Source organism: Cyclopterus lumpus, chromosome 20, assembly GCF_009769545.1.
Source record: "Cyclopterus lumpus isolate fCycLum1 chromosome 20, fCycLum1.pri, whole genome shotgun sequence".
Taxonomy (NCBI): Eukaryota; Metazoa; Chordata; class Actinopteri; order Perciformes; family Cyclopteridae; genus Cyclopterus; species Cyclopterus lumpus.
In genome coordinates this window covers 12509082-12652752 of record NC_046985.1, presented here as the reverse complement: position 1 = coordinate 12652752, position 143671 = coordinate 12509082, and the positions used below count along the sequence as shown (strand labels likewise).

General features: G+C 42.8%; 6 protein-coding genes across 33 annotated transcripts; 4 read left to right on the top strand and 2 right to left on the bottom strand.

The window, feature by feature from the left end:
- Positions 1–46464: 46464 nt before the first annotated feature.
- Positions 46465–58951, bottom strand: tfap2a (transcription factor AP-2 alpha). 5 transcript variants are annotated; one of them, XM_034560295.1, is made up of 8 exons: positions 57081–57140; positions 53943–54362; positions 52628–52679; positions 51794–51807; positions 50927–51132; positions 50003–50121; positions 48080–48221; positions 46465–46777 (listed from the first exon to the last, which is right to left on the bottom strand). In XM_034560295.1, the coding sequence occupies exons 1-8, from the start codon at positions 57129–57131 to the stop codon at positions 46489–46491; spliced, it is 1293 nt and encodes a 430-aa protein (XP_034416186.1). In that variant the 5' UTR covers positions 57132–57140; the 3' UTR covers positions 46465–46488. The 5 variants fall into 5 exon arrangements, with proteins under 5 accessions (XP_034416186.1, XP_034416185.1, XP_034416182.1 ...); XM_034560294.1 differs by lacking the exons at positions 51794–51807; positions 57081–57140 and adding an exon at positions 58919–58951 and having other exon boundaries at positions 50927–51152; XM_034560291.1 differs by lacking the exon at positions 51794–51807 and having other exon boundaries at positions 50927–51152; positions 57081–57131.
- A 3790-nt stretch (positions 58952–62741) lies between these two features.
- tmem14ca (transmembrane protein 14Ca) lies at positions 62742–64833 on the top strand. Its single transcript, XM_034559882.1, has 5 exons — positions 62742–62857; positions 63327–63411; positions 63526–63627; positions 64342–64429; positions 64651–64833. Exons 2-5 carry the CDS (start codon positions 63336–63338, stop codon positions 64706–64708), a joined length of 324 nt encoding a protein of 107 aa, XP_034415773.1. The 5' UTR covers positions 62742–62857; positions 63327–63335; the 3' UTR covers positions 64709–64833.
- An 11-nt stretch (positions 64834–64844) lies between these two features.
- mak (male germ cell-associated kinase) lies at positions 64845–78304 on the bottom strand. Of its 13 annotated transcripts, none has more exons than XM_034559860.1 (18): positions 78013–78304; positions 76838–76881; positions 75341–75432; positions 75115–75237; positions 73780–73834; positions 73244–73365; positions 72870–72949; positions 71526–71658; positions 71191–71362; positions 70051–70218; positions 69008–69250; positions 68609–68823; positions 68204–68343; positions 67658–67801; positions 66539–66625; positions 65754–65873; positions 65381–65470; positions 64845–65102 (listed from the first exon to the last, which is right to left on the bottom strand). In XM_034559860.1, exons 4-18 carry the CDS (start codon positions 75216–75218, stop codon positions 64942–64944), a joined length of 2034 nt encoding a protein of 677 aa, XP_034415751.1. In that variant the 5' UTR covers positions 75219–75237; positions 75341–75432; positions 76838–76881; positions 78013–78304; the 3' UTR covers positions 64845–64941. The 13 variants fall into 13 exon arrangements, with proteins under 13 accessions (XP_034415751.1, XP_034415755.1, XP_034415756.1 ...); XM_034559864.1 differs by lacking the exons at positions 76838–76881; positions 78013–78304 and adding exons at positions 75746–75903; positions 76702–76829; XM_034559865.1 differs by lacking the exon at positions 76838–76881.
- plcxd2 (phosphatidylinositol-specific phospholipase C, X domain containing 2) lies at positions 77055–85786 on the top strand. 6 transcript variants are annotated; one of them, XM_034559880.1, is made up of 10 exons: positions 77055–77138; positions 78094–78208; positions 78363–78499; positions 78639–78758; positions 78941–79000; positions 79125–79178; positions 79275–79430; positions 80191–80301; positions 80559–80689; positions 82524–84381. In XM_034559880.1, the coding sequence occupies exons 2-10, from the start codon at positions 78106–78108 to the stop codon at positions 82681–82683; spliced, it is 1032 nt and encodes a 343-aa protein (XP_034415771.1). In that variant the 5' UTR covers positions 77055–77138; positions 78094–78105; the 3' UTR covers positions 82684–84381. The 6 variants fall into 6 exon arrangements, with proteins under 6 accessions (XP_034415771.1, XP_034415770.1, XP_034415767.1 ...); XM_034559879.1 differs by lacking the exons at positions 77055–77138; positions 82524–84381 and adding exons at positions 77465–77926; positions 85200–85786; XM_034559876.1 differs by lacking the exon at positions 77055–77138 and adding an exon at positions 77465–77926 and having other exon boundaries at positions 78941–78988; positions 82524–84382.
- A 1253-nt stretch (positions 85787–87039) lies between these two features.
- On the top strand, positions 87040–127164 carry phldb2b (pleckstrin homology-like domain, family B, member 2b). Of its 5 annotated transcripts, XM_034559908.1 has the most exons (26): positions 92227–92374; positions 92470–92575; positions 93896–93952; positions 94127–94250; positions 95993–96091; positions 96818–96901; positions 103796–103915; positions 106024–106208; positions 106608–107858; positions 111257–111643; positions 112779–112940; positions 113181–113318; positions 114465–114593; positions 115939–116094; positions 116327–116437; positions 116567–116641; positions 116735–116824; positions 117293–117445; positions 118312–118455; positions 118677–118776; positions 120029–120179; positions 123521–123611; positions 123744–123890; positions 124321–124540; positions 124780–124865; positions 125061–127164. In XM_034559908.1, the coding sequence occupies exons 1-26, from the start codon at positions 92340–92342 to the stop codon at positions 125199–125201; spliced, it is 4542 nt and encodes a 1513-aa protein (XP_034415799.1). In that variant the 5' UTR covers positions 92227–92339; the 3' UTR covers positions 125202–127164. The 5 variants fall into 5 exon arrangements, with proteins under 5 accessions (XP_034415800.1, XP_034415799.1, XP_034415801.1 ...); XM_034559909.1 differs by lacking the exons at positions 92227–92374; positions 92470–92575; positions 116735–116824 and adding an exon at positions 87040–87227; XM_034559910.1 differs by lacking the exons at positions 116735–116824; positions 117293–117445 and having other exon boundaries at positions 92236–92374.
- A 2307-nt stretch (positions 127165–129471) lies between these two features.
- Positions 129472–142722, top strand: LOC117749359 (TLC domain-containing protein 4-B-like). 3 transcript variants are annotated; one of them, XM_034559775.1, is made up of 8 exons: positions 129510–129892; positions 132158–132187; positions 132373–132542; positions 133587–133676; positions 134472–134530; positions 134745–134839; positions 139468–139541; positions 139763–142722. In XM_034559775.1, exons 3-8 carry the CDS (start codon positions 132388–132390, stop codon positions 140079–140081), a joined length of 792 nt encoding a protein of 263 aa, XP_034415666.1. In that variant the 5' UTR covers positions 129510–129892; positions 132158–132187; positions 132373–132387; the 3' UTR covers positions 140082–142722. The 3 variants fall into 3 exon arrangements, with proteins under 3 accessions (XP_034415665.1, XP_034415666.1, XP_034415668.1); XM_034559774.1 differs by lacking the exon at positions 132158–132187 and having other exon boundaries at positions 129472–129892; XM_034559777.1 differs by lacking the exon at positions 129510–129892 and having other exon boundaries at positions 129904–132187.
- The last annotated feature ends 949 nt before the right edge of the window (positions 142723–143671 follow it).

Here is a 143671-nt window from a genome sequence, read left to right as displayed (position 1 = left end):
TTGGATCATTGTGCAGATAGGAGGTTTTGCATTTTGGCCATCTATAAGTAAAATACATACAGTATCTATCTGTATATCTCTCAAGTGCATGCTAAATCAACATACTTTTGGAATGCTAATTCAGCTACTTCCAACCACATTTCATAATGTGATTTTTTGACTGTTGTCAGCTTTAGAAATTGCCTGGTTGCACTTGGCTTGGTTTGATATCTGCAACAAAAGAGTTTGGTTTCAGCGACATTTCAAAGTGGCTCTTTGGTTTCATTTAACATTTAGGCAACTGAGAGTGAGCTGAAAGAAAACCCTCAATAAGTAGCATGAATGCTACTGCTGTAGCCTACATACATGGCATCACATCCCTAAAGCAAGACTAGTTTGTTTTAACTGCATGTGTGCACATGTGCACAGTTCAGTTCTGGTCGTTCCGTTCTTTATTGGCATGAAACACAACAGTGTTTGTTGCCGTCTGCCTCTCTCAGTCGTGGGAGAATGACAGGTGTCCTGGTCCCGTACTGTGGCCCCTCTGGAAGACAAGGCAGCTGGTTAGGACCTCGGGCAGTGTGTGTGTGTGTGTGTGTGTGTGTGTGTGTGTGTGTGTGTGTGTGTGTGAGGGAGGGAGGGGGAAAGAGAGAGACACTTGGGGGTTCCATATTTTACAATAAGATATAGGAGCCTTTTTGCGCCACTATAACTAGATGTATGCCATGACTTGGTGGCATAAACTGTCATTCGCTTACCATGAACCTGAAGTAATCCATGCTTCAAACAATAATTTTCATATTCAACATGTTTCAGAATATCCAGTATTTGTAACACTCAAGAATTGACCAGTATTCATTCAGACTACATCAACCTTTTTGTTGTATGTGTCGACACAATACTAGGTTACTTTAACTTGATATTTTACTGTAAAGTGAAGGATGTTCATTTGTTCATTAGCAGTGCTCAGTGTTGTTACTTTTACTAAAATTGCTTTTCAAAAGCAATAGGAAATTGCTAGCCTCAAGCTAATGATGCATGTGTGGCCTGAGTCATCACATTACATTACTGTTACATAAAGAAAACAAAAAAAACTCATTCATTTGTCTGTTACAGTAATATACCAAATGCATTTACATGACCAAAATATCTACTATAACTCACAGTCAAAGATGTATCGCTACAAAAGGAAAGGAGATCAATCCGTTCACATTACTCTGCATAATGCAGTTGCGTGACTGAGTGAATTCCATATACTCAGCGCTGTCTTCTTCATTGATTCCCCAATAAAAGGCTTCACATTCAGTAATTAGGACTGATTAGTAAATTGGTAAATTTATTGTAATACTCTCAGCGCCATACATTTCATGTCCTTGCTCCAGCTCCACAAATGTCGGTATTAAACGTTTGTCTAATGTAATGGATTGTATCATAATCAATATTCATAATGGCAAGAATCACGCCGCCTCTGAGGCTACAGAGATTTTCTATTGAAGTTTCTCCGTAGCGTAGTTTCACTCTTAAGGGTTGAGTTATGGAGGACGTTACGTACACTGGCATATGATGACTAAAACAAAATGCCTCTGAAGTTCAGGGAGTTGTGCCTCCTGGTAGGTTTCATGTGTGAGTAACTCTTCTGTCACCAGTGATGAAGGTCGCTGCTTTAGGCCAAGTCCTCTTAAACAAACAAATGTCATTCATTAAGTCACGTTGTCTGTCTGTCTGCCTTGCAGCTCGTCTGTCTATCCGCTCACACTGCTGCCTTCATGTCTGTGTAGGTAGATAGATAGATAGATAGGTAGATAGATAGATAGATAGATAGATAGATAGATAGATAGATAGATAGATAGATAGATAGATAGATAGATAGATAGATAGATAGATAGATAGATAGATAGATAGATAGATAGATAGATAGGTAGGTAGGTAGGTAGGTAGATAGATAGATAGATAGATAGATAGATAGATAGATAGATAGATAGATAGATAGATAGATAGATAGATAGATAGATAGATAGATAGATAGATAGATAGATAGATAGATAGATAGATAGATAGATAGATAGATAGGTAGATAGATAGATAGATAGATAGATAGATAGATAGATAGATAGATAGATAGATAGATAGATAGATAGGTAGATAGATAGATAGATAGATAGATAGATAGATAGATAGATAGGTAGATAGATAGATAGATAGATAGATAGATAGATAGATAGATAGATAGATAGATAGATAGATAGATAGATAGATAGATGACGCAGCATAGAGAAAGGGGAGACGCTAGCCTGTCAATCTGACAGCTCAGATCTCCCTGCAATCCCATTCAAGTAACAGATGCAGATTTTCCCAGGCCCTGCGTCAATATAGGGACACACACACACACACACACACACACACACACACACACTCACACCGCTGCCTCAATGGGGACAGCCGCTCAACTGTTGTGGAACAGAACACATCACACGCTCTCCGCTCGCTGTCATTTCACTAACAGTAGTCCCAACAGCAGTTCCTCCCAATACTTGTCAACCAGCCAGCCAGTCGCTGATCGACTACCTCCTGCTACCCACCGTGGTGACAGCGAACACTACATCCCCGTCTCCTAACGTGCAATATAATCATGTTGGAATGTTTTTTTCTTTATTTTTTGTATTATTCTTCAGGGCTTCGAAGGCCGTAGGTTAACCCTGCAGTGTAAATTGGTTTGTGGTCATTTGATTACATTGAAATGTGCATGGGAATATGTAGCACTTAAGCACAACAGTAACTGGAATATATAACTACAATGGACAATGATCATTTTGTGGAAAAGACAAACGCCATCTTTTTCTCCGAACCCGCGGAAGGTTGTCGACACATTTCACTGAAGAGGAATTAGACATTGTGTAGAAAATAGGTGCAATAAACTACGCAAATATGACTGGTCACCTCTACAATGTGGATACATTTCATGGTGGCGACCCTCTCCGCCCTGTCTGCCTGTCACTTTGTTTTGGCGGCTGCTTTCCCTGCAGGTATTGGAGGAGGGCGTGGCAGAGGGTCATCAGCAGAGATGTGGGACACAAATGAAATGTGAACCGTATGGTCAGTTACAAAGAACCAAATGCTATAAATGAACCAACATAACTATTATCATAACAGTAATTGTGCCCAGAAAGGGATCTTGTGTAGCATTTCCTGCATGTGCTCAGTTAAAATCCATGTCTGTTATAAATGTGTCTGATTCTCAACAAAATAAATACATATTTAGCGGTTTGGAGTTAGCAGCTTAGAGAAACAAGGAACAGAACTAATGACCCTTTACAGCACTATTTATGTCTACGAGCGTGCACGTGCGCGTGCTCGTGACTGTATCAGTGCAGCAGCAATGTGTGTGACCGCGTGTGTGTTTATGTATTTGTGCGACTGTGTGTTTCTGTGTTTGTGTTGTGTGCTGAGCTTGGCACCTGTTAACGGTGCCAAATAATGTGCTCTGTTGAAATTTTAATCACCTGCAAGTGCAAAACAAGAGCAATGCAATCAGGACCTAATTAGCACAGCAATTAACACCTCTCTCTCACACTTTGCGTGTGCCAGAGCTCACACTCTCAGCTCATGCGATTGCAGGTTCTCGTTTCATTAGCATTCATGCTTTGATTGAATATGTTTTATTTATCAGCGAACATTTGTTTGTTGTTGTTGTTGTTGTGGTGGTGGCACTGCTAGCACCCTGGGTCCCAGCGGCGTGTGGCTTTCGATCATCCATACATACGTGTTTGATTTTGAAATGAAATTGTGAGTATTCATTTCTTAATACTTAATTAATTTCTACTTTCTTACAAAGGCATGGTATAGAGGCACACGATCATGGGAAGAACAAGCATTGACCTGAGTCTGGATTAAAAAACAGCCTTTACATTTAGGATTGCCTCAACAGATCCAACAGTCTCAATGTGAAGTAGATCATATGGAATCTCTGGCTGACTGAGCAGTTGGTGTCGTACATGCAGTTGGCCTGACTGTCCATGCAATAACTGTGAAACATGAATAATTAGATTTGGATTGTCGTATGTCACAATTGATCAGTGACCCAAGAAAACGATTGATTACTGTATTTTGACACCCTTTTAGTTTTCCTTTAAAAATGCATATTTGGCAATACTTTTTGCAAGCCCACACATTTGATTTCATTAGATTTATGCATGACGAGGCACACACGCAACTTTAGATTTAGAAACGTGTATATGCATGACTATATGTATTGTGACACACATTCACGGAGTGTTTGCTGAGTTTGTGTCTTACAGTTTTGGTTTAAGTGGCGAACCACGTGGACGAGGTCACTGATGACTATTGATCAGGCAGCTGCTCAGCCAGCCGGCCGGCTCTGTTCACGTGGGGAATGGGGATAGATTTGTGTGTCACTGTCTGTCTGACTGTCGGCCTCCCGGGGAGTGGACGTGTGTGTGTGTGTGTGTGTGTGTTATCGTGTGTTTGTGTATGCTGGCCTCACAAGCACGCCGGGTTATCCATTACAACCTGTCCAGGAAACTAATAAGCTTCACTTCAACTTGAGAAATATTAACTTTCTCCTGGATGGCAAGCTAATTAGACCCCCCCCCCCCCCCCCCCCCCCCCCCCGCCCACCACCACCACCCCAGCCACCCCTGTCCAGGTACACACTGTGCTGGGAAGTCAAGTCAACAGCAATGACATCTGATCAATGCATTGAGCTACAGATGATTGAGGAAGGGATTTGACTTTTTGTAGCACAACATGAGATATTGGTTCGTTCAATAAATTTCAATGTTCAAGCTGTTGCTTTTAAAGGCTTTGGGTAATACGTAAGAATGATATAAATCCATCTTGTCATTATGAAAAAGCTGTAGTTCAATTCCACTAATTTAGAGTGAAATGACATCGACAGACGAGGAAACACCCCCGACATTTTTCGTCTCATTCTGTTTTTCAAAGCGATATCATCATATCCATGGCATGTGCAGTTGCTCAGACAATGATGAAGGAAACCGTCTGCCGCTCCGTTTTGGACAGGAAGTCTAGTTGCCCGACTCGCTCTCCGTGTAAGAGACTTTGTTAGCGCTCCATTTATTCCTGCAGATGTCAAATCATGGCAGCGACTTTGGTGGTATTCTGGGTAATTTGATGTGCCAGGGCGCCGCAGATCTAATTTGATTTGAACAGATACAGTTTTAGTAGGCAGCGGTGACATCACTTCCCTCTCAGTATGCATTCTTTGGCATCTGTGTCATCAGCCTAATTTGGGGATCCAACAGATGACTTATTGTGGTGGGATTGTGTGTCTTGAGTTGAGGATACACGTCTCGGGGTCAACCATAAGTTCTGTAACGTGCACCCCGAAACCCAGTGTTAATCTAGGACAACGGTGCTGTTGAGCGCTCAACCCCCCTGGGCTCCAATCCCTCCGTCTTTCTCAAAATATCTAATGATCTGTCATTCACAAATGCTCATTATGGCCACGAATGATGAATGTATAGGATTCTATTATGTGAGGTGGAGCCGGAGCCTCTTCCTAAAAAAGGCACGCGGACACTCCGGATGTGAAAACACAAATTAATTTGCAAACATGCACACAGAGAGCAGAATTGTTCAATCCGGATTCAAGCGCATAACCACAGGAGGGCATGGAGGGGATGGAGTTAATGCAGTTCTGAAGAGTGAGAAAGCACGAAGTCCCAATAAATAGTACCAGAGCGAAGGGAGATGTTTACTTCACCGACAGTCATCTGATCTGATGCCATTATGCAAGAACCACGCTTATTTTCAAGAAGAAAGGAGAGGGGAGGACAGCGAGACAGAGGCTTGCGTATGCCATCAAACCCCCCGGGGGCGTCTGTGTTTTTTTGGCGTTCCAGAGCGATGCGGCCGCGTGTATAACCATGACTCCCCGACGCTGCCTCCCCTACTCGGCCACAGTTCAAGAGCAGAGGTTGGGAAGCTCCCCCCCATCTTTGACACGATTTTTCACAATTTTCTGCTTGACTGTGGTGGGAAACGTATGAAAGCACGCTCTGTGCGTTTTCCAGGGCTCGGTGCATGGTTGAATCCCCCCTCACAGATGGCTCTGTGTCGAGCGACGACTGCCGCCCCACAGATGGAGGATGCAAAGGAGTAAATGGCAGCGGTGTTTGAGCTCGACTTGAAATGTCCCACGGGGGAGAGAGTCCAAATAAACAAATTCTGTTTCATGCGTCGGTGTCATTTAGACACACGCAATCTCGTGTTTGTTGCCTTTCTTCGGCTGCTGCACGCATGTTGTGCTTCTGTGCTCACTTGTTGCTATCCCAACACCAACCAGTTTGAGGGCCTGCATGGGAAAGAGAGACACAGCAGTAAGAGCAGAGAGTAAAAATATGAGTCACTGTCATTATCAAACGCATCTGTTGATTTATTTGCAGTTTATTTCCACTGAAAAACAACCCTATTTTTTCGGGGTGCTCCAGATTTGATTTAAAAGTGTTTTTATATTAAGCACTTCTGCACAGGTTTGAAGTGGAAACACACAATGAAACCTGAGTCTGTTTCAGTGTGATTGATGCTTTGCTGCCTTCAAGGTAAATTCCACCCTTTGGATCCTTTTACGCTCATGAATCAACAATGTTTAGTGTCAGATTATTATGTCATCAAGTGCTGTGATTTACTTTGAATCTGAATCATCTATCTCAGCCGGTTATTTCTACAACCGCATGCAACGTACATTTGTTCTGAATAGAGATATGTAATAAGCTGACCTTGATTTCCTCACTTTCCTTCATTAACGTTATTATACATTTAGAGATAGAGTTGAGGAGATAAACTAATGGGATTTAGTGCAACTCGATCATGGGCCATGAGGTAAGTGTATCTAAACTATCTTTACCAACAAGCTGTAATGATGTTAAATGTATCTTTCTCTCTCTCTCTCTCTCTCTCTCTCTCTCTCGACTACGACACAAAAATAGACCTTTACACAAACATGAGCACTATGTAGGACTTTATTACGGCCAACACTCGTATTGCTGCAGTTATTATCTGCTTAATGATAAATTCATCTGACTTGCTATCAGATTTAGAGCGAAGACACCGGAGACCTCTTTTTGGTTCTTAATTTGGAGCATATTTTCACTCGGGAAATCATACTTTCTTGTCTCGTTCTCGCCAGAGACTTCACTGCTGGTTTTTCTTTTTTAGGGGGAGTTTACTAACATTGGCGCGGTCCAACCAGGCCGAAAAGGATGGCAGGCCTTATTTGGGAGGATAATACAATAAATTAATTGATGCAGATGATTTCATCATTTCACACACATGTCTGTCCTTGTGCTTGCTGGATGGGATTTCTGGACAATATTGGACATCAACGTCGTGCATCAAGTGCTTTTAATGAGTATATTTAGATTCCCCATTTGTCTTTCTTTTTCTTTTATTGCTTACCTTTTTTTTTGTTTTACTTCCGAGCTCTCTGTCTATGTACAGTATATCACTGTCTCTCATCTGCAGTAAAGTCTGCCAGCTTGTCTCACATTATTTCATTCCCTCAACTTGGTCAGCGTATTTCCTGACCAACGCTTTTCTCCTCTCTATCTACACCTTCTCCTCTCCCAATCCTCTTCCAGCATTTAACCCAGAAAGAAAAGCTGCATCATCAAGGCTTGATGGACTGATTTAAAAATGGAGTATTGCCCAGAGACAAATATATCCTATGAGGTGGGGGGTTCAATCCTGTCAGAGGAACTTGGTGTGATCATCCTGGTTGCTAGACCTGAATCTACATCCTCACACGTATCATTAACGTATTAATGATTTATAAATATAAAGAGAACTGTTCCAAAAATAATAACGCGGGTGCAATTTTTATTATTCCGGCGTACTGTACAGTGTCAATTGGGAGGAAATATGCAGGAAACGAATGTGTCAAGTTTATTTAGATGCTTCTCCCGCCTCCCACACCATCTCTATCTCTCGCGCTCACCATTGGAGGTAGGTAATAAGGAGTGAGTGTGCGGGGGGCGGGGATTCGGGGGGCGGGGGGGGGGGGGGGGGGGGGGGGGTCGTTAGGTCCTATAATCTTTTGCTGAGAAGGCACCTTGTCCTCTCTCCTGTTTATAACATCATCAAAGTTGTGCCTCTGGGGGCCCCCAGCTTCGTTAATAATTTAGGTGCACGCTGGCCTAGCTGGCTGAGGCAGGAAGCCCTTACTTATTGAGTTTGTAAACCATGTGATGATTTACGAGAACACCTTTGCATTCGTCACGCTCATTAAATAAAATACTCTCTTTCTCTGTGGCCGTGTTTAATCAAGAACATGGAGGTAAACAGTGCTTCCCTCCATCACATGCGGTTGTGCTTTGCAGGGCTGGGACACGGTGGGAAATGGAAGCCGACAGGTAGGCCGAGAGGATGAGGGTCAAAGGGGACGTGGCAACGGACGGCAAAAACAAGGAGGGATAATATAAACGGATAAAATAAAAAAGCATATGCATTAGTCTAATAGTGACCTTTCACTTTAAATGTCACACTTCTGACCTGTTGAGTTTTCCCTCTTGAGCTGAACAAGTTTGAAAACCAGCCATGACATGTAATTTTCTCACCACATTTTATCCAGTCATTTATTATTCAACAATGTCTTTTGTAAATTAATTCCTCATCTAAAGGCAATAATGTATCCCAGAGTTTCCCTTACGATTGAATAAATGGGGTGGGTCACCCTGCCTAAAGCAGCTGCTAACCCACCTAAAATCTGCTGCGGTGGAAGGCGCTTTCACCCTGATGCGAATACAATTATGCTGGATCCTGTAATTGTTTGGCATTAAAAAGGTCAAATTTAATAATGCACAAAATGAAAATCAGTACATACTGTAAATGCACAGAGTATCTTCTTTCAGTATCTGGCCGGTGCTGGGTGAACGCTATAGAGAGAGTTATGGTGCTGGAAGGTGGTATATTAAGGTTTTGCTTGGCAGCTAGCTTGGACATGGTGTTACGGTAAGTGCTTCACGCTCAGATGGCAGTCAAAGTGGGTTGTCTGACCTTCATACGCCACCTTACACCCCGGTTTAGCTTATGGAATTGATTGTGATATGGCATGGCAGAGCCCGGGCCAGGGGACTATACACAGCAAGGGGCCGTAGAAATGGAATATTTCTTCACCCCAGGATTTATGGCTTTTAGAAAGTTGCTCGCTGCATGTGGAGTGGATGATTGGACAGTGTCTGTGTGTGTGTGTGTGTGTGTGTGTGACTGTGTTTGGCAGTGTGTGTGTCCGTGTGTGTGTGTCCGTGTGTGTGTGTGTGTGAGGGAATGTGTGGTAAAGGTGAGGTTGGGTATGTGCCAGTTAGGAGGAGTGGAGGAACAGGGAGATAATAGCAGAAGGAGAGAAAACTGTTTAAAAGAGTGATGAAGATAACAAAGATAAACACTTAACAAATAAGATTATATTTAATTAACTCTCGCAGTTACTTTAGGCCAAACTGCATGGGCTGGTTGGTGGCAAACGTTTTCCAATATTTATTTGAATGTGAATTATGTTTTTGAACCCCCCTCAAGGCAGGGCAGCTAAAGAGGTTTGTTTGTTTTACTGGCTTGGCTGTTGTTTTAGTGTCAGTTAGGCCACATTAACACCATTACATCTCTTCTTTAAACACACATTATGTTGTTTAAACCACCTATAGCATGTTTGCTCAAGAAGCAACCATCCATCTACCCAATTATTGCTAAAATGTCCCAGGAAATTTTGAGTGTAAACATGCAATCTTTCCTCTTCCCCCGCCACGTTGATAAGCGCCTGTCACAATGTAGAGGCCCACAAGGTTCACTTTCTTACCCTCTCGCTCTCTTTCTGTGAGGCTTTAGATGGTGTCGCTCTAATGGGTTTTACAGTTTTTAAAGAGATTATTCTTTGGGATTACTACCTGAGCAGGAGGGGCTTGGAAAAGTTCAGCAATGCCTTTGATTTCCTGGAGTGTAAACACAACCTAAGGCTACCTTGCAAGGAGGGGCCCCTGTTTTGTTATTCAGAGCCGTGGCCCTTAATTGTGGTGGCCGGGACAAAAGGGGAAGAAAAAGGTAACATTTTTCTAAAAAGCGACAGGGGAGGGGCTCAGCGAATGGTCAAGAAAGGCCAGCACTTTGCATAATTGTGCAAACAAGAGATAGAGATTCCACACTGAGGTCAATTAAGCACATCACAGGTTAGTCTGAACATTTTGCGAATTTTCCATTTTCAAAAGGCCAATTGCAGTAAATATACATTTACTAAGTTCCCACTATCCGGGGCAATAAGTCCTCTCAAGAGTAGAGTTAAGAAGAAAGCTCATGCCGACAGTTAATATAGTGTTTTAAATCATCCAAAACAAGCTTTTGTGGGGACTCATTACTTCTGTAAAAGAGTCAGGCAGCGTTCAATGCTCTGCTTCCCTGCAATATTTAAAACTACAGCTCCACTGAGCCTAAGTGCAGAGATGGGGTTCTCTGTTGGCGTTATGGACATGTAAATAGGCCTTAATGTGTCCACAAGGCCCTCTAAAGGCAAATACCTCCACGCTCACTCACAGCGATGAGCTTCCTTCTGGTGCCGGCTGCACTGAGCTCTGTGTGCTTTCGAATTAAAGATAATGCCTGTTAACGTAGACTTGGGGGACATTTTATTGTTATTGATCATTGTGATGCGTTTGCACTAAATCTAAAGTAAGACAAGCCCGGAAATGTACAGTGGATATTTAGTAGATGCTATCTTATATCTGAATTATTACACTGTTACTTCGGATGTACAAAAACAAAAAAAGCCCATTTGGTATCTCTCTTGTACACACAAAAGTCCACATGTGACGCATGATATCGAACAGTTTCCAGGTCTTCCTTCACATGCACTCCCTCCTCTCGACAGGAGTAAATGTGCTATCGAAAATGTATCACACACAGGAGAAAAAGCAGAGGAGAAAGCAGATAAACAGCATGCTGTGACAGTTGCAATCCCCATTACTTTTGATTCTCAGTCACTTTCCTGTCCTGTCAAAAAAGGAAAGGCAAATCAATATTGTCATTCACAACTTCAGATTAAACTCTCCTTGCTTTTACTGCCTCTGTGTTCTTTTTTCGGGCCATTCAATCCGCCGTAACAGTGACAAACACATCTCAATCGATTGCTGGTGAGATCAGCGAATTAACAAGTGGAATGTTTTTTTTCTCCCCCTCCCTTTGTTTTTTTTCCTCCAAAATGGGCAGGGAGTGAAGCAACGGAGCAAAACACATAAAAAGACGGCAGTCATCAACAAACACAATAAAACCCTGATCTAGAAACTACTTTCTGAGGCGAGGGAGTATTGCCGTGCAAATGTTTTTGCAATTTAGAGTCAGTTGCCACAAACCACTAAATGCCCTTAAATAGTACTGTGCAGTTAATGTTTTCAACAGAAAAGTAGTTCCAGTGCTTTATGTGGGGCCAGACATGGGAATCATTAAAAAAAAAAAAGATGCGGGGTAAAAAGCAAGCACAGAGTAAGTATTGAAAATATCCTCCCCAGATTCATGCCAGACATTCGCATATATCGACAATGTGGTTTTAATAGATCCTCATTGTTCCTCACGGCATCGCCAGAGATGTAAACAAAAGTCAGCGGTGTCTCTTTGCCACATGGACTATCCACATGTGTTTCCGTAACAGATCAAGTGCGCTGGCATCCCCGACTTCTTTCCTAAATCCTCAGTAATGCTGATACAAAGACACAGCTTGCAACGGCAAAGAGAGGCACACTTGGCACGCACATGATTTCGGTCCAGAGCGGGTGAGGTGGGGGTGGGCGGTGTGATTAGGAAGGCCCTTTTTTTTTTTTTTTTTAAAGCCGTCAACGGCAAAAAGAAAATGACAAAGTTGATGGCTGGAGATGGAGGGCGGCTCGGCACAAAAACGCTTTTAGACATAGTTGTTGTCTCAGGCCGCGCCAAGGTAGATTATAGCGTAGGCTTTAGCGCATGAATGTGTCATGGGATAGGCTCGAAAAGGGAGGATGCTGCTTTTGGGTGTGAGAGGTGCAGGTCGGGGTCACGGGTTCACATTCTGAGTGGATCAGCATCATCGCACGCTCAAGTGCCGCAGTAATACTCTGGACCCATCTACCTTAGCCAGGTAAAGAAAGAAACGCAGATCCCCCTCCTCAGCACTAACTTAATGTCTCCGAACCCAATCTGCGTCTGCACATCTTAGAGAAGAATGGAAGTATTTAGCTGTTGGATAGACACTGATGACTGCCGCTTTGAAAGAGTCTTGCAGAGGGTTCAGAGGATAATTCCTGTTCTTTTTCGTGCAGCAGTCCTCTGACTTTTTGACCTTCGAGGGGTCAGAGAACCAGGTAAGACTGGATTGGAGAGAGCCAATAAGACACTCAGGTAGAATTGATTCTAAAGGACAAAGAGTCAAAGGGGCAACCGCAGCACATTTCAGTCAAGGTTTTTGTTCGTCATCTTTGTTTATTAAAAGCAAGACTTTTCTTTCATTTAAGGTGATTTGACCAGTTACACGACATGTCTAATTGCCCTCATCTGGCTCATGTTCATGATTTTAAAAGAATGAGCTGCCAAGATAAACCACCTGACTGAAGATATTTTAAAAAAGCAACGGGATGCCGTCAAGAATATAGCAGGCAGAGTGTGTGTGTGTGTGTGTGATTTCTTGCTCACGCGTCTATGGGATAGTACAAGTACGCGTTTGTATGTACGTGAGTGTATATAATAACTGAGTGGATGCTGTTCACTTCAATGTGACACACTCTCTGAACTCAGCGAGCGCTTAATTTCTCCTCCTCCAGCATGAGGAGCAGGGGTCACACATCAAAGCGGCCAATGATGATTGAGTGAGAAAGGTCTCCCGTCTTAAGAGCCTGCCCGAGCCTGCTCCCCTGGATTTAGACACTTATCAGGGGATAAACAAAAGGCACTGGATTTTACTTCCCGGACACGCAATCAAACACACACACACACACCTTCATTCACACACCTAGACGTACGCTCTAAGTGCTCTTGGAGGACTCCACAAACAGCCTGCATTTTTCAAACATATCTATAAAAGAGAGTGAAATACCAGTCAGCAATAACTAAAGTTTGTTTGTATAAGCTTTTTTTTAAAATGTATTTCATTCACAGCAATAGCCTGTTGAAAAATTGCGCTCTGACTCCCACCTAAGAGCTGCCCAGTATAACCAGTCATGTCCTATCCACCACAGAACAGATCAAGCTGGAGCAGTTTGGAGGGGAGGTGTCTTCACAGAGGCCGAGTTGTTAAAAAGAAAGGATGAGCATTTCTCGCCACCCACCTATACGTGCAACACCACAGACATCGAGCTCGGTGAAGCTCCATTACATTACATGTCATTTAGCTGACGCTTTTATCCAAAGCGACTTACAATCATGTTCCATTCATACACTGTAGACACAGCTACAGGGAACAACGCAGGGTTAAGTGTCTTGCTCAAAGACATATCGACTAGGGCGGGCGGGGATTGAACTGCCAACCCGCTGATTGAAAGACAGACCTGCTAACCACTGACCCACAGTCACCAATACACATCCTGAGCTTTTGCTCTGTCTGTGCTTTGCAAAGTGTAAAACGGAGAATTTAAACAGACGGGACTGTCGGTTGGTGACACTGAGAACATAGTTGCAGTGTAATAAGAAGCATCATTGATATGTAGCAGACGGATCCTGCTCACACGCTGCTCGTTGCAGGTGTGCTGTTGTGGGGTCGCTGATGAGTATGAACCGCAGAACAAAAGACGATAGTTACAGGATCAAGTCAAATCTCTGATGTGCTCTCACACACACACACACACACACACACACACACACCACAAACACGACAAGGTGTGTCCTCCTTGCAGTGATGTTAAAGTAGCCAGGTATTTACGCTCCTGCTTGGCTTATCAGATTTCAGTATCTCCCCTGAGGCACCGTAACACAAAAAGATAGATAGCCATCCAGGCATGGCCTCAGATAGACACACAACGCGCACGAAGATACACACACACACACACACACACACACACACACACACACATGCAAACCCAGGCATGACGTCAGACATCACCAGTGATTAGCTTCTTACAAAAAGTGAGATTAAACAGAAGCGTAGACAGAACAACTCTTGTGGTTTGGTGACGGATTTCAAAGCTGTCCAAGTGTGTGTGTCTGTGTGTGTGTGTGTGTGTGTGTGTGTGTGTGTGCGTGTGTTTGTTTGTAACTGTTTTGGACCACGAGTGGTTTGGAATGTGTTTATCCTTTGTATGAATCTATTGCTTTTTTCCAGTCTACCATCATCCAAATTCACTTGCCCGCAGTTGACATGAGAACGCTTCAGTTGCCTTTGCTGTCTCCTAATGTACCTCGACGTATAAATGGCTCTGCAGCATGTCGGCTTGTGTGGCCTCAGTTGCTCCGGCAATCTCTAAATATCTCTACGTCAAACTGAGCTTGAGACAGGTTGATTGTTCTATTGAAGAAATTGTACTTGCTTGATTCTTGTTGTTCTGAGTTTGGACTCATGGTTTAATGCACTTATTGTAAGTCGCTTTGGATAAAAGCGTCAGCTAAATGACATGTAATGTAATGTAATGTAATGTTTTCAATTATGGTAATCTGTCCGCATACTTGGTCAGATGAGCACCGGCCGTGTATTTTCTGTGTGTGTGTTTGTGTGTGTGTGTGTGTGTGTGTGTGTGTGTGTGTGAAGGTGCAAGGTGGGAATCTAAGCAAACACACTCCTCACTGGCTGTTTTTCTTTTTGTTTCGGTGGGAGAAGTTGGACTCCGCGCTGCTTCCCCGCATTTTTCTCACACTTTCCGTGTTGCCAGTCTCTGTCCCGGTTTAAAAAAAGAAATGTATGTAAATCCTGATAATTTAGCAGCGTGCGTGGCAGTTATTCATCTTGTTGTTGCAGAGCCAGGTGAGCCAGGCTTAACCTGGCTGATAGCATCTGATTTCACATCAGCTCTGCCTCCAGGCCCTGAGGCCCCACCACCGTTTATTTAACTCTAATCATTTTAAGGCATCTTCTCTTTACCACCGTCACTAGAAGATAGATAGAAGGAGATTGAGAGAGGGAGAGAAAATAGAGCAAAAGAAAAGCCCGGACTGAGAAAGAGAGAGAAAGAGATAAAGAAATGTAAATCTATAGAGGGACGACGCACGCCTTCAGATCCCAAAAGCTGTCCTCTTCCTGTCCTCTAGTTTTCTTCTTTGGTACAATTTCCTTTTCCTTAGAAGCACATTTCCACACCCGCTTTTGCCAGAAACTGGTTCAGACATCGAACACACTGGGACAATAATATGATGATGGGGTTTGTAAGGGGTGAAAGGTCAAATAATGTAGGTGACAGCTTGGACTTTGAAGTTTCGCAGCAGGTAGCCCTCCTCTTCTCCCTCCTTCCCCCTCCTTCCCCATCCTCCCTCAGGCTCTCTGTCCCCCACCCACCCCTCTCCCCCTTTCTATGTCAGTCTGTCTATTTCAGTCTCCATCCCCCTTTTTTCTCTCTTTCTCTCTGAACATCTACTCATCCTCCTTGAGTAACTAGCATTACTTGTGTTGCTGTCCATTGGCAGATGAGAATAAGGTGCGGGCCTTTCCGTCACAAAGTCCACAGTACATCCTTACATTTTTACTCCATTTTTATTCCAATTTCAGAACTCCTTATTTGTTTTCAATTCAAATTGCATTGTTCTTTAAAATGGATTAAAAGTGATATGACCTCTGGCTGTTGAATACTGGCTGCCGACCTACGGCTAATATCAAACTCTACCCATGTGTGGAGCATGTACAGGCGTCTAAAGTGCCACACAGCTTGCCATTAACACAGTTCTACTCACTCACAACTGCTGCCTTGTCAGCGTGTGCCATGATTCAAGCGTGTACTACACCCTGGCAATTTTTAGCAGCAGAAAACAACACTTTTTGGGGGAGAGTTACAACCTGAGCGAGAAATAGATTGTTTTGTGAAAACACTCTGGAAGAGCTTCTTTGCCTAAGGGATGGAACTGAGATGTGCCCCCCCACCACCACCACACACACACACACACACACACACACACACACAGTCCAAGGCACAAGTAGGCACATGCGCACACCTTTATTCATATGCACAAATGTCCACGTTCATGCGTGGGCCTGAAAACACACCAACATTGGAGATATCTGCAATATACTTGCACACTCAAGTCTGCACACTCCACTTCCTCTAAGTCTCACACACGACAGTTTTCGGTTCCTTCGCCGCACTTCCACAGCGTCCCTAGAGTGACAGGGTCGCGCCGCACAGTGTCATCTAAAGAGCAGACATTTGCTCCCGTTACTCCCTCGCTCTAATGAGAAGCTGTGAAGCTACCAGCGCCAGTAGTTCCCTGGGTGTGTGTGTGTGAGAGAGAGAGAAAAGGGATGTGGATAGAAAAGAAGAGGAAGACAGACGATGGGTACAGACAGAGGGAGACAGAGAAAGGGGAAAAGAAGACGGCTAGACCAGTGATCAGGCTCTAAGGATGAGTCTTCACATTAGTATGGGGAATTTTACACATATTTATTATTTACTTATTTCATAGAAATATGATAGAGGTTGAAAAAGTACTGAGCACTGTAACAAAAGAACACACCTATAGCTGGTGTATGAGTGAATTTGAAAGTGTTTTATTACACCAGCTAAACATCCTTTTTGTGTAACTGTATGTTTTCATTATTTTAGCCGTGAAATGTTGAAAATGTACTAGTTTACAGTTGGCACCCACTCAGTCAGTTTACTGCACGCACTCCAACACAAATAGGCCTTTCACCCCATAAAAGCGATGTCTCCATCACAAAAGACAAAGAAACAGATGACTGATGGTAATTTCTCACATTCGACTACTGTGAGCCTTATTTTGATATATCTGGTATTATTGTGATGGAAGATCTTTGACTTTCATTTTCCATGTGAATGTTACATGCAGATATAATTTGCCCTCTGGGGATATTTTTCTGTGGTCTCTTTGGGGTCATGGCTAGAGGCGGACACGCATTGCCCCAGGCTATATTCGTGTTCACCCATTTATCTGAGTAAGCCTCCGAGGCCCACAGGGTCGTACTGTTGTGAATTCTTATTTTGGAAATGATTGTAGCAAATTTAGGGAACAAATTTATGCGGAAAATTGTGAATTAGATCTTGATATCAACGTTATTTTGAGACCCTCATAAAGATGTATGATGAATCAAGGATGAATTCTTCAATCACCAGACCTGTGAATTCCAAGATGAAACTAGTTTTCTTTCATTATTTAAAAGTGAGCGCATGAAGGAATCGCAGCTAAAAAACATTAAACTATTTTAATGGAAAAATCTCCTCATTCTTCATCATCCAAATGTTACAGCAGCAACTTGCTTGACCCCTCGCTGAATAGCCCTCCCATTCATGTGGTTCAAGCTGCCCTCACATTGGACCCACTAATGGGTCCTCTCTCTCTCTCTCTCTCTCTCTCTCTCTCTCTCTCTCTCTCTCTCTCTCTCTGTCCCTCGCTCTCTGCTCACGCTGTGCTCTCACTAATGGACAGATGGCATCCCATTGTTTACTGGGCCAAGGTACAATGCCTTATCGGCCATAGCAGCGGAAACTGGGCTAGCGTTTCTGCTTGACCCAGCTTAAATCTGCTTCCTAAAAAAGGAGGAGGGGAAGGAGGGCGGGAAGAAAGAGACGGAAGGAAGGGCCGGCCGATGGAGATTGTTGGAGGAAAAAAAAAAAGTCCTGCAATATGATTTCTGTCCTTCTGTTACACCTCTGTGACCCTGGACAGTGTGTGCATTTCTGTGTGTGTTGTGATGGTCAAACCCTCCCCCTCTATTCTCCTCCTCACCTCCTCGTAATTGAGTGAGCTGTGACAGCCCCCATCATATATACTAACAAACAAAAACGCACACACACACATACACACACACCCATGAACAAGCCCTGGGGCTAGAGGGGATTTCTCGATGGGACGCAATCAGCTCAGAGCCAATCAGTAATGAGGGTCAATCAGCTGTTCGATCGGAGAAGAGGGGCTCTGTGGCCACACTCCTTATAGCTTCATTTTGACTTCACCGTGGGTTGGTGAGGGACGTTGAGGATATTGCTAAAAAGAATGAAAGGAAAATAGTAATCAATATATTGGTCATTATGTAAATATACAACTAACTTAGATAAGAGACGCTCAGATGTCACATAATGTCGGTACACACAAAAAAGAAAAACAAAGAAATACAAAGCTCATTGTCTAAATGAAAGATCCCAAACAAAAATATTTAATTTTCATATTAGAGCCACAGCCAGATTAACAATATCAGGGTTTAAAAGATAAGTGATACGCACATTAGCCAAAAGCCTGCAAGAACCAGGGGGTGCAAAACCGATAATCCATGAGATCTGTAATGTTTTGCTTTGTTGTTTTCAGTTTATTGTGCATGGGATATCTTCGATGCGAACATCACTGATGTTCTGTTTTAGTTTTGCTCTTTTTCCGTACATTTTCTGCATAGGGTTTTATGTGCAGCATCAGTAGTCATCACTATTCATATTAACTATCCAGTTATTTCTATTTATAAACTGTAGACATAAACTAAACATCAGAAGTTAGCGTGTTGTGTATTTAGATTGAATGGGGCTTGGTATACTAATCAGTTGGATACTCAGGTCTACTGGTGCAGCTACCCAAAAGAGCAACTTGTACATCATGACCACGGAGAGCCCCTGTGTCAGCCCCCCCAGCACCTCCCCTCCTTTTAACCCCCGAGGGCCAGAGACCTGGGGAACTTTTAATTACCCACAGCCCCAGCTCTCCTCTCCACTGGCCTGAATGGTCAACAGGCTTTTTACTACTTACAGAGGCATCAGTGCTTGAATAATAAAAGAAAAACAATGTAGTGTGCAGGGAGAAGTGTCTAAGGGGGGCCGAGGCTGAGAGAGAGAGAGAGAGAGAGAGACGGGAGGAGAGAGATAGGGCTATCATTAGATAAGCCTGTTGGTTAATTAGCCCTGCTTCAGGAGGAGGGGACCCCCCTCCCGATGCCAAGAATGGCCATCAGGCGTTATCCGTGGTCGCCTATTTTTTATGGTCCTTTGCAGACTCCACTGACGAGGTTGTTAAGCAGCATGGAGGGCATATGGTGCCAGGATGGAAAAACGCTGTTGTCAGTCAGTTGCACATTGACAAAGAGAAAAATACAAGTTTTTACGTAGTTGCAGAGGCGGGACTGACGATTATTTCGCTCCAGCTGCTTGTTCTCCATGGACTTTAAAACAGGATCCCCCTCAGTGATGGAGGTGTTTGGACCATTCATCAGGTTAGCTGTGTGGGACGTCCTGGCGACACCGTCTGCTGGTTCACATGATTTACGGTACATTAGCAGAGGCAAAGACAACTGAAACGGGGAGGATTCCCATTTGTTCACTTCAAATACCAAAAAGCATATTTTCCAACTTACTCCATACGGATAGTTTCAGTTTTATTTGGCTAGGTTTTCAGATCATTGGCAGTTCCAGAAACAATAGTTTCTATACTAATTGTATTAACCAAGAATGTTTGGCAGGTCTTATCATGTGTAACGACAACATTTCTTTTGGAAAGAGATGTATGAGTTTTTTCAAATGTCATTTTTGGGACGTTTTAAGCACCCAAATAGCATTCAACCCCATCATATTTGAGTGGCAGCAGAAGTCTTACCGGTCAATGAGCAGTGTTTGTCAGTTTGCGTCTGTGCAAATATGTTCCCACAAGCCATAATTTGTTTTAAGAAAACAGAAGTTGAGCCACGGACTTCCTCATGTTATTGATGTTGTCAACGTACAAGAAAACATAAAAACTCCAAAGACAAAGGGGAAGAACCATACATAATACATTAATTCAGAGCTTTGAACACTCCTGCCGTGTTTTTTAACTCCCTTGCCAGCTATTTGCATCGCATTGTATGGTGCTCATTTAGTATTCATATTACTGTATGCACTGGCTTTTGTGCAGTCAGTTCATAATAGTCCCCTTTTCTTTCAATTAATCACAAAAGATTTTTATTTGGCCTGCAGCACATTCAGGAGGACTGATTATACATCAAACACCACTTCCCTTTTCTTTCTTTCATTATTTCTATCTTTCTGTTTTTGTTGCTCTCTCACACTCTCTTGTCCTTTACCTGTTTTCTATGCTATTCTAACCCTTCATCTTCTCTCTCATTCTTACTTTCTGTCCCGAGTACTCGCACACTCCCGCTACCCTTCCAGTCGCCCCTGTACATTTCCCCCTTTTTCTACCTCCCTCTGTGAGCTTTACAGATTTTTGCCCTTTACCGCCACCTTCTCCCCTCTTCACTCTATCCAATCCCCCCCCCCCCCTCCCTCTCTCTCTGGCAGTGGTGGCTGGGCAGGCCGAAACCCTGGGGCAAAAGAAGCAGTGCCCAGATCTGTTCTGTGTCGTGTGACTAGTTATTTTTATCTCAAGTCACTTTCTAGGCCCAAACAGCTCCCTCTCCATCCCTTTCTCCTCGCCCTCGCTCAATTTAATTTCTACTTCTTCCTCTCTTCATTTTGATTTAGATTTTCTCATTTTTGGCAGGGGTCCTGGTTTACTCACTGTACTGTATTTACTTATAACAAGCAGTGTATGATAAGATGAGTGGGCAGAGAGTATGTGCATACAAGTGTGTGTGTGTGTGTGTGTGTGTGTGTGTGTAGATGATTCAACTTGCTTTTTGTCATTGATGTTGACAAGCATAAACAGAAACCTGCTCTCTCTGCTGGTAAACGTTCCTGAAAATCACAGAAAATAAACACAACCTCAGGTAATGACTGCTGATCACTGGAAAGAAGAAGAAAAAAAAGCCACTATGTTTGAAACAAATAAATATGCGTCTCCACCATTTTCACCATTTCCCACCATGTACAGATTCAGTAAAACAAAATGTAAAAGCATTTCAGCATGTTAGTACAACTTCCAAGCTGTTGCAACATTTCATGAACATCAGAATCAGCCTTTCTGGAAAACACCTTGGAGACTTGTCCTGGAGAATTCTGGGCATGATGGAGAAAAAAATGTGTTGCCAGGAAAGAGGACACACACACACACGCACCCACACACACACACACACACGGCCTGCTCTACAGGAGGAAGCCCATTGTGCGGAGAGGAGATCGATGGAGGGGTCAGGCCATGTCAGAAGAGGTAAAGCAGAAACAAGCAGAAGATTGTTTTCTGCGTCTCTCTCTCCTCCGCTGTCTAGAGACCCCGCTGGTCAGTGCTTTGTGCCAGTGTACAACCTTTCAGCTCAGGGAGACAATTTATTTCTGTGCAAATATGCACTGTGCAACAACAAATATCATCAGACTACTTAAATAGGAGACATTTTGAACTAAACTGACACCAGAATGTACAGTATGTATTGGGGATCAATTGAACCATCAACTGTACAGAATTATCAGCTGTCTATAAATGTGTGTGTGTGTGTGTGTGTGTGTGTGTGTGTGTGTGTGTGTGTGTGTGTGTGTGTGTGTGTGTGTGTGTGCGTGTGTGCGTGTGTGTGTTTGTGCGCGTGTTAGTTTTTAGGTAAGGGTAAAGGTAAGGAGAAGTAGAGGTTACGGTTAGGGTAAGGCTCCAAAAAAATAATGATCAAACCATAAAAATAAGTGACTCTATTCACTTGCGTCAATCTGCGACGAGTCTCCGAAAAAAACACGTCATACGATTTAAACACAGGGAACAGTGGCATGCTCTCTTTATCAAAACTGTTCATTCCTGCTGCCTCTTGCTGTTATTAGCCATCAGCTGTTATTTCCAGACGCGGGCCCCAACTGATAAGTGTGGGAAAGGAGCATGTGGTTCTCCACACCAGTGCTCCAACCTCACCCACAATGGTGTGCTTTGTCCACCTCACCTCCCTCCTGCCCTGTTTTGGGCGCTACATAGGGTTGGCATTGTGCTTAATAAAGTTACAGTGGCCCTGGGACGTCTGACTTCCGTTGATAGCCAAAGCCGGCACATCTGGGGCGTTCCGAGTTGGGACAAAAGACCTCAACTGCCATTTTGCCACAGCCAGGCCAAAGGTAGCTCAGCAGGGCTATTAAAAGTGGCTAGTGAGGTTATAGCAAGCCATGAGATGCAATTATCATTAAAAAAAAAACAGCAGCATGGTGAATTTCTGATGTATTTAAGATAAAGGAGATTCTATCTGGAGGGCAGATCATTGACGTAGCTAATGAGTTAGCTGACTGTCACCAAACCAAGCTAATGATTCATTTGTGCTTTTTCATGACCCTACAGCCCTCACGTGCCCCGTGTCACATCTTTTCAGGGTGGGGGTTGAGAGGGTGAGGGGCTGCAGAGATGTTAGCAGAGTCCTTGTTTTTTAGCAAATACAAGGCGTTGAAGGCTGGTAAACAAGGCAAATTAGTCTAAATGAAAGGGTGCCGGAAGAAATGCTTAACATTATAGATTTAGGTCCCAAGCAGTTGTTTCATTGACACTCTCAGGATAGGACAAGAGACAAAAAGGCAATGACATGTGGAGCATTGATGATGATGGATAGGGTGGAGGTTAGGGTGAGCAGATTGTTTCAAGACCAACCTGTGGGAAATGTACATAAATGTGCCAGAAAAAGGCTTTGTTGTGAGCATTGCCTTCTTGTTACACAGACAACCTCCAGAAATTAATGGCCACATGGATTTCAATGTATTTATGATGTAAATGAAGTCAAAACCAGCCTTTGTTTTTTCAATAAAGTGACTAATTAAAAGTGCCCTTTCAATGTGATTTTTCCATTTCATGCACTTTGTATACATATTTAGTTATCTGATTAGGGTATTCATGCAGCTTCCTCTAATATCACAACATCTGTGAAATGTGTATTGCTAGTGATCTGCTGAACTACTTACATCTTACACAACAATAACTGATTCGCTGGCATTAAAAACATTATCCAGCTGTGTTCAACTATTAGTCTATGTTTTTATAGAAACTCTAACTTATCTGAAATAATTGCTAATCATAAGAACTTACCTTTTTTCTGTGTTGCTTGTTGCTACTGTTATCCTTGTAACTTATACCCAATGCTAATTACTGACAACATATTTCTACATGTATGACCCTAAGTATGTTTGCTACCCATATCTTGCTTGTGTTGCAGGCAGCACGTGGCCAGCTCCTGACTGATGGTATGCGCTCTTTCCCCAGAGCGGCTGGGTCCCCTGGTTGTCTCATTCCCCCCTGCCACAACACTCCCTCAGGGTGTCACAACCAGTGTGTGTGTGTGTGTGTGTGTGTGTGTGTGTGTGTGTGTGAGTGTGTGTGTGCATTCATGTGTGTGTGCTGTATCTCAGGTGTGCAGGTAGCTAACTGTGACAGCTCAGTCCACAGGTAATAGTCAGGTGGCTTAAAGGAGGACCCCCTTGGGAAGATCTCCGTCCACCAGACCCCAAGGGACAGAGAGAGAGAGGCTAAAAGATAGGTGGATAGGTCAACCAGCGAGGGCTTTTCCCCCGTGACTTGCTCACAACCACCATTCACTCTACCCTAGGCTCTGTCCCCACTGACATACAAAAGTGTGTGTTTGTGTTTGTGTACATAACAAGTGATTGAGCTTATTCTCAATGCACAGACGGAGAGCATGCAACTGCTGGGCGACATCTGCCTGCTGATGGTAAGAAGGTTTATTTATATAGCACCTTTAAAAGCAGGGTTTACAAAGTGCTCTACATAGAAGCAAGGTAAAAACATAACATCAATACAAGTAAACATTTCAGAAAATACATGAGGCAAAGGAGATAATGCCATATAGGCAATGAACACAATAGAGAAATAGAAAATTACAAATAGAAAATAAAGCAGAACAGACAAACTAAAATAGGGGAACCAAAGAACTGCATAAAAGGACGACATCTTGGAGGTAATAAAAGGTGGTGGAGAGCATCCAGCAGGGAGTCGGCTGGCCAGCCAACGCCAGTTGACCAGATCGCAGTGGTGGAGAGCAGGAGCCAACGGCAAAAAGATTTGCAGAATAATTAAGTCAGAAGAATGGCTACACTGTTAAATAAAATTAAAAATAATTTAAATGAATGTTAAATTGTGGGCTGCACGGTGGTGTAGTGGCTAGCACTGTCGCCTCACAGCAAGAGGGCCGTGGGTTCAATTCCCGGTCGGAGCGATCCTTCTGTGTGGAGTTTGCATGTTCTCCCCGTGGCAGCGTGGGTTCTCTCCGGGCTCTCCGGCTTCCTCCCACAGTCCAAAGACATGCTGCAGGTTAATTGATCTCTAAATTGCCCATAGGTGTGAATGTGAGAGTGAATGGTTGTATGTCCCTACATGTGCCCTCGATGGACTGGCGGCCTGTCCAGGGTGTCCCCTGCCTTCGCCCTATGTCAGCTGGGATAGGCTCCAGCGCCCCCGCGACCCTAATGAGGATAAGCGGTATTGAAAATGGATGGATGGATGGATGTTAAATTGTAAAAAAGGTAGAAAAAAAACTAATAAAAACAGTCCTAGACGGAGAGGCGTTAAGTTTCGCCAGCGTCCCCGTTGCCAGGATTACACGGTATATATGACAAGCGCATGATAAATGTCTGCTTTAGCATCTATGTCCTGCTTCCAGTTGGTCTGTATGAAGCTCTGTGGTTGGCTGGCTGGGACCACAGTCATTCCTTATTGGACGATTAACTGACACGGTTTACATGCAATTCAACAATCCTGGCATGGTTATGGTTAAGGAAAAACAATGATCAGGATAGGCAACTGAAACAAACAAACAAACAAACAAACGTTGGTGTCCTGCATGAAATCCCTCCACCACTCCAACCTCCACACCTTTACTTTCCGCCTTGCTACATATGGAGTAGGCTTCATCCTGCACGAGCACAGAACGCTGGCATTGGATACATTATGGAGTGTGGAATCATCTAATATGGACGTAAATCCTTGAATATCTGGCTGCTGCAGACTATTGTTTTAGAGGTTCAAGGTTTAAGGCACTAAAAATAGTACATACTATACATCTTCGTGTAATGTATTAATTATATAATGATACTTAATTACTCCCTGCAGGAGACAGGATTTCTTTTGACTTATAGGTTCTTGAACCTCTGCTGCCCAACAACAGATTCACACATTTTTCATAGTAAGGGTTTATCTTTCCTGTTACCTGTGCATAGACAGGTGGTGATTTGGTAGCCTTACTCAAACTGTAGAGGATTATGGCAGGTGTTTGCAGGATTCTTAATAGCTCACATGTGCCTGGACATGCCGTGGCTTACACTGACTGGTAAGTGTGCATTCATGGGACGGATCTAGGTGGATTTGCACGCATGCTCTCTGAAACCAGACAGACATACTTGGTGTGGATGTTGAAGAGAATGGGAGGGGAAGACACTTCTGTGTTGTCTGTTCTTCTAGCCAACCACACAATTTGAGTCAGACAGTTTACTTGGTCATGGAAACATTCCTAGTCATGTGTCATGGGACGGCAAGACCTCCCGAATCTTCCGCTGCGTTGCCAACAAACCCCATTAAGAAAACTCTCCAACAAGGCAACATAAACAAGATTCTCTTGACTCTTCTTGTCAGGGCTGCCCTTTATCACCCTTGCCATTTTTTATGAAGGGAGGCCTATCTTTGGAATATCATTTGACATCATGTACACATTCCTCCTACCAGATGCTCCCTTGTGATATGCTGTGTGTGTTCCCCCCTTGCTATGTGACTCAATGGGCTGCTTTCTTCTTTTGTAGCTTCCCCCCTCCATCCACACACAAACATATAGACCATGTCAGCCACGAAGTCCATTCAGCTGATGGAGACTGCTGGCTGAGGGGTAAAAAGCCACCACATGATAGTGGGTTCAGCCCCTTGCAGAAAACCACCTTTTCTGTCTGAGGGGGAAACAGACAATGCTTTGTGGACCATATAGAGGGAGTCTACCCCTTCTATTAAAGGCACTGACGCCCAGCTGCTTAAGCACGTCGGCCAAACTATGGACCATTGTTCCACGCCTGCCTGCTTTAGTCACATCCCTTCCTGGATAGGCCCGCAGAGATGATCAATGGTCAGGCCCTGCTGAAGTAGCTGAGGGTCTGTGGCACCCCACAGGTCTCCATACTGGGCCCACTCATCTTGTGACTGATCGCCTGTCACTCTCCACCCTCTCCACATCCCTGGCCTGGAAGAGGCACTCGTACTGTCCCTTCAATTAAACCCACACAGCAGGTTATAGACTCCTTGTTACTGGTTGCTGGCTTTGTCAGACCACATAGAGCTTTTTTTATTCCTCCACGGTGAGGTACAGTTTTTATTAGCTGAGTTTGCAGGAGATAGGTGTGCACGTTCTTATGTTTTTCATCCCGTCTCCTTTTTACGACAGCCTTTAAAAAGCTAATGTCTGTCATCTCATCTGTTTGGTGCAATTAAATTCTTCTTTTAGTGGGTTTGAGAGGAGGCCTCAGCTAACACGTCCATCAGAAGAGGAGCTGCATATAGGAGACATGCTCAGTTAGACCGCATGGTCATAAAGGTTATATTAATGGTTTATGCACCCCACTGCAACATTGTTAATGGCAAATGGCATTTACTGGGTGCTGCTGAGGAAGGCCATTCAATCCACTGTATGGTTTATCTATCATGTCAAGAGCTCAATAAAAAGCCTTCAGTAATATCAAAGAAGACTTAACACAAAGGCTCTACCCCTAGGCTAGGTTTAAACCTTCTCTTGTGTTCTATGCAACAAAATGAATAGTTTATATTTTCAAAATCCGTCTGAAATTAATCAAATTTAATTCCTCTTTGCGCCGTGCCTAAGTACATGCACACGGACACACAGAGACAAACACACACCACAGTATGTCTGTGTGTGCACACACAAGGCAACAAAGCGATCCCTACACAGTGAAACAAACCCTATTAAAAGAATTTCAGGGGTCGTTTCAAAACTGGCTCTGTGAAATAGCTCACGCCTGAACCAGAGACTGATTTCATGTGCCTATTTGATTGTTTGGTGTCCCTTTATCGGCGATGATGTCATCGAAACGAGTCACATACCACAGCAGCACCTCTCTGGCTTTACAGTTAAGCAATCCCCACAATGCTGGCTGAATGCTGGAGAGGATAACGATAATGATGATGGAGGTTATCGTGGAGTAATTACTGTGCATGGAGGATTCCGCGCAGTGTGAATGAGTAAAACACCCAAGCGAGAGAGATTGAAAGAGGGAATGAGGAAGAAACATCGACGGGGAGGGGGTGTGGGGGAGTTGTATCTCTTAATGTGTCGCTTGATTGAAGTGCGTAAGGTTCTGAGCTAATTACATCCAGAACCGCAGCCTAGGAACAGATGCCACACTTGTGCATCAATAAATGCTTATAAGTAACTTATTTAGGGCTGCCTGCCATGCAAGGAAATGGCATGACTTAAAGCACAAGCGCCCGGGGGCTATTCCCCGGCTCTTTGTCTTGTCATCCTGCATCTTTTAAATCTATTCACCGCTTCAAAACAACACAGGCAGACAGCAGGGCACGCGGAGGGGAAAAAAAGAGAGAAGAGGAAGAAAAAAAAAAAAGATACAAATATTCACTCTTTGCAGACAGTATTATGTTTGCCGTTTGGGTTGTCGAGCATCAAAGAAATGCTGTCTTCTCTTCGATTTGTGAGCGGTAAAGGAGTGGTGAGAGCGCTGTCTTTAAGGCCAAGCTCCCATTTGATGAAATGCAGCTGTTCTCTAAAGTTTCAAGATAAATATGTTTTGACTTGTGAGTGTCGAGAGATACAATAGCTTGACAAGTCGGTGCTATGTTTTATTTAGCGGCGTAATAAACAGTGAGGCCTAAAAGCCTGAAAGTTGTGTGTGTGTCAAAAAGTAAAGATACATTCCTGCTCTATGATTGTGTTAGGTGTGAACACAAGATATGCTTTTGTTGTTGTTGTTGTTGTTGTTGTTGTTGTTGTTGTTGTTGTTGTTGTTTTTCTGGTGCAGCACACGTTGACATGCCATCGTCTTTGCTGACCGTTATGAGTGACAGATTTAGACAGACAGGTTGACTGCCTTGACAATTCCAAAATGGAGTGCTTAAAGAACAGAGTATGTAATCAAAGACAGACCTTAGCTTTCTGCAAAGATAACAGGCAATTAGTGTTGCCACCGCCATGGAGCTTTGCTATCCAGTGCATGCATTTGACAATTCATTTCAACATCAGTTGTGATTGTAATATCCTTGGAACAGCATTGGAGCCATTAGCGTGGTGCTGAACGTTCCTTGTTTTTGCATTCTATATTTATCTTTAATGGTTGCACCCTAATTTTTTTTTGCCTCCTCTCCGGTGTTCAAACATTTTTAGCTAATACTTGATAGGAAAAAACCCAGCAAAGACGGCATGCAATGGTGCTCACACTCGAGTAACTCTCTGTGTATGTGCGCTCATGCTCACAATCGTGCGCGTGCATGTTTTCGGAGTATGTATAGTGAACCTTGGCCCTCTCAAGAAGCTATTTAAAGCAGCAAAGCTTGAAAATCATCTGTGTGTAACATTAAAGGCCCGTGCACGTTCCCAAGGATTTGCATACAGCGAGAAAGAGCTTCTTCACTCATTACTGTCTCTGCTACATGATGTAAGAGGGCGAAAGTCCTTCGGATTATGGTCTGCTTCGAGCAGCCTGCACGACTGACCAGTGCGAGAAACACTGCAGTGTTTAATACAAAAATGCTAATGCAAGCAGTGCCTCCTATTTGTTTTCCCTTTTTGAATGCAAAAAGCTGTTTTACAATTGATGATTGTCCCAAAGAATAATTAGACAGGTTTGCATCTTTCATGAGATTAATTCATGGGTTTCTAATGTGCGTTTTGTAACCTCGCACTGCATATTTTCCGCGCCATATTAACATATTTGAAATATGTATGATCTTTAAGGAATATGCCATATGTTAGTAGCAGGCCCTGCACCGTGGGTTTAACCACGTGAAAGCAGAATGCAAATTGCCACGTTTGTTTTGTAATATTAATATTAGAAGCTTAGAAAAGGGTTTGCTATTCTCACATGGACTAGTCTGTTTCACGTTCACCATAGGCAGATCATATTCACAACAATATCCACTGCCAAAGTCTGGAAAACAATCACACATACATTGTATATGCAACTTTCTTTAAAATCGCATGTCTATTAATTGTTTAAAAAATGTCTAAGTCCACGCCGAAATCTTCACAGTTTGTATGGCTACGTGTTTGTGTGCGTTCACATTTGAGCACACTGGCTTGTTTGCGTTAGTGCGCGCATATTTGCACACAAACATAGTGCGTGCAGTTTGTCTGTGTACTTGTGAACGGTCATCCCCTGCATGGACAAGCAAGGAGGTGGAGTGTGTGATGAAAGGAAGGAGAGGTGATGGAAGACGAGGTGTTGGAAGAAGCTGCGAAACATGGCAAACTTTTCCATGACGTCACTCATCTGGCATTGACGATGACATCGCGTCGTCCGCTTCTCCTCTCCAGTGCCACCCAAATGAGAGGCGTGGAGCAGAGAGACCATGTATGTTTTATAGGGGTTCCAAGTGGCCTGCTGCCTTTCCTCCCAGGGCTTATGTATCGCCTCCTTCTCTCACATAGTCCTCTCCTCGGGTGTGGAAGTTCTCCATGTTCTACTGGGATGGACCAATGCACTAGAGTCCAGTTGTACCTCCTTAGAAAATAACAATGAACGCTAGACTCAAACCTTTTAGTTAAATCTGCAATATTTGGTTATAGGACATCAATTCCATGTTTAATTAACACTTTGCACGTTCGTCCCCCAATAACAAATAATAAATACAGGATGTTACTGTCTCGAGAAACAGCATCTGCATTTTCATTAACACTCCATTAAGTCAATTTATGAAATGAAAACCCGGTGTATAAAAACCTTTAAACTGTCAAGTAATCAGACCCGAGGCGTCTTTAGTACCAAAGCAGCTGGAACATACTTTCTCACAGTGTGGAGGGAGCCTGTATAACCAACCACACTATGTGATGAATACGAAAGAAACTGTAATCCAAGGTGTCTGATTTCACCTCCGGGGCAGGAGGTTGGGGGAGCAGCTCTGTGGAGAGGTACACTATTTTAATGCTTTAGAAATTACCACTCACTATTTGTCGACTTGTTCGGGCAGTGAACAAGCATTCGTGGCAAATACACCTCCTAGCCCCACCCCTCTCCGGCACCCACAGCTGCAACCACCACCACCCCCGATCGTTTTGATCTAATTTCCTATTTTTTTTTTTTCTTCTTCCTTTACCTTTCCTGCTGAAATTGATTTCTGCTTGTTTGGTTTGGCAGTAATAAGATCAACAGTAGGATCATGTTTCAATGGCATACTACCTTGAACCCCAGGCAAATGATTTGTCCAAACTTAATAATGGAAATACTTAGGATGTATTGGGAGATGTAAACAGTAGTTGTAATAAAACAGTGCCGGAAGGTAAGGGCTCCTTTAAGTTGCAAAGCCTTTCCACTTATGTTGGCCGTACACACCTCGGGCTTTCCCCAAACACTACGAATAAAGTGTATCCCCATTTAGCCTGGCGAAAAGTCACCCAATAAAAGCTATTTAACTGGAGTGCGGTCTGCAGCGTGGCATGTTCAGCCCACTGCAAAGTTTGACCGCCAATGACAAAGCTGTCAACACAACAGGAAACAGCTAATGGTTCACTACACAGACAATTAGTTTAAGCCTGTCAAACACACATATGGACACTTTATACTTGCTGTAATGCTACAGTGCTGCTTTTCCTCTCCCACAAGAGTTTTCTTTTTCTTTCTGCGAGAAGAGTCCAAAAGGGGGAAAAAAGGTTGGTTTTTTTTTTTTTACTAGTAGCATGTGTTGCAACCCTCAAAATTGATGTTTCTCCTCTTTGTAAACTGTTACATCTGTGAGGAACATTACAATGAGAACACGCGTAGACATTTTTAAGCAACTACACATAGAGCAAAATAGTTCTCTCTTGCCTCAGTGTGAACGCTGGCTTACAAGTCAATCAGTCAACACGTCTCGTTCAGGACTACGAGATCTATTGTATTTTAAGACCTGTCTTAACTTCCAAAGACATTACAGTAAAATCTCAGCCATTTGCTAAAGTAGCCATGGTAGCAATTGTTGGTTGTATTTAGCTTTTTCAAAAGGTATATTGTATTGTGTGTCAGTTTCTAATTAAACCCTTGGAGAGTTTTGTTTACAGGCTGTCGCCTCACACCTTGTATGCATTGGCCCACTTACATTCCTCAAAGTGAATTAGATTAGTTTCACTCCATGCTGGATGGCAGAGTTACTCCCTGTCTTCTGCCGTAACCTGAGAATGTATCCATTCAGGAAACGCTCCCTCTCCTTTCCCACAGGTTTCTCCTCCGTTTTACAAAAGAAATGACACATTTGGACACTCAAACATCACCTAAAATGTGAATGTACCTTGGCTCTCATTGTCAGTCCTTAAATCAGTGACACTATCCTCAACTGTGCAGAGTGTGAGCAGATGTGAGTGGGGAGCGTTCAGGGCTTCTCTTTGTGTGTCTATTGACCCAAAATAGACCGATTCATGCTGTGTTTAGTTCTGTATCATACCCACTGTTGTCTGCCACATGGAGTCCTTGTGACCAGGCCACAGAATCAAGATACAAACGGCTGCAAAGACTTCTTGATAAGCTTTCTCTGCTCGAACACACAAATCATTCCGTTCAGAGAAACACAAATTCGGGATTAAACATTTGCAAATTGAACGCACATTTAAAGACTCAAGCACAAAAATACATTAAAAAAAAAAATCAATGAATCAAAAGCCTTTTCCCGGGCGACTAATATCCCCTCACCTTTGTCTGCATCCTCTGGTTCTCTTGCTGCCGCGGTTTTGTTTTGCCTGTTTGCTGCTCGTATATCTTGTTGCCCGATGCTGCTGTCTGCTAGCTTCCTGCCCGATGCTTGTGTGCGAGGCTGCGAGACATTCACGAAATGCTTGTTGTCGCATGAAATGCTTGTTGTGATTGTACGTTAGACCCTTGGTGTGTTTGGAAATGTTTGCATGTGTGCTGCGGTTTTTGTTTTCTTTTGATATTTCTTTTTTCCCTCAAGAGGCTTTTGCCAGACGGCCAGACGGCCATTGGAAATAAGAAGTTTTTTCTAAGGACGTGCCTGGTTAAATAAAGGTTAAATAAAAATAAAAACTCTTGCAATTGAGGCATTGTCATGCCATGCCGTGTGGGCCCTTCATGGCAGTTTTAATGCAGCTGCAGTTCTTGCAGCACTAATTCTTCTGACCCAAAAGAGGCTCAGTCAGTGATCCATCATGACAAAGAAAATATTCATCATTCAGCTGCAAAGGGCCCAGTGTTTCTTCTCCAGACTTATTTTTTCTCTCATCTCATATATGAGACCAGACCATGTGATTCGGAGCTGTCATCTAGTGACCTGTTTAAATGTTTTGAACCCTCGGTCGGGAGTCGAAATGGAAACTCTGAAAGTTGTTGGAAATAAACAGCAGGCGGACTCATAAAACACCTGTTTGCAGTACGGAGGCCTGAAAGCAGGAGTTGTTAATAGCCAGCCATAAATCGCTCACTCCATTGTTCTGTAACCAAGTTGCAGGCCTGCATTTCTCTGTGGGATTCATGAGCCAAAACTTTGTTGAAAGTATAACCCCCCCCCCCCCCCCTCGTTTGCTGCTTTGACATCAAACATTTTAAAACACGCCATGCAAACCTTTGAAACCGGAAAATACAAACTCCTGAGCCGTGATCTGTCACAAACATGCAAATCGCCTTTTTGAATTGCAACTTCTTTGCAAGTCATTTGGTTCCCTTCACATAATTGGCGTTAAAAAAAAGAAACACAAATAAAACATTTCATCAATTTGAATTTTAAAAAAATGTGCCGCGTTCTTTTGTGGAACACCATTTGACGATACTGTAAATTAGTCACAGCTATTTAACGGGCGCTTTTTGGTGTAATGCTGATATTGTGATTAATGTTTGCACGGAGAAAAAACACGCTGATTTATCAGAATTTAGCTGCTGTTGACCTTTTGTGAGGGCTTGGGAGCGCCAGCAGAGAGGGGCCTTTTTCCTAATCAGTCTTCAAAAAAAACAACAAACACAAGCTGTTTGGGCCACAGAACGCATTGAATGTGTGTGTGTGTGTGTGTGTGTGTGTGTGTGTGTGTGTGTGTGTGTGTGTGTGTGTGTGTGTGTGTGTGTGTGTGTGTGTGATGAGTGCATTCATGTCTGTGTCACCTGGACAGCCTGAGCAAATCCCCCAACCCTTTTATTTTTAAAATAAACCTGTGGACGTCTTGGTCGTCTCATTGATACAACGCACATGTCTGACAAACAAAGGAGGAGACAGAGGAATTGCATGGGGGGGTCAAAAAGAGCAATCACCACAGACAAGTCTGGACGGGACAGGAGGGAGACCTCTGGCCTTCCACCGGTCCTCCCTTAAAATCTCCTTGGATGATGGGGGGGGGGGTCAGCTCACTGTAAAAAGCTGCAAAAAGCCAACAGGAGCAGCAGAGGGGGGAGAGCGGAACACCTGAGATCAGATCTGCTGATCAGTGCCTGCAGTAAAGGGTCATCTCTGCATTCATTCTCCTTCTAAGGAGCCGAGCCGCCATTGTGAGGGAAAGACATCAAGTGGTCAAAGAAAAAAGAGAAAGAAATACATAGTGACGCTTGTTTTTTTTTATAGTTTGTTGTAGTTTATGAGAAAGGCTAGTGTTCCGTTTGCTGTTTTTTTGGGGAGGCGTCTAAGTCTATTTTATTGATTACAGATCCGATTTTAAAAGTCTGAGTGTGAAGACAGTGAGACCACCTTGAGTCCTGCTAAATGCTAGGTATTGTATACTTCTGCTTTAAATGGTGAGTAAAACCGAAAAAGACGAGGGCCACATCAGCCTTTCTACATTCTCTGTCTAGTTAATGTCGGGAGGCTCTAATAAAAAGCCACCATGTGCCAATTGAGCGCCTACAATTAACAGATTAGAGTGATAAAGAGGTTGCAGGGCTGCAAGGCATGGGGGCCGCCTCCACGGGCCCTCAGGGCTCTACGATGGGCAGGAGCAGGAGGAGGCGGTGTGGGGGGGGGGGGCTGAACCACTGATGAAGGGCCCAGATAATCTCTTCCTCCCTCCTCCTTCTCTCTCCCTTTTCCCTCCTCCCGCTGTCGCTTCTCCTCCCCCCTCGCCGCCGACCCACCCCACCCAATCCCTCGCTTTTCGTGCCCTGGAGCACCTTTTTCGCAAATACCTGCTCAATATTCTAGTTGGGGGTGCATCAGTGGTGGTGGTGGTGGCGGGGCATGTGGTGTGTCTGCAAAGGGGAGATACAACACACACAAAAAGCCGCTTGAAACAAAAAGCGGAACATCTGCTAAAGCGATTGCGAGGTAAATATGTTTGACAATTATTGTTTACAGTGACAGTGGTAACAGTTTCAACACCCAAATCAAAACCCCACCATTTCTCTATTTGCAGTGAAACAGATGGGCCTACAGCGATCCATTAGCAACCTGTCAAACGCTTTATTCTCAACTTACTTTTATGTCTTTGCTTCTTTGCTGTGTGACTGAGCAGAGGCACTATTTGGGCATAATGATTATTATCTATTTGCCCAGCATAAATCAGATACCTACAGCTCATTTGTGTATGTTCTTTTTTTTTGTATTTTTGTCTTGCTCTTTCTTTACTTTCTTCTCCTGCCGGTGTTTACTGTTCAAGGAGAGCCGCTTGAATCCACATTTGTTTCTCCCTCCTCATATATTATTGTATTATTGATGGCGATACACTCCGCGTTGCACTTGAAAAGAACCTGCGTAACGATTTTTTCACTGCTTGTTGTTTTGGTTTGTTTGCTGCAGCAGTTAAATATAATACATTTGGGGCATTTCTCATTTGTGTGAGTGAGATTATTCAACGGGGCAAATTATTAACAAGTCGCCTCTTTTATCCTGCCGCCTGTATTCTCACGCTACCTTGAGAGTCGTTTGAATGATGTGAGGATGCTAATCAAATCAATTGGCAGCGGTTGTAGATCAAGGGAGTTGCAACCGGAGACCCCTTCCACCATTTTTATATTGTTTTACACAAGGCACACAGCACTATTGTTATTAGGAAAAAATTAGAAATACGTCATGCTACAGGAAGAGGAAGGAAGTTATTCCAGCTGCTGAACAGGATTTGAAAGTGTGTGTATGTGTGTGTGTGTGTGTGTGTGTGTGTGTGTGTGTGTGTGTGTGTGTGTGTGTGTGTGTCTGTCACTGTCTGTAAGTGTATATCAACACAGACTGAGGCGTTATCTACTGTTACCCCTCTCACCATGTTCCCCTTGCACTGTACTGCTCTAAATACGCTCAATCAAATAATGTGTTGGGAATAATTAACCCCAGAGCCCCCATTGGTTCTAATTGGCACCTATTAGAGAGCTGTATGATTCCTTGATAAACACTGAGGAGAGAGAGAGCGAATGGCAGCAGTGGTGGTGGGCGGAGGTTTGATTGGTAAGCAAAGTGCGGGAGCGATGCATACCGGGGGTAACCAACATTTAATTATCAATGAGGTTTTCGCAACACTTTAGAGAGGCCCCGGGCATCGTTTCCTTCAGTAGTAGTAATGGGCTCTTTTTAATGGAACTTGTGTTAAACACGGTGCTGCCACTGCAAAGCTTTGGCGTTCAGCCCTTAGTTGTGGCTGCTTTAATTTAGGTGACTACTGAAAGAAGACAGAGCTCATTTGGGTTACACACTTCTAAAAGGGTGTAGCAGGGCCGTGGACGGAGATAAAGAGGGTGCCCATGGTGAATTCACATATAGGCTCCATTTACATTTTCTCATTTGTATCTGCTGTGCGACTTCTTCGCGACGAGGGTTAGCGGAATGATTCATCTGTTTCCAGATTGCATCTAAGAGCTTCAGAACAGTCTGATACTTGTGTTAAAGAAAATACCATATTCTGCTCTCCAATCAAACTACTACAAATTGTCGGATAACTTTTTAACTTTCAAGCCACACCGCTAGTATAAATTACTAGTGTCTAACGTCAAACTCCACAGTCAATGATGTGGTTTCCCAATAAGACCAGTGAGAACTTTATGTCATTTGATTTCTAGACCGCAAAAACTCGCCTCTATCCCATATTTGGCCCATTTGTTTATCATCCTTTCGTGTCAACAATATATATATTTTTTTATTTTCCTTTTGAACGTGTGCTTTATAAACACTTTGGCTGGTCATGAACTGTTTGTCACGAGGGCTCAACATGTTACCAGACTGATCGGAGTACACATTGGGAGTTCAAAGCAAATGAACCTATATGTCAACTCGTTTTGCTTCACGTCCATCATATACAATCTGGAGCATAATGTGCTATTTTCTAATGTCGGAGTGGAAACAAAATCAGGAATGTCCGGCCTTAATTGTGAAGGGAAGGGAAGAGTTTACATTACGGGCAATATTCTAGGAATAAACTCACTGACAGTTAGTTGTTTAATTTATTGAAAACCCAACTGCAGCTTGTTTGAAATAATTGTGGAATGTATGAAGAACCAGCTGTTCACACTTAATGGCTTGGTTTAAGAAGGCTATAATATATGATTCTATTTTGTGGAGACACTGGCTTGGACTTAGGCCTCCGCTTGAGGCCTCGGGCTTGATCCTCCTCTTCCACAGCACTTGCATTGGGACTAACGCTGGGGTGACGGAGCTCGGGGCAGAGCCAAGCCCAAGTCTGACCCAGTTTTCGGGGGTTCCTGGTATAGCAGACGGCTGGGAGTCTGAGGGTGAGCCTCCATCAACACCAGCTCCTGTAATCTGGCCTAGCATGTGCCAATCAAGCCAAACACGATGACAAGCTCATGATGACACGGCCTTCGTCCTCTCTCTTCTCTTTGCTGCCTGGACATCTCAAACGCAGGAAAACATCCCAGTGATTATGGCATTTCAGTGTCAACTGGCATGTTGAGTTTGGCCAGAACCTTGAGATTGACAATGGAGAGACAACATGTTTGTGAGCTTCGCAAAGTTTATTGGGAAAGGTTGAGGTTTTTGGCACACAAGTGTTCAATGGTATTAGATGAAAGTTGTTTGTGGAAGCAAACCATCAGATCACATTTACGTCCATAAAGCTTCCAAAAACCGTTAGCCATGAGTGAAAAATACAAAAAACTTCCTCATAGATTAATATATATATATATATATATATATATATATATATATATATATATATATATATATATATATATATATATATGTGAGCACATCCCAAAAAAGTTAACACACATAAGAACTTGAACACAAACTCCAACTAGATTTAAACATCGGCAGAAAATACATTTCATAATAAGAAAGCCTCATGCAAGTTTATCCTGTTTTTTCTCCTCCATTTTGAAAATGTTCTTTTCCATTTCCCAGCTGTCGGTAGGGAATCCTTTTTCTGGACACTCACATGTGAGCATACTAAGAAAGAGAGAGAGAGATAGTGAGTATGAGACACAGAGGGAGAGCGAGCAGCACATCTGACAATCCACTGGCATGAAAGTGAGCCCCTCAAGCTAACAAATTCAGAGGGAAAATTACAGTTTTGCGCGTTTGTGTCAATATGCATGTCAAAAGGTAATTGGGAAATTGTTCTGCAATGTCAAGTCCTGTTGGCAGTGTTTAGCCTGTGGTAAGATCAAAACCATTTCTTCACAGGCTCCGAGAGGCCAGACCAAGCTCTCTAACTCTCTCCACCATATACAAGACTCTCTTTTAAGCTAATAACGTGGCTGTTTATCGTAAAGTATACATTGTTATCGGCTGCTCGCAGGATCTGCTGAAAATGACCCAAAGAAAACTGTATCGCCATGAACAGTTCATAATTTGAGATTAAGTTAAGCTAACAAGCAATAAAGATGGACACAGTGCAAAATAGGCTTTTTCCATCACAGAAGATCTGGTGACACTGCAATACTCGCATGATCTGCCATGTTGTGTTGCAAGGTTAACAGCTTGGCAACTTAGCAAAACATTCTATAACCAAGATAAAAAAGCAGTGAGAAAAGGAGTCTCAACGAATGAAAATGATTGAAGTGTATTTTATTCTGTTGGTTTCTGTTATTCTTTAGATTTTTAAACAAAAAGAAAAGGAACGTATTGCCTGAAAAGGCGTAGATGTCATGTTGTTGTTTTTTCAAGCAATATATAATAAGAAAGAACTGTCTTGTACCTATTTGTTACGTGTTATTTCAGCACATGTTATTCATTCAGTTCCAAATTCTGATTTATTATAAGATAATAAAAAGTTATCTAACACTGGATGAATGCACAAGGGTCACTTGCTTTTAACAATATTTGCCACTCAATAATGCGTGGAATTGCAGGCTAAACAATGGAAGCATCTTTAGCATGACAGAAAGTAGAAAGATATGGAAGAAATACAGCTGAGAATAAAAATAAAGGGTAATGATTCGGTTATGGTCCCGCCTGTTTAGTCACACTTCTTCATGCATAGACAAAATAATTGTCATTTGTTGTCATACAAATAAGTCAAAGTAGAGAGCAGCAACCCCACATGGAGTACATCTTCTCCACAGGTCCTATGGAGTTCATTTCACATTATTCTTAATTTAGAGTGTTTAGTGGACGTAGATATTTGGTACTATATGTCTACTTTTTATCAAACTAATTCCAAAATAACCAAAGGAAAAAGGGGGGGGAAGAAAAAAACGTTTCCAAATAATAAATAGTGTTTTATTGTTGGAATTTAGCACCCATCATCACTCCACTGACCCTTTACATTGAAGAATAAACTGCATAAGCGTTGGTGTCCTTGATGAAGTTGAAACTGTCTGACCTGAAGGCAGACGCATACCCATATGGACAGAATGGGCCCTGTCACCTGGCATTAGAGTTTTAGGACCCTATCAAGCTGGAAGCTGCAGGGGAAGAGGTCCACATTATGCTCAGTGTGTCCCGTTTCTTTATACATTTCTTCCACTTCTTTTATTATTTCGGGAAGCAAATAAACATTTGTGTAGGAACAAAACAAAAATATACTTGTCCTCAGATTCTGAAAACAGACATTTAGACGCTAAGTTTTCCTCCTAAAATCGGTATTGTTTCTGAGCAGCTGGATGAAAAAGTGCGTCCAACAAAATGCGAGTCAGAAAGTATGAAAAAAAATGCCAACTTCGGGTGAGTTTAAAATGACCGTATATATATTTATCACTCTAATGTATATTATATATTTATATAATTATATGGATATATATATATACTGTGTATATATATATATATATGTAGTAGTATTATTGTTGTTATTAATAAAGTAAAATAGCCTTATATATATATATATATGTATCTCTCTCTATAAATATATATATATATATATATACATATTTGCATGTATATATATGTATGTGTAAATATATATATTTATATGTATATATATATATATATATATATATATATATATGTATCTCTCTCTCTATAAATATATATATACATATATTTATATGCATATGTATATGTATATATATATATATATATATATATATATATATATATATTTGTTGTAGTAGTATTGTTGTTGTTATTAACAAAGTTGTGTTTGAGGCATACGGGTAAATAAATGTCCAACTAAATGTTCAGTTAGTCACAGAGAGAAAAGGGAGACAGAAAGAGAAAAAGAGAGGGATGGAGAAAGAAAGACAGGGGCGAAGAGGGGGGGGGGGGTGTATACCAATCGTTAAAGGGCCAAGCCAGTGAGTTGATTAGGTTCGGGAGAGAGAGAAGCTGCTGCGGCTTTCTTTGCGCACAGACAGAGTATAAGTCCTTTATCATGGGGAGGCACCGGCGTGGCCCCGAGCTATTGCTGGCCCGAAGCAAAGTACCAGAGAGAAGAAAAAAAGAGAGAGAGAGGAAAAAAAGAAAGAAAGGGTGGGGGTCTATCATCAAACTTCATAATAACGCTTGGGGTTTGCCACAGCTGCGCAGTGACCCTTTTATTTTGCTGTGATGGAACAGATAGCTCACTATGAAATAGTGTGAAATTATCATGTCTATTAATTCAGTCAGACATCCACGGCTCTCCGCTGCTATCTCCCCCTCCCCCAATCCCCCCAACTCTGTCTCTCTGTCTTATTCCATCCCTTATCCGTGGAAATGTGTGATTTCCTGGCAAATTCTCCATTTTACTAGAGTGAATTTTCCATCTTCGATTCTCAGAAAATAAGGCAACGGATGTCACATGCATGGTGAACACGCACCGGGTGTCTGTTTATGCAGCACACGCGGCAACACAGGCCGATGTGCACGCTGAACTGGCTGCTTTCCACTTGCAGGGAAAACTTTGTATGTTTGTAAATTCATCAGAAACAGACAGTTGTGTTTCCTCACCGAATCACCTTTTTATAATGAACCCAATCATTTAAAGGGCGATAGAACCGGATTGAATGTGTTTCCCAAATATTCCATTCATATTCCCCTTTTCAGTGCAGTTACATTCAGTAAGTCAATCTTATTGTTTTTATTCTTCTTCTAATTATTATTATGATTACTCTTATTATTATTATTGTTGTTGTTGTTGTTGTTGTTATTATTAATAATAATAATATTATTCGTAATTAGTATTAGTTTTAGTATCATTCGTATTATTATTCGTATTATTATTATTATTATGACTGTTGTTATTATTATTATTATTATTATTTTATCCTAATGCTTTTACTAATTTACTACAAGAGAGCTTACTTTAAATTGGCGCTTAGCATTTTAGATTCCATCCAAACGCCTCGAGGTTTCAGTAACATCTGTGAAACTCCGCATGTCATGTCATTTCTCACTCCATTCTTGTCTCTACATCACAGCCATTGCTCTGCAGTAAACAATGCACGTTATGATCAGCAATGTCCACTTGGTTGGATGACCAAACATGCACCCTTCTTGCCTGAATAATGCTGGTCTAAAATAGTCAGCAACATTTTCATTTTCATTTGTAGTCATTGCTCATGCGACCGTTTTGCCAATAAAGCCTGCCAACGTGGTGCACTGTCAATATTAATGAAGATGGCGCTCCAAATGAGATGACCTGACAGCAACAACAACATGAGGGGAAAATACTAATTTAAAAAAAAAAGAAGGCTTTTTAAAGGATGTGGCTGGGTGCTTATGGTGCGTGAGGGTCTGGTTTGATAAAAAGGTCTGGGGTTTGATACAGAGAGAGAGAGAGAGAGAGTTGATTGAAATGGCGTGTGCCTGGCTGACGGGAGCCAGTGAGGGACAAAGCCCCTGCGAAGCCACGGCCACTCGAGCAATTATTCCTCCACGCTGCATTTGGATTAGTGCAATGGAAAGAAGCATATGTTTGGCCCGGGGCGACACTCCCCCCCTGGCTGACTGCAGAGGATGCAGGGAGAGACACAGAAAGTGACACACACAGAGAGAGAGTGACTGAAACTAGAATATAAAACTGCATGAACCAAGTGCAGAAACATTAACACAATTTTAATCTACCATTTTTTTGTCCATATATTTGGGGATACACACGAGCCCATGAAGTCCCAAACCTTAGTCCACAGACTGGAGGATGACACTGATGCCGGTCAACAGTATTTATTGTTCATAAAGCCTTTTCAAGGTGTCAAAATATATATATAAAGGTGTGTGTGAGAGAGAGAGAGAGAGAGAGAGAGAGAGAGAGAGAGGGAGAGAGAAAGAGAGAGTTTGTAGGTGCGTTCTTCCTTGCAGACGTCAGCCAATCAAACGACTCTCATTTTTTTGTGAATGAGCCATATTGCAGTGGAGTTATTGAGCAGCGCCTATCATGAGTCCTTTTGTTTATTCAAAGTCACTTAATGTTTTCTAATCGATTACCTAATGTCTCAAGTAATCAAGGGTGATTTGATGATTTGGTGGAGTCATTGACCTCTCTTGGCTTTTGAGCCCTGGCTCACAGAAGTGGGCAAGGGGCCCATAGGGGGTCAACGCCAGGCGGGGGAGGGGGTTGACGGGCTGATGTCAGAGTTGAGGACAATTAGCCATTTTGCGCTTCATTGCAAACTTTAAAGTCACATAATTCGATCGCACCGATAACCCTATGAAATGTCATTTGGAGGAACCTGCGTCTTGTCCAAGCCACTTATTAAAGCCGGCGGTTAGAAATGCGCCGTTAACAAATGTGATACCAGTATATATACTGGTATCATATTTGTTACTGTGTTTGCAGAAATGGTAGCGATAAAGTGACCATCTGCTCTCCATCATAAGACGTTGTCTCTCTCAGTATTTCTGGAGCATCAACATGTGAAGTCAATTTAAATCCTCGGTCAAAGCGTCTCTGTTCCATTAATATGGAACAACTTTACAGCATCGTGCGGACACTAATCCGTTTTTTGTTTTGTTTTGTTATCAAAGTACGGCGCAATTATCTTAAAACAATGACTTCCATCTCCTTCAGATCCCTGTGTTTAAATGTCAGGGGGACAAGCTGGGCTTAAATCAAATTCCCATCGCAACAATCTCACATCCGTGGCAGTGCGCTCGGGCAATGCGCACGCTGCTCTGCATCCACCCACTGCAGGCAGGCGGCTCCGCGGCGTCGCCTGCGAGCGTCGCCGTGCAGTCCGCTGCAGCGGCGGCGCTCCAGGCTCATTAGGCCACGCGGACACTCCTTTGGACCGAGCGATGCCTTCCGCGGCATCCACTAAATACTTTCCGACCCCGAACGTCACCACTGCCGGCGTGTGTATAGCGGACGGCCCGGGCCATATTTGTATAGGACTGATGAGCGCAGCCGCAGAACAGTTATGTGCGTTATGCGTGTGTGTGTGTGTGTGTGTGTGTGTGTGTGTGTGTGTGTGTGTGTGTGTGTGTCTGCTCGACAGACAGTGATCAATATAGAAGACGAGTATAGCCTTAAAAAATACATAAAAAGATATAATACATTTGCACAGGAGCATGAATTCCATCTCTGAATTAATCTTCGATGCAACCGTCGGTGCATGCAGCTGTAGATTTAAAGATTGGAGCCGGAAGAATGTGTGCACACAGAGAGACGGTTCAACTGAGTCTGTCTGTTTGGCCTTCATCTCTGCTACAAACTATAAATATCAGCAGCGCGCCAGCCCACTGGACCTGCCTCTACCAGCAGAGGGATGGATGAGATGAACAGACAGCTCTCCACACGCGCATCGTCATCTGCAGAAGACGCTTAATCACACAAAGTGTCGGCTATCACTCTAACCCCTAGCATCATATTTCATTTCGCGTATCCTGCAGAATATTTGATAACAACAGGCCTAACACTTATTAATTATTATACGGGAATCAGCTGTAATTGCTTTAGTTGAGACAAGCAGCAGTTATGGATTGAATTAGCCAAATTCAGCTGGGTATTGCTGACTGGCTCATCAAATTTCACCTCCTTGTTTCTTTTTTTTTTGTTTGTTTAGTTTTTTTATTTAGCGAAATACTTTTGCTGTGAGGCAATACTAAAAAAAAAGAAAATATAGCTCTATCTGTTTAAGATCAAATTAGGGTAAAATTACAATTTTGTATTAAAAAAAGGTATGCAAATTATCGGCTGGTATCAGTGTAAACAAACAGCAGACAATGGGATTTGGAGTTTCTTTAACACTCCAATTCCATTACACAGAGAGACACAATTACAGGCCTTCCGATCCTCCTCATCTCATACTAATAACACACACATATCCACCATTGTCACAGACACCCCTATTTCTAATGCGTTCGTTTCACCCTCAAAACCCTGTTTTCATTCAAGCAAAACGCCGATAAATTTATTAAACAACATTAGCATTAATGACACACGTGAGGGGGCTTCCTTCTTTCGCTAATACCAATGAATGCTGTTTTAATACGATTGTTTTCCCTGAAAGTGACTATTTATGCGGCCCGACCCCCCTCACATCCACCATAGCAGGAGCAGCCGGGTAGTCTCTCCCCTTTATGAGTGAGCTATTGTGCCTGAGGACAGGATCCCACACACAATCTGAAGACTGAGCCAACAAAAACAGGGCCTGACAGACAATGCCTCGCTTCACCTGCTCCAGCACTGTGCATCGCAATTATGCCAAGGACATGTACAGTTAGGCTTCATTCACCCTCCTGCAAAACAACTGCCTCAGAATTAAACCAGGGATCGAAAGTCATGCAGATAATAAATATGGCTGCTGAGGAGATTGGAGAGAGAGAGAGGAAAAGAGGAGGAGAGGAGAGGGGGAGATGAGGAGGGGGAGGCGGGGAGGGGGAGGGGGGGGGGGGCACCCATGCAGTGTTACAGTATTTTAAACTGCATGGTTACCAGACAGTGAAATGGAGGAAGCGAGAAACAACAGCAAGATGCATACATCACCAGACTGATTCATGCGCCAGACGAGATTGATTTCGAGCTATAGGTGCCACGCCATCAATATACAATCAAACTCAACTCAAATGTTATGCAACGGCCAGCTCTGTGCAGCTCTGCACGCAAAATAAAGCAAAGGCCACCATCAGATTTGCTATTACAACCAGCGTGATGGCCACATTTATGGACTCACTCAGCCAAACACAACGGAATGAGACACAATACCCGCTCTGAGAAGGGGGATTCTTTATGAAAGTGTTATAGGCCTAATTATATCACGGAATATGGATTAAAATCCAGCATACTGAGCGCTGATTGTTCATTGATTACACGGAGAGGCAAACAACAAATATTTGATGCATGTCTTTGAATAAGGCTCCAGCACAGAATAAACGGGGGAGAGCCAAATATAGCCGATAACAACCAAACATTGCACACCAGGCCTATATACATCTCAGAGGGTTTTAGCTGGAGGGGTGGCGCGGCACTTCAAACGCGAGTGTATCCATTGTTATGAGCCATTTGGCCTGCATAAGATCCTGTGCTCTGAACTAGGGAGTTTAAAGTAAGATATTTTTTTATTATACTTGAGGGAAACAATGAGTTCAGCTGCTTATTGCAAGTAGCAATCGTCAGGGGAGACTTAAACTCAATTACTGTAGCCATTCAGAATGGAGGAAAAAAATGCTAAGACCAAAAGGGAAAAAAAAGAAGAAAAAAAATTATTCCACCCGGGCGAATCAGGCAGTGAATAAAAAATTAAAAGATATGAATAAATATCGAGATGAAGCGTATCAAATATTTATTTTTTTCTGGGCAACAAAGGACTATAATACATTGACAGGCATGGGAACTATTGCCAGCACATGTCTATACAATACAGCTAAAACCGCCTCCAATTTTGGACATTATCGGACATAACAAGATATCAGGTGGTCCCAAAAAGTGTTTTTTGAATGTCTTCCAACATTTAAAAAAAGACAATATTCCATTTATTGCTTTTATGGTGCTTCAAGGAGAGAACAAGAGGTGAAACGTATTCTGATTGGCACAACACATAAAAGCTTGTATAAAAACGAAAATAGGAACACAAAAACAAACAGTTATCCTCAGGGTCTCACCGTATGCTCTGTCTCAAATTTTAAAAAACTGAATAAGGATGATATATATAGAGAGAAATGGAAGTTTATTTCTATTCAATTTGTTCACTTGTTTCAATGTCGCCTCAACATGCTACAAGAGGGCTGAATTGAAATATCCCAGAGAAATAAAAAATACCCCAAACTTCTGTTTTCTAAGAACCATAAAATCACATGAAGAACTAACCGAATATTCAAACCCACTAAAACAGGAGGCACCAGATAAATAAAAAAAATAAAATAAAAAAAGAAGTTTCAACAGACGCACCATATTTACAATTCCCATTAAATTACACATAAATAAATATATACATACATGAACACTGATTCCCTTATATAACCGCGAATCGTGTTGAAATTCAAAAAGTTCAAGTTGGTCGCTTGGAGAGAGTGAGAGTCTACAACTGAAGTCATGACATGGAGCTCTGTGGAATTTCTCTTTGTTTTTCAAGTTTATTATTCACAATACTGATAAGAATTCATCCTCTTTTCGCTTCGTTTTTGTCACAATCGTAAAATTGAGATGTAGAGGGGTCGCTGGATTTCAGTCCATTCGTTGCAGCTCATAAAAAATAAGGGGAGTACATAAAAAGTCCTCTGGCTGAGGCAATACACCTTTTTCCTCGCCCTGGAGCTGTTCCTCTGCAGCTTTTTTTTTCTTTTCTTTTCTTTTTTTTTTTTTTTTAAAATAACATTTCATATGGTTCAGGTGTCGGAAGAAGGATGAGAAGAAGAAGAAGAAGAAGAAGAAGAAGTAGACGCAGAAGAAGAAGACGAAGAAGAAGAAGAAGTCGATTCTTGCGTCGTTTCCTCGTGAATCCAAAGTGGGATGTAAAAACAAAACATGTAAAACCGCGCAAGATCAGGAAGTGGCACGTTTAACTTTATCAATAGTATTTATAAGGTATTTATAATATTTATATTGGATGGGTGGGGGGGGGGCGAGGCGGAGGGACGTGGGCCGGTGTAGAAGAAGGGCCCTGGGGTTTGGCCCATGAAGGTGGGATGGAAACATCACTTTCTGTGCTTCTCGTCCTTGTCTCCGCCTTTAGTGCCGTTATCTGAGTGACTGTTGGGGTTGTTGTTGAGGTACATTTTGTCCATGGCTTTGACAGCCTCGGTCAGATAGTTCTGCAGGGCCGTGACTGCCGCGCACAGTGCCGGGGTCCCGAAGCCGTGCGAAATTAGACTGAAGTGGGTCAAACAGCTCTGGATCCCCGGTTCAAGAATGGGCTGCGGCCGAGAGTTTCCGAGCGGCGAGCGGTCCTGGGACAGCAGGTCTGTGAACTCTTTGCACACTTGCCTAAAGAGATTGATAGAGCGGCGAGTTAATGACCGAGCCAGAGTATATGTCATCAATCCATTGCATGCATTTTAATGTTTAAAAGAAGGGAGAATAAATAAATAAATCAAATTGGGTACACTGCAACAAAAAATAAATAAAAATCAGTCAGTGCAACTGTTGTAAATTCTGAATTGTCAGAAAGTGTAAAAGTGAGCAGCCACTGAGGTGAGAGCCTGTTTCTGCAAATTCACTGGTTTCAATCATGTTCTTATTTTTGTTCGACAACATTTATTAGTGGACTGAAACTGTGTTTCTTACTCTGCTTTGTTTTCAGAACGTATCACTTGGCTAAAGAAAATGTCCCGAGGCTACAAACAGGTGGAAGTTCATCTCTGAGCTCAGTGGCAGGAGATCTTGCTTTTATTAAGAGGATGTTAAGAGTAAACATGAGTCCAAATGACTTGAGTCCAAATGTTCCAATGTAAACTTGGAACTTCATTATCAAATAGGCCCAAACATATACAACGATACAATAATGATAATCAATGCTGTTATTCCCCCAAACACCTTTCTCCATACAACTTGCTTACATGCAGTACACTGTTATTGTATGTAGAATATTGTAACTCGTATTAAACATTGTATTACAAGTTTATATTATAGAACTTTACTTAAAGCTTTAGCATTTTTTTTATAACACTCAAAAAGCCTGTTTGATTATAGCAGCCCGTCATTAATATTACATGCGGGCCGTTTCAGGAGTCCCCATGTTTCAGTTAACGCAAATTAAATAAAGTAACCACAACCAATGTGAACCAGCTATGTGTCAACGTCAGTATAATGTGTGAGGGAAAGGTTCAGTCAACATACCAACAGCAGCACATGTTTCTGCGCGAGAGGTGTTTTCATTATGATCTAATATTGGATCGCACGTGTAGCCCAAATAATAAAAAAATAAGTGTCCGAATAAAATCCATAATTAGTAGAAATGTAACATTTAAAGATGTGTGTCTGGAAATAAAAAGGTGAATTAATTAATATTAGGCTTGCTAATAGTGGCCTGATGCCTGACACATCTGACATATCGTGTATACATTTTGTATTTTTTTCAAAAAGTACTTTTTTTGTGACACGCATGAACAATTACATTTTATTAAAATACAAAAAAAATAATTAATGAGTTTTCTGTGTGTATATACGTGCACGAGTGTCAAATAAACACACACACGCACAGACACGCACACAAGCAGTGGCACAGACTGGGGGTATGACTATGGGGTGCAGTTGTGTGACAAAGTGAAATGTGATAATAGCACTTACTTTGTGGCCAACAGCATGTTTTTTCTTTGGACTTGTTCGTTTGGGTCGGAATGCTGACGGTTTACATATTCAGCTACTGCCTTGGCTGGAAACTCGGTCTCGCATACATAACCAAAATCCCTGGCAAGATGAACCGCTTCGCCTGAGAAACAAGGAGAAAAAACAGGGAAAAAGGATGAATGTGTTTGCTTATTAAATATGGTTACATCAAATTCAGAGCAGTTCACACACTCCGTGGCTGGACTAACACGTGATTAATCTGATCTGAGCAGCGCGTCCAGACAGCAGGGTTATAGCACATGTGCCTTCACAACAACACTAATGATGATAACAAAAAAGTACCCGAGGAATAATAATTAAATAACAATAATAAAAAACAGGCCTGCGAGCTGTCAATACACGTCAAGCTCTCTCTCTCTCTCTCTCTCTTTCTCCCCTCTCTCTCTCTCTCCTTCATACCGTGAGAACGGCCAAAGATGGCGGGGGGAAAGCATAAGTGGTTATGAAATATAGACGGAGCGTCATGCTTAACACCATGTCATTGATTACCAATGCCTGCACATTATTGAAAGTCCAGCAGATCACAGAGGCATGGGGAAGCAATTTTAAATGTCTATCCCTAAATCTCACTTTGTCTTTACATGCTGATCTATGAGCATCACAACTTGCATTCTGCCCGAGCTCTCTTCTCTTGTTGGTTTGAATATTTTTTTTCTTCTTTTTTTTCTTCTTTTCTTCCCCCATGTCTTTTAATTTCCTGAAGCAGTTGACTTTTTACTGCGGGGCTTCCTGCCCATAAGCCTCCACTCCGGAAGAACGCATGCGCCAATTAGCATCAAAGCTCAAGTCCAGTAAACTCGTTTCCATAAAATGGAGCGGATCATAAACAATGACAGCACTTCTGCAAAACGCAGTGTCCCTTCACCAAACAACCCGCTGCCTTCTCCCACCCTCTGCCGTCCACCACACGTGCCACCACCCCTCTATTACCCAGAATCATACATTTCTCCAGGCTCATTACAATACAGCAGCACATTGCTACGAAGCACAATGAACATTGCGTTCAGCCCTCTCCTGCAATAATGATTAACAGGGACCAGTGAACCATCGTAGGCTTTCACCTTTGGAAACCCACAGCACACAAAATACCACTGCACTGAATAATAAGGTTCAACTCTGCGAGCAAAATGGATTCATCCATTCGCGAAAAATGCATCTTTTCAGCGCGCCACCATCGACTAATTTATTCTTTAATAGGCCCAAAATATATAGCTCCCAATAGGTCACCCCCCACTCCCCCACCCCCCTCCCGCACACACACACGCACACCTCATTTGCATGCAACACAACTCTTCACGGACAACCAAAGCATGGGAAGCTATTAACGAAAGAATTAAGTCACCATTAAAAAAAAAAAAAAGCAGCCCTGCGCTGCCATACCCAGGCTGTAATAATGTTTGAAACAATGCAGGGTTAATAAATCAATCGACTTCTCATCCATGAGGTGAAGCAACTCAGCGGTGCCCAATAAACAAGCAGCACTCAATAATTAACTGGACTTCAACACAAATTCATCCAGTGTATAAACTAGGCCAGCCGTGGACCTGCAAGTGGGCTCCTGAAAGCGAAGGCCAACGCCACTAGAATCACCAGCCCCATTCTCTCTCTCTCTCTCTCTATTTCTCTCTCTCTCTCTCTCTCTACACACACACACACAGACACACACGCGCACACACACACGCACATCCTTCATGCTTTATTACTTGCGAGGCAAAGTCGGTCCACATTACACGGATGAGCGCATATGCTGATTTCCAACACAGAGAGAGAGAGAGAGAGAGAGAGAGAGAGAGAGAGAGAGACACAGTTTTGAAGCAACTGGTATCGCGGGAGCAACAACGTGATTTACAGCTCACGACTTACCTTCGACTAGTGACGTCAGCAAGGTGACGTTGGCTGCCTTGCGTCTGCCCGCAGGTAGATTCAAGCCGATTTTATCCAGCTTCTCCCTTAAGGATCTTCCTCCATTCTTAGACTTGGCCCTGTGACAGAAGAGAGCAGACATTTAAATATATAAAATATGCAACACTGTCGTGAATTTATGGGAAACTGTGGTTTGCACTATACACGGAAAAAAAGTCATATACACGATGACATATTTGGAAATATTATGTCCTTTAATTTTGATGATACTTTCCACAATTAATGCATACATGATATTTACATCACATGCCAGCCAGTAAATGTGGTTCAGCTCTTTGTCACAAATTAAAAGGTGAATGGACTGAATTTGTCTGGCTTTGCCCTCCATTACTATACCTCATAAACGCTATAAATAATACTAAAAGAGCCAAGCCGTTTTACCAGCAGACAAATACTGTACAAAATGAATAAATAAAGCCCTACTTAATAGGCAGTACTATTACTGGCTGCGTGTCTACATCACTTCAGTAGACAGTTCACTGGAGACCAATGTTTTCATGTGTAATGCCTTCACTGGGCCTATAGAGCTGGGGTTGAAACAGACTAGGCCTACATTAATTTGAGAGAGAGAGAGAGAGAGTGCTAGGGAAGTTAATATGGAATTTAACAGACCTCTCCTGCTTTAAATGCAGGAGCTAGGTGTCATGGTTGGTCGATTTTAATTATTCTTGGTACAGAGAGAAAGAGAGAGAGAGAGAGAGAGAGAGAGAGAGAGAGAGAGAGAGAGAGAGAGAGAGAGAGAGATGCACACTCACAGAGAGAATGGAAATGGATTGGAGTAGAGGAATATAGTTCACACTCACACAGAGAGGTATAGAGAGAGAGAGAGAGAATATTTGTGTGCAGCCTTCCAGTCGAACTCACCTCCTCAGCACCCCGCCCAGCAGAGAGGCGTTGAGGCACTCGGGCGGCGAGAGGCGTCTCTGCACCTCTGCCACTGTGACCTTGTACTTTGATGTGGAGCTGAGGAGGGACAGGCGACCCGGAACCGAGCAGAACACCTCGTTGGGGTTTACCACCCCTCCGAAAAGACCGTCCTTATTTAGGGGGATGGCGTTGATGTTGTTGTTCTTGGATAAAGACACTGGACCTATAGCCAGGGAGAGGGGATGGAGAGAAGGAGGGAGGGGGGTGAGACAGGGAGAGACCGTGCTCAGTGAATTTCATGCAATGCAGAGCCTTAACTAAATGAGAAGGGGGGATTTAGGCCCCGGATTTAGAGTTTAGCACCACATGTGTACACTTTCAGCAACAAGGACGTCCAGAGAAAAGCGCCCGGTGGAGGCCTACAGCATGGCAATATAATAATATTAATAGGACAAATGTATGTTTGTGGAATCAGTAACGACAGGGATTAGCCGGCACAATTATCGCCACACTACACGTGTACAAACATTGGGAATATTTCCAACCCGTCTATATTGTTTATCTGAACAGCAGCGCGGTCAACATCGATATGTGTGTGTCGACATCTCAGAGGCGGACAGCGAGAATCTCCACAATCTGAGCGCGCGCTCGTTCTATTTTTGCGCACCAAGGAGCGACTCTGCTGCACAAAGCAGCCACACACCGAGAGATGTGGTTAAAGTCTACCTATTTGGACATATCCACGGTATCGAGCAAAATCGCCCGTGTGTGATTTCAAACTGGGGTGGGGGGGGGGGGGGGGGGGGGGGGGGGTTCCCACCACGACTGGGCTTTATGCCGTTTTGGTGTGCAGTAACCGGAGACAAAGGGGACTGGGACTGTGCGCCTTTGGATAGATCACTTGTGACATTAATGGCTCAGGGGAGCCTAATAGAGACAATAGGAGTTAAACGAACTCTTGAGATTACTAATATAAGAAGCCAATTATCATGTTGATGCGCAGATAGACATACTCAAAATAGAGAGAATGGGATAATAAAAAAAAAAAGACAGAAAGGGAAATGAAAAATCGCCCCATATCTCGTAAAGTGAGTTCTAATTTGACCTGACAAAAAAAAATAGGTCTCCTCGTGCTGTATAATATAATTTAAACAGCAACTATATAAGAAATAGTATAATCCAAAAACCTTCGCTTTATCGTTCAGTGCTTTTTCAAAGCCGGGTTTTGATTCCCTGCCCAAATGAGGGAAGGAGCACACACTGAGACCTCCACCCAGCGCTACCAACTCCCATTTTAAATTAGACCATGCAGTGTGATCGCAGCTATTGGCTTTCCCCACTGAAGTGCAAGGATCGTCTATAGGCCTGAATCTTTGTCCATCAATACCACGGGCCCACAGAGCCCACCAGCTCCACTCATCTCCCCGCTGCTCTGAAACGCTGACAGTAAATTCCATCAGCGAGAAGAAAAAAAAGGTGCAGCCAGTTTGATGCACTTGGAAACCATGTAATGAAAAATAGGCTACTGCGTATTAGGATCAGTCAGGCATTACCGCATTGCATCGGGGTCTCTCGAGCAGAATGGTGTGTTCGTGTGTGTGTGTGTGTGTGCGTGCGTGCGTGCGTGCGTGTGCGTATATAGCCTAGTGGTGTGCAGCTTGCAGAAACATGCATGATATCTCGGAGGAAATTGCTTACCTTTTTTAATTACAGTCTGGTCGGGAATGTGAATTCCTTGATCATCAACAGACTATGACACACATGCGGGGGGGGGGGGGTGGAAAGGGGGGAAAAAATGACAATTTTAGCACAAAGGCAAGAAACATATTAACCTCAGTCCCGTGTAAGTGAACGCAACGCACGGTGCTGAACGCACCAACAAAGCCTGACACAATTAGCCTCCACAATCACCCAACATGGAGGCTCTCGAGGCCCTATACCTGTTATTATTGTCCACGACTGTTTCCAGCGGGGCTACACTGATGGACGCGTCACACCAGATCACAAAGTCAGACTTAAATAACGAAGCTGTGTCGCCCCATAATCCTGACCTAATTTCGCCCTCATATTGGCTCTACTCACAAGGAAACTTCTAATCTAGATTGGATAGTAATTACGGCGGCGCAGCCTATTAAAGGCCTATGAACTAATTAGATGATTATTGGTGTTTGTTTCTGATTAAAAACTGGGAAGAGTCCTCTAAATAAGAATGAGGGTTATGGACATTTTCATCGCTCATTTATCATGCATCTTTAGTAATCGTGCAGCTATTACCTAAACTCTACCCACCAAACTCAATTCTCCTATTCGGGGATCATAATGTGATTGTTTGCAGCAGAGAACGGCGAGCGTCATTCGTTTTTAAACTAAAAAATGAAATAAGAATGAGGCGACACGAGGAGATCCGTGTGGATAATACGGACGCCTTTTTATTTATTTATCTATCTCATTTAATTAGATTCAAGCGATAGTATATGGAGCAAATCCCCATCGAATGTGGCAGCTGAAAGCATTTTCATGTGCAGTGTTTTGAAAACTATATTTTAGAAGTGGAAATTATGAGGCTGGATTGTGCTGTTTTATTCGAAATAATTATGACAGCATTGAAAAAAAAATACTGTCGTGCTATTTTTTCAAGCATAAAAATTGCTCTGTTCAGAGACTAACAACTTGAATGCGTGTCATCCTTTTAACATTTATGAAACAACAATAACAAACATAATAATAATAATGATGATAATAAAAAACACTTTTGCAAATGTCCGTATAACATACACAAATACAGAGTAATCTAATTATGAAAGGCAGGGTGCTTGAACAAATAGTAGACTAATAACAATTAATTCCAAATAAAAAAATAACACCATTACTGTTATTATTGTAAGTGATTATATAAATAAAAAATATATACCAGTGGTTGTAAACAACGGTGCGATTAATAACAGCCCCTTTATTATTATTTTTAACAAAATAGGCAAAGCCAAGAAAGAGACTCGGGTAAAAGCTGCCTCACCTGAACGTCGTCTAAAGAGTGAGGTATTCCATGGAGAGAGATAGAGTCCGACAGTCCCGTATCGATGCCATGGCCGGACGGTAGGAGCACTTCCCTGCGGTACTCCCGGCACAGCTGGTGGGGCAGGCCGCGGTGCTGGTGCAGCAGGCCGCTCTCCTGACTCTGCCTCTGGCCCGGCCATCCCGGGTGCTGCGGCTGCGGCTGGGCGTGCAGGGAGTTGAGGGAGTACGGGTCGTTGACGTGCGAGTAAGGGTCCTGAGACTGCGGGTAGATGGGCTGGTAGGGCGGAGGGAAGTAAGGGGGCTGGAAGTCCGAGTTCGGTGTGTGGGAGAGCGGAGGGGCGCTGGTGTAGGGACTCTGGCCCACGCCGCCCAGCTGAGGTAGCCTGGCTGTCCCATTGCTGGAGCCGTCGTGACGGTCCTGGCAGGGGAGGAAAAGAAAGAAAAGTGTTTAGCCTGTAAAAATTTTTTTTTTTTATTTATAAAAAAAAAAAAAAAAAAAAAAAAAAAAAACACAACCATATATGATCGCATTTCCCCTCTTTGTTTTAACTGCAGAATGCTCTGGGCTTATGCTGGGGCATTATCAAATATGGCCCGAGTGTATAACAGGAATTAGACCAAGTGTGGAATCTGTAGCCTATTAAATCTGAAGAGCTTGTCCTGGTGGATTTTAAACAATAAACACCACCAGCTCACGCAGCGAATGGGACTACTTGTCGGCAAAGTTTTAGAAATAAAATAACGTGATAATAAACGGGTATAGGAGTACATTCTCAAATAAAAACATCGACAGTTCCGTAGATGGGAATGCCCTCAAATAAACAACCGAACCATCTTATTATGTCAACACTTCCCCAGTGTGTCCCACCGTTTTTAAGCACCCATTATTCTCCAAATATCAAATCAGCGAAAATAAGCAGCATCACACAATCCGATATGCAAACAAGATTCGAAGTCGTCTGACGCGGAGATTCAGCAACTTACCATCGCGGAAAAACTGTGCACCAACATTTGAAAGGGTTTTTGGTGGTGCCACTCAAGGAAAGAATAATCAGTTCGAAAACACTTTGAGTGTTTTGGGATGGGATGGGGGGGAGGGGGGCTGGGAGGGGGGCGAGCAAAAGGAATTAACCAGCAAAAAGCCACCAAAAAAATGTAGCCCCTTGAAAAAGACTCTCTTTCTCTCCTGAAAGATCACGATGGCCCCGGCGATCAGATATGTGCCACAGAAGCAGGACGATAATCCATGAGAAATAAACGGTTAGATCCCCGCTGCCCTTCACGTGGGTGTAAAAATGCAGATATTCGGCGGTGCTGGCGGATTCGGGTTGAAAAGTTTCTCTTGGTAAACCCTCTTTTCTCCCTGCTCTCCTGGCTTCTATCACAGTGCTGCCGTCCCCTCGCTTGAGCTCATATTAGCCAAAGAGCCGCTTCTTCGTCTCCCTCTTGGACTCCTAATAGAACGCATTCATGACTATTAATATTGCAGGAATACTTAATAACAAGGAAAGAATGGTCGGAAATCGGGCGTGAAGCGGAGGACGCAACTCAAGGCAGGAGTCTGCGCTTAAATGACGTCCATTGAAAGGAGGAATCAGTATATCTAATCAGAGATGGGGAGAGAGGGAGTGAGAGAGAGAGAGAGAGAGAGAGAAAGAGGGAGTGAGAGACTGAGGAGGGAGTGGAGAGAGAGAGAGACAAAAAGAGGGACACTCACTCCCGTCTGACGAATCAGAGAGAGAGAGGGAGGAGGGGGGTGGGAGAAGTGTGGGTGGGGGGTGGGGGGGGGGGGGGCATTTTAAAAGGGTCCCAGGGCCAAAGCGCAAAAGTGAAAGAAAGACATAGGAATGACGGGAGGTGGACCACAGACAGGGGGAGAAGCCGTGGAAGGAAGCAACGTGCACCTCTGAACCGGGTGAAAACCCCGCAGACGGCGTCACGGGCACCACCGCTCGCCTCTTTGTTTTGCAGCTCACACTCCGACAGCGAGCCGTCCTCCACCGCTCTCTTTCCTCTCCTCTGTCTTCGCCGAATTAATCCACCGGTTCCGGTATACGACTCCCAAAAAAAAGGCACCGGCTATAACTTTAAATGTTGTCCCGGAAAGAAATACATTCTAACAAACAAACAACAAGTCGATGACAGGGCCGCGCGGATCCGAGGCTCTTGACAACTTTTTTTTTTTTACACACACGCGGCTTAAAGAGCTCCACTCCCCTTTCCGCCGAATCCCACGTTTTCTTTTAATTATTATTATTAATAACAAAAACACCGGCTTTTGATTACGCTTTTTTTTCTTCTTCTTTGCACCCATCAGCGGGAAAACATTACCTTTTACATGACATGCCTTTTTTAAAACACCACAACATGAACGCAGGAGGTGCCCAGCTTTAGTGTTCCTACTCCCGGCCGCTGTGTCCTCTCAGGACGCCGGTGGAAACACGTTGGACCGGCTTCTCCACTCCTAAACAAGTCCCTGATATTACTGTCAAACTTTGTCTATGGCCATAACAATGATCACTCCACACGTATACAGCCACACACGCATATTCTAACGGCTCATGTTTCTAATAAATTAAAACTGAGGGGTTGCCATTTGTGCAGTGAATGAGGCAGGCTGTGTTAGCGCGTACACCTGCCATGTAGTCAAAATATTTATTTTTAATTAAATGCGTGGTGTATAATATATATATTTTTTTGTCCACGTGTCATTTCATATTCGGATATAATTATTTAATGGGAATTTAAAGAAGAAGAAAGAGAAATAACTGTTGGGAATTTACTCATGCAACTAACATTTAAAATAAAGCTGTTGTCCATAATGATAAATTAATCTAATAATTATTTGTAGTAATATTGTTCTCGTTATAATTCTAATAATCGTATTATTCTCATTTTTATTTGTGCGAATTTTACTCTACACAAATGCACAACAGGAGACTATGAAATGAATAACAAACACAAAACAATGGATCTATTCCTTTTCTGCACTTGAATTAAATGTGTTCACTAACAGCTGTCAAAAGAATGACATATCTGTATCGAAACCATACAACACACCCCTTACAATGATCACCTTAATACATTTTTGAAAAGTTAAATTAAATTAAACAAATCAAAGAGGAGAGACCCTTACCTCGCAATCTTCATATTTAATGTTATCAGTTAATTTCCAAAGCATTCTCATGGATTGTTGAGGTGGATATTGAGTGGTATCGCCTTAGTCTTGTTTTCACTCAGTGAATTGTGCTCCCCGCTCAGAAAAACTACTTTTATTGAAGCTGTGGGCTTCTCTCTGTCTTGCGCTCTGAGGTCTCCCTCTAATGGTGGAAGCGAAGGGCTGGAGCAGCTCTGTAATAACACTGGCACAGGGCCTCATTAGCATATCAACAGCCGTTTGATTCCCCCCATCTGCTCACACAACACCAATGGACAGCGCACAGGTAAAAACTAAAGCAGCACCACGCTACACATGCTTATTATTATACTGTTCAGTGAGCTCTGTGTGTGTGTGTGTGTGTGTGTGTGTGTGTGTGTGTGTGTGTCTTTGTTGAGGGGGATGGGGGGAGGGGGGAGGTTACAGCCATGCATGGGGATCTGCATGCACCTGGGTCAGTTTCTACAAGTCGGGGCTCAAGAAAAAGCCCATTTGACTCTATTTTAACGTTAAATTTGCATGATTACAAAAGAAAGGAAAAAAGAGCCACTGTCTTTTCTGTAGCAATCTCTCTGTTTTTGCTGAAGTGTACTGACTCAGGCCTGCACATCCCAGTGCCTTATCCATTACTTGTCTGTGGACAGCAGGCCTATGCACATATACAACCCTGCCACACACTTTGTTGCCAACCTTTATTTATTTATTTATTTTTTACTCCCAAACTGTTATTTTAATCCCATTGAGAGTGGAGACCTTGAGAGGCTATTCTTCCAATGTTATGTTAAAAAGGTGAGCCATTCGAAGCGGCTCCACAGGTCCATTGACTACCTGTAAGGGCGCAGGGTTTTGGGGGAATGTAAATAATTAACACAACAACATGGCCCTGTTTCATTTGAATGAGCGGTATAGGGGAGCCTGGCTCTGCCCTGTCGCCGGCCGAGCCTTCACCTCAGCAGGTCGTGGGTCAGCAGACAGGTCGCCAGCTCTTTAAGGCGTTGGCTCCTCTCGTTTAAAACCCCGGATTACCATTTTTAGGCTATTAATGAGAATGGAGCGGTGAAACTGGCTGACAATGACAGCTATACATGCGAGTGTCTTTCGGGAGACATGGCCTGGGTGTCTGTGGTGGTGATCGTTGTTGATTTTTCTTCTTCCTTTTTTTAAACGAGTGAAACTAAAGTTTTCTGTCTCTGTAATCCTCCGCACCTCACACACCAATGCCTCGCACATGGCTCTTTAAGTCCACTATGGGATGCTCTGCAACTTGTGAGCTGAAAACGTGTAATCCGAATGTGGAACAGCTGTGAGTAGGCGAAGTATATAGGCTACATTTATGAAAAGTCCAGATCTCACCTCGACGCGTTTTAGAGTAAGGGCTGCACTTATAATATAGACAAAATAAACACTCCACCTCTCTCGTGTCTGTTTGCACACACACATCTCTAATGTATGATAAAACACATGACCGTGTATCGGAAACGCGTGTGCAGTCATTATAACCTATAATAATAACATGCGATCCACATCCTCAGGCTTCCACGGCACACACACGCACACACACACGCACACACACACACATAGAGAACAACAACACAAAACTACGCGATGGTAGTAAGGCGACAGTTTTTCCAAAATAATATAACTTCTTTGTATGATCTCCTGACGGATTAAACACACACGCCTCCAAACTACCTGCATCAGCTCTCTTCTCAACATGTTTCACGAGAGCAGCCTTTAACGACAACAAGTCGACACTTTGACAGTGTTCATGGATTTTCACAGCCGTGTCTTTGTCTTAAAGTATAAGCAGCACATACCTGCCAGTCCCCCATTTTGCCCATAATTGACATTCTTTGTCTTCTGCTGCCTTTGGTGTTTTTTGTGGTCGATCCGGTGCCGTGTCTATCTCATTGAGCCTTCGGTCCCAAACTAAAGCTCTACTTTTTTGGGTGTTTTTTTTTTTTTTTACGTGACCCGATCGTCTCACCTGGCCATAAAAAAAGCGGTGCGGAGCCACCCAGATGCGCATGCGCAATGCTCTGGGTGTGGACGAGAAAGGAGAAACTACCTGGGAAAAGTGAAAAGGCTTATCTTATGGGTGCTGGATGGGTCTTCAAAGACAATTACATGAGTTTATATAAAAAGAATAAATGATAAAACGATCCAAAAAAATCTTGATGTTAGTTATTGTTGAGGAAACTCTGAGATACCAGCCAGCACGAATCACAGCCATTGCTATTAATAATACATATCGCTCTCTCTCGCTCTCTCTCTCTCTCTCTGTCGCTCTCTCTCTCTATTATATATATCTCTATATATCTATCTGCGTATATATATATATATATATATATATATATATATATATATATATATATATATATATATATATATATATATATATATATATATATATGCCGGAAAGTGTCAATTTAAAACTCATCAAAAATGTATTTCGTTTATAAAAAGTGAGAAAAGTAAGTAACTGTGATGTGGTTTACTTTCCCTTTTATTTATGGTAATACTGAATTAATAAGTGAGTACAACAAGATAATTAAATAGTAAGGTTTTTACAATTATATATGTTTGTCCTCGACTGATATTAAAAACTGAAAAGGACATATCTGATAGTTGTCTTTCCTTTTGTGTGGTTCTTCTTTACTGTTTTGTCTAGAAAACACGAGTTGTCACTGCAAATGAAACTGTGTCAAGTTAAAAACTTGAAGGTTAACTGCCAACACCTTCTTCACAGAAAGCTACCCTGCTATTGTGAGGCTCATTATTTATTTATCCACTGTTTATTTCTAATACATACTTATGTAGACCCCTCGGGCCAAGAGCGAATGAACTCTCCCTCTCTCTGTCTTCCACACGCACGCACGCACGCACACTAACACACGCACACACACACACACACACACACACAGAGGGGTGGGGGGGGGGGGGGGGGGGGGGGGGGGGGCAACACGTGCGCTCACATAGGTGATAATGGTCGAAGCTTTCGTCCAAAACCACTTTTTTGCCCTCTTTCAAGTCCCTGATGGAGCACACAGAGAGCAGGTTGCTGGCAGCTGCACGTTGGATATCACTTTACATCAAACACTTTATATTAAATATATTTAATGCATGCACTGAGATTATTGGACAAAGTTTTTAAGGAAAAAAAATACACCTCCTTTTGCGTTTTCCCCTATAAATCCTTTATCGTTGAGGTTTATTCTTCTTTTTTTTTTTGCAATTGCATAATTCCACGTTGGATCTATAGATTTTTGTTTTGTTTTTTTGCGGTGTTAATATTTAAAACAAGCCTTCATGTTTGACTTCAAAGGCGAACACATTTTAACTGCACACACAATATCTGCAGCTATAAAGACCTCGCCAGGCTGGACAAAGGAGAAAGAGGGGGGGGGGGATCAGAAATATTGTTCGGGGCTCTGCGCACTAAGGGAGGAGTAAGTTTTAAAGCAGAGCTGTCTGAGAATGGGTAACTCTCAGACAGGAGCGGGGTCCCTTTGGAGATCCAGCCTGTTTGTCTTGGGCTTGGTTTCAACCACTTCCACCCTCGCACTGCACGGGCCTCCGGCAACGTTCAACTTCCTAAAACTGCGAGCTGTGTTTAATAGGCGTCGGCAACGGCTGCACCCCAGGCAATTTGTACAGCTCATTCATATTGAGACAAATTATAATACATTATTATTGTTGTAATTATTGTTGTAATTATTGTTATTATAAGTTATATTTTCTGGATTCCTTTGGTATTGGTGGCGTTGTATATGTGTGTGTGTATGTGTGTGTGTGTGTGTGTGTGTGTGTGTGTGTGTGTGTGTGTGTGTGTGTGTGCGTGTGTGTGTGTGTGTGTGTGTGTGTGTGTGTGTGTGTGTGTGTGTGTGTGTGCGTGTGTGTGTGTGTGGTACTGGTCCGTTCAAAAACTGCTGAGACATAAACTGCGTAAATTACGCGGTCCTTCTCATTGACAAATATGTTGCCGGAAGTCTTTTACTACTTTATTGTCTCTTCTTCTTCTTCTTCGTTTTGTTGAATGGGCCGTTGGGAACGATTATTTTGCCCCCAAGTTGTGTTGGAGAATAAAAATCTCAAAAAAATAAATGCTCAGCTTGATTTTTTAGCAGATTATTATTATCTCTTCATTTTGCTGCAGACTCGCTCCAGCTGGACGCGTCAGCCGGCGTGAGGACGGCGCTATCCCGGTACAGAAGCCCCATGTAGCTCGGTGAGATCACGCAATTGATGTCTGTTGAGTGAAAAGGTTTCAGGCCTATTGTATGAAAACGTTGCTTCCCATAACTTGTATTATAGCGCCACCTTGCTTCCGGAGATACATTTAAGACAATATTGCAGGTAATTGAAACCAAATGAGAATGTGAGCGAGCCTTCCAGGAAAGGAAGCTGCCAAACCGATGCCAGTCACACACAACAACAAACAAGCAGGTGGTCCAAAATAACATGTTCAAGTTAGTGAAATATAAAAACATATAGTAAGAATTCAGGCAAATGTCAGGTTTATCATTCAGGTTTTAAATTAAATAGACAACATTCTTTGGGCTTAGTCACGCGATCTTTTTTTTTTTTAACCTTTATCCACCTGTCTTTCTTTATGAACTCTCATCACACTTAGACAAGACTAAACGTGTCCATTTTCACGGTAATCACCCAACAAGGCTCCAATACTGAACAGACATATATTATGATGAAGTTACAGGTCATATTCTGTGTGTTTTGTCCTTTTTTAAAGACTTTTTTTTTTTTTTAATGTAAAGCAAAAATATATTTGAAAGAGGACCAAAAAAATCCCGTTAAAGCTTGGAGATGTTGGGGTATGTCTTAAACACAATTTAATATAATCCTGTGGTGCCATCTTGTGGTTGAAATAATAAAACAAGGTCCCACTCAATCCGGTCTTCGAGGTCATGCAAGGCCTGTAGTTTAACTGTTATGTCATAAACCAGCTACCTGTTTGTTCCCCTGTTTGTTCCCCAGCATAGAAATAAAAGTACAATTATGGAGACATATCAAACAAAAAAGGTCCTCTTAGATGAGATATCTTCGAGCAAAATAATTTGTAATAAAGGTCTGTTGACTAATGCACATCAAAGTGGAAACAGATGGGGAAGCTGTGCTCAGGGGCACATACTCAATCTCAAGAGGTGGCAGTGTCAAATGATATGCTGCAAATAAATAGAATGATTATGTCAAAGATGTTAATGAATCACTAATCGTACACACACAGTGATACTTATTTCAAATTGCTACTGTTATTTTCTGCTTGCTGAGACCAGCATAAAGACATAATAGTGGCGTATATGTACAATATACTATACGGTCAATAAAGATTAGTAATGGAATGTATCTTAAAAAAAAAAATATTTTTAAACGATATTATTGATTACTATTACTACGAAAACTGTAAATGTACCTTTTTTGTCAACGTTGCCAAAGACTATATTCCATCAACTACACGTGGTTTGGTGAATGTCATGCAAAACATGAATTCATTTTTATATATTTTTTTAAAGAACCAATATGATCTTCATATCGGAAAAAAACGCCATCTATTATTACTTTATAATTATTTCTTCTACAAATTCCGACTCTCTTGAACGCAGCACTTTGCCTACCAAACAACGAAGCCTACATTTCCCATCAGGCACCGTGGCGCGTGTTATGTGCTCCACTCATTTGTGCTCGGGGGAGAACCTGGCTGCTGTTGGTTGTGACAGAGGACAAACTGAGAGAGCAAGGTTGTATATGTGGCTTCATTCGCGTTTTCAAGCTTTCTTTTGTGACAATATCAGACTGTTAAAGTTTAAATTGTTCTACAAAGAAAATGTCGTTGTTATATATTCTGTATTTGTTCATGTAAGCGACGCGTGTCGCGTGTTTGTGCTCCTGGTGTGCTTGCTAAAAACTGTACAGCAGCTAGCTTAATCTCAAAATCCAGACACACACTCGAGTGGGGCCACAATGTCACGATTTCTAGCCCCCCAAAAAACGTGTGACAGCGGGGACACTTCCTCACGTGAAACAATGTTTCTAAGTGCTCTCTTGCCCCTCAGCTAGTTTCCTACAACGGCTGCGTGTTGCATCAGTCGGAAGGTCCTTTTTGGTATTTTTGCATCTGTAAGTCACGTTTAGGTTTCGCAGCAGGAAGGCGTCTGAACTCGCTAGTTCCATGAGGTCCGTTTGCTCACTCACGCGCTGTGGTTGCAGGTGTCCAACATGTCTGCGGATTGGGTCGGATATGGATATGCAGCCCTGATCGCATCCGGGGGAGTCATTGGTTATGTGAAAGCAGGTATGGAGAGCACCTTTTTTATTTTTATTTTTTTATATTGACATTTTTGCTGTGGTCTTTGCTTGCTTGCTTGACTTTCCTCCAGTTTACAATGACATGTGTTGTTTCTTTCAGGCAGTACCCCCTCTCTTGCTGCGGGTCTTCTCTTCGGTGGCCTCGCGGGTTTTGGTGCCTACCAGATCTCCAATGACCCCAAAAATATTTGGGTGTCCCTCGGTTGGTATACTAAGACTTTAGTGTGTGTGTGTGTGTGTGTTGCATTGAGAGGAACTATTCATTCTTACTCAACTCGTCAATCTTCACATCTTCATCCTCCGAAATTACTGACTAGCAGAGGTCAACTTTCTATTAGATTTCGGGGAACCAAATTATGGAATGATTTTTTTCCACCTAACAAAGAAATGTCATTCTATAACATGTTTCAAAAATTGCCTAAAAGAAAGTCTAATTGCTGTTTTGTAAGAGTTTTTTTATGGATTAGTGTTCATGTCTTTCTTGTTTTAGCTGTTATATCAAAATGTTTATCTGTTTCACTCATGGGGACTTGTGGCATTCCCATTGCTTAGGAAATGCCACCGGACAGGGTAGAATCCACTTTCACATGCACACACACGCTCACACATGCCTACACAGACTCAATATAATTACATTATTTTTCTTTCTTTTTTCTTTTGTTGTCTATTTTATGCATTTTTCATTTTATGTTAAATATTATATAGGTGGAGGCTTCAAATAAGCCCAGTTGGCTTTTTGTCTCTTCCTGCACTGTGATATTCATTTAGCTCTGTTGTGATTTTATTGTTTGAATTGTGCTAATAAATAAATGAATAAAAATATGTAATGAGTGGATACAGTGAATAAGTGACCAGTGATGTGTCTCTATGGTCGTAATGCGTTCTGAGTTCTCTGTCATCACACTGTGTCTTGCAGCTACATCAGGAGCTCTGACTGGCGTCATGGGAAAGAGGTTCTATGGGTCCAGGAAGTTCATGCCAGCTGGCTTGATTGCTGGAGCAAGGTATCCGTTTCATACCATTCATGACTAAACCTGTTTTGCACACACAAAACGTATTCAAGGTGAGAGAGCAAGAGTGGTGGTACTTGATGAATGTGTCTGTGATGGGATCCATAAGTAGACTTTTCCTGTGGATCCCAGACGATCATTCTTACTATGAAGTCTCTCCCCGAGCTAAAAGTCAAGAACATGGATGTGATGTTTCATTTTCTTTCTGGTTCCAGTCTTCTGATGATGGGAAAGCTCAGTATGACACTGCTCCAGAAACCGCAGGAGTCCTGATGGAGTCGAGGTTCTGATGTGCGCCTCCATCTTCTATTCCAGGAGCTTCTTGTCTTCATTTGTCATTTACTGTTAATGTCATTTTATAAAGGATGAAATATAATACCTTGTTTATATAATACAAATGGCCGTCTTGTCCTTTTTGAATGAATGACTTGTGAACGTTCATGTATTTATTTCTATAAAATGTTTACAAAATCAGCAGGCAGTAGAAGCTGCATGACCGCTCTGAACTACCGATTCCCGCCGTACTTGGATGCCCAGTCCACCCTGCCGTGGACGGGCTGCACGGGCGGAGCTCTGGTCATGAGATTCCCGGACGTTTTCCCCAGGGCGGAGTAGCTGCTCCCCTTCATCTGAGTTCTGTCTGCCCTCCTCTTCCAGGCCTCGTAATCTGGAGGAACATACCAGTCAGTCATTTTTGTCCATCTCCAATATATACAGTGATAATACAGTGTTTTTATATTCGGGTATCTGTCTTTACACACCGACACCAGCTTATAAAATAGCATTCAAAGTAAACTCAAAACCGGTATTGTTAGTAGCAACAACAGACAACGTTAACAATACAGAAGGACCGCGTTTTTTTTCCCCCTCTATAGCAACACAAGTAATCACGCCAGAATCATAATAAAAAACAACAAAAGCTTCATGGCATTATAACGGCAATACCTTCATTAGCTTCGCTCAAAGATGAGTTGGATATGGGCTTTGCAGATTTCGATTTGTCTTTTTTATTATCAGGAGAAGAAGACAGATTGACTGAAAGAGTGAGAGAGAAAAAAAAGTGGAGAAACACAGTCTCAGTGAGTGAGAGTTTGGATGGAAATTACCCAAGCAAGAAACTGGAAACTGAACAGAGTAAAGGAGTATGGATGGTCAGGCATGGCGTGATGGCCGAGCAAACGAGGACGGTTATTCTTTCAGAACACATAAACCGTTTAAGGTCTGACCTTTTGAGCCGGATAAGGGGGGGTCGGGACGTTATCTGACCAAACATCAAGAATCATTTTGTCAGCGTCGCATCGATGGAATTAAAGCTTACTTGTGTGGTGGCCACCCAAAGGAGCAAGCTGGATTCTCTGCCCCACCGAGCCCACCTCTTTCTTTTGGAATGAAGGGATATAACCGCCAGAGAGGTTGTATTTGGTGCTTACAAAGTTCCCTAGAGGGGAAGAAAGACATAGTTCATGGCTCTTTATTTGTTATTGCCACCTCCTCCATGTACCCCACGCAGCATGAAAATGATGTGCACCCTTTAAAACGCAAAAAACAACAACATACAAATGAGGAAAAATTTCATAAACACACCGAAGAGATGTTTCTCACACTTCGGCTTCACTCATACAAATGATTTGTGTGAAGTGGCTACTGCATATGCAACAGCTACTGAGCACCCAAACAAATGACTTAAGGCCATGTGATTGAAGTCATTCAGCTTTCCCGGCGCCTCCATCGATCTGCTTCGCCAGCAGCCACACATGGCATCAGTATAATTAGGGGAAAGCCTCATTGTTCCCTTATGAAGATCATGTGGTTGTAGTGCAATTTAACATCTACTTAGCCACTGGAGGTCTTAGTTCTCTGGTTAAACTGTGTATTTGTCCCAGAGTCTCCTGCAGAGCCTTTAGCAGCCGCTTTCTTTCGCATGTTAAGTCGCTGGGTGAATACCTGAATCTTGTTGTATCAGCCAACACGCCAACGACAACTCCAGTGCTTGTACATAAAAGAGCTCGAGCATTGCAACTTAGAGTTAAGTCAATTCACAGCATAGCTTCCAGCTGTGAAATGCAACAAAGCAGTTCCCGTGAAGTCATCCGAGTGAAATACCTTTGGAGAGATCGATTTTCTCCAGTATTCTCTCTTTAACAAACGTTTTCTCTGGTGGGCTATCCTCACTTTTAGGGGCACTCTCTTCTAGGCTCACGGCGAAGAGGAGGAGAGTCGGAGGGAAGATGCGCATGCAATCGGAGAGAAAGAGGAAGAAGACAAATATAACTGAGAAGAAAAAATATCATGCACATGTTAGCGCCGATGAAGCTGCATCGGAAGTGAACAGAAAGAGATTTTTGTATTCATATAGGTGTATCGAAACAAACATTGGTGTGTGTGTGTGTAAGTGCTGGGAGGAGGGACACATAGGCAGTGGGTTGCAGTTGAAGGCCATTTAAGGAGCACTTGATCTTACACCGACAGCCTTAATCTCATGAATAAGCAATAGTGAGGGAGAGACGGTGAAAGAAAGAGACGGAGGAGGAGAGCACAGCGGGGATACATATTGTGTGTCTGTCTCCATGACAAATGATTTATAGAAGTCTCCCTTCTCTCAAGCCGCAGACACTTCCGGCTCACCCCTAACACTGCTTTGTCAATGGCTCCGTAACTACTGACCAGGAGACATTAGCTGCATCATTAGCATGCCGTGCGCTTTGTGGCACAAACAGGCCGGTGTCATATTATGTAACGGTACGTGACACTGACAGTCGCCAGGTGAGGCGAGTCGCGGTGTAGCCATTATCCTTATCTCTGAATGAGTGGAGTCAATGTTTATTTTTGTTGCCAAACATAAGGCGCCGGCTCGGTTATGGATTCTCAAAAAAAAAAAGAGTATAATACATAATATGACACCGGCTCGGTTATGGATTCTCAACAAAAAAAAAGAGTATTTTTCCACAGTCCAGAGTGGATACAATGTGTTGTTACGAATGAAATATTCCCCAGGGCATTAGGACACAAAAACTGCCAAATCAAACATGATCATTTTTTGAGACAAACCTGTTTTTGTTGATGCAACGTGCAGATCTCTAGGAATCAGAAGAAAACGCATGGCAGTTGTTCTGTTCGATAGGATTGCTCTAACGTGTTAGTGAAATCGGGGAACCAGAGGCCCGTCCCACTGCACACTCCATCAAACCTCTTAACACCTCTACATTAGACATTAGTTCTTACCTGCGTTGTCTCTGGTCACAGATAATCCTCCTCCAATAGGAGCAAGCGGTTTATTTACGGTGTTTGAGGAGTTCTCCCACAAGTCCCGCAGGGTCAAACCACTCAACTCCTTATCTCCAGAAGTCTGATTCTTGCCGATCAACCCTTAAAGCAACATACCTTTTGTTATGAAAAATAAGAGTACAACAAAAATGAACTGGTGCCTGATTGTTTTTACTTGATAGGAGGAGGACGCCTGATTTAATGAACAATATTTATTCACATTTGTGTGTGTGGACTAGCTGATTTTAATTTCTGAGGTTTTATTAAGATAGTCTTTCAAGATGTTTACAATTACAATTTTCTTTTCATAGGTCATTTAAAAAAGTTCCTTAAATCTACCAGCAGTCATGCTGGACAAAGAATAACCCTACACATATAAACAAAAGCCCAATTAAGATTGATGCAATGTTCAGAAAGTTCAGATTGCTTGTATAACACTACGTTCTGATGACCTCTTTCCAATGATGAAGATTACCCGATTGACTGTTAGTCATGCAATCCTACCTGGCATGTATCGGGACTGGCTCAGGTAGTGCTGCCGGGCAGCGGATCCCGGGAGATTAGAGTCCATTTGTCCAGCCTTAACATTGTTGGGTAGCTTAGTGACTGTGCTGAAGGAATACAGAGGTTTCTGCTCCTTGGGCCTAAAAACAGAAACCAGACATTTAAAGGTCAAACAGCGCCTCATTCCTTTAGAGGAGGTTTTATCAAATCATCAAATAATTCATGCAGAATGGGCAGACAATATATTTTAAACTACACCATTTGACAACCCATGGTCTCAAATAATGCCTGATGCATGAGACAGCTACATGTAACACATATTGTGGTGCTTTGCAGTGCATCTCCATGCTTACATCTTGTGTACACATTGCAAAACCAGTCCAGTTAGGACATCAGAGCACCTACTGTGGGTGGTGCTCCTTCAGGCTCCCCTCCTCCTCTGCTTTCCCCAGGCTGGGTTTCTTGGAGTTGCAGGCAGCGGTTTCTGACGGCTCGTATTCCTCCCAGCTGTCTTGGGGGGTCTTGGCCACCGTGTGGCCCCAGCGACGCCGGCCACTCTTCTGCCCCCCAATCCCACCACCAACACCAACGCTGTTCTCACTGCCCAGCAGCGCTGCTTTCTGCAGATGAATACAATAGTCTTACATGTCTTACTCCTTGGAAGAGTCCAATACGATGAGTCAGGGGTCAGAAGGATTCCTTCATGTATTAGTTTTCTGGTAAATTGTGAGAAGATAGTCTTTATTTATGATCTACAACATGAAATACAATAAATAAGGCTCTGATTTGCGTGAAGGCACTCACTGCATGGCTGAGGCCTGGTTTACTCTCAGTTTGGGGAAGGGGCATCTGCTGAAGAGGCTGATGATGTTGGTTTCTGGAGGAGGATGTGGAGGCTTTGGACTCAGAGGAAGACTGCTGAGGATCAGCCTTGGACTCCGAGACCTGCTTCTGGGCCGGCGGCCTGGCCTGGACCTTCTTGACCTCCTGGCTCTGGGGGCGAGGCCCTAAGATCTGGCCTACCTGGAAGTACGGGTAACGCAGGACCTAGACCGGCAAAGTAGGGAAAACAGCATTGTTATTCAGAATAGTCTGCAACCTTATGTCCTCCAGAACAGTCAATGACTTCAAACCCAGCACATACACACAGCATGAATGTACATGTATGTTACAATCATGGACATGCAGTGTAGATTTCATCCTATTAAAATAAGTATATTATTTGTGCATTTTAATTGTTTCCTTAGAACTGGCTAAAACTAGATGTGCCTCTTACGCCTGGGTGCTTTGTAAGCAGGGAATGGAAAGCATCGTCACTCCCTCTGGAAAGGTGTTTCCCACTTAGGGACCACACAGTGATCCAACGGTGGACTGATAATTATGTCTACCTATGTAATGAGCATGTGATGTACATGATGTCATGATGCAGCGCAGAGCACACAGGAAAGTGGTAGAACAAGTATAGTGTAAGCCCTACTTAAAATGACTGGGATTAAGATGCTAATGCAATCTAAGTAGCGGGACCACAGATAAGAAAGAAAAGAAAGAAATGTACACTTTTATTGATCCCTGTGGGGAAAATTCTTCTCTGCATTTGACCCATCCTTAGTTATTAAGGAGCAGTGGGTGAGTCTTGCACTGTCATTTAAATGAGCTCTCTGAGGACAGGTAGTTGTGTTTAGGTTTAGGTCATTGGAACTCAGGTAATACTTCGGCCAGACTATGTGCTGATTTATGTTACAGAATGCTTTCACTCCCAATAGATGGTATTTACATTGACCAGATGTGGCAAATAAAGGCGTGGCCTCTTTCTCTATTTCCAGACCTTTAGACTTGCTTTTGCCTACCTGTACAGCAGTGGGTCTTTTTTTGGGGTCCCACTGCAGCAGGTCCCTCATCAGGGTGATAGCCTCATTGCTGGCATTAGGGATGAGGGTCTTCAGGTGGGTCGGCACACATTGGGGAAAGCGAAAGTTCATAGCAGATGCTAGTTGGTGGCCCTCTGACCAATCCGTCTGAGGGAAGAAACAATCAGATGTTATTCCTTATTATATTCACCAGTCACATTTAAAATATCTCACCCCTGGAAGTGTTTTAGATTTTCAAGAATCCGTGCCACTTTGCTTAAGTTGCTTTTAAATATAACGTGTATAATTTGCACGTCTACATAAACATTTAGAGACCTCAATTTATTGTTTCAGTGGTGACTGTCTATGGCTACCTTGACGTGTATATCGTGTATAATGATGCAGAAGAAATCCAACACCACCTAAACACGCCTGGTCAGCACCAACTACCGCTTTGATTCAAATACCTTTATACTGTGGGGTTTTTACCATAAAGATAAAGACCCGCTAGTTCAATTAACAGACACACACTCCAATGACCACAGATGACAGACTCGAGCTCTTGGTTTTACTTGCTGCAAGGAGAATGTTGAGCTGTGCCTCTGCACGTCTGCAAAACACTCTGGCTCGCCATTCTCCAGACAGTCCTTTTTATTGAAGCAAGTGGTTATCCCACACAGAATGAGGAAACAGTTTGTCTTGTCCCTTATCAGTCTGAGATGACCCTGAGCCATGTGTGGTGCGCGGGTGTGTGAGGTATGTGGGGAGGCACAAAACAAACCTTGTTTTGTGCCTGCACATTAAACCTGTTGACCTCTTGTCCTCAGGGTGAACGGTATAGAATAAGTACAACAACAACGTATTACTCTTCTTCTGTTAGCTACAGTAATTACATTCATAGGGCGTACATTCTTTAATGCAAATTGAAAACACATGCTCTAAACTCTAACAATACAATATATAATAAAATATGCATGAATAAAACATTTCCCGTCTTGTACCTGCCCTTGTGGTTTAGGTCACATACCAGTTAAAGACAAGGTCATAGCATAAATTGGCTTTTTATTTTATTTTAAAAACAGTTAAAACCCTGAATAAAAGTCACTTATTACCAACTCACTCCATTCAATTTCTTCTCACCTTTTTGACGGTGCCTAGGACTTGGCAGATCTTAAAGATCTCATCCACCTCACTGTTCCCTGGGAAAAGAGGTCTGAGAGTGTAGAGCTCAGCCATGATACAGCCCACAGCCCACAGGTCAATAGGAGAGCTGTAGGTAGCAGACCTGAGCAGGACCTCTGGAGCTCGGTACCTGGACAGAGAACACGCTCAAATAAACATACTGCATATCTACATGAACAGAGAGCATAATGTGAATTTGACTAGGATCCATTACTGGTCCAGCACATTGTAATTGATGCCTCGGTTCTTCTCTGCATTTTAGAAGGCTCCTGGTGCCCGGGCAGTGCTCTCACCATCTGGTAGATACGTAGTCTGTGTAGGGGGGTTTGGAGCGGATCTCTCGGGCCAGTCCGAAATCTGCTATTTTGACCAGTTCTGGACCCATGCACAGCAGATTCTCTGGCTTCATGTCTCGATGAAAGAAACCTGTGGAGAGGTTCACGTCAAGTTGAGCCAATGTGTGTAGAGTCAACTCTGTACTATAGCCAAATGACCAAATTACAATCATATGCAACTATTCTAAATGAGTATTTTTGCACTATTTGCAAATGCTGCACAACAATCAGATAGCACAAGAAAAAGGAGAACTGGGGAGCTGCTGAATGGGTGTATATTTGCTTTTCGACAGCGATGGCCAAGGTTTGACGTATTCGAGTAAGTCGAGTATTTGGACATCGCCATCGTTGGTATTTAACCATGGCAACAGTGTTTTCTCTAATCTTAACCAAGCTTTTTGAGTTCCTTAATCTTGTTTGTCCAGCACTTCATTCACCATATAGATATCAGAGGGAATGTCTTTGTCAGTGCATTTAGCGGTTACAGTATTATCTGTCATGTCCACAGCCTCGCTCAATGTTTCTAGTGTTTCCCTCTGTCCTGTGTTTCCACCACCTGCCTCCCCGACCGTGTCTGTGTGTGTGGACGTGGTCCTCCTGGCCTCTGAGGGTCACAATCAATTACCGGAATTTTTGTAACAATATACACCCAAACCAACTACTGGAATGTCGTGCTACTTCTGAACAGGTATAAAGAGTAAAATAGAGTAAAGCCTCTTACCATGCTTATGTACAAAAGCCAACCCAGATACCACTTGAAACAAGATGTTCCTAATTTCATTCTCTGATAACTTCTTATTCTCTCTGAACAGCAGACCAAAGAGATACCAACAAAAAAAAAAAGAGAAGGGAAAGAGGTGTAAAAGAGAAATTCAAGAAAAGCAGCGAGAAAGAAGAGAAATCCTGAACAGCATGTGCACTCTGGATGTGTGGAAGCATGTACTGTATGTTTAAATGAATGAGTTTTAAATGAATGAGTTTTAATGAATGAGTTTAAATGAATGAGTTTAAATGAATGAGTTTTAATGAATGAGTTTAAATGAATGAGTTTTCTGTAATATTCTTAAAACTTGCACACACCCATTAGAAATGCAGACCGATGAGTCAGATGAGGCGGCAGTGAAGAGTTGACAAACTACAAGATTCTGATACATGAATCATCAGTTTGACTATTCAGGTCTCTGGTTGCAATGTTCCATGTATTTCATAGCTTCAAAGTTTTCAAGTCTCATCAAAGAATCTTGCAGTATGCTGCCACTCGCATGCAAAGTGCAAGGCAGGACGGGAACACAGTGCACCTACCATGTTTGTGAATAAATGACAGGCCTTGTAAAATCTGAAAGCTTATGTTTCTTATCACTGATTCAGGGAACAACTTTTTTCTGCAAACATAAAATTGGACATCATTTTCTCATGCGCCCGCTAATGTAAGCATCATTACATACACATTGTTTGACTTTGTACACACAAACTAACTGGTGAAACAATGCTGAACATTGTTGACAAAACCCATGGCGAGGGTGAGTGCGCCGTACGCCTGGGGGTTTCCAAACTAGCAAAGACATCAGGGCTTCCCCCAGAGGAGGTGTTAGCAGCTGTGTTCAAAGAAGAGCCTAAATGCACGTGTCTCCATCTAAAGACATCAGCCTGGACAAGTGTGGGATTCCTCTTCTTACCTGTCCTTCATAAGCTGGTAGAGGTTCTCCTTCATGTATTCAAAGACAAAGTAGAGGTGATCGTTCTCCCTGATTACCTCCTTGAGTTTCACCACATTCGCATGGTTCAGCTTCTTCAGGGACTGCCGTGACAAATGGTGGAAAAGGGGTAAGAATGGTGGCACTCGTGTGATCCCACTGTTTTTTTTTTTTCGACAAATACATTCAATGTTTGGAATTGTGAATTCGAAAAATGCCAGCGGGTAGTTCAGGGTGACGTAAGGTAGCGAGTGTGTGTAGAGCTTTTAAGTGCACAATGCGATGGAAGTGTAGGACACTAATCACAGCTCCTTGTTGCCATTTCAGTGAGTGACATTTCAAAGCATTTGCTTTGCAATATTGTAAATGCAAAGAGACACAAACTGTCCGCTGTGTTCTTGGAGCTGCTGTGCATTCTTGATTAAATCACACAGCATTTATCTTGCCAAGAAAAAAAGATTTTCATGGAAGCGGCCAAAAGCGGTCCCATACCGTGTCCAGAGAATCAGCATCCTTACCTTGACCTCTCTTAGGTTCATGCATTCGTCCCATGAATAAAACTTCCTCTTCATTCTGTGAAAGTCAAAACCATACATTAAGTTTGGAGTACAGATCAGATATACATCAACTAAACAATAAAGGGCATCACCTTCGCAGGGCATATAATGTACACCCAACATACCGTAGAGTCTTTACAAAAACTCTTTTGTGTGTCAACATCAATAATTCAGCTTTTTTCGGTGTCTGTAATTTCGGCTCATTTCATTTCAAGAACAAAAACCAGCAAACGCTCTAGAATGTAATGCAATATTAATTGACATTCTGGACCATATAGGCTTTATTATTGATTTTTTAAATTTTTTTTATTGATTTTAAATTTCTCAGTGACTGTAATGCCAGTTGTACCGAGTGTGTGTTAATAATATGTACATTAAAAACCACACAGCAGCTGTTATACGGGACGCCTGGACGATGGCGAATCTCCTCCGATCCACGTTACGGCTCCCTCCAACTGGAGTTATTTAAGAGTTACAGAATGTGCAGATATATATTTGTTCTCTTCTGGGCAGTTTCCAGCTTCGTTGGTCCCTTTCACAATGTCGGCAACCTGACACACTCCCTCTACTTTCACTCCCTTTTACCGTCACCACATGTATTGTCTTGCACGGTAACCAAATGATCGACCAGTGGACGCATCTTCCTGGTTTCTCATCTATTATTGAACCCCGCTGCCGTGCTGCTGAAACAAAGGCATGTAAGCTGGTTTTGTTTGGCCTGGTGATGGCAGGAAACAAGACGTTTCTTTCTTGGTATGACGTTAATCCAGAGCAAAGTATGACAGATCACACTGTTTAATGTTTAGTATGACTAAATATATTTATATAGTAGTAAATGAAGTGCATCTGCATTGTAGAACTGGTAAGGTAGCTACGAGCGATACATTATTAAAAAAGGTTGTTGACTTCCTACATTTAAAATCTAAAAATACCCTTGTGTTTATAGTGAACATACTTGTAAAATTGTGAACACACGTGTGTAATTGATAACATAAATGATGGCTCTGCTCATGTCTGCCCTGGTATTGTGCAGGTTGGCTCACTGGAATGGCCTTTGACACAAAAATGAGTGTGGCTTTAATTAATTTGACCAATGAAACCTGTGTTTACCATGCTATGACATGTCAACATGGCTGCAGCCTTTTTAACTAAAGACAGTAAATATTTAAGCTATGTGACCATATCCCAAAAAACTAAACAAACTCCCACACGACATTCATATTATATTAACATATTGCCCCTTGCTTAAACAGTGAGAAACTATACTTACATTGAAAATGTGATCAACATCCTCACCTCTTGATAGCCACCAGTTCTCCAGACTCGTTGCTTCTCGCCATCAGCACGCTGCCATAGGTGCCATCACCCAGCTGCTTCAGGTTGGTGTAGCGATTCATCATCCGCTTGTTAACTTTCCTTCTGCATAAAACAAGTTGAGGACACACACTGCAGATTCATTGATCCAATGTCTGCGCCCGAGGAGGAAGGGTCTTTCGGTTGGCCAGGATGTCACGATGCTCACCAATTCTTGAAGATGCAAACTCATCTGGCAGTAACTGATCCGTTGTTAGAAGAGGTTGGGCCCTGGTGATCAGTCAAGAGTCGACACCGGGCCTTCGGTGACAGTAAAGAAAACAAACGTTAGCAGCAAGCAGGTGGACGCCAATCAACGACAAAAACAGAAAATCCCACAACGGTGAGAAATTGTACCCACTCCTGGATAATCCCCACTAGACAGGATGTTTAACACATCTGAGGACAAAGAAAAGCGACGAACATTTCTTGTTTTTCTCTCAGTGAGGAGGATTAGGTGTGTGTCTCACTAGGAGGCTCCGACATGACCACCCAAGGGAGAGGACAAAGCCAGCCCTAGGCAGATTAGGCCAACAGGGATGTAAATAGGATGTTACATCAACATCATGCTTACCGGCATCCACTACCTTTCCCCAAGCACCCTGCCTGTCAAGAGGATTTGATTGACACCACGGTGATCACACTTGCGTTGTATATTCAACCAAAGGGCTGACAAGGACAAACTGTGTTTTTTAGCTGGTGAAACAGCAGTCTCCACGCTCCAAGACTTGACTGAAATAAAAAAGATACTCTGACATAATATGGTTAAGGAAACAAAACCCATGTATTTCTAGCTAAACAAATGACAATGGATATTCTGGTTGTAAATAGTGATTGTGAGCATTCGGGGGTCAGGATGTTAACACTGAAATGAAGTGTAGTAGAACATGTCTCCTGACTGATCTGCTGTATCAGGTTAAAGGAAATGTAGTTGCAGATAAGCCAAGGACAGCTGAACAAAATGAGATGTGTGTTTATGTCATTGCATGAGGCCAGGAACGCCCATCCAAAGAGAATGCCCAACTCCTGATGAGCACCTAATGAATACCAGTGCAATTACGAAGATGTACATGTTTTAAAGATCATCATTGTCATCATTTAGTCTATATAGTCAATAAGCAACAAGACAAGTCAGGACGCCAGACAGAGGACTGCTGGCTTGTGTTCAGAGCTTCACATATGGCAATCTGTTGTAGAGGGATTTAAAGGGAATTAAGATGCAGCCTGTCCAAGCCACAGGACATTAGGAGGCTATTCAAGGTCAATTATATTGAAAACAAACGCGTACACAAACCTGACAGTGGAAAGGAACCAGAGTTACATTTGATCATAACCTTTAGTATGTAATAAGGCCTACTTGGTAAAATAAATGTGTACTTCATTGCTTCCCGTAAGCAACTCTGTTGGCATGCACACATTCCACTTAACACACAGCAGGCTATCCATAAACGTCAGCCGAACTAAAAAACAAATACCAGCTTTGATGAAGCAGCCTAAACTTTTGTAGCCTATAATAAACAGTGTAGCTACCCGTGGTTCTTTAGGAACACATCGAATAGAGAAACATGTGTTCTTGACATGTCAGCTTTGACACGGCGACACTCCCTGGCCCTCTTCATTCAGGCCGAGTGTTCTGCAATGTGTCCCTTCGCTCTTCTAAACTCACCATCTAGGGATGCATTTCCGGTCCTCGGCCGTTGTTGTCTGGGCCTGCCGATAACGAGACGGTTCTTCAGTTAAAATGCAAATAGTATCTAAACCAAGTTCTTACGATAAGGGTGCGTGTGTGTACGCGCGTGACCGCTCCCCATGGAAACGCACTCACAAACAGCTCGTTTGAAGTTGCCAAGGTGACGAGTGGCTTTGCGGGCGCAATGCTTTGTGGGACTGCGGAAGTGCACAACCTTTGCCGAGAACGAAATTGAGAATGTCATTAACTTTGAGTTGGATTTATAGTAATATTCCACGTAAGTCATTTGTGAGTCTTACAATATTTTAAACCGTATACTATTTCGACCCAGAGCAGAAATATTTGAAGCCACATGCTTCTAACACAGCAAGTTCCAGACCGAAAATGACACGGATGAATAATTACTAAAACGTAGCTGCTTGAACTGAAACGAAAAATGTCTGCCAAACACGTGTCTCTTTATTTCAAAACAAAACACAACACTCATGACAAAAATAAAGTGACAAGTGTGAGAGCGCTTCACTCCACCGCCTCGGGACACAGTTGTAATACAAGCGCTCCACCGGTAGATGGAGCTGTCGGGTTGTGGTTTTCCACATCGGCCAATAGAGAGCGGCGAAGACACAGTTTATAAATGGCTATTTATATTAGCCTTTGTTTCTATGTAGGCCAGTATGGCCTAATAATTAGGCTAGACTAAGCCTAAGTGACATGTCGAACCGGACCATTACAACTAACGAATCCATGGGGATCATGGGTTGCTGATTCTAGACAATTCGACTATTGAGACAACTTTCCTGTCTGTCTCCTCTCTGTCTGTCGGCCCTACGTGCGTGTGTTTGCGTGTGTCCACACACACGCACCCTCACACGCATACACGCACACGCACGCGCGAGGCAGGTAAAGCCAAGAAGCAGGAGAAGGGGATAACAAGGAGAATGTTGCTCTAAGAGGATTATCACGATCGGTCTTGTCAACGGATGCCTGGTTTACCGGTTGGAGAACAGCGCACCGGAATAACCTACCGAGTATGACCGGGCGATGAAACGGGTCATACTCGCTCTGGTGCGAGTCGAAAGACGTCTTGAACCGGTCCTATATGTGACCTGGGTTATCTGAAACAGTGCAGGATGGTGCGCGGTAGTTTTTACCTGGTGGGAGCGCACGGGAGACCGTCGCCGGGACTGCAGGCGCACCGGAAAGCGGCTTTCTGAGGCGTTTTTTTTTGACAGGTTGTTTCTGATATGAAAACCCGACCTGCGGGGATCGGCAATACCAATGCCGACTGGATGGGTTCGCTCCCCTCCAAGCTCAGTGCCATGCCCCTCAAACACCTCGCCGTGCCAGGTGAGCCCGTCCTGCATGCGTAAAGATGTTGGGTTCTCTGCGTCTGTTCATTGGTCCATCCGTGTACACGTTGGAAGGACATCAACAAAGCAGCACTGTTGAAAAGGCATGAGATCTGTTCATTTTTATTTCCCATTGCCTCACCATATTCCAGGGTCTCATGATTCGTTTACCTACTGGGTTGATGTGCATGCTCCTGTGGGCCCCGACCAGAAGGTGTATGTGAAGTACCTCGCCACCATGTTCAGCGTCTTAGCCAAGAAAGTCATGGTGAAGTGGTCAATGACCCAGGTACAGAGCTCACACCAGTGACATTTACACACCTAACCATCTCTGGAGACAGATAGCTTGCATATGGCATTTTTATATTGTACAGCCAGGGTTTTGTAGCCAGGTGTCATAATGCAATATGTAATGCTTGTATTCATAGAACCTGACATTTAAAGAGCAGTTGGAGGCAGGAATTCGCTACTTTGATCTCCGGGTCTCCTCCAAACCAGGAGAGTCTGGAAATGAGATCTACTTCATCCACGGCCTGTTTGGCCACAAGGTGAGCAGTGGAGTACTGACATGTAAACTCGTCATCATTAGGCTACAATGCACCTGCTCGTTGTTATTGTGATTAAATGTGTCACGGTCTAGTATTATTCATCAATGTGTGAGGCTTCTATCTCTCTGGATCAGTCCTTAAATAATCCAAAGTACATCTGAATGTTGTTTCCAACATTTCAGCTGATGTCAGTATGGGATGGAGGTGGCCTTGAACAGGGATCGAAGGTTGTGAGTTTAGTTGTAAGCATCCATCTCCAGAAATGTGTGATTCCGACATGTGCCTGTCGCCCGTGTGACACAGGGACACCTTTAGGTTTGATGCAGTAAATTGACCTCCGACCTCTCACTCCGTTCTCCCCCACAGGTGTGCGATGGCTTGTTAGAAATCAACACCTTCTTAAACCGGCACAGGAAAGAGGTGAGAAGCATTTTTAGTTTACTGTTCTTTACGAAATACAATTTGAAGAAAGCATTGTCGGCATACTTATGTGGTGTTAATGTTTGATTGATGTAGGTAGTGTTTCTTGACTTCAACCACTACTATGCAATGGGAGCAGAGCATCATGTGTACCTTATCAACATGCTCAAGCAAGTGTTTGGCCGCAAGCTCTGCAACAACTGTGCAGTAGAGAGCATCACTTTGGACTACCTCTGGCAAAACAAATACCAGGTGAGATCAGAATTCATATATGACAATGGACATACAACTGTCCTCGAAAACATATCAAAACAAATATTTTTCCACTTCCAACCATGTGATTCCAGTGATCTCAGACCATTTAAAGCTCATATACATGTACAAGTAAAAGCAGCACGGAGGCGTGTGTTTATTGAACGGCCCACTTAACCCCTGTGGACAGGTAATCCTTGCCGCCTGTGACTCTCCAGTACAGAAATTAGTGGTGACATCATCCCATTAACTTTTCTTCCATCATCCAACCTTCCTATCTTCTTTCGTGGTATTTAGCATTGATCCCTTCTTCACACTCTCTTTCTCTTTCCCTACATTTCTTCCTTAATTTCCTTCTTAGTCTGTCTTCATTCTCTTCTTCTTATATGTACACGTCCATATGTGGACACGAGAAGCTCCACGTACACATTCATCTGCGTGTGTTTCCTGTTTTAGGGCCGATTCATTTTTCATTTCTTCATGGTTCTCCGCGCACGTCCGTGTCTCACTCCGATGCTATCAGTTTAACTCCTGCTCGTATGACCCTAATCTGTGACTGGCTTAGTTGGCAAAGGAGAAGAAGAGAGAGTGCGTCCAGAGCAAACAGAGGAGAGACAGCAGGACACATTTGCACAATTACCGGCTCCAAAGGGCAGCCGACTGTCTTGTGAACACCGTCATTGTAAAAGACCCCCCAATCAGGGGCGCAGTCTTTTAAAACGTATCTGTTCCCAGCCTTTCATTTACTTTTGTTCCTCAGGTGATTGTGTTCTACCATCATCCATCGGCTCAGGGCATTCCTGTCATGTGGCCCGGAAACAAGATCCCCGCTCCCTGGGCGAACACCACCCAACCCAACAAGCTCACACAGGTCAGAAAACCACACTGGCTGTGAAAACTATACCCACCAGCATGAAGGCCCCACGTCTACTTCTTTCATCTCATTCAGCTGAACATCAATACTGGTATCTACGATTTGCTACTTCTAAACTGCAAAAGAAATCTGCAGTTTAGACATAAAGTGACACAAGCTATGTCCCCCACTCCCCACACATCTCACATCAAGTTGTGCTTGAGATGACATTTGTTGTGTTTCGCCTGTTTGTGTGTTGACATTCTCCTGTCTAGTTCCTGGAAACTACACTACGGGAAAGGGCCAAGCAGGGCTCCTTCCACGTGTCTCAGGCCATCCTCACACCCAAGGCCAACACCGTGGCCAAAGGCCTGGTCTGGGGGCTACGCAGCTACCTGGTGGAAAGGTCAGTCACTACGTTTGGGGTGTTTTATGAAGGTTGTGGAGGTGTGAATACATGCATTAGAGTGTCATACATTAGCTTTACATATTCTTTGCTACATAGCATGTGTCTATGTATGAGCATGTCTCCAAGCATGTATGTGCTCATGCACTGTGCTCAACTCCATTGAATTACTTTGGCCAGTAGAGGGCAGTACAGTAAATGCTACAAATGCTTGCAGTAAAGCGGTTGCCCCGTGCCCTTGAAAAAGGGCATTATCAACAAGAGCAAACTAAACACTTGGAGCAAATGCACAGTAACACGAGAATGATGCAAACAATGTCAATAAACCATATTAATGAATCACTCTGCAACCAGTCGATGACTGTGTGTCGTTACCTTCTTTTTTTTCTCGCAAAAGTGGCGTTTCATGTTCTATTCTTGATGTTTGACGGTGCAAACGCTGGTGTGTCACATTTACCATTATGATGTGACCATTTGTGGCATGAGATGCATTAGAATTAAAACTGAAATAGATTGGGTGGCTTCCTCCACACTCTTTTCGTCCATCTAGACTACAATAGGATTTCCTGGAGAAGCCTCTGTACATTTGTTGAGCTATTGTTCCTCATGCTTCCCTGTGATTGGCACAGCTGTCTCAGAGCTCTGAGACCAGTGATGTGCCTGGCTGAGAGTGTATCCGTTACTCACCACACCCTCTGATGGAGAATGCCGTGTATAGTGGATGTGGATGTTCCTTCTACTTTTAACAGGTTTACCTCCTATAGAAATCTGCCTGAGCACACATCTTTAAGTTACAAAACTCTGCCACATCACTGGTTTATTTAACTAAGGATTAGCTATAATCCTTTTAAATCCATTTCCAAACTATAGAGGATCAAACAGAAACACATTTCATCGCTCAGATAAGAGATCTCACTTCCTAAGCAAGGACTAAATTATCTGCACGACGTTAGCAGTCGTCTAGCTCACTGAGCCCAAAGCTTTCAGTGGGAACCCTGACTCAGGACGTACGCTTAAAAGTGAGAGAAACGGCCGCTGATGCTGGGGCATAAAACTCCTGCATGGGCTCTCTGGCGAGACAGGAGGTGGCCTCCTTTTGCACTTCCGAGGAAATGGGATTGTTTATCACCGCCGGTTAAACATTCTGACTTCCTGGTTTTGTTCTGCTGGCGGCTCAAACACAGTGGAGACTTTTAGGGTGTTGGAAGTGATACAGCGATGGCATGTGTTTGCGTGTGTTTGTGTGCTAGCATGAAGGTGTACCCCTTTCTTTTTTTTTTTTAAAGCAAAATGATAACAACTTGAATTCAGGCCTATTAACTTATAACTACACCTTTTTGAATAACTTGCTCTGGAAAACATCATAAAGAACAAACATATTGATTTTTGACCACTGTGTGTGTGTGTTTGTGTGTGTGTGTGCCTCTATGCCAATAACTATAACAGCAAGTATTTGGATGCAAAGCAATGATTTTGAGACAATGGTGGAAAATAACCCGCTCACTGACAGACAGACAAACAGAAACATCACTTCCTTTAACTCTTTTTCCATCTGTACCATTTTTTCCCACATCAAGCTACTTTATCTCAAAAACCTTATCAGCAGCTTTTTGTCAAATGTGGTGGACAGACAGACATTCAGCAAAGGAACAACTGATTAGAGTCTGGCAAGCTTACAGCCATAGGGTTATCGTAACCCTCAGAGACGGAAACGTGGCCAGTGAATCACGTTTGAATTCAAGTGGCAGCATGTTCAGTGGAACAAATAGGGGTGTCTTTTTATTTATTTATTTATTTGACTTCTAACGCAAACTCTCCTCTTTGGTGGCTCTAGAAACCTGCCAACCATCATGTCCTGGGTTGAGGCTCAGAGGCCGGGGCAGGAGGGGGTCAACATCATCACCTCTGACTTTGTGGAGCTCACCGACTTCGCCAACATAGTCATCAAACTCAACAACCTGCTGTTGTCTGAACAGGACCGCAGGCCGAGATGACACATATTATTTGCACAACAGGACAAATGTGTGTGGACCCCGCGGTGTGGCTGTTGGATATATAGTTGTTCCATAATGCTCCATTATTTTCAATAATAATGTGTGCTTTGTTTTTTTATTTTTTATTTTTTCATCAGCTAGCAAATAGATGCTTCTTTTGCCGACAAGGCATCGTTGCCTTGCTCACAGGTCGCCATGCTCACAGGTCGCCATGCATAAAAAGACTCCCAGCTCCTTGTGACCTGGACAATGATCGAAAGACTCACTTATATGGTTTAACTTCTCAAATATTACAATCCTTGTCCTTTTGTTTTTTTACATGTTCTGATCACATTACATATTTCTTTTGTTTTTCGAAATATTGTTGTCATAGGTATTTAAGCCATCGACTGCATTGGAACACATCAGGTATTGGAATGCGAACTGATCTTGTTTACATAACACAAATATATTCAACATTATGTGAGAGGATTGTAAAGGACATAATGGAAGTGGATTAATTTACATTGCAATCACTATTGTTAACACCTAGCCAGTATTCTGAAGTTGGGTTTAAAACTATGCACTTGGTGTTGTTACAGTAGTCAAAAGTGTAGTATTTTTTGTTTCTATGTTAAGCAATGCCACACGTTATGAAAAAGTAGCTCACTGTGCCAACACTGTCTTGGTACATATCATTTTGGGCTATAAAGTTTATGTAAACAGTGGCACTTTTAAGGAGGGCGGGGGGGTCGCAGTGGAACTTGTGCCACAATACTCATAAAATGTGCATCCATACAGCTTTAGCTTAAATGCTTTTTATTAGTACGTTTTTAACTACAGATGCTGGAATGGAAACAATTTCCTCAGACAGAAAAAGTATGGAGGGGAAATGCATAGAAGAGCACTCCAGTATACAACATATGACCACGTCCAGCATGTGTGTCAAGTCTGCATCGGCTCCATAAGGCACACTCTACTCATGTAGAAATAGCAAGGGGAAATGCCTCTGTGTTTTGTGTGTGTGCTCGGTGGACCCTGTGATTATGCATGACATGGAGAGTATACTGCAGTGACAGTCGCCATGCATTCCTGTGGTCAGAGTAGGCAAGGAGAGGAGGAGGAGAGGCGGACTGCAGAAGAGGAGGCACAGGGATTTACAAAGCCGAGGCAGTAAGACGCCAGAGAGCAAAGTAAGAAGAAATGGAGGCTGCAGAAAGAGATATCTGAACAGCTGTTTTTCCCCCTTTCAGCAGCAGCATCTAACAGAAAAGTAAAATGTTTTCTTTTCATATCAAGTCTGCCCTTCTTTTTTTTCACTCCCTGACTCACTAGTGTGAAATAGCCTGTTCTGTCCAGGCCACATTGTTGACATGGTTAGTGGTCACCAAGCGCTGCAAGTCTCGCTCACACACAAACACACACACACACACACACGCATAGGCACTTTAATTGTGGAGTAATTACACATACCATGGCAGGCAAGTGGGAGAGCAGAGAGCAGCAGCTCTAACTGATGGAGAGCATTCCTTTTGTTGTTTGGATTGGTCCTCTCTCTCCCTCTCTTACTCTTTCACTCCTCTGTATCCCTGCTGGCTTCCCAGATTTTAAAGGAGAGGACGACAACTCAAGCATGATCCCCCAATAAAGTCCTGAATTAATCATACTGCATTTGTGTGTTTTGCCAACCAAGAGTCTGTTATTCTATGAATAGTCTTTGCCCAAAAGTGGCGCAGATTAGCAACTACACTTTTTTTCTAACATTTGAGTCCCATAACGTCATTCCTCTTTCTCCCACCACCACCACCCTCCACAACTGCACCACACGTTATATAGCAAACAGTTGACTTCATCACAGCCAAATACGTGGTGAGTTTCACACCCGTGCTTTAGCTGCTTGGTGTGTTTGCGTTAAATAAAGATGTGCAACTATTCTTGGAAAGCCATTCATGTCTGCATCAGCATTTAAAAAAAATAGTACTCTGCAAATACACTTGTAAACCAAGTTTTAGTTCATTTAACCACTGCTATAATCCAGGTGTAAGTGATGTCACTGACCCGAGTGGACCAGGTCAGTGACATCCATTGCGTACGGATTTGTTAGTGTTCCCTTTTAGACCGTGATGACGAGAGTATTGAACCAGCTGTGAAAACACATGACACTGTCTGTATCTTATGACGATCCTGCCTCTGACAGACTGTGTGTGTGTGTGGGTGGGGGGGTGAAGAGGTGCACCTCAACTGAAAATACACCTCAAGCCCCAAGCGGTGTCGATGTCATGCGATTATCTGTCATTAACATTATATTTTTAAAAAAAGCGTGTGTGTTGAATAGTTTTACCCACTCATATCCTCAAAGCCCCCCATCAATGATGATACCAGGGATTTCCCAGAGGCTAAATGAGCTGTCAGAGTAATGGTGTTAAGTGGTTCAGATACTGTTCCACAGGCTTTTTAGTACAGTCGAATGGAAGAATTAAATTATGGCTGTAAGTAAGGTGCATTTGTCTTAATGAAACTGTGTCTCCCCACTGCAGGGTCTCCGAACACCGGTTGGAATCCCTCTCCACACAGCTCCAGAGTTCCTGCTCAGCCTCCATGGGAGTTGTGGAATTTGCTCGGGAATGCTGTCAAACGTTCGGCGGGCTCCGGGATGATGTCAGTGGGAAAGCTTAGCAGCTCTCATGCTAGCAACGCAGCCAAGGAGACAGAGTAGCTTTATAGCTTCTGGAAACACTTGACAAGAGAGAACGTTAAAAGGAACTGCTAGACTATTTTCAGGGAGCATTATCCTGTTAACATTTAGCTGTTCCATTTTGAAGTCTTTTTAAAGATGCATCTATTAATGTTGAGTCGAGAATCAAAGGGACCGAAGAGCCATGACCTGTGGCAATATGGAAGCAAACATGAGAAAAGTCTGGCGTCGGTTGCTTTGGTTGACAGACAAAAGCTGATGTATCATAACAGAAAGCATTCATTTGAAACCTTTTCCATTTTTTCGTCTCCTTTTTATTCCGCTCCTTGATCCGTGGGATAGCAGAGTAAACACAGTTGGGTTTGTGAACTTGTAATTTGCAGATGCACACTTTGAGGGATATGTCATTCTGTGGGTTCAAAACCTTTATTGACTCTTTCTTGGCCAGTAGATCTGTACACATAATGTGTGTCCTAGAGCTGAGGAGCAGTGGAGAAAGTGGAGCAGGGCCGGGTGTGCACGAGCTCTCTTCCTGTTTATCCACAAAGAGATCCATGCGGTGCCTGAGGGATAAGATAACCCTGCCGGTGGGGGGGGGGGGCCTCAGTCCTAACCAGTTGACCACTTTCAAGACTGCATTCATCATTTGCCAACCATAACGACACACCAGGCATTACGCTTCACTTGTGATCCTTGTGTATAGCATGAACACGATTCTGCATGACTTAGATCATATTATAGTTGTGCATAATGCACGTTGTTGTGTTATGTAACGTCTGCTGTGAACCGTCGAGAATGCACCAACCTCTGCCAAAGGAAATTACCTACCATCCGATATGGAACGGCTGGCTCCATGATGTCTTCAGACTGACGCATGACCGTACATGTAGCTTTACAGAGGGCGCACATAACTTATACAAAGAGCAGCCAGCCAATGCTTACAATTTTGTTTAGGATGTGCGTGATGCGTTTCTTTTGGTGCGTGTGTTTAATGTGTAGTTTGTTGTACCTTCCTGCAATTTGACCATAGTGTGTTTATATGGATGTCTTTTGCAATCACATTCCTCATAAAGGAAGGCCAGTCTGGGTCTGTCTTCGTAGACTGAGTGAATCAAAACTATCAGTATAGTGGGACTGCATCGTGTCACGTGAGTGGAGACTAGACTGCATTCCTGTTGTAATATCATCATGCTTCTTATCGTGGTCTTTTATCAATGGTGCCAAGGTCTGAAGGAATGCTCTCTCTCTCTCTTTGTCCCTTTCTTTTTCTCCCTATCTCTCCCCTCTCTTTGTCAGCCTAAAGGGTTCTCTATTTGAGCCAGTGAGAATGAGAGGTCAAGTGAAGGTGGTCCGTTAACACCTGCACTTTAGGCTCTGTATCTGTGTCTGTGTCAGCGTGTTTGTGTGTGAGTGTGTGTGTGTGTGTGTGTGAGAGAGAGAGAGGGAGAGGGAGAGAGAGAGAGAGAGAGAGAGAGAGAGAGAGAGAGAGAGAGAGACTCCCTCCCCTTGCTGGCTCTCCAGCTCCACTTCCAGCTGTTGCTGCATTCCTCCGCAGGTCGCGATTGGCTTTTTTTTTTGTGTAGCTTTGGAGCGTGTGTTCATGTGTGTGTTCATGTGTGTGTTTATGTGTGTATTTGTGTGTGTGTGTGTGTGTGTATGTGTGTGTGTGTGTGTGTGTGAGTGTGTGTGTGTGTATGTGTGGATGTGACAGAATTAAAAGTATCTCCTAGACATCTAGCGCAGGCTGCACAGAGGATGTATGTGTGACCCCAGCATCGAAGGAAGTGACAGAATATCTTTGGGATCTTGGAACAGTTTTGCGTCCTTTTACTTCACGATGACAGAAGTGTTCAGTCCTGCTTCAATAATGGTGAGTGCGATTTCATGTGGGTAGAATTACAAAATACCCCAATTTTTTGCGGTATTTTGAAATGTATTCAATCTCTTTTATGGCGTTCCATCATCCACTGGTGTTTAATCCACAGCTCAGGGAGTTCTTCACAGTGTGTGTTTCTTATGAGCCGTGTAAAGATAAGCTACATCTTATCCAACTTTAATTCCAGATTTTGTTCTCGGCAAATACAATACAGGGAAGGTTTTGTTTGTTTCTGGGCTACTGATTAAATGTCCCCAGTTTAGAAATGTGTGAGTATAAGTTACTACACTGAGGACATAGACCAATAAAGAAACACAAGTATAATGAATACGTTGATTCCTCTTGATATTTTAAGTTGGAGCCCCTTCACAAAATTAATACGGCAACATTTTAGTACCTTTTTCGAGGCAAATGCTTTCTAGATAAAAAAAAAATTAAAAAAAGTTTGAATAACTTGTCAGATATTACAGCGTATGATTCATATTGGAAGTTTAAAGATACTTAAATCAGGATCAGAGCAGTGGCTGATTTTGACTGGTGGTTTGGGATATTGTTAGTGTGTGAGTATAGCTCTATCCCACATTTGACACAAACAAACCCAAAGCATTCCTTTGTGGATCAACCCATACAAGCTAGTATTATTATCCATGACTCACTTGTTCTATAGCTGCCATGAGTTCATTGAAGCACTGCGTGTTGTTTCCCCTCCAGTCTTATCAACACGTACCTCTTTAACATCGCAGACGCACTGTATAAGTATCAAGTATGGATGAAGTGAGTGTGTACGAGGAGGCTATTTAATTGGGCCGTGTGTGTCTAAATTTATCTTGACACCGTATAACCTTTGACGACTTCCCAGCGAGGAAATGATATACAATGTTACATTTGGGTCATTTTGAGTTGGTCTTGTCAGGTTTGTTGGAAACAAGTTATATGTTGCTTATGGCTCTGAATCCCAGTGTGGTTATTAGTTTGTGGATGTGTCCAACCACAGCACTTTACAGCAACACATATGTGTTTAGGATACTAAAGAAAACATTATATCTTAACATATAGAATGATAAGCTATGTTAAAACCATTATACCGGTCAAGCTGGCTGTGTCTACGATGTGGAAACCAGGAGGATTGTCACACGGACTCAACATACCAATAAGGTTATGAGCTACTCACACTGTACCCGACCCAACCCTTAAGAAGTGGTAGAAGTGCACATACAGCACTTGAAAGGATATGTTGTGTGCTGAAGGGAAATATTGTTCTAATCTGTTAAGATTCCTTCCACATTGTGAACCCTTTGTGTGTGTACCCTTTGTGCTTGGATTTTCGTCACATTTGTTTCCCTTCCTTTCATGATTATTTAGTCTGTGTTTTTATTTATTATTATTTTATTTATTTTCCCTGAAAGACTCGGTTTGTTTTTTCGGCCTCCCTCTTTTCTTCTTCTTCAGCACTCACAGTTGATTGTGAGCTATGTTAAATGTGGGTCATATATGCCCCTCGACCAGTTCCCTGTCCCTCCTTGTCTTTCTGTCATATCCGGCCCTTCAGAAACCCAAACATCAGTCGATGCTCTCCATATGGCAGCAAAGGTAATCTGGGCTTTCCCAAAGACACACACACACACACACACACCCTCCTTAGAAATTCAGGTTTCCTCCAACTTTGAGTCAGCTGCAATAACAATGGACTTTCTTTCCTGTGAGGATCTTGCCTTTGGGTAAATGACAGAAAAGAAAGCGCTCATTTGAGTGTGGGAGAGTTGGGGTTGGAGAACAATGCTGCTGGATGTTTGTTGTGTTACAGCAGGGGTTCGTGGCTAAGTTGTGTTAATCAGCTTGCAGAGTTTTCACTAAAAACACACGCACACAAACACACATGCGTGAGAACACACACACTCAATGAAAGACACAAACAAGTACACGTAACTGGATGTAAAGGCACAGAGAAGAGGATGCATGTGTTTGGTGTGTGTCTGTGTGCGCGTGTGTGGGTGTGGGTGGGCGTGTTGACGTCTGTGGTGTGTACGCATGCGTAGAGCATATTTAAAGTTTTGCTGAAGAAATGATTGTGCACAGAACACAGAGTGTAGTGAGGAGAAGGAGGGGGGGGAGATCACCCCGTTTAGCCATGACATTAGGAGGACACAGAGAGAGGGACTCCATGTTAAACAGCATCTGTGAGACAATGCCGGCTTTGTCAGGTGGGCGGAGGAGAGGGTAATGCTGGAATGTAAGGGGAGGGGATGTTAGTGAGAGACAGAGGGATGGAGAAAGAGAGAGAGAGAGAGAGAGAGAGAGATCAAGACAGAGAGAGGAGTACAGGCAAGGTTACAGGCAGCATTTAACGCTTAAACGGCAGATGAAACACGTCAAGTGCATGGGGGAGGAAACGAGGTGGACTAGGGAGACAGCGTTTTGTAAACAAATGAGACACAAGCAATATTCCAAAATAAATGGACAGCGATGGAGCTACGACCAAATGAGAGGAAAGAAGATGTGGTATTCTTAACAGATTGGGAAATGGGTGCTGACATGCACCTTATATATGGCACTCAAGCATGCACATGAACACATGTACAATGCACATAAATTAAGGAAATTAACTCACGCTATATGCACGCAATCACACACTCGCTTCCAAAACCCAAAGACACAGAAAACCAGTTGTGAATGAAACCACCCATATTTGATTTCTGTAGCAAGTGCAAGCTTAACAGTGACCTTGACTGCAGCTGTATTGTGAGCCCCCCTCATCTCCAATAGTTGGTCAATATATCATCCTGTGGAGCTGCCTGCCTCGAAACACCCTCTAGCCTAAGGCCAATGTATAAGCTACTTAAATAAAGCAGGCACTCACACTAAAGAAGCAGCATGGAATATCTGCAGTTAAAGTAGAAAAAGCCTGATTTTGTTTCGTCCTCTTCTATTTTGTCCATTCAGAGTAACCATATTCACGATTTAGCCCATGACGTTGGTGTTTTTGACTAAGCCATCCCTACACCAACTAGTCTGTTCCAAATCAGTGATATTCACAACTCGCTGAGATGTCCTGAGATATGGTTATGAGAATGCAGCCTGCCACAGAAACAGACAACAACAACAACGACAACGGAGAAGGTAATTGAAACTGAGGGAAAGAAAAAACAGATGTAGAGGAAATACAAACAGAAGGATAAAAGCAGAGGATGAAGAACATAATGAACCAGAGAATTCTTGAAACAGAGAATGTCCTTCTGAGTCCTCTTTGTTTCTTTCTTCCATCACTCTCTCTTTCTCCGTCATCCCAATTTTCTATCTCCATTTCTGTCTCCAGCTGCAGGGCAAACTAAGCATTTGGGGAGACTCAGCTGTCCTAGAGATGGGATCAAAGCGAGATGTGGACTTTTTTACTTGAGTCTTAGGGATTTAAAAAAACATTCTATGTATGAAGTTATTTGAGATGGTTTTCAATTATTTAAAGGGCTAGTTCAGGTGTAAAATAGATGTGGGATTAAAGTTAGCATTACATGTGGGTCAGGGCTTAAAGTCTTTCATTCCATTCAAGGAGTTAGTTTGTGATGAAATGTTGAAGTTTACTCTACTGGTCTGCTCCATATTATTCACCTTACCTTAACTTTATACTATTTATTCACATAGATAATACCATATTACTCTGCCATCAAACTCCATTGTCACTGTAACTGCGTAACTGTACAGTGTACACCAGGTGTATACACCTGAGCAATTGTAAGAACATTGTAATAACATTCGTCATGTGTTGAAAGTAGGATTGTGTCATTAAAAGCATATTGTGTGTAGTTGTTGCTTAACAATGATGGACACCCATTATGTGTTTCATATATCATTAGTTCTCATCTTACATACTCAGGGGGCAGTGAAATACAAGCTACACAACCGTGACATATTATCACATTATATTATACATGTTGCCTGCGTACTCATCCAGCAAGCGGAGCAGCATGGCATTCATTTGGAGTCCTGTTTCTGGCCATCTGATGAATGTCAGGCTGATATTAACTCTCTTTTAGCTTTGTTCTGGTCTCCAGCACCTGCTTAAAATGATTAGTCTCTTAAGCAGCTAAATTCTCCACTATGTTACCAGCTAGCTGCTATCTATATATATGTATATATATATATATATATATATATATATATCTAAAGCAAAAAGCGAGAAAGCTGCCTATCACATTAAAGTCATTCACTTTCGATATTATTGACTGGAGCAGCTTTAAAGGCCAGGTAATAACAGCAAAGATCGTAACAGGTATTCATTATTGTGTGTTCATACGTTTCTCCTGCAAATACCTCGACCATCCAGTAATCTCGTAGCTCTCTAATCCAGTGGCCCAGATAGCATCAGTTTTGTTGATTGGAGATTGTGGAGGCCCCTCAGAATGCCAGAGCTGAAATCTGAAAATCTACAAGGGGGGTTGACACACATCACTGCTCTGCTTAAGCTAGAACACAACAAGGCCAAAAGCTTGTCCTGACCTGCCCAGACCGGAGCTCAGGGGGCCATGGAAAAGTAGAAAGACACTGAGGTGAAATGATGGAGTCAAGAATATAAGAATATAATATAAGAATCAAGGAGGCAGGAAAGGACGTACAAGAAGGAAGTGGGAGGAAAAGATAGAAAAAGAAGAGGGAAACATCTTGTCATTATACTCAAAACAGTTCCCGTTGAACTTTTAATCTGCGTCTCATCTATGTATTTGTCCAGCTGATTTTCTTGCCATCATACACCGTGTGTTTGTTTTGTCTACACGAGGAATGAAAAAAGAAATCAGTGGAATGTGGGGCCCCGTATCTTTATGCGATGACAAAAATGAACTGATGGTGACTTTATTTGTGGACGTGCGTGTGCATGTGTGTGTGTGTGAGTGTGTGTGTGTGTGTGTGTGTGAGTGTGTGTGTGTGTGTGAAGAATAGAAGTGTGTGTGTGTTTAAAGGCAATAAGGGTGTCAAAGGAGAAAAAGGAGGAAGTGACCTCAGAGAGGAAGTTGCCGCTGTATTAGAGGAAGTGGTATGGAGCTGACTTTGCGCTTCCTACGCTTGTCATTGGAGGAAAGATCAAAAAGAAAGGAGGATGGGACATAGAAAGTAAAAATGAAGGAAAGGAGAGAAGAAGAGAAGACAAGAAGGTTGGAGAGTTGGAAAAACTGTTGAAGACATTTTAAAACAAATGAGATACTAATGGAGAAACTTGTGTGAGGTTGATAATGCATATTATCATAAGATTATTACAGGATAACATTGCGAGAGAAGAGAGGCAGGAGATGACAGAAGGTGGAAATGGAGATGTGGTTGGGGTGGTTTCCCATGCTGTAATCTTCTCTGCTTGGGTGAGAAACATTTCACTCATCCGTCTGTGTGTGTGTGTGTGTGTGTGTGTGTGTGTGTGTGTGTGTGTGTGCGTGTGTGTGTGTGTGTGTATGAGCGCACACAAATAGAAGCAAGCCGGTATTCATTTATTGAATTGTAGGGTACTGCAGGGGTTGTCCTTGGCACTGGATCTTAGCAAGTTCAATCAAACCATTTTATCTCGCTCTGTTTTCATTCCTCTTTTTAGTTTGACATTCTCGTCCTTTTATTCCAATCTAATCCTGCCCTGCTTTTCCTGCATTTCCTCATGGTTTTTATATTTTGACCCTTAACATGGTTTCATTTATCTTGGACTCCACTATCAACTTATACAAAATAAGAATAGTCATGACACTAAAGTCTCGCTCGTGGCCCTCAGAGGCTGAAATGTATATTACACCCAAAAATGAAGAAACAAACAGCACTGATGCTTATGCTAGTCTGAGGTTGGTCCTGAGGCAGACTCTTGATGAAAACGATGAAATCAAATATCAAAAGCATCAAAGCATGAATCGGATCTGCAAAATCTGCCTTTTGGATGATGACATACCTGCACATTTGATCAGTGGCGTCGGAGGAAAGTCTATGGAGTCTCCAAAGGGTCCATCTTCTGGGGAGCATGAATGAATTCAACATCTGTTTGTTAGTTTGTTTGTTTTTCAGAAAATGTTGGCCCTACTGTGGCAATTTTGCCATACAGGTCGTGCAACTGATGGGTATTGCTATCACTTGACTCTGTTGCTTGTTGGGTGGAACACACACATTTAAAGCACCGGGGAGGGATGGTCAACTGTACCATAAAGTTGTGGGAACTCTGTTTTCATGGAACATTTCTTCCTGTTCTTCCCACTGCAAACCAGCATGTGTGTGTGTGTGTAAGAGAGAGAGAGAGAGAGAGAGAGAGAGAAACAGAAAAAGAAAAAGAAACCATTTATTCCTCTCAAGTGTTATTTTCCCCTTGGAACACTTTCACACAGAGAGTTCCTCTCATGTGGCATCAGCTGGTCACACAATGTTGTTCTTTCTGTGTGTGTGTGTGTGTGTGTGTGTGTGTGTGTGTGTGTGTATGTGTATTCGAGTGTAGCTATGTATGGGCATAATCATCTGTGCAGATAAGTACAACCTTTGTGTACGCGTGTGACCCTGGTATGCCGTGTATACGTGTGGACATATAAACCATTTTTCATATGGAATGAAATGATGATGAATGAATGTACATTTGAAAGGTGAAAAGACAACAGCACATGCAATACTGTCATGAATAAATGATGATCAGGTGTGCTCTCTCATCCATTCTGCAGGACTCTGAGATGATGTTTCAACCAGAGTCAGATCAAATGTCTCGAGTGGAACCCAAGGTGAGAGAATATAGGCAAACAAACAAGTCAAATTACCGTAATATGAATACATGTGTTTTAAGGGTACATTTTAATGGTGGTCCTAGTTTCTAGTCTTAGTCTTTCTAGAATATAATAATGATGAATAAGCTGTGAGTGAAAACAATACCTTTCCGATCTGACCGATGCTTGTAGTCTCCGCCTCTGGACCTGATTGACACAGGGAAGGGGCTGAAGGTCCAGACAGCCACGCCTCATCTGGTGAGCCTGGGCAGTGGGAGGCTCAGTGTGGCAATCACCCTGCTGCCACTAAAAGAAGGTAACAAACACACACACACACACACACACACACACACACACACACACACACACACACACACATACAAACACACACTCCATGGGTTATGATTACTTAGTCAGACAGTAGCCATTCCTCTTCCTGATGCCCAGGATCATAGACTATTTTATAATGATTGTAATTTCTCACAAGTCATGTACATCTGTCATCTATGGTGGAACTAGACCTTTGCAGTCCCCTCCCCTCCCCCCGTGTCCCTCCTTCATTGCTCTGTTTCTCGGCCTTTCCCCATACTTCTCCTCTCTTTGTGCCCTCTCCCTACAACATCCATCGCTTCATCTCCATGTTACTGGAGAAGTGTGTGTGTGTGTGTGTGTGTGTGTGTGTGTGTGTGTGTGTGTGTGTGTGTCGCTGTGATAGGGGAAAGTGATACTATGCATGGGTCACAATAATGTCAAAACAAGGAGCCAACACCACTTCCTCCCACAGGGCGCCCTTAGACTGAAAACATGTATTTAAACAAACTACTACATCCAAAGCCCTGGTTATTTATTTGTTCTGTCATTGGGGATGAAAATGGCCCCACTTGATGGTTAGTGTGCGGACTGAATCCACATTTAACCGTACCAAAAATGAGGACAACACCGCGCTAACCAATCCAAACAGCTATAAAACACAGATGACTCAAACTACACGGTTCCATGACAGTGTCTTCGAGAACAGGCAGGAAGCACTCACTCCATTATAGTGAAAGACTGCAATCCACACAATTCCTTAGACAAATATTGAAATCAGTGCAAGCATGGCCAAATACACGTTAGTATTTATAGTGTCTCTTTCATCAGCCATCCACAGGTGTCTTGCATTCATTTCCCCCTCAATGACCCCCCCCCCCCCCACCCCCTTCTCTCTTATACACAGACAGACACACACACATACACAGACACACACATACACACAATCAGACAACCGTAGATTTATTGAATATGCAAGCCACAGGTGCCATAGCTTAATTATTATTCCAGCAGGTTGGCCAAACGCATGACAGAGAAGAGATGGGAGCAAAGATAATGAGATCTACAACATTGTATGTATCATGAAAGACACGCTTGTACAACTGATTATAATTCAATAGCCTGCAGTAAAGATGGAATACTTATACAAACGGACATGAGCTTGAAAGCCTTAAACTTAATTGAAAATCTGTCCTTGGATGACCCGCGTGACTCACATATATTTTTAGAGTTGACAAGTCTTGTGCGGATCACAAAGCTCTCATTGTATTCCTAATACAGAGAGACAGACTCTTTTTGTTTCGCCTCCTCGGCCAGGAGAGAAGAGCAGTTAAATATGTTGATAGATGGATTGATTTAACGACAGTCTAAACTAAATGTTTCATTACACAGGGGATGGTATTAAAATGAAACGTAGTGTAAAGTCAGCATTGTGACATTTCATATTTTACATCATTATATGTCTCTTGCGTAACCTCGACCACATTGCCCCACACTTCCACATTCTCCCGGCTCGGTGTGCCCTTCCATTTCAGGAATGAGGAATGCCAACAATGTGAACAAGACATTTTAGGAGAACTGAGGGTCTATTTTCCTCCAAAATGTATCGACTGAAAAAGAATAAGCGTTTGAAATTGATAATACTGAAGTGCCCCTTCAAAGTGTGGCTCACAGACCACCCATGTGGTTAAAAAAGAAAATTGCATTGTATTTTTATCATTTCTATTTGCATATTGCTTGATGTTCCAGGGGTGACCCGCATTGGCCGAGAAGACGCTCCAATTCCTCAAGATATCACTATCCATGGCGTTGGCATCGAGGCAGAGCACTGTCTCATCATCAATGAAGGTTGATGTCAGTTTACTCAGCACAACATGAATTCATATTATAGCCAGGCATCGGCATTAAACAGGACTGGCAAGTGTGTTCTTAGATGTTTACCTAGTTTACATCTGTACATTGTGTTGGCAAATTACTCATTTATTTATCAAGGCTTTTAAATAAAAAATATACTGAAAATAAATCTGCCTAAAAGGTTACTTTCAATATTTGAAAACATTTAGTCAAACCCGTAAAGAGATGATCGGCTAAATATACTAAGTACAAAATGCATCTATGATTATTTTAACAAAACTGCAACAGAATCTGTTAGAATCACCATCAAACCGGCACAATCTTTAATTTGTTTCAATTTTAATAAGGTTTCAAGTTAAATATAGCATGGGGTGAAATATTAAACTGGATGTCTTTCAGTACTTAGTCAGTGTATTGTGAGCATGAAAAGACAATTATCTTTGACGAGTGATTGAGTGCGCTGATGTTTGTTTGGTTTTGTTTTTTTGTTCCTGTGTGTCACATCCTGTATAATTACCACGCGAAGCATTCAGACCAAGGCCCTGCCGTGAAGATGGAAATAGCATGGCTTTGTGTGTATGTTATCATTAAACATGTTCGTGAGGCATCTTTCAACAGGGAAGTACTTCTGAGTAAAGGATGATGTAGAAACTGTAGTTGCTTTACTTTAAACCGAAGGTATACTGATCCCCTACTTTCTCATTATCACCTCTGACACAGGAGGGGTGGTGACCCTGGACCCCTGTGGTCACCTCTGCAGTCTGGATGGAGCACAGGTCACTGTCCCCACACCACTCACACAGGGTAAGATATGCAGACACACACACACACACACACACACAGAGACACACACACACACAAACACACACACAGTATAGCTCAGTCTATTTTCAGAGAGGGCCCATACCATAGACTGTGTATCCGAAGGCCCATGTCAGGTGTTTCACTTGCTTGCACAAAACTAGGCACACGCATGACCATCTTTGATGTACTGCCACCTACTGGTCAGTGAAATAGTTGGAGTGAAAGTTGACTAAATTTCGTTGAGTGTGCATATATTTTCAGTGTTTAAAAACTCCACCGTGTGTGAAAAAGAGAGAGTGGTTAGTTTGCGGTTTGGTTAACTTGCATTCCTTTTAGTATGTGTATGATTCATATGGTCACAGTTAACATTGTGCTGACGTGAACATGAACAGCCCGGTGTGCATGTTTGTGTATCTTTCACATGAATGTATGGGCCAATGTGTGTGTGTGTGTGTGTTTGAGCATTTCCGTGTGTTTGTGGATGTGTTTTGAATGATGTAGTGGATGTTCGTGTACCTCTGGTTTGGTTTAATTTGTTGTGGTTTGGAACAGCTAGCTGCTACAGTGAGTCACAGCTTCCAGCAACGGCAGAGCATATACCCTGCACATCAAGTTCGGTCATAGGAGACTGCAGAAAACTTGCAGAACACACTCACACACACACACACACACACACACACACACACACACACACACACACGCACACACACACGCACACAGAGGATCCTCCCAAATTCTAACGCATTTCTTTTCTTATCACTCTTTCCACCCCTGCCCGTGTGTCTGTGTCTGTTTTTTGTCGGCCAGTATCTTGATCTTTCATCTGTCTGCCCTCTCTTTTCTCCTCTCTTCCCCCACATTCCCTTTTTATGGATTTATAATAATAATAATAATAATGCATTTAATTTATATAGCGCTTTTCATAATACTCAAAGACACTTCACATAATTAAAACATTCTAAAAGTTAAAAATAAATAAATAAGAATAGCTAAAATACAGGTAAAACAAATAAAACAAATAAATAGGGACGCTCGGACCCTGATAAGAAAACAAAAACAAAAAAAAGTTTGTTTACTGAGTTGCAGAGCACTCCTTGTTTGACTGTTTTTGCACCTGGCTTCTCCTTCTCACTGTATCCATCCTTTCTGTGTTCCCTTTTTATTTTTTTTGATTGTGGCCTGCGTGGCCTGGCCATTTCAAGTTAAATATTGACAGGCCTATTTATCTTCCCTCCGTGCCTGGCTGATTCAAATATTGACATCATCTTGGTGTGTGTGCCCTGTGTGTCTACACACACACACACACACACACACACACACACACACACACACACACACACACACACAAGGCTTCAGGAAGTCGCAGGGGTGAAGAGAAGTACTGAAAGAATGAAAAAAAGTCAAAAGGGCATGGTTTGGTCAATTATGGAGAGAGAGACAACATCTTTCAGGAATATCCTCTGGCCTCAAAACACACACACACACACACACACACACACACACACACACACACACACACACACACAGGTACACGTGCACACTGTGGAGCAGTCTGGAGTTGATTAGCTATGTTTAGGAAATGATCAATTCTGTATTTGGGACTTCGGCGCTGGACCTGATCACATCAGCTTAACTTCTAACTAACTTGAACAGCTGGAAGTCCGTTGTTGAATGTGTTCATACAGCGTAATAACATATTCCCAATGATGACAATATAAATCATCGTATAGCAATAACAACGGTTACAGGGAGACTGTACCCTTGACTGAGGATTTTTTTCTCGCTTCCTTCCAGAATCTTCCCCCAAACTCTTCTCTGCCCCTTCTCCACTGTTGCTTGGTGTCAAGCCAAATTAATTAATTGCAAAATGAATTGGGTTGTCATTATAACCCAAGCAAGCCCCCAGGTTGTTAAGTCATTCGCTATAGTCCAGCTGTTTCGGGGTTACACTGGTCCAAGGTATTTCAATGAAAAGAGAGAGCAAATAATAGGTAGACAAAGAAAAGCTCAGGGGGCGTCCACCAAATACCTCACAGTCTAATAGCCTTTGAACCTACCAAAACTAGATTAGGGTGATAGCGTATTAGATTGATCGTAATAGCGTATTAGATTGATCGTTTACATACAATCCTGTTTTCTTCTCTTTTATTTGGCTTTTTTTATAACTCTAAACCTTCCACGATGCTATTGTGTTCCTCGATAGTATTTTAAATAGTTTGCTCTCGTGAATCCTGAATCGCTTACCCCCTTCTTTTTTTTACCCCTGAGTTGGTACAGTCCCGCACGCAGACTCGTGGACGGTAAATCAGTGAACTTTCTTACACACGGAGTCAAGGCGGCTGAGGAGGCGCCCCGCAGGAGAGAGAGACAGAGAGAGAGACAGCGAGAGAGAGAGAGAGAGAGGAAGACAACAACAACACGGGGACCGTCAGGACTCGAGCTATAGCTTTTGTTTTACTAGAAAAACAAAAAAGTTAATTTGAAGCCTTGTCATTATAATTTGTGAGACGTAAAAGAAAGAAAGAAATAACCTAACTAGTTGTTATTATCGTGAAACGGGCTCACTGAATGGGACTCAACAGGTATGTAACGGATTTTTATTTTGCTAGTTAAAGTTAACTTTCAACGAAAGTAACACATTCATGTTGCATGTAAATACATTCTCTGTACTTATCTGCACTCCACCTTTTTGAGTTCGGCCTATTTCATAGTCTTTGGCTATGCCCCACTCTTTTTCTTGAATGAACTAAGATAAGGTTAGTGTTTTGTTGGCTAACGTTACTAATTACAGGTGCAGTAGGCTAGTTGTAGTTTCTTTGGAGGTCATTTCTCTCTGTTGCCCATCCGTGGTGAGTGTGTTTGAATCGGGCTTATACACATTCAAACCAACATAGCTGAGCGCAAAGTGAAAACACTGTTTTGATACCAGCAGCCTCTCTCTCTCTGAGGAAGCTGGGCAAATGCTATTCCCATCAATCGATACATTTGTTTATTTGAACCTTGTCGTATATGAGCAGCGAGAGTTGGCTGCTTTTACCGGTCATGCATGGGCTCATCAGCTGATATTATTGTTTTTCCTTCCTCCCTTCTGATTGGCTGCAGTGTGGAAGCCGTCACAGACAGATTGAGTCCCATCTGTCACCATATCTGCATACTGCTTTTTGCTTTTTTAAAAAACTGCTATAAGGACTGTAAAGCCAGCTGCATTATTGCTGCTGATCCTGTGATCCAAGCCAATGAGTGGGGAAACACTTATTTCCCTTCATATTGGCAGACATCTTTTAGAGGCGTTTCATCACAACTTGTTGGCTGTAGTATATTGTCTGCAGCTTTCGATGGATTCATAAATGTGCTTCACGTACTGGTGTGGTGTGAGTGCATGTGACAAAGAGAACCGGCGCATGGCTGTGAGGACAGGCTCAGTGGTCAGGATACCTGACACCTGGAAACAAAACCTGCCTCATTGTCATGGATGTTATTGTGTTCAAGTCTTTCTTCTGCCTGCCTTGAGCACATTTGGGTAACTGAAAAGAAAAGAACAGTTTTAAAACCAGATGAATGAGAAATAAATTATTAGGTTTGCATGGTGTTTGTATTTACATTTTTTTTCTTTCTTTTCTTTCTGCTAGATTAGAGGTTGTTTATAGTGTATGCACCATGGTTGTCCCCTTTTCTTGGGAGAAGTGGGGTGGGTCGATGGATTGATGCATTGTGGATGAGATTTGAGATGGAGCAGAGAAGATATCTATGGGCCTCTGGTGAAGAGCTAGAGTGTGTGTGTGTGTTATCTGGACTGTGGTCTTGCCCGACACCTACTGCTACTGTTATTATTATTAATTGCATCGCTATTACTGTTACCGATACATTACTGCTTTTATTTGTCATTATTATTCTACGACAGCCACTGCTGCTGTTATTTTTGGTAGTCGTAACTTTTTCATTATGCCAACTGTTATGTTGTTCATTCTGTACACATGACATCTGTTGCACTTCTGTCCATCCAAGGAGAGAGATCCTTCTCTGTTGCTCTGAAGTTGAATTGTGTGTGTGTGTGTGTCTGTATGTGTGTGTGTGTGTGAGTGTGTGTCTGTATGTGTGTGTGTGTGTGTGTGTGTGTATGTATGTGTGTGTGTGTGTGTGTGTGTGTGTGTGTGTGTGTGTGTGTGTGTGTGTCTGTGAGTGACTGACCGACTGAAGTGTGAGTGAGTGTCTAAACTAATCTACACGGACTCCCCTGAGAAAGACCAGTCTGTTTTTGTATGATGTTACTGCTGGGCCCTTGTGCCCCGGAGAGGGTTCATTTGTGGTTTTGAGGCCTATTAACACTCCCACTGGGACCCTGTGTGTATGCATCTTTTCATGAATTCAGTTTTAGTTCAGTTCCAAAAGGATTTAAGTGATTATAGCAACATTTAGAAGGCAACCAGTTGTTCCCAAAAAAATAAGAGTGTACCGGTATTTGGACATTTTTGACGATTTACTTTTGCTTTTTGTGATTAATTTGCATCTCAAAACTGACCAATGACCAGTTAAGTTAAGTTAGTTTCATCCAAGAAATAGTTTGATATGGGATCTCTGTATTTGGTTTGTTTTTCATTCTAACCTAATGGTCTCAATTTGGCAATTCCTCCACTTACGTTAACCACATAGAGAAACAATTTTGAGTTCCCCCTTACATAACACTGTGGCGAGAGTGTAGTTTGGGTCGCTCAGATCTACATGGAAACAAAAATTGTCTCCAGACGCGATACAGCTTCTACATCTGGGCCCTCAAAGACTCTGAGGTTGGCCTTTGTAGATCACACACTTTAAATTATCCTATAAATGTATGTAAAGACTAATTTCCAGTTTTCTTGTTGTTGGAGAGGGTCTGTCCATATGTGTATGTGGGGGGGGGGGGGGTAATGCTTTGCCGTGGGAGGCAAACTCAATTTGCTGGTAAACAAGTGAGCACGTAAATAAGATTAAACGTGTTTTGTTGTGGATGCTGTGTGTGTGGTTGTGTGCGTGTGTGTGCGTAAGCGTGTGTGTGCATGCGTGTGGTTGTGTGGAGGTAAAAGGGAGTTGGCATGTGTTCATGTGCAATCTATTTAGGACAGCAGATTTACATTTAGTCTGTGTGCAAGCAGTTAGATTAGCATTTCTGGATTGAATGTGGCGGATGCTGTGTAATCTTATCACAGATGGAATTTAGGAGTAAGGGTTAGGAGAAGGTATTTTCTTTTCACACTAATCCAGTGTTTGTTCGAAAAAGCAAGAAGTGATATAAAGGGTCAATCATCAAGTTGTATAAATATATTACAATTTCTGAGTTTCTCATCCTTTCTTTGCTTTTCTCTGTCACAAACACACGCGTACTGCTTGTATTTGTTCATGCTGGAGGAGGACGGGATTAGTTAGTAGTTATTTGTTAGCTAAGAAGTACTGGGAGGAAATTAGATCAATGGGAGGAGTGGGGGCTGTGAACAAATCATGGCGACACACTTTACCCTCCACTTTAATGGTGGCACATGGTGAGGCTATTGAGGGGAGGAAATTAGATTTTTACAAGAGCTGACTGCTGTGTGTGCGTTTGTGTGTCTGTGTGTGTGTGTGTCTGTGTGTGTGTGTGTTTTCTTCTCTGCTAAATACCAAGCGTTACTGTGAGTCATTAGGCAGACACTGTTAAGAGACATTATTAGATCATTCCTACACACAACTTGGTGTGTCTGTCTGTCTTTCTCTCATTTTAATTACAAAACACACATCTTTCGATCTCGCTGTCTTGATGCCACTGCTTCACAGTTTGCATCCCAACCTGTGAGTATTGTGTTTATGTTTTCATGTGTGTGGTGTTAGCTCCACCTCACCACAGCGCTCAGCCCCCCCTCCCCGTGCGTAGAAATTACAGCTAAGAAATCTGCCAAGGCAACGTCTAGACAGATATGACCTAGCTAACCTGTAATCGCAAATTTGGCCATTAGAACAAGTTTTCAGTGGAGGTGTTTGTGAAGCTGGACACAAGTCTGCAGAGTAAGAGAGGTCAGGACAAAAGAGGGATGAGAATGAGAGAAGGGAAAAGAAACATTTACATTTTTCCATTCAGTCTTTTTCCATTCGCCCTTTCACTAACCCCCCCCTCTTGCCTCAGTGGCTGTGCCTGACTTCAGGTCCAAGGAATCTGATGTAACTGTAATGGAGCTATTAAGGAGGTTCTTTTTTAGCCTTTTACACACATGCTAACATTGTGGGGGTTTACTGTTGCTTATTGAACCTTCCTCAGGGTTGGAGGTTGGGGAGAGCAAAGAGATTGCGTGCGTGTGTGTGCGAGTGTGAGAAGACAGACAAATGAGAGGGGAACTCTTTGTTTATTAGCCAGTCTTGTGATCTTCTCTCCTCTTTGTTGTCTACTCCACTTTGCATCGGTGTAGTCTTTTCATTTGTTTTGGGCTGTCTTTCTTCTTTTTCACTTTTCCTATATAGGATCTTGTGTGTGTAAGCACTGCTGTCTCTCTCCCTTCCCTTCTGAGGTATTTGGACAGCTGTGGCTGTCTGTGTGTATTACAGAGGTTGTGACCCTGACATCGTGTTTAATACCTGGCCCTCTCGGCCTAATTGATGGCCAGAGCAAACACTGTGGTCTGGAATGGCTGCCTGTGTGTTTCTGGCTGTAGAGAAGAAGAAAAAGCTGTTCTTCATTTTCATACATACAATATAGCGTTTGATGTATTCCTCATGTGTGTGTGTGTGTGTATGTGCCACACAAACACAAAAGCCAAGAATCACATGCTTACAATTACTTTTTTAAATCCTTTTTTTAGTCTGTACCACACTATACCTGAATGTATAGAGTATGCAACATCTGTTTCTGTAAACATGAGTTTTACCTCACATGTCTGTGTGTTTCTTCTCCAGGTTATTCCCTGTGTCTGGGTAAGTCCTATTTCTTCCGGTTCAACCATCCTGAGGAAGCAAGCAGAATGAAGAGCATGCTTCCACAAAAGAGCCCTGTGTCGGCTTTAGCCTACAACACAGGTACACACACACACACACACACACATACAGAGGGGGCCTAAACCCCTTCCCTGACCCGTGACCTGTACTTGATCCCTGCTCTTCTTCCTTTGTTTTTCCTCTCTCTTTGTTCTGGCACATCATCATCTCCTCTTCTACCTCTCTCCAGAGAGCGAGGCGATGAAGGAGTGATCCTTCATCGCTCTATCTATTGCATCTGCTTTTCACCTGTGCAACATCTGTACCCACAGATATATTTGCTCCTATGCGCTGACTCGGATCTCAGGGTAAAGTTACAGGTACACACGACCTAGACAGGTGTGTGCGAGATTGGCATGTTAGTCTTGAGTATGTGTGTTACACACTTGTGATAGACTCAATGGTAGAGCCGGGGCAGCTATTTATTTCAACCCTTCTCAATATATTCCATAAACATGTTCTCTCACTGTCAAACACATGCTAAAAGGTCAATTCAAAGCATATAGGAATGTTACTGTCATCTGGTGCCTCTCCATTACCATGGTGATACAGCTGGACTCCGCTGTCTCCTTGGTGATTGATCGGGCTTGGAGCAAGATGTGTGTGCGCCATAATCAGTGGAATCCTTGCTTTTTAAAGTCCTAGATGTAAGGAAGGCACTCCTCTCTCCTCTCGCCCCTGCTCCTCTGATGTTTCTGTTGAGAGGACTTACATCTCTCTTACACACACACATACACACACACACGTGCACACACACGCACACACTTTGGAAAGTTGTTTTTACAGGCAGCCAAAATCTTGACCTTTATCCTCCAGATTGCCAAGACTCACACTCTCCGACGTGTACCTAAAGTGAAGGCTCTCGCACAAAGCAAAACAAGCTGGGCAATGAGCGGAATAGTCACGATAGAACTTGATGCACGCCAGGCCTCTAGTATAAATCTGCCCATGTATGGACACAAACACCCTGTGTGTGTGTGTGTGTCTCTAGATCTTATGATGTCTTTCATTTTCTGACCCATTTCTCTCCACCATGTAAGGTTTGACATTTTCTCACACAGGCTGTTATTCAGCTGTGAGCTTCACTTTAGGTACTCCAGTTTCCCGAACAATATAACTCAACTAAGCAGTCGTAGTTCAAACACATGTGTACACTCGGGAAGTACACGTGTGTGTGTTTCTCTCAGGCGGAGCCACAGTTTTTTTGTGTGCGTGTGGGCGAATGGACAGTTAAACGCTGGGTGGTCTACGCATTGAACATTATAATGGCTCCCTTTCCACATAAAGCCATAGATGAATTCAAAACACTCGGCAGGTTTCTCACACTTTGTTTTCCTAGTGTTTTACCTGCATTTCTGATGACAGGAGTTTAAAAAGTAAAAACAGTGCTATTAATCAACAATACTCCTGCTGACCTCAGCAATATTTTACCAAGTAAAAATAACTTTTTCTCGGATTTTTGTTTTAGTTTTAACTTCCTTCCTGCTAAATCTTACTGATGAGGTTTGGAAAAAGACCCCCTCTCTGCTGAAGCTGTTTTAAATATAAGGCTTTAGGAAGGGCGGGGGCCCACAGAATATTTTGTGGTTTTATTTTCGTTTCCTATACTAAGGAACAGAAGTCTAGTTAGATTTATAATGTTTGTCTTGGATCTAATGGATAGTTTTGTGCAAGAGTGTGTGTGTGTGTGTGTGTGTGTGTGTGCGTGCGTGTGTGTGTCTGTGTGTGTGTGTGTGTGTGTGTGTGTGTGAGAGAGTCGACTCCTCCTCTGGGTGATTTGCTGCCAGTTGCAGATTGTTTGGTTTTGGTTTGTTCTTCCATCAGCCCCCCTCTGAATAGCTGCAGCTTCAGGTACAGACACAGCCTCTCTCTCTCTTTCTCTGTCATCATTTTCCTTCTTCTGCCATCTTGTTTTCTTGTTACTCCATATTGTTTATCCCAGCCTTTTCTCTTGTTTTGTGTCTGCCCTCTTGTTTTTCTTTCCCTCTTCACTCAATTTCCCTCCAGCTCCTCTCTGCTTCCCCAATTATGCATTTATTTAAATAGCTGTTTCTCATGCTCCTGAATGTTCGCCTGTATTTGTGTATCTACGCATTCCCTATATTATTCATTTAATTAGTTTTCCATTATATCTTTTTTTCCTCCTTCAGACTATTTGAAGTTCAGCAGTGACTATAGCCATGCGGTGGTGGGCGGCACCAACAGTGCTCGGGGCATGCGATCAGCCTCTGAGCTCCGGGACTTGATGGACACCCTTCAGCGCAAGAAAATTGCCCTGGAGAACAGCCTGAGAGCCAATGGGAATGCAAACCCCTCCTACTTCAGCGTAACACAGGTGAGACATCATTTAGCTCCACTCCAGGATTTATTATTCCGCCTTCTACGTCATACTCCAACAGTGCTTGTGGAGTTTATTCGGTTGGCCTAAACGTGGATAACCAGGGTTTACTCATTATCTATAAGACCAAATGTGGATAACCAGGGCTTACATATTATCCTGGGCTACAGCCTTAAACTGCCAACACAAGATGTATTCATTCTGTCACAGCTTTAGGAAGAGTGGATGTCTTTATATATACTAAAGCCTCACCATTATCTTCTCAATATATTCATCTACCACTTGTCGTATTGTGTATGCATTAGATATTATGATGAGATAGCATTCTCTTATATATATATATATATATATATATATATATATATATATATATATCTTTTTCATTCTATCTCTCAGTCTCCCCCCACCACACCTATCATGAGTCCTGCCACATCCTCATCAGCCTATCAGGAACAGGCCAGGCGGTTCTATGGCTCAGATCGTGCACCCATGTCTTTGAAATCGGCTCCCTCTCTTTCTCCTGGACGGCAATCCGATCCCCCTTCTTCTTCTCTGGCCTCCCGCATCTCAGTCAGTCGCAACCAGGACAACCTCGGCATAAGCGATGTCCAACGGCTGCACAACCCGGGCTCCTCTTCTCTACTGTCCACATGGAATGGTGGAGGCTCCTCCATCTCTGTTGATGGTAGCAATAGCTTCAACCTCTCTCTTCCCCCCCCCTCCCCCTCCCCCTCCTCCTCATCGCGCACTCCATCAACAGGAGGTGCAGCCAGCATGCCCTCAAGCCCCCGTCTTGGCCGCCGTAGCTACGGCAACCAGGAGCCAGTGCCCAGCAGTAGACCCAGGAAATACTCAGCAGGCTCACTGAATGGGATGACAGGAGGAGCGCAAAGTCGCTCGTTGCCACGCCTCTGCCCCTCTCAATCTCCCCGAGACAACAACAACGGAGCCCTGACCTTGTCAACGCTGCCCCCGCGCCGATCCGATGTTGCTGGCGGGTACAAATTTAGCAAAGACTATTACAACTACAGTCAAAATGCCAGCCCTGATCTCAACCAGAACTCCAGTAAATCCAGCCAGCTTTCCTCCAACAGGAATCAAATGCAGTCCAAAAATCAGGGAGAAAGCGTTGTGTCTATCTCCCTCTCCTCCCCGAAGAACTTGCCCTCCACGACGGCCACTATCCCTTCCACAACCACCCCACCTGATGTGACCATCCCATCCAGGACGGGGGGCTCCTCTTCTCCCCGTGTGGCCAAAAAACTCAGCCTGACTTCCACTAGCTCTGTGGGCTCCATAGGCTCCACGAGTTCCAGCCCTCCAGAACTGGAGCGGCTGGCAAGCCGTGGAGTGTCCGCAGGAGTGGGCCTGTCTTTCGGGGAGAGGCGAGGTGTCGGCCTAGAGCTCGCAGGTTCCCTAGGGCTTCGACTTGGAGAGAGGAGGTCTTCATTTGGGAAGGCAGAGCTGGAACCTGGGATGGGGCTGGGCGAGAGGAGGCAGTCATTTGGAAAGGCAGGAGTGACCCCACCAGGAGGTCTCAGGGAAAGAAGGGGGAGCATCAGCTCGCTGAGCGGGAAGGAGGAACTGACCGACTACCATCAGCACCAAAAAGAGGAGAGACTCCGTGAGCAGGAGGTGGAAAGACTGGTGAGTTTGAGTGTGTTTGCACATGATGCTAGATATGTGGAAATAACCTGTGCTACATACCATATGTGGTGTAATGTGTAAAATAGCTTACAGACTTCCACACCTTTTGTTGCACTGACAGAAGATGGGGGATATCAAGTTTACATTTTCAGTGTACGGTTGCTATTTTTGCATACAACATGCAATAAATGGAATGAGTTAAGGCGAACGCATCCCTCCACACCAAACTCCTCCTTGTCCCCTCAAACATACTCTCCCAGGGAGCTTAGCACACACACACATGCACACACACAGAGAGTGAGGTTCACCACTCCACAGATGCCTCTGGCAGTTAGCCCATACTAACAGGACTATTCTTAACCCCGTGCTTGGGTCGTGTGTGTTTGTGTATGTGCGGTGCGTGTCATTTGGACGTCCGCCCAGTGTGGTTCGGACCACTGAAGAGCCACAGAACACATCAGTCAGATGTTGGTTAGAGAAACCAGAATGATTAGAGAGCAGAGTTGCAGTGTAGCAGGTGGATAAACACACAGATGCTCAACATGTAATGACAACTGGACTCATAACCCCACTACCATTCCCTCTTCAAATGTCTTTCTCATCCACATAGCCATATTCTGCTAATTGAGCTGGTGTCTCTTAAGCTTTGAAAAATAGTTTTCTGGATGCTGTACAAACCCAACGGTGTTTCCCGAGCTTCTTAGTGGCTTTAACCTCCACCGGTTTGCAAGATAAGAACATTAAACCCAGCAACGCCTCATATGATGCGGTTTGATTTAAAACCATTTGTTTTTAGTTTGTGCCCCAGTGTAATGAGATATCTGCCACCTGTTGGGCATGTTAAATGTTGCATTTAATTTGTCTTAATCAAAGAGTGATATGAGTTTCTATATTTAAGTGTCAAAATGATGGTTATTTTAAGGGACTTTCATTTTGTGCTGATGTTGGTGGTCCCTGTGGACTAAAGTGGTCGTGTTTCCGAACCAGAGAACCACTTATTTTACAGTCTGCTCCACTCAGTCCTGGTCCTGGTACTCCAGTTGGCCGGCCTGGGTGGAGACACTGCTGGCGGGCGCAGAGTATTCATTCCTCCTCCTGCTGGAGCTTCTGTCAGAAGGTCGAGGGGCTGCAGTGAAGCTGGGTCTGGGTCTGGAGCCGCGGAGCTAAACGAGTTTCTGGTGAACCTGCAGGATTTCATCTGATTACGTGCAGAATGACGAGTATTAAGAATAACTATAGAAAATAGCCAATCTCCTTGATGCTCTTGTTTACTGATGAAGGTCATATAGAGGCAACACTAATACTTTCAGACTGTCCCATAACCAGTTAAAGGTTCCTCGCCGCTACTTTAATACATGTTTTGAATTAGCAGGTCTGATCAGATATGCTATTGGGCATTGAAAGAAAATTCATGGCTGAGCTCAGAAAAAGCATTGCCTTATGCTTGTCTGCCCTCTAGTGGTAGTACAGGAAACCTGCATATAGTTCATACTGAGATGTTATTAGGCTGTATGCATAATGGCTATTTTGGCAACAAAAGGAAGAGAAACGCAAAACCAATTGCTTAAAGCTAACACAATTGTCTATTATGTTAGTTAGGATGTACATGTTAGATGTGGCTTTTCTTGTCACCGTGAATAGTTTGTAATTGACAGAATCAAAAGGTGCAGAACCGTAATGGTTGCTACTAATGAGAGAGCACAGGAAGGTGATCATGAGCAAGTAAAACAATGAGAAAGAGAGATTAAGAGCTTACCAGGCCAAAATACTTAAATTCTAGCATTCCTCTTTTTGTCCACTATATGTCGGGCCAAAGCACCAGCTCTTATTTCACTTCCATTTGTTTCCCTCTCTTTGGTTTCCTCTCCATCTTTCTTTCTATCCGGCCCTGTTCTTGGAGTGTGTCCTCCTCTCCCTGTGTCTCTCGCTGCCTCTCTAGTTGAAATCTCTCAGGCTTGTGTCCATTAGAACAGAACTAGGTGACAAACTGACACAGGCTTGTTTTGCCCCAGCTCCTTGTTCACATTACACACTATAAATGGGGTGTGCATGTTGTTTTTTCTATGCACTCACCCACATATAAATACAAACGATTATTCCACTGGTAAACAATTTGTACTGTGATCACTTATTCATATTTCTATTGAGTAAAGTAAATGACCTTTTCTATTTAATTTCTAAAATAAAGAGCAATATAATGTAGTGTAGCGCTCTATGTTTTTCCTGAACGTGATGTCTGTCTTCAAGCCTTCTAATCAGACCGACTGTATGAAGACAGAGAGATAGTCCACACTTCACCTGGTTCAGATTCCTTCCTAGAGCACAGATCCCTGGAAATGTGTCCTGTTTCCTTACACACAGACACATTCCTGTGTTTGGAGTCATGTCCTCGTGGACACTTCCGATCATAGTTGACAGCTGTCCACCTTCTCATTAGCTCTCTCTCTCTCTCTCTCTCTCACACACGCACACCTCTGTCTCACATTCTTTCTTTCTAACCTCCCTCTTTCCACCTCTAATATTACTGACACAGGCTTGCTGTGTGGGTTTATATTTCTCCCTCCAGAGAAGCTACTGCTGAACCTATGAGGGTACATCTTGACCCTCTGCAGCCTCTGTAGCTCCCCACAGACAGAGCAGACAGAACTGTGGAAAATTGTACAAATGATATACTGAAGTTGAGTATGTAGGTTACAAACAAAACAGGATGGTTCCGAATGTATTTTGGACTTAACGAAGACATTTTAACTGAAGCGATTCACTTCTGCGATGCTTCCCCAGGTAACTTAGCATTGGAAACGTGATTTTATGATGGAAAGACATAATACCGGCTGAGCTATTATGACTTCTCTCTAGTTTTGAACATACCAGAATAAGCTTTTTATTTTAACGTAAATGTGTGTATATTAAGAGATAACATCAGTAGAACAAAATGTGTTGTTTACTGTTATTGAGTTAACATCTGACTAATACAGCATATGTGATTTCAGATAATACATACATTTAAGTATTTAAGTTTTTCCCCATTTTATATATCTCACCTTGTAATCCAGCGCCACAATAGGGCTCTATATAAATTGTGTTTTTTTATAACACGGTTATTGTTTAGCACCCCAAAACTCTGTCTAAGATGCTGTTGATTAAAACATGGTGGGGGCTTTTGGATTTGTTACTCAAAGTAGCTACTATGAAGGCATACCCCTTTTTTTTAAGTAAAATGATAACAATTTGAATTCAGACTTATTAACTTATAACTACACCTTTTTGAATAACCTGCTCTGGAAAACATAAAGAACAAAAGTATTGATTTTTGACCGCTATATCTGCACATACTTTAACTCATGCACTGGTGTGTATGCGTGTGTGTGTGTGTGTGTGTGTGTGCGTGCTCTTCTCAGGAGCGACAGCGGCTAGAGACCATCCTGTCTCTGTGTTCGGAGCTGGGCCGGTCTGCGAGAGATGAAGGAGGCACAGCTACAAGTCCTACTTCAGCTGTGGCGGATCTCCGGAAGATCAACCAGGAGCTTGAGAAGCTTCAACTGAACGATGACGACGACGACGACGACGACACACCATCGGTCTTTTCAGACTCTTTCGCTATTAACGGAACAACCGGGAATGGACACATGGCCTCCCCTGGATCAGAGAATGGGTACTATGATGATGATCTGCAGGTACGACGGAGGCGCAGCAGTGGTCACCGAGACAACAGGGCAGCATCCCCCGCTGTCAGTCTGCGAAGCTTCGCCCCTTCACCTTCTCCACGTGCACAGAGGACCAATGAGGTAAAGGGGACTTGTTTCTGCACATTCATACGCACTCGTACGACAGAGGTATGATCAACTGGTTTATTATTTTCAGACTCAACTCCCTGAACCACTTTTAACATACACAGAGATGTATAAAACATACATGTATTAAGTTCCTCTTGTTTTTTATGAGAATGTGAAGCCTAGAGCAGAGCACTCACTGCCTACCTTCAAAAATGTGCCCTTCAAATAAGGTCACCTTATGACCCACCATGTCCAGGCTGAACATGGGTGGTAGGCTGCACAGCACTGGCCTTTTTTAGGGTTAGGAATGTGATTTCTTGTCATTGGTGATTGAATTCATTTCAACAAACCACCTGACTCATCAAAATGTCTAGTGTGTAGGATCTGACAACATCTAGCAGACAGCAACAAACCGAAACTTCTAACATGTGCCGAGCAAAATGCGGAGACCCAATCTAGAGCCAGTGTTTGGTTTGTCGCCCTCCATATGTCAATATAAAATAGGGACGTACTATGGTAACCAAAACATTTTCAGGGGATACACTAAAGAAAGAAAACTCTTAATATTATATTCCATTTCTGCCAATAGCTCCCGCTAAATGCTACACAGTGCAACAAAAAAAAAACGGCGACATGAAGCCAAGACAGAGACCTGAGATTTCTATATAGATATTCTGTGTTTAAGCAGTAGAGCATATGGATTCACAGTCGCAGACTCTGTCGACGTACACATCCTTCACGTACACAGATGGGAGATATTTACAGACCATTTATTAGGTTAGAGCAGGCTGAGTGTTAAAATTCAGAATGGACAGCTGGTGTTTGTATGTGTGTGTGTATGTGTGATTGTGTCTTCCCACGTTTTTTTTATGCTTCACAAGAACAGACATTTTCAGTGCCCAAATGAAGTACTGCTTCACCACAGCAAACCAGTGTTCAGTAATCCCTTCAGTAGCCATAATATAAATGATAGATTACTTTGTCACAAATACTGTTTGTCCCCCTATTTCCACTTGATGTCACCACATGATCTAGTTGATGGTGTCACCGATCATTCTTGCAACACATTACCACGAAACCCCAATATTGTTAATAAATACGTTTGAACTACATCCTAAAAATGGTTAAATCTGATATTTCATACCAGGCTCTAGAGGATGAAGCTCGTCGCCGCGGACAGGAAATGAGGCCGTCAGAGGAGGATGTGAGGCGTGTGGAAGAGGAGAGGATCCAGGTGCTGAACAACATGGAGGAGCTGGAGCAAAAGATCAAAGAGCTGGACAACCAAATGGATGAATCTGCCCAAGAGGTAAAGAGAGAGAGTGATGGGCGATGGCATTTTTTGGGAAAGAATGACCGTCTTAACAATTTATAGTTTAATAATAAGTCTAGAAGTTCTATTTTTAAAGAGAAATGAGGGATTTTACTTCTTTACATCAGTGACACGTTCACACAATAAGAGGTAGTGTTACATACAGCTTTTAATAGAAGTAAGGATAAACCCAATGTCACTATAAAAGGCTGACTTACTGGTATGTATTTATCCAAGGTGGAGCTTGAGCGAGCTCTGGTGGAGGCTGAGCAGGAGTCGGAGATAGCTGCTTTCCAGCAGGAGAAATATGCTCTGGAAGCACTTCACAACAAGATGGCCGACCTGGAGACCAAGTCCCAACAGGAAAAAGACAAGGTATTTAACAGGCTATGCTTAATTGTAAAACAATGAGAGACGAGACAAGATTCACAATTGCTGACACAGAGACCAGAAGCAGAGAGCATTAATCAGCAGACTACGCATTTGGTGATGCATCGTCTGCAAACCGATTGTATTCCTTTGCTGAAGGGCTGGAAAGTGATTTTCAGTATTGTGCAAAGTGTTGCACACCAAACGTGGTTCGTAACAAGCAACAGTTCCCTCCCTATGATGTTTGGTTATGAAAATACACACACTACTCTGAGACTCATACATTTAGGGGTCATGTGACGAACTGGTATGCGTTAATCCCTCTCATGCTGTCTCCGGTCCAAATATATATCTGCTAATACTACCCAGGGTATAGCGGTCACCAAGTGATCATGTGTTACTCACACTCCTGCGGGACGCCCATGGGTGTACACACACATTGTGTGTGTGTGTGTATGTGTGTTTCTACTTGTACCAGTAAAGGGTAACATTGACAGGGTGGGGAGTGTAACTGCATAAACGGTTTGAATTTGTTGTCGGTATGTGTGGATCTGCGACTACAGGCCTTGGTTTAGCGTTTGGATGTTCTCGTGTCGGATTGAGCCCTCGCCTGTTTGGCATATTTCCACAGCTGGTAGATACTGTATATGTTTAAAACTTCGTCATGATACCGTGAGAGATGGAGGGAATGCGACGCAGAGCGATCGGGTAGAGGAGTGTTGACGAGCTGGTGAAGTTGAGCGCTCGTACAGATTTTTTACGTGCGTATACGTTGTGTTATTTATAGGGAGGATAGTTAATCTACTGAGCCATTCCTTTTCATTCATTCCATCATTCCTTTTCATTCATACTACCTTCATTTCTACTCAATACTTCCCCAGTTCTCCATCTCTTTGGTAGATGTTTTTTTCTCCTCCAGCTTTCCCTCCCCTCCCTCCCTCTGGGCTAATCTTGCTGACCTGGTCGCCGTAGTGACTAACTGTGGCTCCCCAGTCCCACTAACGCTGCCATCCTCTCTCTGTCCTGTGTGCGTGTGCGTGTGCTCGTGTGTCTCTGTCTGTCCGTTTGTTGTGCACATAAACACATGTGTACGTGTACGTTTGTGCGGGCATGTCTGTGCGTCTGTGTGTTCTGTACATGTGTGTATGCCAGGCGTGTGAGTTGCTACAGGCAGAGAAGGGCAGAGTAGAGAAGTTGGCTCAGATTGTGTGTGAGCAGCGCTCCCAGCTGGACAGCTGCCCTGAGGCCACCAAGGAGCCCCTGCAGGAGCAGCTGGCCAGGGTCAGTACGAACACACACACACACACACACACACACACACACACACACAGGAAGATAAGGACCAAAGTGTGTAAACCAACGGACCCACGCACAGAAACCACACCACATAGGACTCGATAATAGTGGGAAGTGCAACAGCTGTGCATGCGTACACCGATAGGCTGAAACAGAAAAAAGGCAAATTAATGTACACATATACATAGTGACACTCAAAGCATGCAGCATATGTAGAGCGGTGTCCCCATGAAAATATTCTAGATAGAGACACTTGACCTTGCATGTGAATATGCACACGTTTTCTTTCCCGACCCAACTTGTCCTCCAACCCACGGCCTCCTTTGAGCTGAGTCACGTTCTTGTTCGTTCTCTTCTCACTGTCTAACTCTTTAGGTCACTATGTCTACATATCTCTTTATTTCACCAATAGTATTTTATCCTGTTAGTGTATATAATATCTCAAGAGCTTGGCTATTATAGAATACACTGACATTTGGGCATGCGGTCTACGGCTTCACCTTTTGTGTTTGACGCATTAACAAAATCCAACCATCCAGGGCTGCACAATTAATTGAGGATTAATGGAGGATCACAATTTGGCTTCCCACAATTAAATAAACATGATCGACTGCGATATTGATGTTTTTAAAAATGTGCTCATATAAACTCATATCAAGTCAAGTGCTTCCTAGATAGCCGTCCACTAGGGGGCCAATGCGATGTTTTCATATATAGCTTCAGGATTAGGCAGCTGTCATGACGCTTTGTCCCTACTGATGCAGCAAGAGTGACGCGCTGTATATTACTTATTTTGTGCATCAGAGAGCTGATGAGCAAAATAAAATGCACTGAATTCAGGCAAAGACATAGCTTATTTTAATTTGTTTTGTATTTTAATACAACAAGTTGTCAATTAGCGGGATTGAAAGCAGAGCTCTGTTTATTTTAATGTGAATGAGCAATAGAAATATTTTGTCCCAAAACAATTATGACCATTTTTGCAGCTGGACATCCATTGATTCATTATTCATCCAACCCAGCTGACATTGGGTGAGAGGCAGGGTTCACCCTTCACAGGCTTACAGTCAATCACAGGGCTGACACAGGGAGAAGGTCACGCTCACGTTCACACCGACGGGCAGCTTAGAGTCAATTATTTGGTCATTTTTTTGTGTGTACCTGCATCTTGAATGCTTTATCAAGTGTACGTGCTTTAACAGTATGTCTCATTTAGTCTGTCCTATGCACGTGTTTACCTCTGTCTCGCCTGTTTACCTGTGTGTTATTTCTTCTGTGTGTGTGTGTGTGTGTGTGTGTGTGTGTGTGTGTGTGTGTGTGTGTGTGTCAGGACTGTGAGGTGCTCGATGCAGAGTCAAAGCGTTTTGAGGACCTGGAGTTTCAGCAACTGGAGAGCGAGAGCAGGCAGGACGAGGAGAAGGAGACCCATACTCAACAGCTTCTCCGGGAGACCGCAGATTACCAGCGGAGCACCGTCACTCGCAAGGTAACGGCTGTCTGTTTGTGTGTTTTACATTAGTCCTTTGGAAATGTTATATTTGGATTGAAAATCCATGAGTTCAATTTCATAAATAAATCTAAGATATCTAAACTTTCATCTCCTACCCAAGTTGAATCTCTGTTTAAAACGGTTTGCAAAAGCTTTGGCTCTAGTGGTAGTGTAATGCTTTGTAAGTGAGCTAGAAACATGTAACAAGCTGGTTTTGTTTTTCTTTCAGGAACGACTGTTAACTCTGAAGAAGCAGGCAACACAGATTACCCAGCAGGCTCAGCGAGAGAAGGAGAGCTTCTTGAAGGAGAGGAGCACCCTCGAAGCAATGCTGCAAAGGGTACGAAGGGTATCCATGTTTGCATGTGGGTGCATCTGTATGCATGTGGCCATCCTTGCCTCTGTGGGTGAATGAAAAGCAGAAGCAATCACGAAGAGGTTCATTTTGTGTCCTTGTTCTGTCTATTAGGAGAAAGAAAACCTCACCATGCTGGAAAGAAAATATGCTGACCTCACTGGTGGCCGAGGTTTCACTCTGAGGGAGGTAGGTTTTGAGAGACAGCGGTCAGACAAGAAAATGAAGATTGTGGGCAGGACTTCCTTCATTCTTAAACGTTGGGGTTTCCTTCTCTGCTAGGGTACAGCTTCTCTGGCTGACGTGTGTCCTCCTCCAGTCAACTTGTGCACCCTCGCATCCCTCCTCTCTATTTCTCTCAAGAATGCGGAGGTTACCTTTGGCTTATTTCACTACTATTTTCTTTTCTCTTTTCTTCTCTGTCCAGATCAGTCTGTTTTAATCCTTTTCATCCTTCCTTCTTCTTTCTTTATTCTGTTTTTCTCCTTACGGATTCATGTTGTAACTTCAAGTCCCTGCAACGTAAGGAGGGGAAAGTGAGACTTCTTTCATTAATTCTATGCACGGCTTATACTCACATGTGTTAATACCCAGGTAACCTTGTTATAATGCATTTCGCCTTGTGTAAACCACTGAATGTTCAGTGTCTAAGTAACTTACTTCCAAGTGACAAGACTTGTTATTCCATTTTTGCTTTGAAATTGCTTAAATTGCCACCAAATTCTGCATCATTCTAACAACTAATAAACTGCTAAAAGTTTGTCATTAATATGGCTGACTCACGCCATGCTATGCCTCACCCTTTCTTTCTCCCCCCTTTCTCCACATGACACTTTCCAGGGCTATGTCACAGTCAGAGAAATCAATGAGCTTTACTCACAGCTTGGGGCGGAGCCTAAACCCGCCCTTGCCCCCACTCTGGCCAATGCTTCTCCTGAGTCCGAGGCAAACTCCTCCACTGACGACGACACTCCTAAACCACCGGAGGAGGAGGTGTGTGGAGTGGTGTTAAGGGCTCCCGTGTGTAGTTATGTAAACAGGCGTAGATTATACAAAGTGTGTGGGTGGGTGAGTGAGTGTGTGAAAGTAGTTTCCCCAATTCCTTTCCTCCTTTTGCGCTATTTCCGTTTTTCTGACAATATTCCTTTCTTCTCTTCAAAGCTCTGCCATTCATCCTCAACTGCCGACTGTCATTCCTCTTCCTCCTCTTCTTCCTCTTTCCATCTATATCCCCGTCCCCTCCCCAAAACGCCCTCCGTGCATTGGCCAGAGAACATGGTGTCATATAGAGACCCCTCTCCCCTTCCTGACTCTCCCCCACCTCCCCTCCCTCTCAAAAAACACCACCACCGACACAGGCAGGTAATGCGTGTGTGTGTGTGTGTGTGTGTGTGTGTGTGTGTGTGTGTGTGTGCGTGTATTAACAACTTTGTGTGTCAAAACCAGATGCACAGTTTACACAATTGCTTTGATTGATTGCTGTTGATTATGGTAGATAATTGACAATTGTTTAGGTGCATTTGGTTATAGTGCGAATTAATAATTTATTTATATGCCTGAAATGACTAAATATGGATTAGAGAATGCATTGTGGTTTTCCAGTGTCTTTTTGTTGATATTCTTAATTTTAAAAAAAGTGTCAGTACAACATTTAAAATCCCACACATAGCAACTTATATTGTTATATGACCTAACATAAAATTGGATCATTTTGCTCATTCATTGAATTGGGTTGAATGACAATGATAAATAATTGATTGTCAATTAACTGTTTACATCCCTTCCCTTCTGTTGTGTGTGTGTGTGTGTGTGTGTGTGTGTGTGTGTGTGTGTGTGTGGGGTGGGGGGGGGTTTATCAGCATTTCCGTTTGTTGGAAGAGAAGAAGAGGTCTGACAGAGAAGGGGGTTCCCATCTAAGTGACACATTACCCAGGAAGAAAACCACACCCATCATGAGCCCCCAGTTCATGTGTGCTACACTGGGACGCAGCTACCCAACTAAGGTACACATATATATATATATATATATATATATATATATATATATATATATATATTCACAATGATTTGATGTCTATCTGTGACTTATGTTCACAGATTCAACATCAAATTGTATTCTGTACTATAATTATAGATATTGTGTCATTTAAAGATGGAAACAATATTTTTTTTAAATGACTAAAACATTAAAGTAAAAAACGGTTTGGTCTCTTTTTTGTTTTAGTCCCATCATCCCCTGGTACAGAGCACAAGTTGTGGCAGCATTCTCCCAAGAATTTTCTCCCTAACCAACAAGGAAAATGAATCTCGTCCTGTGCATAAAGGTATACAAACATATGCTTACACACTTACTTAGAAACCATATATACAGAGAAATACGCTACTTTTACATGGGAATAAATGTAACTGCACTGACAAACTTCACTGCCCTTGTTGTGGGTTTTGTTTGTGTGCGTGAACGTCATTGTGTTGAGTTGGATCACAAAGTCTCTCATTTGTTTATGTGTCAGAGGAGATAGTGCAGGAATGTAATTAGAGGAAGGCTGCTCCATCAAGTGGTGTGGAGTGTGTGTGTGTGTGTGTGTGTGTGTGTGTGTGTGTGTGTGTGTGTGTGTGTGTGTGCGTGTGTGTGCGACTGTGTGTGTGTGTGTAAGTACACTTTGATAGTTATTTTGTTAGTTAGTAAAGGGGTTGTTACAAAACAAGCTGCTTAGATGTAGATTTCTTCTAGGTCAACTTCCTGCCATAAATGTCAATCAGCCATTTCCCATCATTAAGAAAATGTGCCTTTCAACAAGCCCTCTGTTTGGAAGTATGCTGACAATGTAGTTTTAAACGCAGTTTTAACTGCCGAAAGATGAAGGATGGTCTGTTACCTCGAGGACCCTGTGCTTTCCCCCCCCCCATGTCAAGTTTGACGTGTATATAGTCTTTATATTTTAAATGAAAAGGTAATTACTCGAGTGCAAACTAACCACATGCATCAACCAATTTGGACCTTTCATTAGATAGTTTTTCCCGGACACTGCTTCGTGTGTATCTGGCCCCTCAGTCCCTTTGGTCCCTTGATCTGGCTCATCAGACGGGTGGGTCTGCTGCTTGGGGAAGATGGTATCAGGTTTTTCGTGTGTTTCTTCCTGTACCCAGAGGCCGAGCCTATCTTTAAAGTAACTGCAGCACAATTATCGTCGTCATACCTCCTTCTACTTCTGAGGACATCTCATTTCTTTCCAGACATCTTTGGACTGCCGAAACTACGTTTAGGACTCTGCTGCACTGCGTTCACTTTGCAGGCTGTTTGTTCTTTTGGGAGTCTACTTACTATTTGGACACATTTGATCAAGATTAGTTTCACCAATAGGGTGTGAATCTATTTTTCACTAATCGTAGAAGAGCGTCTCACAGTGGCGGGGCAGTGTGATCCAAAATTGAAGCCGTCTGGGCAAACGGTTGTCCCAGATGAAGTGACAGAGACGGGTACAACACAAGAGTGCACACATGCATGGGGAGAGTAACTAAAGTTAGTCACTGCTAATGCCGTTGTTTATTTCTCTCGCTCTGTGTGTGCGTCTCCAGGTCAGCCCGGCTCACGAGCAGCTTCCCAGAACAACGTCTACCTCGATGCCTTTGGGTACCGTGACAACCAGGCCTTCGACACAATGAGTGTGGATAGCACGGACTCCATTGAAACCAGCATCTCTGCTTGTTCACCGGATAATATCTCCAGGTCGGTGACTCCAGATTCTGTGTGTGTGTGTGTGTGTGTGTGTGTGTGTGTGTGTGTGTGGCTATCGGTCGAAGAAACGGAAACAAAACAGTGTTTTGCTGGAATACTTCTATGTGAAGTATGTGCCGATGAACATTAGTCGCTTCTCCTTTCTTCATTCTGTTAGAAAGGATTTGAAAAATTTGGCAGAAGTTCGTAGGAGAAAAGTTTAAATTTGACAAGAGACAACTGCCATGAAAATTGCAAACTGGACCACACAACAATGTTCCTTTTGTGTTCATAATATGAAACATTGACTGTAGAAATGGGGCTGGGGAGTGGACAAAGAGAGCAGAAAATGAGTTAATGTAAAAAGTGTGTGGAGCTGCAGTGCAAAAGGTTTCCTGCCTCTCATGGTCCCTCCTTGGAGGATAAGATGTGTAGAACTGAGCGTGTTCTGAGTTAAGGGGGACTCTTGATTAGTGCTCTATGGGTCAGGTTACGGAAGACGGAGAAAACATGAAGGTGTGTGTGTGTTCACAGTCAACCCCCTCAGGTTCAGATGAACTGAGCAAACCAGTATGAGTGTGGAGGTGGATTTAGGGGTCCCACCCCCCCATCCGGACTCAGTCCATGTGTGCTTGCTTTGCTCCTCCACGTTTTACAGTGGTTACATCCGTCTTTTGTCTCCCCTCCTCTTGTTTCCCTGAATGGTATGGTCTTGTTTCTGTACATAGAATGTGCACAGCCTCAAACCATTTGCAGATTGACCTCTCTGCAAGTTTTCCTGGAACAGGCTGCCTCTGTGATCCTCAGGATGGCTCCAGTTGGATTGTGTATTACCGGATTAAGTTGAATTGGAGGACGCGTGTGTTAAAACCTGGATCGGTGTTGGACAAAAAAAAAAGTAGTTTTATGAGACGACTGGAATTTCTGTCAGCGATGTGTTCCGTGTTTTGAAGATACAACTGTTGGAGCAAGATAAATAAAGTTCTTCTCAAGTAGTCCAAATACTTGAATAGCTAGAACCGGGCTGGTCTATAATGACTATGAGTGTGATCACCTCTCATCGATTGAGGTAAGACAATGGCCAAGGGGATGGGAGGAAGAGAGGAGAGGGTGGATGTCAGGGAAACGTGCTGGAAGATTAGTTAATATCCAAATGTAGTAGACCAAAATATGGCACAAAATGCAATCACAGATGTCTGCCCATAATTTCTTTCTTACGTTGGGATGGCATTTTCATTTTCCATCTCTGCCTGGGTAGTTTTTGTATTCACATCCAAAATTCACTAGTTTGTAATTTGTTTGTATTCAGTTAAAAGTATGGCAAAAAAATAGCGCTGTGGTGATTTTATATGAAACTGGCAGCTGATAAGAGCGGGAAAGCATTTTCTTTTCCCGCTTTCTCCTATTGTTTTTTCATTTTTCATACCCTCCCTCCAAATCCTTTTTTTTCTCTTTTGGGTTACATATGGTACCCTCTCTCTCTCTACACACACACACACACACACACACACATATATATATATATATATATATATATATATATATATATATATATATATATATATATATATATATATATATATATATTTAACCCTCCCTTTCCTCCCTGATTTGTTTAGACTGAGTCTAATGTGTACCATTCATCATAACAATGTTGTGACATCATCACAGATCAACACTGGGTATCCATTTTCATTCTGGCTCCGGATAAGAGAGGAAGTGTGTTTGCATCAAGGTAGAGAAAGAAGGAAATGGAGAGGGGGGGGGAAGATATGGTTTAACATGACAAACATAGACACAAATCCCTTCCATGTGATGTCAGTGAAGAATGCAGGTCATGTGTAGACCATCTGCAGTCTGGGAGACCTGAAAGCTAGACTCGGCCTGCTGCTCTAGACTGAAGACCGTGACATGTGCCTTGACATCCAGGATTCCTTTGTTGGTGGATTTCCTCTTTGTGTGTGCTGAATTAAACAGTATTATCAGGAGAGTGAAGCCTTTTTCTCTCAGTAAATGTTACCCCTGAAGAAATGGAAAATGGAAAAGTCTGAATGGAGTCAGAATAGAATAGAAAATATGTAAATAAATGCAGAAGGAATTGCTGCTGGGTCTTTGTGGTAATCATGCTGTGCTTAGTTAATCTTGTGAACAGTTTATTGCATGGGTGGAATATAAAATGCTCTTTTTTATTTATTTAATTATTATTTAATAATTTAAAGTATTTCTAATGATCAACACGTTGCTACCGACACAGGTCTTCATCAGGGGTGAACACGTTGGTTTAGAATAAAGGCAATTTAAATTTGCACAAACACTGTGCCTTGGCTGATTTTTTTTTTAATGGGATTTGCATTTTACACTTTTTTGATACCATATTCTAGCCGTTCACAAGACTAGAATACATCTTTATTGTCAATCCGGGTGGACATTTGTCTTTGGCTGACCAAATGCAACCACAACGATATAATAAAATGCAGACAAGCAGTAAGTAAAACTCATAGACAAGGCCATATTATACATTTAAAGAGTACATGTGTGTTTCCTTAAGAACCACATTCCCATATAAATGATAAAAGGTGAAAACAATAATCTGAGCTGTAAATATTTGTTATGCCACTGCTTGTCATTATGAATGAAAATGTAATGTATGCAGGGTCTTGTTTAATTATGGATTTTAGTTTGTTGTTTTTAATTGATGTCAATTCTTGAGGACATTTGGGAATGACAATAGCTTTGTAAATTCCTCCCAAACGTTTTGAGTTTATGTGACCATATTGCAGTTCCTCTGCAGCTCACTAGGTGGAGCCCTCAGGCCCACCAGTGGGCCCCAGCCCAGTGGTACAGCTGCTCTGTAGTGCTTCCTAGAGCTCAAACTGGTTGAAGAGAGGATGGAATCTGCAAGGCGCTTCTTCCTCGTCCTATCTGTAAGAGGATGAGGCCTTTTGGGGATTGACAACTAGTGTTCATGCTGCTGACACACTCCTGGGGAGTTTATTCTTAGATCTACAGTTCAGGTGTCCTAATGCAATAACCCCTTTGTAGGGCCCTCGTGTGGGCCAGACAGGCAGCTTAAGCTAATGGTTCTGTGTTCTGCACATCGGCATCCATAACCAACACACTTATGATCAATGAGAAACATTTCAGATTGGTTACGGGTGAGAATAGCGGAGGGGAAAGAACACGGCCTTCTGAGCTGCCGGTGCAGCAGGTTTATTTCATTAACTTGGAAGCGGCTCAGTTTCATTACTTTGTGTCTTTTAGGTTCTGCCACATCACGGCTGATTTGGTGTTTGTTTTCCCGTCACTGTTTGTGAAGAAAATTGATGTTTGTTGTATGTGCTTGTTTGCCGCAGTGCCAGTACTTCAAATATGGCCAAGCTAGAGGAGATGGAGCGTCTGCTGAGAGAAGCCCAGCAAGAGAAGAGCCGCCTCCTCGAATACAAGGTCACTACGAGAATCAAATCCTCTTTTTGTTTTCACTGTTTTACACTTTGGTATTGGTAGAGACAGCCCATATGTATATCAGCATACATGTTCTCCCTTTTATTTATTAGTACAATTTCCGTTATTCCTCAGGAGCAAGAGATGGAGGTGCGAAAGCAGGCTCTGGATGAGGAGAGGAAAAGAAGGGAGGACCTGGAGAAAAGGCTGCAGGAGGAGACCAGCAGACGGCAGAAACTCATCGACCGTGAGGTGAAACTGAGAGAAAAACAGAGAGCACAGGTAGGAAGGAGAAACTACACAAAAGATGTGTGTTCATTTGTCATTGGAAAATCTTTCTCAATATGCGATTTTTCTTTGGTATAGCATGTTGTTTCTTCATCTGTAGACCCACATCTCAAACTGTATGACCCTTATTGCAACCAGTGAAGCGAATAGAGCTTTCACCCAACAGTAAAATAAGATTTGTCATGCTGTAATTATACACAAACGATCCTTTAGAGCTTGCTGACAGTTCTTAGCACAAGCTCCATCCATCATCTTTTTATTATTTCTTTCGCCTGGACCATCAACTGTTGGCAGCAAGAGAAATAATATTCTACTTTAAAATCGACCTCACATAAGATACATCTGCATGAATTATCCAAAACACAAAAGAAGCTATAAATACACTTGAGCCAATGAATCACCCCGTTCCCCTTTTGCTCTCCAGTCCCGGCCGCTGACGCGGTACCTGCCGGTGCGAAAGGACGATTTTGACTTGCGAGCTCACATTGAGTCGGCGGGCCACAGCACCGACACGTGCTTCCACTTATCCATCTCTGAAAAGACGTGCCGTGGCTACTTGATCAAAATGGGCGGCAAGATCAAAACCTGGAAGAAGCGCTGGTTCGTCTTTGACCGCAACCGACGCACGCTCTCCTACTACTCAGGTACTGTGGCTCAGAACAGGCACACAAGGACCACCTCATAACAAATTTGTACAGAGCATCCACATCGATAGAGGCCCACACACACACACACACACACACAGGTATTTTACGGATATATTTAAATGTATTCCATATTTTGTATTTCCCTATATTTTTTACATGCATGAAAAATAGACCAATACTGAATGAATAGCAGTGGACACGTTGCAATACATTTACACACATGTTGCCCTCTGCAGACAAGCATGAAGCCAAGCTGAAAGGAGTCATCTACTTCCAAGCTATTGAAGAAGTGTATTACGATCACTTGAAGAATGCACATAAGGTATGTGTGTATATTGAGCTGCAAAAGCAATGAATGCAATGTACTTCTGTTCTGAAAAGTAGGATTTTAGTATCTTCTAATTTATTTGTAAAACTCCCTCTATCTCACCCTTCATCATTCCTCCCCCCCCCCCCCCCCCCCCATCTCGCTCCCTCACTTTTCCTCCCACTCTTCTCGTTTCATCCTCTCCCTCAGAGCCCAAATCCTTCCCTGACCTTCAGCGTGAAGACTCATGACAGAGTCTACTACATGGTCGCTCCGTCTCCTGAGGCCATGAGGATCTGGATGGACGTGATCGTCACGGGCGCCGAGGGTTACACCCAGTTCATGGTGTAGTGAAGGAGCAGGATGTGCCAATGGCCTACGGCTCTCTGTGGCTTTTTAACACTACGTTTTCTATTGTTTTCCTCTGGACTTTTCTCCGTTTTTTCAAAACGGACTTTATTCTCATCTTTTGTTGAAGAATGAACACAGTTTTTGTCGTGTGGAGACGGCAGGTACTGAGTTACTCAAGATCAGTTTGCGGTGTTTTTTCCGCCTCGTTTGCAAGAGGGGCTGGGCTGGGTTTGTAGTACTATCTGGAGCATTCATGCGAAATTGTAGGCCGATGCAAGATAATAATTTGAACACTTTCATGCAATCGTGTTCCATCCCAGAGATCTAAAATGTGCTGCGGTGCCTTGGAGTGGGTTCATGTGTAAACACGTTAAAACTTATATTTTATATGAACTCTTTACAACCCAGTTTCTTCAGAGAAGAGCGGCCTGTGACTCAACTGCTCCTTTTTTTTTTAGCTGTATGAAGCTTTTTTACAAAAGATTTTTAATGAGGAGACAGAGATGCTGAGTCAGCCAGTTTGAGCTCTCTAGTATCGTATCACCATGTCATCGTGGACATCAATACATAACAGCAGTGCCATACAAAGCCCAAACAATTTGAACATGTCATGGAAGAACTCGTGGTCTATTTTGAGAATGGGTTTTTTATCGATTTTAGACTGTTTCAATTGTGTTTTAATCATTTCAGATAATTTTCTGTGTACATAATAAATATCACATATTCATTCATTTAGTAAATGTAGATGAGGAAATGTATTTAAATGTTCAACTTTTTCTTCTCCATCTGATTTCATGTATCATTACTGTGGCATTCTCAGGTGTGTGCATGGACGTGCGTGCATGCATCACATGATAACGTGTGAGTTTATGCACACGTTTGCTTAGAAGTGCCTGTTTATTTTTTTTGCGTGCATCCTCTCCGTACACTTCTATTTACTGCGAGCTTCTAATGCAGCTCCAAGGTGCTATTCTTACATGTGTATCACACATATAATCCGCACCATGACATCAAAGATTTGTATATGGATTGTTTTGCCGGGTTTACAATATTGTCACCACAGGCTCAGAAATTAAGCTCTAAGGAAACATGGTCAGGATCAGTCTTGTTATTTTTCTAATGAAAGGAGTTGGTTAAATAAGCATGAAGAATTGTGGTATTTGTACATTTTGTTTCTAAGTTGTAGTTAAGTTGACGATATTGAGGAAACGATCCGTTATCAACTCGGAACTTTTCCAAAAAAAAAGAAAAGAAAATCATATTTTGAGTGACAGTATTTTTGACATGCAATATTATCTATATTTTTAAGAGCTACATGTATCTATACACAAGGCCGACCTGTCTCTGGTGAGGGAACTATACCAGTGGGGAAGCATGGCCCGAGTGGTTCTGTGCGTTAGGAGCCCCCCCTGTAGGTGTCAGGCAGAAGAATCCATGGTACACACACCTCAGAGGCGCTTAGTCATCCAAACGGATGGATTATCGTGCTGCTTTGCTCCACTAGCTTTCATGGCATTGCTCTTATTACCACTAATTCAATGCTTTAGTGAAACTGACTATTCCACATTAATCACCAAAGCTGCTTTTACATTTCACAGCATACTCCATACTACGTCTGAATGACTCAGTCCACGGATGGATGCATTTATCGTCTGGCCTCTTGGCATAGCTTTTTGTTTAATTGACCAAAGTACATGTTTATGTGGTATAATGTATATGTTGTTACTCTGCTTTGACTTCTCTTTGTTCAGTACAATAAGATTAAAATGATGAATGTTTTTTACATGACGAGCACCTGGTTGTTTTCCACCAACTAAAGGAACTGCTACCAACTGCTTCCATGAGCTGTTTTTTTGGTGTTTTTTTATAACAAATTTTATGTTGATCCTACTGTATTTATACCATTACCAATGCATGTTTCTTAATTTTGTATTTCTATATGAATAATAAAAATTATATTTTACCTTTTTTTTATGATTTTTAAGAAGTTTGCAACATCGTAATTGGCAATTAGTGGAATGACATGGGAGATTTAGAAAAATGCCAAAATGACTTGTTGGGTGTTATATGATGCCACATACCTCCAAGTGACGTGCTTGTTGCATTACAGGGACAGTTCAACCTAAATTAAAAGAAATGCATGTGTTTCCACTCACCTGTGGTGCTATTTATCAATCTAGATTGTTTTGGTGGGAGTTGCCGTGTTTTGGAGACATCATCGGTAGAGATGTCTGCCTTCTCTCCAATATAATGGAACTTGATGGCACTCTGCTTGTCTTCCAGGCTATTAACTCACCAGACGAGAGGTGATTGTCAAATAATGAATATACTCGTATTTGTTTCAATAACCAAATGAAAAGAAATGGTTGATGAATACATCAGCTGTGTAATATATGCTCTGCTTGCGTTCCTCTGATTGAATGTATCGTTATGTGCCATCTTTGAATGCATAATGTTTCAGTTTAAATGTGTTTTCTTGTTTGTTTTACCTCCGGGGCTTCCCAAGCCAAGTGCCGTCTAGAAGAATTGGATTGGAGAGAGTCTCTGCAGGCGATATCTCGGACACAACGATCGATAATTGGCGCCATAGGTCCGAGGGAAAAATGTGTTATGTACGCACGTTATTCAAATGTTATTCAAATGTGCAACATCTTTTCAACACCAGAATGAGTCTGTGAACTCTCTTGAGTAACTACAACTATAACGTATATGTTCTGGAAGGAAAAAGCAACCATAAACAGTGTGTCAAACAACAATAGCATGGAAAACAATTGCAAAGGCAACACGGTGATGGAGCACTTCCATGTGGCAAATGTGTGCCGTCATAGATGGTGTCAAGTTCCTACGTGGTTCCTTCAACTTTTGCCCAACTTGAAATGGCCTGGTGCATGAACCCCAAGGGACAACTCTTTCCAACACAGCTCAATGTTTATTTGCTCCTTATTTGTTTAGTTGTTGGCTGGTTGGTTCATCAGGTTCAAAACCTTCAAAACACAAAAGTTATACACAAATGTAAATAAACTTTAAACAATTTCAATCCAGCAAATGATTTCAAACAAGAAAGCAAATCACAACAAAAGTCTTGTTGCAGTACCAGTGGCTTCTTTGGTTGCACCATAAGTTGAATTCTCTCTCTCTCTCCCTCTCTCTCTCTCTCTCTCTCTCTCTCTCTCTCTCTCTCTCTCTCTCTCTCTCTCTCTCTCTCTCTCTCTCTCTCTCTCTCTCTCTCTCTCTCTCTCGTCCAATTGCAGGTGTTCCAACTTAAAGTAATTAGCAGCCTGCACTGGCCTGCCAGTGGTGCATTATGGGATTTGCAGTCTTTTAGGAACCGGAATAATGGCAAAATGTGTTGAATTCCCCCATTTTGTCTCAACAGTGGGCTTCAGTCAACAGACGTGTTATACAACTACAGTTTCAATGTAGTGCAAGGATACAGTGGCACGCGCCCAAGAGAATAAAAAAAAGCACTCCCAGCATCCACATAATAACCACAATAAATAAAATAATGCCCTGTAGTTTCAGATTGAAAGATTTGGCCAAGAGCTCAGCACATTGTCCACATCCACTGCAGAGTGTCCTGGGAAAGTAAAGAGTGTGGGAAAGTCTCTAAGATGCTGTTTCATTACCAAGCCACCGGTCTCTGGCATACCGAACTGTGTCTTAGCCTGGGATTTCTCCAAAGGTCAGGACATCGTCCTCGACTGCGATTGGTTCGTCCGTTTGAGTTGTTGCATGGAGAGGAACTGTCAGGAAGTGACCTCGTCCTGGAGTCCTGAACAAGGCCACGTGATTGCATTTGGCCCTGAAATGTGCTCATCGCAGCTGAAAGACCTGACAAACCTGTCTGCTGTAAATACACTGGCCTCGCTCATTCGATCTAGAGGAGATATCCTTTTAAATTGCTGCCACTGGTCATACAATCCGTGACCTGCCCTCTGGCAATGTGTGCGGCTGGACTGTGGCTGACATCCGAGAAGGGACAGGGGAGGGGACCACAACACCAGGGGCTCCACAGGACACTCATTAGGCCATGCAGGACTGTTTTGTAACACTTGTATGACAAAACGAAAGATGAATGGAAAAGATGGAGTGGGGATTTTTAGGGGCCTTCACGGGATGAATCATTGGACACTGATACCGGTGGGGGCTCGCAGCTCCAGTTCTCTGTATTCTGGCTTGTCTAGTTTGATTTACCCCACAAGCCAGGGCTATAAATAGACATACCACTGTGGTGGAGTGCATGGGAGTGTGTCTTTAAGAATTCGGCTGTAATTCGAGCCCTATAGGAGGGAGGGAGAGGGAGAGGGAGAGCGCTGCCTCTCTCTCTCTCACACACACGCACACACAGACACACACACACTCCATCCTTCACTACAATCGAGCGTCGAGCTGCGCGACCCTGCAACCACCTGCAGTTATGCGCGTGTCTCGTCGGATGGGATTCTCGGTAAACGGCGTGGAGCTGTCACGGACACGGACCTCCGGCCCCGCCGCGTCTCCCACGAGCTGTTAGTGTGCGCGCGGAGCGGGAGGAGGCGGGCTCGGTGTTGTTTATGCCACACACACACACACACACACACACACACCAACAAATGTCTCGACGTGGCTGTGGCTTCGCGAACGACCCTGCGGACACAATGAGGAGTTGAGCGAGCGAGCGCGCCGTGGAACGTCTTCATGACCGTCACAAGGTAGGCCCGTGTCATATTCACGCTCTTTACATGCACACGTCCACCGAGCCCACGGGATGGTTTCTCCCTCCACACATTCCTCCCACAGCAGCAGCAGCGAGTTGGCCAAAGGAGACCCCCAGAATACCACCGCGGTGCGCGCTTTGGTTGATCACGTGTTCGAGCATCTCTTGAGATGCGACGTGAGGCACGTAGCGAAAGTTATTTTCGTTTCCCCTCTTAAAAGAGGCCTGAACTTGACACGCTCCATCTTAATGGATGACAACAACAAATCAGTGACGGGCTGTCTGAACAACACGGAAGTCGTTAGCTCCATCTTGTTATAGCCAAAATACACAGTGTAGCCTACATACGCGTGTTCTGCCTGGCGTGCGTCGTGACTGGAGGTGATGGTTTCTGCACCCCTCTATTCATTTATTATTTTCATTATCACTACCGGTTTAATTTGAAGAGCAATACAAACCAACCGCCTAAGTCCCTGTTTATTGTCAGGGATTTATAATGTGTAAGTCTTCATTTAAGAAAAAAAACACACAAATATAGCCAGAGGTTAAAGGGCTTTTTTTTTTTTAGCCCCCCCCCCTCCGCGTAGGAACTTTGCAGAACACAAACATGTGCGTACATAAAGCAATCCCTCTCTGCACTTCGTTAGAATGGCTGAAGACGCGTTTACTTGGACATCTATGTAAAAAAAACAGTTAAAAACAAAGAAGAATCCTCTAATAACAAAAGTATGTCTGCTTCGCAGCATGCTACATTCCACCTGTACTCACTTTCCACCAATGCATATTACAGGCAGGCTATAGTGGACTCGGCAGTTCAGGTCACTGGTGACTTTTCTTATCTTGGCCAAAGTGATCCAGCGAGGGACACAGTTTGTCCTTGAGTATTTTATTTGTTGCTTATGCAGGAACAAAGATCCAGAATCCCGGGGACGTGTGTGTTCTTAAGTGTGTCTGCGCTGTGAGACACTGTTCTGCAAGCATGCCTATAAAGTTCACTGATCTGGTGTCTCACTAAGAGCTGGCACAGTCATAATATGCAAATGTCCCCAGGCAACGCTCGTAAAACATTTCAGCGCTCTGGACTCCCGGTGGCTGCAGTGGACCTCGGTCACTGACATTTTCTGGCTGCGAGCCAGTGGGCCTACAGAGCTGCTCGTTTTGGATCTCCATTGCCTTATAGAAAAGACTCACTTCTGGTCCAAATATAGATATGATGGAATACGATTTTGTATTTTTTGGTGGGGGGGGGGGGGGTGTTTTCATTCTACTCCACACCATGCTACTTCAAGGCCTAGATTTAGATTTAGATGTGACATGGATTTTATTGAACCATCCCATGCTGGTCTCCCTTCACGCCATGGAGCCACGTTCCAATCACATTTTCCAACACATGGCTGACCAGTTTCCATTTAGGATACTCTGATGCTGAGTGACGCCCAGATACCGGCCCTCCCTTAGAAAAAGTAGAGCTGTGCGATAAGTCTCTTTAATGTTGCTGTTGTCGTGGTGATTTCTACTCACGTGGTCGAAAATCGAAAGTTATGTTGATGTGTGTCGGTGTCGCGTATTTCCTCTGACACTTACATTTTGTATCACCGGGATGGAAGGGTAAGGCTCAGGCACAGAGAGAAATAGGCAGGAGTCCAGGCACGTGAACAAAAGAACTTTTACTGAGATCTCACAAGCAACAACCACAAACTGGAGAGAGACGTCACACGGAGGACGAACAACAATCTGGCAGAGGACAAGGGAAATAATGGGAAGGGAAGGTGAAGGGAATGAATGATTAGCAGACACTGGGGAGACAGACACAAAACTAACAGGGTCTTACATTTTTGTTGAAATCAATCCAGCCATAATGTGCATTATTAAATCTCATAGAAAACTGGACCAATAATGACGTAAGCAGGGCTATTTAGGGAAACGCTGCATGCCGCTGTATTACATACACCGTAGATGTGATTTATGTTGGGAAATATGACATGTTTTCATCAAAGTTCACCGGGTTCTTGGCTGGGTTTTTTTCATAAGCAAACAAAGCGAAGTCCAGGGTGCGTTAAACCGTTATTTGGCAGTTAACTGGGTTCTAGATACAGTAGAGGAGCAAGCCAATTTTGTGTTGTGCAGATTCCTGGGAAGTGAGGTCTGTGTGTGGTTTCTGTGTGTATATATATATTTTTATGTGTGTGTGTGTGTGTGCGTGCTGAAACCACAATAATGTTTCGCCACACATCTTGATACGTTTTTTTTCTGTCTGAAGAGCCACGCTTCCTCTGTAACACAGCAGAAGGTAATACATTTTCATGTCATAATACAGTTTTTTTTGTTGTTTTGGTCAAGGATTTAAAGATGTAAAGAAACTGATGCATGTCGTCCAAAAAAATGTATTTGATAGCGCTGATTGATGATTCCACCGAGCACAGCTAACGTTCCCCCGTCATCTCCTTTCCTTCCTTCCCCTCCATCCTCCCACAGTCAGGTTGGGTGGCCATGGACCCATTCAACCAGCTCATTCTCGCCACCTCGGTGACCAGTTTCTTCGCCTTCCAGTGGCTCTTCCACAGAGTCAGCCCCTGGACGTCCACGCGCATCAGCCCCGGCTTCCTCGGCCTCAGTGAGAAGCAGAAGGTGGAATGGAACTCAAGGTGACGCGACGCACACTTATGATCACGATGGGTCCGGAGATTTTACCGGGGTGTTTCAGTCAACCTATGCATTTCCTGTGACACTAGCGTCTGACTCTCCATCATTGCCGTGTTCTTGCAATGTTTGCTCCACACGCCGCTGTTTGCAAGGTGCCGGCAGCATGATGGAAACTCAGTGGCGCGGTGCTTCCAGTGTTTAGTTCAGCCGTACTTCCTCTGTGCAGTGTAACCTCATCATTTTAACACTCAACAAGGACCGTAGCTCTTACAGATCGTTAAAGCTATTTCACTAGCGTTGTCCTCACAGTTCGTCAGTGAAAATGCTTCAAGGACACAGCTTCAAACCAATGAACAGTCTGATCTGAACAACAACAACCAAGTGTCATCTGTTGTCATATTGCTTGTTTCATCTGCTAACTTGATATGGGAACATTGCAGATACTGGTGAGAACAAATTAATTGGAGTGTGTTTTGTGTCTACAGACAGACAGACAGACAGACAGAAGAGGGTTTTGAAGGGATCCAGCCCGGTCCAACTTCATCCTGCATGGATCGCTCGTTTAAATTTTTCTCACAATCTCATATTAAGTTTCATTACTACGGAGAGCACTCGCGAAATTGAAAAGGGTCACATGGTTTATGAGCAAATGAAAGTGAAGGATTAGTGTAGCTGGATCCAGACTACGGGGATCCTTTCAGACTCGCAGGCTGTCATTGTGTCTCACTCACTGACTGACTGACTGAGAACTGGCAGACCGTCTCACTGCCCCCAATGACTGACAGGGACTGTGCCCGCTGCTCTGCCTGACCCTTCAGCAGTGTTTAATCTCTTTAGCCTAATCGCTCTGAATCTATAGGACCCCAAAAAAAATGACACACACTGTCGACCAAACCACAAGAGCCGCATGGGGGAAAAAAAGTAAAAAAGGAGATTGATACTCAATATTCCTCTGGCAAGCTTATTGAGCACGCAGTCGACTCGGTACTGCTGCCGTCAGACGGGGGAAGATTGTCACGGACGCGTGTTTTTGGTTTTCATTTCAGGACGGTGTCGACGTTTCACGCACTGTTGGTGGGAATCTTCTGTCTGCACATCTTGTTCTTTGATGACGCTGTCAATGAAGACCCAGTCTGGTGAGAGTTTGGCTGTGAATCGCACGTTTTGAACCTTTTTACTTTTTTTTTTTTGCTGCATTTTTTGTTATACAGTGTGCTGTGTGAGTATTTGGGTTTTCAGCAGATGGTCAGATTGTCCAGTCGTAGCTTAATTGTGTATTTTCGGACAGTGAAAAAGCTGCTTGTGTGTGACATCAGACGCCCGTTGTTTCAAAGATAAGTAAATAAGAATTTCTTCTTAATCTGTTTCGCCTGGCTAAATAAAGGTTAAATAAAAAGATAACCAGCAATTTCAAGCGGTAAAGTATGATAGCATAGCAACAGTAACCAGGGTGGTAGGGCTTAAGAGATGCTATCCACCTCTCCTTGATGGGCACGGTCTGAAGTTGTCTACCGAGTCAGGTGCCGTGTACCCCATTTTAATTTTGGATACCACCATTAAAAGTGTTCAAAGTCGAGGCGTTTGCAACAACGAAGCTGCGTTTCAAAAAGTTTTGAATCAACGGTTATGTTGGTGCTTTTCTTCTTTCCTTCAATAGTATCTATTTTAACAGAGATATAAACAGTCCAATTCAGAAACCAAATGTATTATTAACATGTGAAATAGTTTGGGCCTCAAGACAAGAACATTTTCATACAAAATGACATTGATTTCTAAAAAAATGACTCTACTTCCTTAAAGCATGAAGGACCACTAAAAAATAGCAAAGTCTTCTCTGCCACCTGACTGTAACCAACCCGGCTTCAGTGGAGGCCAGTGTACATGTAGAGACTTGTAAACGCTGTAACACCAGATGTGTTTTTGTTCAATAGGGGAGACCCTACATTGGTGAATACTAATGTTGCCATCACAACAGGCTACCTCATATCTGGTAAGAGAAACGTCCAGTTCACCCAGGTAACGGTTGTGAAAATGAGACCAAAAGAAGCTGCACGTAGTTTGTAATAAGATGTGATAACTTCACGCTCCGAGGACTCACTTCACAGCTGTATTTCCATATTTTTCAGTATGGTCTTGATCAGTCAAATGTGTTGATTCCACCCATGACACGTACCCTCTCTTTTCCCTGTGCTTCTGTTTTCCAGATCTGCTGCTGATATTTTACTATTGGAAGGCGATAGGCGACAGATTTATTGTAGTTCACCATCTGGCAGCGCTGTATGCTTACTACTATGTACTGGTGAGTGCCCTATTGTCCAATAGCAGAAAGTGCAGGCAAGATGGGAAGGAGACAACCAAGGGTGAACAGCTGTGTCCCGTCTGGGCCTTTTACCTAATTTAGCCACCTTTCGGCAAGCGAGTGCCTCCATGCAGCCGAGAAGGAAACCGTACGGAGGTTTGAAGTCCTTTTTAAAGTCTTTTGGCTTTAGGATGTGCAAGTGTGAAGCGGTTGTACTCTTTAACCTGCCTGGAAATGTCAAGTTTTATATGATGCGAAGGATTGCGGGAATAACACGACTGTAGGCGTCCGGTTCGTTAGACATTTCACTCGGGTTTGGCGATCGTTAAAGCTGCGCTGTAAAAGCAAGCTTATCAAAATGCTTGCCTCTTGTGTTCTTGCGAGGGCTTTCTTCGTGTCATTCTCTATCGTTACATCTCATCTGAGGTACTGGTTGTTGCTGTATGCAGTTGGCTCTAATCTAGATATGGGGACAGGCTTAGTGTACTGGGGAGTGCTGTTCACTCTTGGTTAAATCTGAAACCCTCCAGGTTGCCAGGATCTGTTTATCATTATTATGGCAATGAATGACTACGCCGGTATTTTTTGCATGGAATGCTCAATGATGGTACTCGCTGATGACCCCCCTCCCCCCTCCTCTCCTTTGCCTTACAATTTCTGTGCTTTCTGTTTGTTTTACTGACCCCCTCCTCCCCCTTTTTAATGTTGTATGAATATGACGCAAGTCGAGCTCAGCGCAGCTGAATGCTAAACCGTAAACCACCTTGTGCATGCTTGCAATTCCAAAGCATTGTACACCAGCCGGCCTCCTTATCTTGTCACTGTGCATGCCAGCAAACAGTATTTAACTTCCTTAATGCCTATCTACATTACCTGCCGCCTGCCTGTATTTGTGCCAGTTCTTCTTTCTCTTCCTTAAACTCATCCTGAGATTCCCCCAGTGAGGGAAAAAATTGACAAAGCCACTCAAATAATGTCATCCACTGGAGCCCGAGATGGTCGTCTATCGCCACATAGCCGTACCGTGAATGTATTCTATCAGGAGCACTCTTGAGTTTTACAGAATTACTGTTGTTAATGCTGTTAAAAGTTTCCTTTATACTCCATTTTCTTTTAGTTAAGCAAACTTTTCTGTATAGAGGAACATGCAAAAGGACACACGGTGTGCATTGCTTGGCCTCAGTCCCAATACTTTATCTATTCTTGGATTTAACCTTTAACCAAAAAGCAGTAAAACACTCTGACCATTTGGTTTCAACCACATGTTTAGTGTAAACCTCGCAGTCAATATTTACATTTGACCCCTAACTACATTACAATCTCTCGCTGGATTCACAGATTTGATTTTCTTCTTTAATTTCTGACTTATCATATTAGCATCCAGGTTTTTTATTTTTGTGTCTTCATTGCACCGCGAATGAGGAATATCACTTTTCCACATTTCTTCGTCCAAACAATAACAAGATTAAAGCAGTTATACATCGTTGGAATATAAATATGATTCATAACCGACTGTAAATCCAGCCTTTCATTTGGAGAAACAGAGCCAGCCCCTGAATATCAAACAATTAGATAAATTAAACAAAGTAGGCCATACTGTTACTGGACACTCATGACTGTTTCCTTAGACTGGATCAGTGGGATAACAGAATGAATGCTCTGCATTAGTCAATGGTGGTCAAGAACATATTGTGAGCCATATTATTGTAGCCATAGTCGGTAAAACTCCAATAAAAGTGGTTAACCCTTGATGCCATTTTCATTTTATTTACTTCTGTATTCAGTCAAATGTGTCGTATGTTGTCAAAGTGTTATTAGTTAATGTGTTGGGTGTGTTTATGTGGAAGTTTTCATGTCAAATACACAATAAATTCTACCTACTCAAAATATTAATGTTACACCCTGAGGCACACAGACACATTTAGGCCTAATTGAATTGACCTTATTTGAAAACAAACTTCAGATCAACTTAATGTCTTGAGCTTGTTGGTATGTTTTGATTATTGATTAATTGGTCACTAACAGTGTAATAGTCTGATTTTTCGATAGCATAATCTGTATTTTTGTGTGTGTTTTAACAGTCAAGAATAGCTTAACCAAAAAGAGAATGTACAGTATTAACCGCTGTGTAACTATTAGATGCACGCTTTCTTCTCAGTGTTGTAAATGTCGCTTCTTATTTGCTTCCCATTGTGGTCGCATCTTTTCTGTTTTTCTTCTAAAACATCTGTCTTTCTGTGTCCGTGTCCTCCGCTAACTTTAACATAAATAGCCCCTCTTCAAACCCTACATGCAAAATCTGTCAATATCAAGTCGGACTGTGTCATCCCCGTTCATGCAAAAACTACCAAAAGGGTTGTGTGTCATTTAAAAAAAAAAATTTAAAAAAACCCGAGGAGGTCTTGGTCTAGATGGGGACTTTCCTATTCCTGTCTTGTCTGCTACTATTGCTGTTGTGTTGCACTGAGCGGATCTGATGCCCAGTCACAGTATGGACTTACCAGTTCCTAGAGGTACCAGTATTCTCATGCTCGGTGGCAGGTTCAAATCATACGCTAGGAAAAACTGCAAAGCAGATAAACCTGTTTGTCACATAGTAAGTATGTTTTAATGACCAGCTTTTATTTCAGCCCGGATGGTAAGTATACTTCTACGTGCTGTGAGCCACGAGCCGAATAACCTCAGCGCCCTTTGTGGGAAATTGAATGCTGTGATTTGTATCTTGAATTCTGAGTTTGACATTCAGAAGATGGACACAAAATTGAATTTCAGAAAGCACGAGTCAACCAATTGCAATTCAAATTGAGATGTAGATCACAGCATTGTTATTCAGTCGTTCGGTCAGTACACAAATGGATCTGGTTCATGGCCCAATTTGAATACCATTACGGTCCTGAGTGCTTGATCTTCAAAATGTAATTTAGCAAGGTAGGCCGGGTCAACACTGTTCCAGATGGGGAGTCCTGAAAGCATCTTGTTGTAAGACTATCTTCATTCTATTTAGTAGTAGAGGAAAATTATTCAATTGGAACGTAAATTAAGCCATAATTAAGCTCATTTTATGGTCAGATCACTCGAGGGCTTCATAGTGGCTTCAGAAGCCACGGTCAGCAGTTTGTGCATTTTTTTTTCACATTTCAGTGGTGGTTGGCTTCATTAGGAATTGTTTGGAGCACTCCTAATGCAGTCTTGAGTTCCGGTGCAAACCTGCTGAAGATGAAGTCATACAACATGGAATTCAGGCCCCGATCGTCTAAACCACGACATGTTTGGCAGTTAAACGTAGCGCTCTTTTACTCTGCATGGCTTCCGGTTGCTCCTTTTTACATAGTGGCTGGCTGAATGTATGTATGGTTGTACATCATATGTATCAAAGCCTGTGCTGTGTTGATATCTGCTCAATACCCTCTCAATGTTGAGCTGTTACTCGGATGAACTGCCATGCAGTGTGGTCTTCACTGGTTGTTTTGCTCTCTGGATGAAAAGACAGTCACTGTAAGTTAACAGTCGATCACGATGTTATTTAGACGGCTTATATCAGTCAAAGCCATGTATTGGCTCTCTAAAAGCAAGCCCAGTGTTGGTTGCTAAATAGGCCTCTAGTGTTCTCGTGTTCTCTTAGTTACTGGCCATGTTTCCAGTGAATTTGACTTTTTTTATGTGGATGACCAATTAGTGGTGGTGGTACATGTATTCGATTTAAGCAATAGATTCCTCAGTGTGTGTGCTATATAGATTGATTGATTTTTATATATATATATATATATATATATATATTTATTTATTTATTTATTTATTTATTAACTTGCACCTGAAGCTCAAGCGCAATGCATGGCTCTGTGGGTAAGAGGACGGCTTTCTTGGTCAAAATATCGTGCGTTGAGGAATTCATTGCTCCAATTGATGACATTTACAACCAACACTGACTGGACATCCACATACAAGGTGTTGCATTTTCCCTTTTTAATATTCAACTTTACACTTTTCAATATTTTAAAACTCTAAAGATCAATTTCCATTAATTTTGCAGAGTACTCGTGGTCCTCATAGGATTAATCCTTAAATTGTTCTCCTAAAAGGATCAACCATTTCCTAACAATTGTGCCCATGTCAACATTACTCCAAAGATATCTTATACTCATGTGCATGAATGTGCTCGGCACAAACGTGTCAACATGCCCTCACTGAACAACTGACTCGGGTCACAATGTATTCCAGTTGATCTGTTGACTCCTTTTATGGGATGGACAAGTTACTGCTCACACTAGACGAGGAGAATGAATCATTTGGCAGTCAAATTAAAGACCAGTCTAATTTGAGCTCGAGCCTAATTGTGTGCCCTGAAGGAGAAGGCTCTTTTCTTAGATCTGCCAAATAGGTCTTTATTTGGGAGGACATCTACTTTTAGACTTCCCCAGATCCCCACATAATAGTAGTATGTCTCGAAATATGAAATATCATACGGTCACGTCGGAAGATTCCTTGGAATTGGAGCCGTCCCTTGGTTACCTCGTCACTGCGGAGCAGGCGGTACATCGACTTCATGCCTGCTGATCCAAATGACTCGCTGTCTTGTTTTTGTCCCTTTCACGTTTCGTTGTCTTCCTGTTCTTACCTTGTTCTTCCAGGGCGAAGGAATGTTGCCTTATTTTGCTAACTTCCGTCTGCTTGCTGAATTTTCTACACCATGTGTGAACCAGCGGTAGGTACCCGTTTACTAGTGACCAGTGCTTTGGCTCTTAAAAGTTCGTATTGGAGCTCAATTTACATTTCTGGAGATTATATTTCAGAAATTGTGTTAATTGTTTGGGATTTTAATTACATGAATGTAGTCTATTGCTTCTTGGATGTTCTCAATTGTGTTCAGATGAGATGAAGATGTACAAATCTTGCCAGTTTTCTCAACCATGTGTTGTGTTTCAGCTGGTTCTTTGAGATACTAGGTTATCCCAAGTCCTCCCGGCCCAACTTGGCGAATGGCGTCGCCATGGCAGTCGTCTTTTTCGTGGTCCGCATCGCCGTCATGCCAGTGTACTACATCCGCATGTATGCGGTCTACGGCACTGAGGCTTTCTACCTGGTGCCCTGGGGTGGCCGTGTGGCTTGGATCTGCTCCAGTATCTGCTTGGACATCATGAACATAATGTGGATGCATAAAATTGCCCGCGGCTGCTACAAGGTGCTGCGTTCGGCACGCCAGAGCAAAGCCTGCCCCCGTCAGGAGAATGGGAAGACGGATTAGAGGGAAACAGGGTGTCGGTATCGAGAAAGCCACAACAGAGACACAATGAAGTCACTCCCGGCGCATTGGGGGAGCAGCAGCTCGGACACTTACCGTGACATCACAGGACTGAATGTATTAACGGAAATTGAGTCACTGAGATGTACCGATGGACCCTTGAACTGGCCATCCCAAAGCCATGAAATGACCTGTCAGCAATACTGTACACAACAGAGTCCTGGGACAATGGACTGTTCGCCCAACCACAAATATTTTGAGCTCAACAAAAGACTTCATTTAGTCTTTTCCCTTTTTTTTTTTTTTTTTTCAATCCCAGAATTACACAGATGATCATTCACCCACTGACATTCAGTTAAGAGAAGTTAATCTGATATTGTGAGTCTTGCTCACTTTGGAATGGTGTCATTTATATAATGTAGGGTCGAAAGGGCCCCGGTACACTGTATGTTTATTTCTTTTGTCTTGCTGGAGTTGAGGCAAATGACCTTTTGAACATTCAAACAGTTAAATATGCTGTTTTTATTGAAAAGGACGCTGGTGTACAGAATACCCTCAAAATGCTTAAAGGGAAAACGAATGTCAGCGCTGTGTTTGTACGCTGACGCAAAGCAATACAAGAACATTTGTTAATAATGTTGAGGAGACTGAAATTCCACAGAATGCAGGAAAGAAATGCAGCATTGCATTGACAAAGATAAGTTGTGGACACGGTTTTTGTGGGAGCCGTCATTTATGTCCGATTGCGCAATACATGTTGAGGGGTGAAACGGACGTGGAGTGCTGACAAACCTAACAAAAACAATATTAAACTCAGAGGGCAGATCAAGAGTCGCAGCTTTGAATGTGTATGCTAAGAGGCTTGGTGGGAAATCTGACACCCTTTAGTTATTCTGGTAACAGGTGTTGACCTTAAGTTTAGATAATGTTCTCACATCCTATTTTTGATATCTTTTCTGGCACAAGCTGTTCAAATCTACCCTTCACCAACAAGCTGCATGCTTTTGACCCTTTAGTCAGCGAGTTGAATTCAGAGTTCAACACATTTATTTAACTGATTTAGTTTTTTGCAGATTTTAGGTTTGATGTAAAAAATTATAAATCTAATAATAATAATCAGTGTTTCAGAGGGTAATGTTTCTTTTCGTGTCAAAACATGTTTGCAGTCGTTTTAGGAAGTGTGATATAAAAATGTTTTCTCCCTCGTATTACACATAATCTTCAATCCACTGTTACACATATAATACTTCCATATTTATTCATCAGCGTGATGCAAGGATTTCTTTTTTTTCTTGGTGGACAGGAGTGTATGGAAACGTTGTGAAGATTCACATTCTAATTGTTTTCTTGAGCGTCATTCTAGTCGATTTTCGTACAACACTGAACACATGGACAAATCTCCTCAAAGACAAATGTAGAGCCTGTCATTTTAACTTAAAGGTTGTAAGTCATCGATGATTTATGAAAAACATGTACTTGAATTTTCATTGTAAAAGTATCTTTATATGAGCTGTACATCAAAAGCTATCGTCAAATGTTTTGTGGAAACAGAAATGGGGATTGCTAGTTTTAAAAAATACGCCTTGCTATGTTCAGCATTTGATTTTGTTGCCCTTTCTTTCTTTCTTTTTTTTTTTAAACAACTCAGAATTGCACAGTGAATACTTTGTTATATTCTCCCAAAAGATAAATGTGTTCCACGTCTGATGCCTGTCTAATGTGATTGTTTGGCCTTTTTGTTTCAAATGTTAAACCAATGGGCGTGGGACAGCTGGTTGTGTTAGTGCTTTTGTTTTGTTATGTTTTTTTTTTAAAGTGTCATTTGTGCCAGTGCTAAAGCCATTACTACTTTCCATATACAGTGCCAACTTGCATCCATGATTTGATGGTTCAGACCAATGCTGTGCACATACCCATCTCCAGTCACAGCAGGATGAGGCTCAGTGTAGTTTGGCGGTGTGAAATACTTCTGTCGCTGACGCCATTCGATGACACGGACTCGAGTGGATCATCACGATCTCGTATCTTTAGAAAAAGAGTCGGGATGTGTTAACGTTTCACTGGAAACCATGCAAGGTCTTGCATGGCCAGTGTGGTCGTCTTCTTCACGCACCCTATATAACTGCATGTGTTATTGCATGGGGATCGCACTGCACACAATATAGCGTATACATTTGCAAGACAACTTTCTTGTTCTTCCTAGTACATGTACATAATGTTTACTGAAACGTTATTCTTGTAATGCGCCACATAATGTAATCCACAGATGATGATGATGGGATGAGAACCATAAAGCAGATATTTAGTATAATATCCAGCACAGATATAATAAGAAAGGGAATACTTGAATACTGAATACACAGTATATAACAATCTGGGCAGTGCAAATCAACCTGAATCCTATGAGCATCTTGCATTATATGCGTTCCATTGTCTTTAATGTATTAATGCAAGAGAAGTATAACACAAAGCAGATGCTCTGGTAATAGAGAGCATGGTGCCGCCGGTGTTTCTGTTCTGAATGTTGTATGGGGAGAGATGTGAGTAGGTGGAGTGTTAAGTGACATTCTATGAATGTATCGGAGAAGAGAAAATATATTTGTCATTTACGTTTTCATTTGTTCTTTACAATAAATACCAAATTAACGGATGTGATGTGTATCATTCGGGTTCCAACACGTTTGGCAGCTTACAACACAATTAATGAGCGTCTAGTGTCTCCGATACAGATTTCATTAATTAGTGGTACGTCCCATTATTTGAAGGCATTGTTGTCTTAATTCTGCTCACGAAATACCATTTGCCCTCGATGAAGCAGTAATGGAAATATGTTGAGACATTGAATTTTACTTTTTTGAAGTTCTGAGTGGGAGACAATATTTTAGTCATATTTGATGGCAGCTATAGCAACTCAACATCGAGCACCAACTGACATCAGAGACTATAAACAAACAACCACTTTACATGGCAAAGACGTTGTCTACGTGTTTTCACAATCTTGTGTTCATTTTTACAAAATGCCCAGAAAAGTAATAACACGGAAACAGTTTTGGATGTCAGAGGTCTCGGCAAAAATGTATGCATGCTTGACCAAAAACTGTAATTTCTGTATACCCTGCTGGTAAAAAAAAAAGAGCAATCTTGACAAACAATGCCACAGAAATCCGAGATTGCTACTTTGTGTCCTTGCCGTCCAGATGTTCACATTCACTGGCCACATGGGTTGTATTGTGTTCAAAAGTCTGAAAAACACCGTGAACTTTTTATACATTTTTGGTCATAATTTACAAATATATAATCAACAAAGAACATGTTTTAACACTGTACATATCACCACTAAACGATACATGACTTTAGCAGGTCATGTCTCACACGGGCCACTAGAGGATGGTGTTTGCATGTAATTCAACTCACTGGCCTCCCCTGCCATATCTGCAGGCACTGAATCCTGCGGTTTGGCTGCTGTTTTATTGTCATCATCAATGAGAAGGATACACCAAATTCAATGTGCTACCAATGTGCACAGGTGTCTTCTCTTCTGCGGTTTGCTTAAACTTCGGACTAAGAGGGAGAAAGGTATCCCTTCTCTCCCT

Coding starts and splice junctions, on each gene's coding strand:
- mak (XM_034559860.1), bottom strand. CDS start 75,218: ATGATGAATCGCTACACCAACCTGAAGCAGCTGGGTGATGGCACCTAT. Junction 72,950..73,243: donor TACCAGCTTATGAAGGACAG/GTAAGAAGAGGA, acceptor TTATGTTTGCAG/AAAAAAGTTGTTCCCTGAAT. Junction 65,874..66,538: donor GAAAATCGATCTCTCCAAAG/GTATTTCACTCG, acceptor CTTCCCCTCTAG/GGAACTTTGTAAGCACCAAA.
- LOC117749359 (XM_034559774.1), top strand. CDS start 132,388: ATGGACCCATTCAACCAGCTCATTCTCGCCACCTCGGTGACCAGTTTC. Junction 134,840..139,467: donor ATGCTTACTACTATGTACTG/GTGAGTGCCCTA, acceptor TTGTTCTTCCAG/GGCGAAGGAATGTTGCCTTA. Junction 139,542..139,762: donor ACACCATGTGTGAACCAGCG/GTAGGTACCCGT, acceptor GTTGTGTTTCAG/CTGGTTCTTTGAGATACTAG.
- phldb2b (XM_034559908.1), top strand. CDS start 92,340: ATGAAGGAAAGGAGAGAAGAAGAGAAGACAAGAAG. Junction 96,092..96,817: donor CTGTCTCATCATCAATGAAG/GTTGATGTCAGT, acceptor CCTCTGACACAG/GAGGGGTGGTGACCCTGGAC. Junction 116,438..116,566: donor TCGAAGCAATGCTGCAAAGG/GTACGAAGGGTA, acceptor TCTGTCTATTAG/GAGAAAGAAAACCTCACCAT.
- tmem14ca (XM_034559882.1), top strand. CDS start 63,336: ATGTCTGCGGATTGGGTCGGATATGGATATGCAGCCCTGATCGCATCC. Junction 63,628..64,341: donor AAATATTTGGGTGTCCCTCG/GTTGGTATACTA, acceptor TGTGTCTTGCAG/CTACATCAGGAGCTCTGACT. Junction 64,430..64,650: donor GGCTTGATTGCTGGAGCAAG/GTATCCGTTTCA, acceptor TTCTGGTTCCAG/TCTTCTGATGATGGGAAAGC.
- tfap2a (XM_034560291.1), bottom strand. CDS start 57,131: ATGAGAATGCTTTGGAAATTAACTGATAACATTAAATATGAAGATTGC. Junction 51,153..52,627: donor CCAGACTGTAATTAAAAAAG/GTAAGCAATTTC, acceptor CCCTGGCTATAG/GTCCAGTGTCTTTATCCAAG. Junction 48,222..50,002: donor GCTGACGTCACTAGTCGAAG/GTAAGTCGTGAG, acceptor CTTGTTTCTCAG/GCGAAGCGGTTCATCTTGCC.
- plcxd2 (XM_034559875.1), top strand. CDS start 77,903: ATGAAACGGGTCATACTCGCTCTG. Junction 78,209..78,362: donor CAAACACCTCGCCGTGCCAG/GTGAGCCCGTCC, acceptor ACCATATTCCAG/GGTCTCATGATTCGTTTACC. Junction 80,690..82,523: donor CGCAGCTACCTGGTGGAAAG/GTCAGTCACTAC, acceptor TGGTGGCTCTAG/AAACCTGCCAACCATCATGT.